Raw genomic sequence first — 144179 nt, forward strand, 5'->3', positions numbered from 1 at the left:
ATCCTCGATCACAACGTCTTCACCTTTGACAACCAGTTCTTCATCCAGACACATGGGGACCAAATTTGCACCCCAATATGCCAAAAACTTCATACACAGGTTCGAACAAGACTTCTTCTCTACGCAGGACCTCGAACCAACATTATACACCAGGTATATTGACGACATTTTCTTCCTCTGGACCCATGGTGAGGAGTCACTGATAAAACTACACAGTGGTATCAACAAGTTTCATCCCACCATCAAAACTCACCATGGACTATTCTCTACTATCTGTCTCATTCTTGGACACATGCACCTCCATCAAGAAAGGACAACTCAGCACCACACTCTACCACAAACCCACAGACAACCTCACAATTCTACACTTCTCCAGCTTCCACCCAAAACATTTTAAAACAGCCATCCCCTATGGACAAGCCTTACGCGTACACCGGATCTGTTCAGATGAGGAGGAACATGACAGGCGCCTGGAAGTACTCAGCAATGCCCTCATAAGAACGGGGTACAATGCTCAACTCATCGACCGCCAGTTCCGACGTGCCACAGCAAGGAACTGTAATGACCTCCTCAGGAGACGGACACGTGCTGCAACCGACAGGGTACCCTTTGTTGTGCAGTATTTTCCAGGTGCCGAAAAACTACACCATGTTCTTGGCGACCTGCAACACATGATCAATGAGGATGAGCACCTCGCCAAGACCTTGCCCAAACCTCCACTGCTCGCCTTTAAACAACCGCCAAACCTCAAACACATCATTGTTCGTAGCAAACTGCCCAGCTCTCAGGACAACTCCATACAACCCTGTCACTGTAGGTGCTGCAAGACAGGTCAGAGTGTGGACATGGACATCACCATTACACGTGGGGACACCTCCCACCATGTACATGGCAGGTACTCATGCGACTCAGACAACGTTGTCTATCTCATACATTGCAGGCAAGGATGCCCTGAGGCATGGTACATTGGGGAAACTGAGCAAAGCCTACGGCAACGATGAATGGGCACTGCACAACAATCAACAGACAGGATGTTCCCTCCCAGTTGGGGAACACTTCAGCGGTCCAGGACATTCAACCTCGGACTTTTGGGTGACCATCCTCCAAGGTGGACTTTGGGACAGGCAGCAGTGAAAAGTGGCCGAGCAGAGGCTGATAGCTAGGTTTTGTACCCATAGGGAGGGCCTCAACCAGGACCTTCGGTTCATGTCACACCAGAGGTGATGACCATTGCACTATACACACACACACACACACACACACACACACACACACACACACACACACACACACACACACTGAAACACGTATACACAGACATTCATACACACTCCTACAGACACACACACTCCCACACTCGCTTGCATCCTCTCACAGACTTAGACCTCTTTACACTCACACACACATACACCTTTGTGGGGTGAATTTGTAATTACAGAGTTTCATTGTACTTTGCTCAAAAACTGCATGAATCCATGTAAGATTCTGTTAACTTACTTTTTAGATCAGAATCAGTTTAAACATTTTGGCACAGACAGGGAACACAGGGGGCTAACACCTTCAACATCTTAACAGGTTGACACCAATTGCTACAGTTAACCTGAGAATGTAACGTTTTAAAAAAGTTTTGTGATTTACATATGAAAGAAGTGAAGCTATCATGGTCATTCTAATGGATGAGAGACTTAACAAACAATCAAGGTATTTTTCAATGTATAATTTCAGTTACATCACACAGTAAACTTTTGTTATAAATTCCATGTCTTACAATTGTGTACTCCACAACGACCTGATGAAGGAGTGGCGTTCCGAAAGCTAGTGCTTCCAATTAAACCTGTTGGACTATAACCTGGTGTTGTGTGATTTTTATCTTTGCACACCCCAGTCCAATACCAGCATATGAAGGCTAATAGCATGCTGGCCTTCATAACAAGAGGAATTGAGTATAGAAGCAAAGAGGTGCTTCTGCAGCTGTACAGGGCCCTGGTGAGACCACACCTGGAGTACTGTGTACAGTTCTGGTCTCCAAATTTGAGGAAAGACATTCTGGCTATTGAGGGAGTGCAGCGTAGGTTCACGAGGTCAATTCCTGGAATGGCAGGATTGCCTTACACGGAAAGACTGAAGCGACTGGGCTTGTATACCCTTGAGTTTAGAAGACTGAGAGGGGATCTGATTGAAACGTATACGATTATGAAAGGATTGGACACTCTGGCAGGAGGAAACATATTTCCGCTGATGGGGGAGTGCCGAACCACAGGACACAACTTAAAAATACGGGGTAGACCATTTAGGACAGAGATGAGGAGAAACTACTTCACCCAGAGAGTGGTGGCTGTGTGGAATGCTCTGCCCCAGAGGGCAGTGGAGGCCCAGGCTCTGGATTCATTTAAGAAAGAATTGGATAGAGCTCTTAAAGATAGTGGAGTCAAGGGTTATGGAGATAAGGCTGGAACAGGATACTGATTGGGAATGATCAGCCATGATCATATTGAATGGCGGTGCAGGCTCGAAGGGCTGAATGGCCTACTCCTGCATCTATTGTCTATTGTCTATTGTCTATTATCTCCAAATCATGAATACCTTTCAAGTTAACCTTGTTGCAACCAACCAGCAGGATTGACTGAATAATCAAGCAAAGCCAGTTCATCCCTCAGCAGCTGGGGAGGTAATGAGTTGGGGCATCCTGCCTGGAACAATAACGATTTGGCAACCTCACCTGAGGTCTGGTCATAACAGCAGGCAATGTCCACTTTCGACAAGAGGCTGTCTAAGCAACTGCTTGCATTTAACAGCATTACTCTTACTGAACTTCCTGGTGTCAACATCCTGCGATCACCACCGAGCAGCAACGTAACAAGACCAGCCATTTAATACTGTGGCTACAACTGCCCATAATAGGTCGCGTGTTCTGCTAGAAATAGATATCCATAAAACATTAATAATTGGAAGAAATGCAGAGCATTGGGAATGGGACAAGAAGTGCCAAAACCAGTGCAGATAGGATAATGCTAATTATCAAGTTTGCCCTGTTCTTAGAGGAAAATAATCCAGATGAATCAATTAGCAACAATGCACATAAAAAGCTACTGAAGTCCAGATAGTGAACAGGCCAGGATTGCAGGTGCAGTCTCTTTAGACAATTGAAGCTGCAATCAATAGCAAGGATTTCACTTACTCAGTTTTAAAGCCACACGATTCCTGCTAAGAAGCTTATGATAATTCCTGATCCACAAAGAGAGACACTGGAGCAGGACTTCACTTTAAAAAAAAACACTCAAAACACTAAAGTGTAAATGTGGAGACACAAGTACAGACCAAAAGAAAAGATTAAAGAAATTTTAATATACTCTCAACATTTGCCTTTGATTACACATTTTTTTGCCTTGTTAGTGTGGGTTTTTGCAATTGGCTTTATGTATTGAATATGCACATTTATGAAGATAAATTGCTCCACAGATAGTGGCAAAGAAAAATAGATCAATTATCATTATCGCCAACTGCAAGAGCCCTAGATTTTAATTAGAATGCAAGATTTAACCAAGACAGTGCATTAAAGTCAAGCCAGTCAAAAAGATTTAAATCCATAGGAACGTTAGGAAATAATACATTAATATATTAATGTAGAGTTGGTTACCTCAGTTGGGTTTGATAGTTAACATGTGGTTCCAAATAGTGCCAACAACTTGGAGCTCTAATCCTGTACTGGCTAAGACTTCTCCTCACCCTGCCCTCTAGTTAAATGGTTCACCAATCTGAATAATTGAAACTGCTACATGGAGAAGAATACATTAATACAAATAATGTAATGTGCTCTTCTCACACGTTTATCTAATTTTATCTTTTGCCACAGACAAAATGGTATAACACCTTCTGATGTCTTGGCCTTTCAAACATATTCAAATTCTTAGCATGACATTTGGGACATATGCACTCAATTCATGCGTGTCCTCGTGAAAGACCTGCTAATAGATGTAATGTTGAAGTGTAACATTGACAGGAAAGATGTGAGATATATCCAGAGCTTTTCTTTATTCATTCACACGATGTGTGTAGAGCTGACTAGGCCAGCACTTATTGCCCACTCCATGTTGCCTAGAGTCAACCTCAATGCTGTGGGTCTGGAGTCACAGACAGACCAGACCAAGTAAGGATGGCAGATTTCTTTCTGTGAAAGACATTTGAGAACTTTGTGGGATTTTCCTGACAATCACCAACAGTTTCATTATTATCATTACACACTTAATTCCAGTTTTTTAATGAATTCAAATTTTGTCTGCCATAGCAGGATTCAAACTCAGATCTCTAGACCATTATCTGCTTTTTTTGATGATGAGGCTATAGTTAAAAAGTGTGGCACTGGAAAAGCACAGCAGGTCAGGCAGCATCTGAGGAGCAGGAGAATCAACATTTTGGGCATAAGTCCTTCATCAGGACCTGCAGTGCTTTTCCAGTGCTACACGCTTTGACTCTGATCTCCACCACCTGCAGTCTTCACTTTCTCCTACCAGGAGGCTATAGCTTCCCCAAACATTGAGATTGAATAGTGAACATGAGGCTAGAAGATTGACAATCAGAGATGCTTCAAGCGAAGAGAGGGGTATGAGAGGCTGTGAATTGTTGCCAAAACTGTTCAACCTGTACACAGAACAAATATTCCTAGAATCAGAGTTACTTCTAGAGATAGAAATTAGAGGCAAGAACATAACAAAATTTGCAGCAAGCTGACAACACATTGCTACTCAAAGAATCAGAAGAAACCTTACAAAATATCATAGACCAAGTAAAATTTTAAAAAGTAGATTATAAAGATAAAGTCACCATAGTCCTACTTAACTACAGGGCTATAGCGGTTTAATCCCAGAGTAACCACACCTCAGTCGAGGTGATAGATTGAGAAGTAGCATTCTTCATGGTAACCTCAACCAGTATAGAAATTGAATCCACACTGCAGGTATCACTCTGTACATACACTAGCCTTCCAACCAACTGAGTTAACCAAGAATATAGATTCAACATATTGACCAAAAAGACAAACACAGTGGTAATCAGAAGGAATAAATTAGAAACTAGAGTGAAGATTGAAATTGATAATGTCATCTTGGAATAAGTGGAAAGCTTTATCTAAATAAGAGAAATGATAACAGATGATGATGGATGCAAAACCAAAGTCAGAAGAAGGACAGAGAAAGCCAGCACTAATTTTGTGAAAATGAAGGTTGTAATAACAACAGAAAAGCTTTGAACAAGGGAAAATAAACTCAAAAGATTCCACATTCTAACCACTTCATTGTGTGTCTCAGATATGTGGACAATAAGTAAGGATCTGTAGAAGGCCTTTGAAATGTGGATGCTGCATTGTATGCTTAAAACCAAAGGGAATTCTAGAGAGTGACATTCACAAAAGGGAATGTCAATACTTTAACCATTTGATTAGAACAAAAAAGGACAGTGAACTCTTCTAGAGGATAACAGTAAGTGGGATTGAGCTAAACTTCATTTTGATGGCAAGATATTAGAGTTCGGTTGCATACGAACTCACACCATGGAAGCGTGAGGGGATTGTGTGAGACAGACAAATGTGATATCATGCATCAGCAGGTCTGATTGGAGTAGCTTCAAGCAGGATCAGACAGGGCAGATAAAAGATCCTTGTAGAAACTATGATGCTTGAACAAGGGGGTACTAGATAAATTATGTCCTGATTCAGACTAATTCAAACATTCCTTTTCTAAACATGATTCCAACAAACGTGTTGTTTAAACAAAACACTTGCACATAGCTAATCACTATTCTTTTGTGTTTACAATTCATTTATACAGAAAGTGTTTTAGGGACTTTCATTTCATTTAATATTTTAAAAGCTGTCTTCTGTGGTTTTCACACTAACTGTTTGACCCTTTCTTATTCATGATAATACCATTCTATCATTAAGCACAAATTACAGCAAGTTGGTCTGTCAGTGAGTTGACTATTACATTAATTTCTCTATCAAGATTCTACAGAGCATCAAATTTTATTGTATTGGTTAACATATTAAATAAGTAACAGCATTACTAAAATTTGAACTTCCAATTAACTTTGAATTAAAGACTCCTAATTCATGGCAGTGTATTACATGATGAATTTTAGAAATAAATAACAGTTTCTAAAGTACTTAAAAGTATATCTCATTCTCCTATATCGGGATGTTTTAACATCAAAATTGATACATCATTGATTTTCTTTTCAAATTGCTCAGTTCTAGTGTATTTCAAAATAAGAATAAACCCTGCATTATATTGCCTTCTAACAGCTGCTTGGCAGAAGGATGGGCTGTAAAGTTGGGTGCAATGCCATGACTGCTGTTCCTAACATTAATATGCCTCCTACTGCCCTAATCGTATTGCAGCACGGTGGATCAGTGGTCAGCAGTACTGCCTAACAACGCCAAGGACCCGGCTTCAATTCCATCTTCAGGTGACTATATGGTGTTTGAACATCCTTCCCATGTCTGCATGGGTTTCTGCTACATTCTCAGGTTTAGTGGATTGGCCATACTAAATTGTCCAGGGACGTGCAGACGAAGTGAACGAGCCATGGGAGGGCTGCTCTTTGGGGGGTAGTGTGGACTGAATGGCCTGCTTCCTGTAGTGATTCTATGAATTATACCTGAGACTGGGGAGGTATTGGGAGATCTGGTTGTAAGAAAATTGTGGTCTACAAGTGTTCCTTTAATGGCCATTTAAAGGTCTTCTTTCAGCACTGGTATGACTTCCCCATGTCAAGGCAGTATCCAACCCATCAAGTATCCAACCCAACAAGTTTCATTGGACAAGTTGGTGGGTGGTGAAGAGGGAGGGAATGGCTCACACTTTTATAGGTGTTCTGTACTGATTGGATGTGCCACTGCAAGCTCTTCACCCCTGTCCATGCATTGTGTTTTCTGTTTCAGTGAAAGCTCATCTTGTAAAAGCCAACTGAAAAAAGTACAATCTACCAATCCAGATTTAAGTCTGGGATCTGACTTGTTATACAGTGTCATGAAGCAGAGATCAAACCCCTCTGTTAATTAAAACCAATCACCCGAAAAAGCTTGCCTTGCCTTGTAATCTGTTAAAATGCGAGTGAGTGACATAGAACTCCTAATTTTCAGTATTTAAAAAAAAATTTTCCTAACAGAACACTAAACAAAACTATTAACAAATGAACACTCTTTGCCCTAATTGAACACAATCCTATTAACATGCAGTTTCAATACCACAATTATTAAACATTACATTAACTTGAGATTAAGTCCACATAGTCTCTGTTTTCAATCTTCCGTCTGAGATCTCCTTGGGTCTTCTTCTTTCTTTTTACTGCGAGTATGTTTTACAGGAAAATGTACCTTTTGATATAGAGTGTCTTCTAATTTCATTGAGAGCAAGATTTTAGATGGGCAGTTAGCTCTCAGACAGTTGCTCTGATCAATTTTCAAAATCCCTTTATTTTATACTCCCCAAGATTGTACTCTCTCATTGGTCCAATGTTGTCAAAAAAATAAATTCAAGCTCAATGGGGCTTTAGTATCCTGGTCATAATTTAAATTAATTGGTTAAATTTGAATTGTTGTCAAAACAGCAACCAAAACTCCATTTAACAGCCAAATTGTCACATGTAACTATTTTTGAACTGCCCTTCTCCTAACCATTCCATTCGGGCAGCTGAGCCTGCACTTCAAATTCACTCCATGATTCAGAAAACACTTTCTATTTTAAAGTGAACATACACTCATTCAACTTTGTAGCAATAATCATACAGTAATTGTACAGCACAGAAACAGATCCTTCGGTCCAATTCATCCATGCTGACAGGAGGATATCTTAAATTAATCTAGTTCCATTTACCAGCATTTGCCCCATATCCCTCTAAACCCTTCCAATGGTGGTTCAGTGGCTAGCACTGCTGCCTCACAGCACCAGGTCCCACGGTCGATTCCAGCCTCGGGCAACTGTCTGTGTGCAGTTTGCACATTCTCCCCGTGTCTGCGTGGGTTTCCTCCCACTGTCCAAAAGATGTGCAGGTCAGGTGAATTGGCCATGCTAAATTGCCATGTCAGGGGTAAATATAAGGTAGGGGAATGGGTCTGGGTGGGTTACTCTTTGGAGGGTCGATGTGGACTTGTTGGGCCAAAGGGCCTGTTTCCATGCTGTAGGGAATCTAATCTAATTCTGGTCTCCCTGCCACTGGAAGGATGTCATGAACCTTGAAAGGGTTCAGAATAGATTTACAAGGATGTTGCCAAGATTAACTGGTTTGTGCTGTAGGGAGAGGCTGAATAGGCTGGGGCTATTTTCCCTGGAATGTCAGAGACTGAGGGGTGACCTTATAGGGGTTTATAAAATCATGAGGGGCATGGATAGGGTGAATAGCCAAGATGTTTTTCCTGGGCTGGAGGAGTTCAAAACTAGAGGACATAGGTTTAAAGTGAGAGGAGAGAGATTTAAAAGGGAGCTAAGCAGTAACATTTTCACACACAGTGTGGTGCGTGTATGGGACAAGCTGCCAGCAGAAGTAATAGAGGCTGGGAGGCGGAAGTAGTAGACACTGGGAGAATGTGCAAACTCCACACAGACAAGCACCCAAGGTAGGAATTGAACCCAGGTCCCTTGCGCTATGAAACTGCAGTGCTAACCACTGGACCACCATGTCGCATGCAGTATTCCAAAAGTAGTCTAAACAATATCATGTACAACCGCAACATGACCTCCCAACTCCTATACTGAATGCACTGACCAATAAAGGCAAGCATAACAAACATCTTCTTCACTATCCTAACTACCTGCAACTCCACTTTCAAGGAACTATGAGCCTGTACTCCAAGGTCTTTGTTCAGCAATACTCCCCAGGATCTTTCAATTAAGTGTACAGGCTCTGCCCTGATTTATCTTTCCAAAATATGGCACCTCACATTTATCTAAATTAAACTGTACAGTAATAATACCAGCTAGGATCATAACAACAGTTTTGTGTATAACCAGAATGTGTACGTATTGATTATTTGAAGCTGATATCTCATACATACATGTGACCATCATGCATCTTATAAGTAATGTAACTAGATAATACATACAATGTAATAAACCTTTTTATCAAGACTGAGCCCAAAGTTGAGGCTTTCTGTGAAAGACTTCATGTTACTGACTCCCCCGTCTCTGTAACATTGCCCAGTACCAACAATAAGGATTGGTGGCAGTAAACCAATGCCACGTTTTCGCAGTCACACCCTTATGATACTTTGAAATATTATAATATTATCAGATTGGTCAACACTCCCTATGTCACAGCTGTGATCAGAGAGCTTTAAACCATTGATTGGAGGTGGGATTTTCTCCCCTAACTTGGTCCTCAAGCCAATTAACTGACTGCAGAATAATCTGGCAGAGGAGGGAACCTTTTCCTTCATTCTGTGACATCCATCCCAAAAATTCTAGATTTGACTATTTAAGTTACATGTACCTTTGATAATTAAATACAGTAAATTGTGCTTTTTAAGTGTCCAACTATAAAAACTAACCTCTTGGTTAAACTGTGGTGTATGCGTAGCAGGTGGTTAATCTGATACCACCAGTTTTCTACTATCAAATGTTAAATGCTGTGTGCATTGTAGCATTGAATTGTACTTACTGCAATACCCTCTACTGGCTGACTTTGCACTCATGGAAAAGGCATCAATATAACTTTCATATGCTCCAATCACGACAAATATGACAATCGTTACAACTGTACTCATACAAAATTATTAAGAATGCAGGCTCTATTATTGTGCACAATACTAACGAGCAACAGAGCATCCAAATATGTAGTTTTGAAAATGGCATACTGAAAAATGTGTTATAATTTTATATTTTAGGTCATGATTATGTTGCATTGCTGGTCTAGGGCTAATGCTGAGTTGCACTGTAGAGAGTAAAGGCATTTGAGATCCAAAAGGACATCTGCATGAAGCACATACACAACAGCAACCCCACGGCGTGCACATTTTTATGTGCAAAATGCGTCACTGTGCTGGGAATTATGGAATGTGGTACTGATTTGTCATCCTGGAGCCACCCTGGCAGTCGAAAGAATCTACCTTACTCTCCTCGAGCTGGATCGCCATTAGGTGGGCATAAAGACACAGACAAGCACAAGTTTAATCTCCAGTTGGGCAAGTATCAGATATTATTAGTTTCCTGTTAGAGTCATCATGAACAGTCCAACTGCTATAAAATGTTTTGATGCATTGCCATCATCATCCTGACAACAGTATGGACTCACACAATGGCCCCTTACAACTGGAGTTTTTCACTATTTGCATACTGCACTGAGTTTTAACAAGATACAGAGGGCTTCGTGCGATACATCTGCAACTTTCTGTTATTCAGGAATTTGTACTTATAGAACATTGTTACGGAAGCTTTGTCACACACAATTTAATAACAAGCTAGAAGAAGGCAGGTGGTGGAAGAGGTATTAAGATGCTTCATAGGAGAGAAAGGAGAAACAAAGAGATGGAATTCTAGAGCTTAAGCTCTTGATAAGAGTCTGACTGCTTCTATATATTTAGCGGCCTTTCAGTGTCTGCCTGACCTCTTCCCCCTGCTCTTAATTCCCGTTTTTTATGCCCCATTATCACCTCTCAGCTTTCTCTTAAATCTTGCATGCCTAAAGGCTTTGAATGATGAAAGAAAACTGTTTAGCAACACATTTACATCTATGTGTTCAACTTGAAGTCACACTATGCTGCCAATGAAGAAAGGTGAGAAACATCTAAATGTCTATATCCCTAACGGAGTATGGTCTTATGTGAATTACGTTCAAAATGCCAAAGAGATTTACAGCACAAATTAAATCCACACATCCCCTTGAGGCATGTTGCATCCAAGTTTAAAAAGAATTTAAAGCAAAACATTACCTTACAAATCAATGGTTAGATGACAGTTGGATTAGTGTGGTCAATTCTGGACACAACACTTTGGAATGATGTGAAGGCATTGAGAGGGCTGCAGAGGATATTTGCAAGAATGGTACCAGAAATAAAGAACTTCGGTTACGTGGAGAAAGTGAGGACTGCAGATGCTGGACAGTTGAAAAGGGTGACATTGGAAAAGAACAGCAGGTCATGCAGCATCTGAGGCACAGGAAAATCTATGTTTCGGGCATAAACCCTTCATCAGGAATGTGGAAGGAGAAGGGGGATGAGAGGTAAATAGGGTAGTGGGGGTGGGGGAAGGTAGATGCGAAGGCAATAGGTGGATGTAGATGGGGGGTAATTGTGATAGGTTAGTGGGGAAAGTGGAGCAGATAGGTGGGAAAAAAGATGGACAGATAGGACAAATCAAAGGGGGGTATGTGAAGAGGCTAGAGAGGCTGAAAACCACAGAAGGTTAAATGAAAATTTAGAGCTGAAAAAGTGTTGCTGGAAAAGCGCAGCAGGTCAAGCAGCATCCAAGGAGCAGGAGAATCGACATTTCAGGCATGAGCCCTTCTTCAAATGAGGAAAGTGTGCCAAGCAGGCTAAGATAAAAGGTAGGAAGGAGGGACTTGGGGGAGGGGTGTTGGAAATGCGATAGGTGGAAGGAGGTTAAGGTGAGGGTGAGAAGGGGAGGGTGATAGGCTGGAGTGGGGGGCGGGGGGGGGGGGAGGTCAGGAAGAAGATTGCAAGTTAGGAAGGTGGTGCTGAGTTTGAGGGTTGGGACTGAGACAAGGTGGGGGGAGGGGAAATGAGGAAACTGGAGAAATCGGAGTTCATCCCTTGTGGTTGGAGGGTTCCTAGCGGAAGATGAGGCACTCTTCCTCCAGCCGTCGTGTTGCTATGGTCTGGCGATGGAGTAGTCCAAGGACCTGTATGGTGGGGGTGTTGAAGTGTTGAGCCACGGGGTGGTTGGGTTGGTTGGTCCGGGTGTCCCAGAGGTGTTCTCTAAAACGTTCCGCAAGTAGGCGGCCTGTCTCCCCAACATAGAGGATGCCACATCGGGTGCAGCGGATGCAGTAAATGATGTGTGTGGAGGTGCAGGTGAATTTGTGGGGGGTGTGGACCTGACGAGGGAGTCACGGAGGGAGTGGTCTTTTCGGAACGCTGGTAGGGGAGGGGAGGGATATATTTCCACCAACCCAACCTCCACTCCCGGCACCTTCCCCTGCAACCGCAAGAAATGCAAAACTTGCGCCCACACCTCCCCCCTTACATCCCTCCAAGGCCACAAGGGATCCTTCCATATCCGCCACAAATTCACCTGCACCTCCACACACATCATTTACTGCATCCGCTGCACCCGATGTGGCATCCTCTATGTTGGGGAGACAGGCCGCCTACTTGCAGAACGTTTTAGAGAACACCTCTGGGACACCCGGACCAACCAACCCAACCACCCCGTGGCTCAACACTTCAACTCCCCCGCCCACTCCACCAAGGACATACAGGTCCTTGGACTACTCCATCGCCAGTCCATAGGAACATGACGGCTGGAGGAAGAGCGCCTCATCTTCCGCCTAGGAACCCTCCAACCACAAGGGATGAACTCAGATTTCTCCAGTTTCCTCATTTCCCCTCCCCCCAGCTTGTCTCAGTTCCAACCCTCGAACTCAGCACCACCTTCCTAACCTGCAATCTTCTTCTTGACCTCTCTGACCTCCCCCCCCCACCCCCCACCCCAACCCAACCTCCGGCCTATCACCCTCACCTTAACCTCATTCCACCTATCGCATTTCCAACGCCCCTTCCCCAAGTCCCTCCTCCCTACCTTTTACCTTAGCCTACTTGGCACACTTTCCTCATTCCTGAAGAAGGGCTTATGCCCGAAACATCGCTTCTCCTGCTCCTTGGATGCTGCCTGACCTGCTGCGCTTTTCCAGCAACACTTTTTCAGCTCTGATCTCCAGCATCTGCAGTCCTCACTTTCTCCTAAATGAAAATTTAATCAAGGTGTTCAAAATCTTATAGGGCTTGGACTAAGTAAAGAGAAACTGTTTCTAGTCATAGAAGGGTTAGTCATCAGAGTGCACATTTAAGTTAATTGGCAAAAGAAACCGAGGAGACAGGAGAATATGTAATTATACAGTGAATTGTTTAGATCTTGAATACACTATCCAAAAGAATGGTTGAAGTAAATTTAATTGAAAATTACATGATCTGCAACACTGTGGAGAGAAAACAAGAGAGTGGCACTATTGAATAATTTTTTTCAAATAAATGCTAAAGATATTATGGGCCAAAAAGCCTCCTTATGAGCTATATTGTTCTATGATTCTACTATCGTTCCTGAGTATATTGGGTTTTGTTTTGGATTGCTGGAGCAAATAGTTGGCATTGACATGATGAGCCTAATGGCTTCCTTCTGTGCTGTTAAAAGCTCTTCAAAACCAATTACTTATTTCTGATGTGTTGTCACTGTCAGCATGTAGACAAATACGGTATTGAATTTCCACACAGTATGATCCCACGAACATCAGTGAGGTATGCAAATATGACACACAGAAAAACATGATGAATTCTAATGCAGAGTAAGGAAAAAGAAATTAATGATAATAAATAAGTACTCTGTACCAATCAAGAACCAAGGATCTTGTGAAATTGAGGATTTTAAATGAACAAATAAATAAAGAAATAGTACTTGAGAAATTAATGGGACCAAATGTGGAGAAATTACCTAGATCTGAGACATTTTTTTGGAAAAGGAAACATTTTCTGACTTTGTTTTAAAAAGGAATGCCACCACTTAATCTGGTTGTCAGCCCTCCAGCATTGCGCTGGCGTCTCCAAGAATTAAAAATTAAACTTTCAGACACTGCTGTGAGCAACAAATAGAAAAACCATAGGAACATTAACATTGTTAATTTTAATTTTATTTGAATTTTTTAGTAGTTATAAAAATATTGAAAATGGAGAAAAGATTGTTTCATTTGGCAGAGTTGTTGGAAGCAGAGGCCATGTGCTGAAACCCGCAGGTACACTTGAAAAGGAGTTGGCAGTTCCACCACTAAACCTGGAGGGAATACACATATCTGTCAATTTACAAACTATGGAAAACACATGGTTTGAATATGCTATAAAGTTCTCATTGAGGACAATTAATACTCACTTCCTGTCAAATTGCATGTTATGGTCCAGATGTTCCAATAAATGTCAGAAACCAGATTTCCAGTCATGATTGGATTAAAAATTACTCACTCACCTTTTGACACTTTGGATGTTCTTAGAAAGTTGCCTCCTATCAATCTGTCCAGGAATCCTCAAATCCAAGACTTCAGAAGATCATTGTAGAAACCACACCCCCTTTTGCATCAGTCAGTATTCCGTGTCCATGATTGAGTGTTTAAGGTGCCAATGAAATTGTGGGGTAGCAGGTGGAATGCTGTGAGTGAATGAGTGCTTCAGAGAGGTTGGGCTTCAGAGCTGTTGGCATGCCAGCAAGGGAGAGGCTTATTGTCTGGTCAATGGGATTTGGTGGGGAATGGGTGGTGTGGTCAGTGTTGAGTTGGGAGTTAATTTAATTGTTACCCAGGGGTTAGAGACGGTTTAACACATGGCGAACTATTAAACTGATTTGAGTAGGAACACTTTGAAGTTTCTGACTGTAATAGTCTTTTATTGAGGAACCTGGTTGCAAGGAAATTGCCCATCAGCATATCTGGACCAATGTGTGTGATATATGTAATAGTAAAAATCACCTTAAATATTGGTATATTTGACAGAAGCACCTCGTGACATAGAAACATGCACTATCAAATACAATAGTATTGAAGCATTTTGGCTCTGATGGATTAGAATGTGAGGAAATTTACTTTGTAGCGTGGGAAACAAAGCAAAATGTACTATTTCAAATACTTCACACATCAAAATGTTGATTTTCAGAAAAAACTGGGTGCACTTACACATGAAACATGGAAAGTTAGCATGCAGGCATCACATCACATGGGGCAGCACTGTGGGTCAGTAGTTAGCACTGCTGCTTCATAGTGCCAGGGTCCCAGGTTTGACTTTTGGTGACTGTCTGTGTGGTCTTCCATTGGGTGAGCTGATTTCCTCTCATAGTCCAAAAATGTACAGGTTAGGTGAATTGGCCATTGTAAATGTGGGGTTAAAGGAATGGGGTAGTGGAACTGGATCTGGATAGGATGCTTTTTGGAGGGTTGGTGCAGACTCTTTCTACACTGTAGGGATTCTATAATTCTCCAAGCAATGAAGAATTTAAATTGAAAAGTTAAACTTAATTGTAAGTGGACACAATATAAGAACAAGGGACTCCTGATAGACTTTTGATCATATCACAACTAGAGGACTGTGCATAGCTCATGCCTCAATTTCTCAGAAAAGATATATTTGCATTGGCTGGCAATACCATGAAGAATTAGCACATCTCCTTTAATGAGAGACTGGGTAAATTGTGCCCATACTATCCAAAGCTTAGAAGAACGAGGACACCTCACTGAAATGTACAAGAATCTGCAGGGGATGGACAGGAAAGACACTGAGCAGTTGTTATCCCTGGCTGAGGAATTGAGAACTTAGAGGTACAGTATCAAGTTAAAGACTTGATAATTTAAAAGCAAGATGAGAAGAAATGATTTCACTCAAAGCAGAGAATTTTTGTACAGCTCAGAGATGTCAATGCTATATTGTTGAATATAACTAATGTTGACAGATAATAATTGGATATGGGGAGTGCAAAGGAAAATAGTTAAGAGCAGAGATTATAGGTTTTATAGGGGTATATAGAGGCATCATGTCTGTTCCTGTTCTTATTTCTTATGATGAATGACCATTTAAACAAAGTATCATTGTTGATGGAACCAGGTAAACATTAACATATTCAGAAAAGATAAAGAAAATCATCAAGCAAAAAGTCTACCTGTGTAATCAATTAAAAATACTTAATAGCAGTAGTAAAAGTTTGTTTTCATTCCTTGAAATGAAAAGATAAAGCAGAAAATTAGGGAGTGATTTTCCATCTGAATGATAATACATTTTCCAAAATATTATGTTTAGCTGTTAACCAGCAACCTTCTGATGCACTGTCTCACAACCATTTCAAAAAGGCTGAATGCATACTAATGGATATGAATGAATGTCACATACTTCTGACAGAAGAGAGCATGTTTCTCCAAGTGAAGGCTTTAATTCTGCAAAGAAGTAACAAATTCAAAGAGACATTCATTTGAACAACACTCATATTTCTTCGCATTTTAATTTTAATGTGTTTTCCATTTTTAACTAAAAATTAAAACAACTACTTAAGTGCAATAGTTCATAGTACTCCTCCAAGTTACACAGTAAACAATGGAGTGAACACATTAGGATGATGTAATCATAGGCAACACACCACTCTTTATCACTGGAATGAGCTGGGACGATTTATTTTATACCTTTGACATTAGCTGTCTTTCGCTTCTAGCAGAAAATATAATAGTTATTCCCATTTACAGAAGCCTTAATACCGGTGTTCTAATCTCACTGCAGTATCACTGAACACTTTGGTCAGCATACTTTCTTTGTAACAGCATAGTATCTTGCTCCACAAATATACCAGGCACATAAACAAATGATAGTATAATAATAGAAGGCACAGATGAGTCTGGTCCCAGCCATTTAAGGGAATACTCTCAGGAGCAACACTAGCACACGGTAGATTGCACACAGTAATTACCTGCAGCTCACACACTTACCCATATCATTTCTACCACATTGTTTCCATGTATTCAGCTCAAAACCTTGTATTAATTTGTGATGAGACAACCTAAAAATAAAGTGGCAGTAATGCAAATATTAGTTGGAATATTACCTGTAAACTGTAAGGAATAAGATCAATATCTGCTATTTTAAGATAGCCGTCTTACTTTAGTTTCAGTTAATGCTAGAAAATTAGTGGAATACTTCACACTTGCTGATGTGAAGGGAGCAGGTGAATATGTGTAGACATATTTTATGAAAATCAAGTTGCCAATATGACGACTTTATCGCTAACAGTAAACAAAAGAAAAGTTGCAGGTGGTTAAATTTGAGGTTTTGTATTCCTGCCTCAATGCAATCTGGCTCTTTTCTGAGGAAGCAAGTATCAAGGTCAAAGATATGAAAGGTAAGTGACTCTGCAGCTGACTTTATAAACTGCATCAGAGATCATAACAGGGATTGGCTCCCACAGAAATACAATGCCAGAGAATATTTTTATTAGAAAAGCATGCACAGCTAGTGAGGGCATATCAAACACTAGCTGCCCTTCTCCTTCAAAGGGAATTAAAGCTCAGCTTTAACTGGGCTGAACTCAAAAGGTCACAAGATATTGTGGTTTGCCCTGCCTCTTGTATAAAATCTTGCATATCAGACAGCTTTTTGGCTCACCTTGACAAATTGGTTGATAAGGAGTGTTTTTAGAAAACACTCTTGTTATGAGAATAGCGAAATTAAAGGGATGAAATTATTGAACCTTTGAATACATAACGAGCATCATTTATTGGAAAATGAAACAGCTAGGAAGTCAGGGCAGAACATTGGAGGAAGGGTCAACCCTTATACCTTTTCTGCGTATCCTAGAAGTCAGTCATAGAACATGATGGGGACACTTTAAAGAAAGTGTGAAAAGGTAAAAAAAAAGTTGAACTTCAAAACATAATACAATACAGGAATAGGCCTTTTGGTCTACCCAGACTGCGCTGATTCTAATCTCTATTTTGCTTCATATTTCAGTAGAGATTCAACATTAAGTATGAATGCACATTAGTGACTTGCGGACAGCCCTCTGACAACTTTCAGATAAATTAATGCCCTCATCCCTTTCTATACCTATAACTTCCTCAAGACTCTGAAATCTCTGTGCTCCGCAATGGCAGTTTTGTCTTCAAACACCTTGAACGTGAACTCTGGGATTACCTTCTTAATCTTTACCTACTCTGCCTCATTTTAAGTGATATTCCTTGAAATTTATGGAATAATATTTTTAGTATCCCTCTATGTGGATCAATGTTAAATAAAACTCTTGCAAAGCAACTTGGGAGATCGTGTGTAAAAGATTTTATACATTGTTGCTAGGGCCCAGGGAATAGTTAGGGGTCTCCTAGTAATTGACTGACTGAACAGAAACTTTTAAAAAGCTGCAAACCCAAAGTTCAAAGTGTCCTGTGATAAAAAGGCTTCCTGTCCGATCCATCAACTTATCAAACCTGAGCGGTGTCCAGGAGCAAGATCCAATGTTAAGTTCTCATGTGAGCTATGTGCAGCCACTGGTAGAAAATGAACTAAGATTTGAATTAAGATGAGTAGTTCTGAAGAATTATACCAGACTTAAAACGTTAACACTATTTCTCTCTCCACAGATACTGCCTGATCTTCAGAGTTTTTTACAGCATTTTAAGCATTTGTTTCAGATTTTCATCATCCACAATATTTTGCTTTTATAGGATTGGAATGCGCTGTCTCTCTCAATTTTAAGGAGACTGCATGAGCACAGAGCCATTTTACACCACGCAGGAAGACTAAACAAAACCCAAAGTACCACTGCCGCCTCACAGCACCAGGGACCCAGGTTCGATTCCGGCCTTTGGTGACTATCTGTGTGGAGTTTGCACATTCTCCCCGTGTCTGTGTGGGTTTCCTCCGGGTGCTCTGGTTTCCTCCCACAGTCCAAAGATGTGCAGGTTAGGTGAATTGGCTAAGCTAAATTGACCATAGTATTCAGGGATGTGTAGATTAGGCGCATTAGTCAGGGGTAAAATATAGAGTAATAGGGTAGGATGCTATTTGGAGAATTGGTGTGGACTTGTTGGGCTAAATGGCCTGTTTTCACACTGTAGGGATTCTATTCTATTCTTCTATTCTACTACAGCCTTGCTTTTCCTGACCATTTCATCTAGGTTGGTGACCAGTGGATAATATGTCCCCAAAGAATTCCTGTTTCAGACATTCATAGATGATGGGATATTGAAGAAAAATTGAACCTCACTCACAATCTAATGAAAGAGCTTTGAAAAACCTTATGATTTATTAGCTAGGATGGAAATACATCTTTTATTGTGCTGCATGCTTCCTCCGGAGGAGTTGTGGGTAGGTTGCGCTTTGGCAGATCGGTGTGGACTTGTTGGGCTGAAGGGCCTGTTTCCACACTAAGTAATCTAATTCAGGTGGCACGGTGGTTAGCACTGCTGCCTCACAGCGCCAGAGACCCGGGTTCAAATCCCGCTTCGGGCAACTGTCTGTGTGAAGTTGGCACATTTCCTCCGGTTTCCTCTCACAGTCTAAAGATGCGCAGATTAGGTGAATTGGCCATGCTAAATTGCCTGTAGTGTTAGGTGAAGGGGTAAATGTAGGGGAATGGGTCTGGGTGGGTTGCTCTTCGGAGGGTCGGTGTGGACTTGTTGGGCCAAAGGGCCTATTTCCACACTGTAAGTAATCTAATCTAATCAATGCCAGGGGTTGAATTGCAAGTCCTTCAGTTTCTCCATTACCTAACATTTACCCCTTACCTAACACTACGGGCAATTTAGCATGGCCAATTCACCTGACCTGCACTTCTTTGGACTGTGGGAGGAAACCGGAGCACCCGGAGGAAACCCACGCAGACACGGGGAGAACGTGCAAACTCCACACAGTCAGTCGCCTGAGGTGGGAATTGAACCCGGGTATGTGGCACTGTGAGGCAGCAGTGCTAACCACTGTGCCACCGTGCCGCCGCTACTAGGGATGCTTGAAGAATGGTTATTCTGTCATGCATATGTGTATTCTTCAGGCCTCCTTGAACTGAAGACATTATTCTCTGAAATTAGGCCTAGATATCCCCAAACAAGAGAGTAATACAGCTTTTTAATGAGCACCAACATTTTAAGGATTAAGTAAGGATCTAGACACCAGCCCTCTACTTTGTATTGCTTTATGTTATGAAAAGAAACAATTTTTATATCAAATCATTTGATATTTAAGAGTTTGTCTCTGAATTATGACATTACTGCTGGGACAAATTCGCCCCTTTTTCAGATGAAAGTTTCTGATGTTTCTATTGCTTCAGAATAACGAATAGAGATGAAAAAGAAATCTCAGGAGTTTATATGTACTGGAGCTCAATTAAGACCACTACAGGTCGTTCTGCTATAACACACGTTTCATGAACGCAAATTTGTTATAACACAATTGACGAATTGGGGACACGGTTTCTTAAGCATGAACTTCTAAAACATGTGTTGGCTGTAATGCGATTGCATCAGTTTACGTACTTAGAGTCATAGAGATGTACAGCATGGAAACAGACTCTTTGGTCCAGCCCATCTATGCCGGCCAGATATCCCAACCCAATTTAGTCCCACCTGCCAGCACCTGGCCCATATCCCTCCAAACCCTTCCTATTCATATACCCATCCAAATACCTCTTAAATGTTGCAATTGTACCAGCCTTCACCACTTCCTCTGGCAGCTCATTCCATACACGTACCACCCTCTGCGTGAAAAAGTTGCCCCTTAGGTCTCTTTTATATCTTTCCCCTCTCACCCTAAACCTACGCCCTCGTGTTCTGGACTCCCCGACCCCAGGGAAAAGACTTTGCCTATTTATCCTATCCATGCCTCTCATAATTTTGTAACTCTCTATAAGGTCACCCTTCAGCCTCCGATGTTCCAGGGAAAACAGCCCAGCCTGTTCAGCCTCTCCCTATAGCTCAAATCCTCCAACCCTGGCAACATCCTTGTAAATCTTTTCTGAACCCTTTCAAGTTTCACAACATCTTTCTGATAGGAAGGAGACCAGAATTGCACGCAATATTCCAACAGTGGCCTAACCAATGTCCTATATAGCCGCAACATGACCTCCCAACTCCTGTACTCAATATTCTGACCAATAAAGGAAAGCATACCAAACGCCTTCTTCACTATCCTATCCACCTGCGACTTCACTTTCAAGGAGCTATGAACCTGCACTTCAAGGTCTCTTTGTTCAGCAACACTCCCTAGGACCTTACCATTAAGTGTATAAGTCCTGCTAAGATTTGCTTTCCCAAAATGCAGCACCTCACATTTATCTGAATTAAACTCCATCTGCCACTTCTCAGCCCATTGGCCCATCTGGTCCAGATCCTGTTGTAATCGGAGGTAACCCTCTTCGCTGTCCACTACACCTCCAACTTTGGTGTCATCTGCAAACTTACTAACTGTACCTCTTATGCTCGCATCCAAATCATTTATGTAAATGACTAAAAGTAGCGTTGAGTTATGTGCTGTTTCTAAAGCACGATTTTTCCATAATACGGGGTAGTGCAAGAATGCAACTATCATGTTATAGAAGAACTAACTGTTTGTGTAAAATAAATGAATAAAGAAACTTGCAATCTAATCTCTACCTAATCACATTTTTCAGAATACTATTTCAAATACAACAAATTACCTTCTAGCATGGGATTATTGGTACTGTACAATAATCAACTATTTTGCACCAGATCTGTCTCAAAGTCAAAATGGATAATTTATTCAATAACTTCAAGATTTTGACCTAGAGACAGTGAAGAAGTGGCAAATATTGTTTAGGTCACCAGCTCACCAGTGGGCAATGAAAGCTGTGTATCTTGACTGAAGTGTCTTTGTCAAGTCATTATGGGAGAGTAAGCTACCAGTGCTGTAAAAAGTTGGGTGACTGACCTAGTGAGCTTAGTCAGAGAGAAAGTATGGATTTGTCCAAAAGAGTCCACCATGACTGTGTTGGAGTAGAAGTTTTCATGGAATTGAATATCTATCAGTGATGAATTGAGATCCCATTTATTTCTTTACCAGATTTTATCAGCTGTGATCTACTTTTCATGAACTACCTGCACTTACAAGTACCAAATCAGTTTAACACAAAAAAGATTCAACAATAATCAGTGGGTAAAATTTTAAATGTCTTTAGCACAGAATTTAGGGCTTGTAACTTTCTAAAACTTCCAAGTACAAAGGAATATTATCCCATTGAAAATATTTACTTTGCAGCAAACTTCCAATACTAAATACTGGCCATAATCATTCCACATTGTACCTAAGGATTGAAAGATTGCTCATGAACACTACTGCAAGAGAAGGTCACTGAGTACAGTGAGTACTGACAGAGACATAAGTAAACATTACTGTTGGCAGAAATACTGCTGACTTCAATTGCTTTAACCTTTTGTACTTCAGACATTGTTCCAAAGTTCTCTCCTCCACTCTCACTGTATAATCTTTAACACATGGTCTGATATCATCTCCACAAAAACACGTTCACTTTGTTGACCAATCACACAACCAAATAGGTCTTTCTTTTGGTTGAGTTGGCTACTTTTATTTATGGATAGTGAAGTCTTCTGCAAACTTGGCTCATCCAATGAGGCAGAAACACTTGGGGTAGAACTTTCCGAGCCCTTGAACAACATGGGCAATGGTGAGACAATTGGAAAAATAATGAGAGAATGAGAAAATGAGATTCTCAGCATCAAGAAAAATGTTCAATTTTGATCACAAAGTTTCAACAGCTAAATGAGAATTGACTAGCGAAGGGCCTATTTACATGTCCTAACAACATGATATTACCTAATCTCATTTCTTTTCTCTGCAGTTTGTTACTTTGAGACTACAAAGAGAATTGAGATGGTGACAATTCCTGACTTTAAAGTCAGAGTGGTAACTGACAGTTGCAAATTGTCAGCATCTACTCAGGTATCAATCTTGGCCAACATTTCTCAACATCGTGGGGCATGTTCATGCAGTGGTTGCTTGCATCATCCAAGCACAGAAGCTGGCATTGGCAAACATCAATCTCACCCTATCATGGCACATCTCTGATTAATTTACAATAGCTCACTAACTCATACTATTCTCTGGTATTCAATGCCACTTTTCGCTGCACTGTTGTTGACAGACTACTTTGTGTGCACAATCAGGCATCATAGCATGCATTGGAACAGGGTGCATCTCAGGTCTCTGAGCACTTGTTCTTCATGCTCATTCATTTTATGCCTACTTGAATGCATACAAAATCTTTGCCTTCCACTGCCTTTTTACATATTTGTTCATTCAGACCTTGCAGACTCACTGTACTTTTTTTGTTGCCTTGCCTTTAAGCACATTCACAAAACTATGCAGCTTTCCATGTTCTCCAGCAATGATCAGTCAAAGAGAGACATGTTGCTGCACCATGATGTGTTAGGTCAATCTCATACATGTCCCATATGCCAGCAGCACAATGTACTTCAACCAAATGGTCATGTATCAAACTTCAAGTCTTTAGTAAAGTCCAAGGCAACTGTCATCAGTCAGAGGCTGATGTCAGTCAGTCGTGGCAACATCTGATATCAGTTCAGGGGTTTGGACATACTTGGGGCATTCAGAGTCAGGGTTCTGCTTTGTTATAGTCTGGTTAGTTTGTCTATGGTCAGGTCCACTGTAAACAATCCAGGCCTTTGCACTAAGTCAGTCAAGGAGCTCACCAATAAGTCAGGGGTCTAGTTAGTTATCAATCAAGGTTTCCATTCCAAGTTGGCCAATGGGACACGACAAAGTCAGCCTTGGGTGAGTTCACTGGAAGCCAAGGGAGGGTGCAGTTATCAGTGCTACTGCTGTGTTGGAGAACTTAAGTGTGTGAACTGGAGGTTGCATGGCAGGATGCAGAAAGGACAATAACTGTGAAAGGGGCAACAACATTCAAGTGTGGCAATGCTCGAGCGATGGGGTCATCGACTGTCACTGCCTTCAGTGGAGGGTCAGTACCATAATAATGTTTGGCAAATGATGTTAGGCTTGGGGCTCAGGTGTATAGTGGAGAGATGAAGAATCAAATATAAGGTGTGGGTGGGGAGGTGAGGAGGCTCAAAGCTGATAGGGTTGACAGGGAGTGTAAGGCAAAAAGGAACATAAATATTTGAAGGGTCAGCAAGATTTTAAACATGTGTTGCTGGAAAAGAGCAGCAGTTCAGGCAGCATTCAATGAGAAGGAGAATCGACGTCTCGGGCATAAGCCCTTCTTCAGGAATGAGGATAGTGTGCCAAGCAGGCTAAGATAAAAGATAGGGAGGAGGGACTTGGGGGAGGGGTGTTGGGAATGCGATAGGTGGAAGGAGGTTAAGGTGAGGGCGATAGGCCGGAGAGGGGGTGGGGGCGGAGAGGTTGGGAAGAAGATTGCAGGTCAAGAAGACAGTGCTGAGTCTGAGGGTTGGGACTGAGACAAGGTGGGGGGAGGGGAAATGAGGAAGCTGGAGAAATCCGCATTCATCGCCTGTGGCTGGAGGGTTCTTAGGTGGGAGATGAGTCGCTCTTCCTCCAGCCGTCGTGTTGCCATGGTCTGATGATGGAGGAGGCCAAGGACCTGCATGTCCTTGGCGGAGTGGGAGTGGGAGTTAAAGTGTTCAGCCACGGGGCCGTTGGGTTAGTTGGTGCGGGTGTCCCAGAGGTGTTCTCTGAAACGTTCCGCAAGAAGGCGGCCTGTCTCCCCAATGTATAGGAGGCCACATCGGGTGCAGTGGATGCAGTAAATCATGTGTGTGGAGGTGCAGGTGAATTTCGGATGGATATTGAAGGATCCCTTGGGGCCTTGGAGGGAAGTGAGGGGGGAGGTGTGAGCGCAAGTTTTGCATTTTTTGCGGTTGCAGGGGAAGGTGCCGGGAGTGGAGGTTGGGTTGGTGGGGGTGTGTGGATCTAAAAAGGGAGTTGCGGAGGGAGTGGTCTTTTTGGAACGCTGATAGGGGTGGGGAGGGAAATATATCCTTGGTGGTGGGGTCCGTTTGGAGGTGGCGGAAATGATGAAGGATGATCCAATGTATCTGGAGGTTGGTGGGGTGGTAGGTGAGGTTATGTCCTGGTGGCGATTAGAGGGGCGGGGTTCAAGGGCGGAGGAGTGGGAAGTGGAGGAGATGCGGTGGAGAGCATCGTCAACAACGTCTGAGGGGAAATTGCGGTCTTTGAAGAAGGAGGCCATCTGAGTTGTTCGGGATTGGAATTGATCCTCCTGGGAGCAGATGCGGCAAAGGCAAAGGAATTGGGAATATGGGATGGCATGTTTACAGGGGGCAAGGTGGGAAGAGGTGTAATCTAGGTATCTGTGGGAGTCAGTCGGTTTATAGTATACTGGATTCGTGGTGCTGGAAGAGCACAGCAATTCAGGCAGCATCCAACGAGCAGCGAAATCGACGTTTCGGGCAAAAGCCCTTCATCAGGAATAAAGGCAGTGAGCCTGAAGCGTGGAGAGATAAGCTAGAGGAGGGTGGGGGTGGGGAGAGAGTAGCATAGAGTACAATGGGTGAGTGGGGGAGGAGATGAAGGTGATAGGTCAAGGAGGAGAGGGTGGAGTGGATAGGTGGAAAAGAAGATAGGCAGGTCGGACAAGTCCGGACAAGTCAAGGAGACAGTGCTGAGCTGGAAGTTTGAAACTAGGATGAGGTGGGGGAAGGGGAAATGAGGAAGCTGTTGAAGTCCACATTGATGCCCTGGGGTTGAAGTGTTCCAAGGCGGAAGATGAGGCGTTCTTCCTCCAGGCGTCTGATGGTGAGGGAGCGGCGGTGAAGGAGGCCCAGGACCTCCATGTCCTCGGCGGAGTGGGAGTATTCCTGATGAAGGGCTTTTGCCCGAAACGTCGATTTCGCTGCTCGTTGGATACTGCCTGAACTGCTGTGCTCTTCCAGCACCACTAATCCAGTATTTGGTTTTCAGCATCTGCAGTCATTGTTTTTACCTTGTTGATTTTAACCCTACTGCGAATCCTCTTGCAAGGATGCCTGCCTTGAAGAAGTTTTCCTCCTCTCTCTACAAGAATCTCAGGGAGTCCCTCTCCCACTGCAACTCCCAGGTCATTTCCTCTGCTCTGAAGCTCTTCAACCATGTTGTGAAACAAACTCGGTACCACAGCCACATTTGCTTCCTCAGTGCATGCCTCCGTAACCAACTCATCCCACATGGACTCCAGACCACCTTTAAACCAGCAGAGTTTGGACCCAAACAGGACAAACAGTACAGACTACAGATTCAAAAACTCCACCAACAGTTCTCCTTCAAGATCCTCCGCTCCACGCTTGCAGCAATGCGTCGGCACCTAACCTCTCTACAGTCAGCCCTGCCTCAGCTGAGGGCCACACTCTCTCAGAATTGCAAAGGACCCACTCTGTACTACATCCTCAGGAGAATTCATACTCTCAACAAACAGTATTTCAACTCCATCTCAAACATCAAAAACTGTAAGTACAACAAACTTTTATCCACCCACCTCCATAACCAGCGCTCCTCAAACATTCCAGAAGATTCCCCTGGCCTCGGAAACGCCACTAGCCATGCGGCTGACGCAGCTACCACCCCCACGCTGAGTGATGATGTCACTTCCGCCCCCATCATGGCCACTCCCACAGCCACTTCCCACCCTCACATCATCGCTGATGCCACACGCTGAGTGACTTCCACCACCCCTACTGCCATGATCGCCACCACTTCCGCCCCCACCAGCGCCACTCACCTGCATTCTGCTGACATGCCCCCCACAGACCATACTGTCACTATCCTCACCCCCCAGAACCCCGAGGGCAACATTACCCCAGCTCATGCCTCCACCCCCATTCCCCCCACCATCACACCCACTCCAGGTACTGGCTCCGACCCCACTCCCAGCTCCACACCCACACCAGATCCCAGCTCCCGGCCCTGCCGAGTTTTCACCATCCCTCCAGACCTCCCACTCACTGAGGACGAACGATCAGTCCTCAGCAAAGGACTCACCTTCATCCCCCTCCATCCACACATCAATGAATTTAATACACGACCTGACATCGAACAATTCTTCTGTCGCCTCCGCCTCCAAGCTTACTTTCACAATCAGGACTCCCGCCCATCTTCCGAGGACCCCTTCGCCCACTTCCAACACACTGCATCCACCTGGACACCCCGCGCTGGCCTATTACCTGCCCTCGACCTCTTCATTTCCAAATGCCGCCGGGACATTAACCGCCTCAACCTGTCGACCCCCCCTCCCCCACTCCAACCTCTCACCCTCACAACGCGCAGCCCTCCAATCCCTCTGCTCCAATCCCAACCTCACCATTAAGCCAGCGGATAAAGGGGGCGCAGTGGTAGTCTGGCGCACTGACCTCTACATCGCTGAAGCCAAACACCAACTCGAGGACACCTCTTCCTACTGCTCCCTCCACCATGACCCCACCCCCCCATCACCAAACCATCATCTCCCAGAGATCTCCCACCCACGTCTTCCAACCTCATAGTCCGGGAACCCCGCACTGCCTGTTTCTACCTCCTTCCCAAGATCCACAAGCCTGACCACCCTGGCCAACCCATTGTCTCAGCATGCTCCTGCCCCACTGAACTCATCTCTACCTACCTTGACACTGTCCTATCCCCCCTAGTCCAGGAACTCCCCACATATGTTCGAGACACCACCCACGCCCTCCAACTCCTCCAAGACTTCAGTTTCCCCGGCCCCCAACGCCTCATCTTCACCATGGATATCCAATCCCTCTACACCTCCATCCGCCAAGACCAGGGCCTCCAAGCCCTCCGTTTTTTCCTCTCCAGACGTCCCCAACAGTACCCTTCCACTGACACTCTCATTCGTTTGGCCGAACTGGTCCTCACCCTTAACAATTTCTCCTTTGAATCCTCCCACTTCCTCCAGACCAAAGGCGTAGCCATGGGCACACGTATGGGCCCCAGCTATGCCTGTCTCTTTGTTGGCTATGTAGAACAGTTGATCTTCCGTAATTACACCGGCACCACTCCCCACCTCTTCCTCCGCTACATTGATGACTGCATTGGCGCCACCTCGTGCTCCCGCGAGGAGGTTGAGCAATTCATCAACTTCACCAACACATTCCACCCTGACCTTAAATTTACCTGGACCATCTCTGACACCTCGCTCCCCTTCCTGGACCTCTCCATCTCCATTAGTGATGACCGACTTGACACTGACATTTTTTACAAACCCACTGACTCCCATAGCTACCTGGATTACACCTCTTCCCACCCTATCTCTTGCAAAAATGCCACCCCGTATTCCCAATTTCTCCACCTCCGCCGTATCTGCTCCCAGGAGGACCAGTTCCACCACAGAACACACCAGATGGCCTCCTTCTTTAGAGACCGCAATTTCCCTTCCCACGTGGTTAAAGATGCCCTCCAACGCATCTCGTCCACATCCCGCACCTCCGCCCTCAGACCCCACCCCTCCAACCGTAACAAGGACAGAACGCCCCTGGTGCTTACCTTCCACCCTACAAACCTTCGCATAAACCAAATCATCCGCCGACATTTCCGCCACCTCCAAAAAGACCCCACCACCAGGGATATATTTCCCTCCCCACCCCTTTCCGCCTTCCGCAAAGACCATTCCCTCCGTGACTACCTGGTCAGGTCCACACCCCCCTACGACCCACCCTCCCATTCTGGCACTTTCCCCTGCCACCGCAGGAACTGTAAAACCTGTGCCCACACCTCCTCCCTCACCTCTATCCAAGGCCCTAAAGGAGCCTTCCACATCCATCAAAGTTTTACCTGCACATCCACTAATATCATTTATTGTATCCGTTGCTCCCGATGTGGTCTCCCCTACATTGGGGAGACTGGGCGCCTCCTAGCAGAGCGCTTTAGGGAACATCTCCGAGACACCCGCACGAATCAACCAAACTGGCCCGTGGCCCAACATTTCAACCCCCCCTTCGGCGTGGTCGGTGTGTAGGCGAGTGACGTCACTGGGTGCGGAAGTAGATGCTGCGACGGCAACTCCGGGGGCGGAAGTGGCTGCGGCAAATGCAGAAACGTAGTTCCCGGTGGTTGCGGACCCCGCAGAGGCCGCGAATCTGTCGGCGATGGTCTTCCTGGCGATTGTGGAGGCGTTTGATGGGCGGCGATCGTGGAGGCTGCATGGTCGGTGGGGGCGGAAGTGACATCATGGTTCGCGGCGGCGGTTGCTGCAGCGGCTGAGTACTTCTGGAGGCCGATGAAAGATTTTGGAACGGTTGAGGAACCCAGAGTGTGGGGGTAAGTAGATGAAAGTTTTTAGTACTTACTGTCTTTAATTTCCGATATGGCTAGGAAGAACTGTTTGTTTAGTGTATGGATTCTTCTGTGGATGAAGAACAGTAGAGGACCTTTACAGGTCTGAGAGAGTGTTGTCCCTCCTCAGCACCTGTCTACAGAACCGACTGACCCCTCATGGACTCCGGACTATGTTCAGACCAACAAAATCTGGACCCAACCAGGACAACCAGTACCTACAACAAATCCGAAGCCTCCAGCAACAGACCTCCCTCCGGATCCTCCGCTCCACGCTTGCAGCCATGTGCCGCTACCGACATTCCCTACAGTCAGCGCTGCCCCAGCTCAGGACAACACTCTCACAGACTTGTAAAGGTCCTCTACTCTTCTTCATCCACAGAAGAATCCATACAGTTCTTCCGAGCCATATTGGAAATTAAAGACAGTAAGTACCAAAAACTTTCATGTACTTACCCCCACACTCTGGGTTCCTCAACCATTCCAGAATCTTCCATCGGCCTCCGGAAGCGCTCGGGCGCCATTAACCACGCTGCCTCTGCAGCAACCACCGCCGCGAACCGTGATGTCACTTCCGCCCCCACCGACCATGCAGCCTCCGCGATCGCCGCCCAGACAACCGCCTCCACAATCGCCAGGAAGACCATCGCCGACAGATTCGCGGCCTCCGCGGGATCCACAGCCACCGGAAACATTGTTTCCGCATTCGCTGCAGCCACTTCCGCCCCCGGAGTTGCAGTCGCAGCATCTACTTCCGCACCCAGTGACGTCACTCGCCTACACACCGACCACGCCGAATGTGTCTCTGCCCCCTCGCCGATCTCTGCTCCCGCGCCTAACCCCACCTCCGTGCCTAACCCCGCCCCCACTCCCAGCTCCAGCCCCACACCAGGTCCTAGCTCCCAGCCCTGCTGTATTTTCACCATCCCCCCAGACCTACCCCTCTCTGAGGATGAAAGATCAGTCCTCACCTTCATGCCTCTACGCTCCCGGATTAACGAATTCCACACACGGCGAAACATCGAACAATTCTTCCGCCGCCTTCGCCTCCGCACCTACTTCTCCAACCAGGACTCCCGCCCACCCTCTGTTGACCCCTTCTCCCGCCTCCAACACACCCCATCAACCTGGACACCCCGTTCTGGCCTCTTACCCGCCTTCGATCTCTTCATAGCCAACTGCCGCCGTGACATTGACCGCCTCAACCTCTCCACCCCTCTCACCCACTCCAACCTCTCACCCTCGGAACGTGCGGCCCTCCACTCCCTCCGTTCCAACCCAACCTCACCATCAAACCAGCAGACAAGGGAGGCGCGGTGGTAATTTGGCACACCAATCTCTATATTGCTGAGGCTAAACACCAGCTCGCGTACACCTCCTCCTACTGCCCCCTTGAGCATGACCCCACCTCCCACCACCATACATCATCTCCCAGACCATCCATAACCTCATCACCTCAGGGGTCTCCCATCCACTGCCTCCAACCTCATCGTCCCACAACCCCGCACCACCTGTTTCTACCTCCTGCCAAAAATCCACAAACCTGACTGCCCCGGCCGACCCATTGTCTCAGCCTGCTCCTGCCCCACCGAACTCATTTCTGCATACCTTGACATGGTCCTGTCCCCCTTAGTCCAAGAATTCTCCACCTACGTTCGGGACACCACCCACGCCCTCTCCACCTCCTCCATGATATTTGCTTCCCCGGCCCCCAACGCCTTATCTTCACCATGGACATCCAGTCCCTGTACACCTCCACCCCCCATCACGAAGGCCTCAAAGCCCTCCGCTTCTTCCTTTTCCACCGAATCAACCAGCACCCTTCCACTGACACTCTCCTTCGACTGACTGAACTGGTCTCCACTCTTAACAACTTCTCCTTCCAATCCTCCCACTTCCTCCAAACCAAAGGAGTAGCCATGGGTACCCGCATGGGCCCTAGATATGCCTGCCTCTTCGTTGGATACGTGGAACAGTCCATCTTCTGCAGCTACACTGGCACCACCCCCCACCTTTTCCTCCGCTACATTGATGACTGTATCGGCGCTACCTCGTGCTCCCACGAGGAGGTTGAACAGTTCATCCACTTTACTAACACCTTCCACCCCGACCTCAAATTTATCTGGACCGTCTCAGACTCCTCCCTCCCCTTCCTAGACCTCTGCATCTCTATCTCGGACGACCGACTCAACACGGACGTATACTATAAACTGACTGACTCCCACAGCTACCTAGATTACACCTCTTCCCACCTTGCCCCCCTGTAAAAACGCCATCCCATATTCCCAATTCCTTTGCCTTTGCTGCATCTGCTCCCAGGAGGACCAATTCAAATACCGAACAACCCAGATGGCCTCCTTCTTCAAAGACCGCAGTTTCCCCTCAGAAGTAGTTGACAATGCTCTCCACCGCATCTCCTCCACTTCCCATTCCTCCGCCCTTGAACTCCACCCTTCTAATCGCCACCAGGACAAAACCCCACTAGTCCTCACCTACCACCCCACCAACCTCCAGATACATTGGATCATCCTTCATCATTTCCGCCACCTCCAAACGGACCCCACCACCAAGGATATATTCCCCTCCCTACCCCGATCAGCGTTCCAGAAAGACCACTCCCTCCGCAACTCCCTTGTCAGATCCACACTCCCCACCAACCCAACCACCACTTCCTGCACCTTCCCCTGCAACCGCAAAAAATGCAAAACTTGCGCCCACACCTCCCCCCTCACTTCCCTCCAAGGCCCCAAGGGATCCTTCAATATCGATCAGAAATTCACCTGCACCTCCACACACATCATTTACTGCAGCCGATGTGGCCTCCTATACATTGGGGAGGCAAGCCGCCTTCTTGCGGAACGTTTCAGAGAACACCTCTGGGACACCCGCACCAACCAACCCAACTGCCCCATGGCTGAACACTAACTCCCCCTCCTACTCCGCCAAGGACATGCAGGTCCTTGGCCTCCTCCATCACCAGACCATGGCAACCCGACGCCTGGAGGAAGAGCGACTCATCTTCCGCCTAAGAACCCTCCAGCCACAGGGGATGAATGCGGATTTCTCCAGCTTCATTTCCCCTCCCCCCCACCTTTTCTCAGTCCCAGCACCGCCTTCTTGACCTGCAATCTTCTTCCCGACCTCTCCGCCCCCACCCCCTCTCCGGCCTATCGCCCTCACCTTAAGCTCCTTCCACCTATCGCATTCCCAACGCCCCTCCCCCAAATCCCTCCTCCCTACCTTTTATCTTAGCCTGCTTGGCACACCCTCCTCATTCCTGAAAAAGGGCTTATGCCCGAAACATCAATTCTCCTTCCTTGGATGCTGCCTGACCTGCTGCGCTTTTCCAGCGACACATTTTTAAGCTCTGATCTCCAGCATCTGCAGTCGTCACTTTCTCCGAATCAGCAAGATTGATAGGTTGAGCTTGAATATCATTCTTTGAAGTGCTACCTTCTATCCTCAATCAAATCACAAATGAACAATGGAAATAAAAAAATGGCTGCCACTGTATTGGGATAGATAGAATGTTTTTTTTGTCCGAAGAGGAGCTCTATTTGTGAATGATGTGAGGCCCTTCAAAGGTTAAAAGCATCTGTAATCACAAAGCTTTACTTATGTACTTTATAAGACCATATGACATATGACCAAAGGGCCATTTGCCCCATCAGGTCTGTTCTGCTATTCAATGAGATCATGGCTGACCTAATAATCCTCAACTCCATGTACCTGGCTTTACCCCCATCACCCTTGATTGCCTTACTGATGAAAAAAAAGGTCCACCTCAGCTTTGCATATACTCAACAACTCGGTCTTGACAGCTCTCTGTGGTAAAGAATTTCACATATTCATTACCTTCTGCCACTCCACCACCATTCTCTTGGCCATCCACTGTGTAATTCTTCACACACTTGAACTGCGTAAGTCAATACCTGGCTTGCAGCATTTCAATTAATGCATGACTGGGATTTAAATATAGTACTAGTGTCAGGAAACCCAGAAATGCAAGATGATATTAGAGTGGCATTGTGGAGGCAAGAAACTTACTTAAGTGGGTAAGCACCACAAAATTGCATGAGTCAATTGTGTTTGAATTTGCAGAGAAACCCTCCATGACCCTCACTTCAATTTCAGCTTCTTCATTTAAAGAGCAATTTTCATGTGTTCACAAACATTACAAAATGCTTTATAGCTAATGAACTACTTTGAACACTGTTGCACTGTAGGAAAATCAGAAGTTCGTTTGCACTCAATAAGATCCCATAATGACCAAATAATCCATTTTAATGATGATGTTTGATGGATAAATAATCAACTGGGGTACACTACTGCTCTAATTTGAAGTAGTGTTGTGCAATCTTTCCATGTCCACTTGAAGGAATTAATGAGACTTCAACCTTTTCTCATCCAAATGATGGCACCTCTGGCAGTGCAATGTACTGCACTGGGATAGCAGCCTAGTGAATAGTTTTTTCAAAGGATTTTTTGCTCCTGCAATAGAAATATTAGTGTGATATTATATCAAACACTTGTACATCTAATCCTGGATAATGCAACTGTGGAATCCTTATATGGCAAGAGACACAAGATTGAAGTGATGCCAAAATGTGCAACATGTTTATGCACAGCCAGCAAGAGACAACAACATTGCAGCCTAGGTCAATGATATGGAATGGGAATCATGTGTTCTACAAAGTATGAGATGCAGTCTTGGGATTTGATAGAATCAAGTGTCTCATACCCTTTGGCAATAAAAAAACAAAATGAGATTGCTATCCACACAAGCTATAAATACCATTTTTTTCCAAAACAGTGTATTAACAATCATTCTTCCCAATGACAATTCTGCAATGAAACAAACTGCCAAATATTCACAGCTCCATCACTTTCAATATTTAAGACCCAGATTCAGATCATTTCCATTTAAAAGTTCTAATTATGATCTCAGCAGATAATACCTGGTTAACTCACGCTACATATGTAAATGTTGGCAGAGTACAGATTTTAGTCCATTATGTCAATGCAAATAATGCAGAAGGAGAAAATGGGTGAAGTGCGTATACTATTATTGGTATTGAGTTACTGTGTTAAATTCATATAACTGGTCAAGGTGAAAGTCAGGAAGAGCTCCATCTCTTGCTCAAGGAGTTTAGTGAATCAGTGTCTATTGCACAAGATGACATCATGTTAAAGATCTAATTTCTGACAATTAACCTGTATCTGGATATATAGCACTTAATGATGTTATTCTCATTTTAGTAAATTGTAAGTATGAAATAAAACTGATTACCACATCTAAAGTGTAAGTAAATAATCAAATTAGTTCAAGGTCAGCGGCAGGAAACAAGGCATGACAAACATATTTTATTTATCAATGGTTTCTATTCATTTTATTCAGTTTTAAATTGTACTCTTAGAACCACGTCACCATTTTCATATGTATGCTTGTTTGTTCAGAGACATGACGTCTGTTGTATGGCTACAGTAACACATTTTGACTGCAAAAAATATCTTTACATGAATTAAGTTTTTGTAAGCTTTTGTACAAAGATTTCATTTTACATTCCTTGAGGGGAAAGATCATATATTCCACCCTGTTATCCTTCATCAAATGTTGTGAAATATGAATTGAGGACACCATCTGTCTGGTTCACTGTTCAAAAACTGTCCCCAGACCTTGAAGTTTTCATTGTTCAAAATCTTGCCTTTATCACTGACTACCATGAATAATTCCATTGAAGAATGCTTGATAAAGACAGATATAAGTAAGCGAACAAAACTGTGGCAAACAGAATTGAACATTGGCAAATATGAGATCATGTACTTTGGATCTAAAAGAAAAATCAGAGTACTGTGTCTTCTAAACTTTTTTTTAAACTAGGAATTGTGGAAGGGCAATGTAATTCACAAGAACAAAAATCAATGCTAAGGACAAATTGAATGTTGCAATCTCTTAGACTCAGATTCAAAGACATTTTAAGCATAGAAAGAGACCACTTGGCTTATCATGATCACGCTGATCGACACAATTCTCACTACTTTAATCCCATTTTCTAGCTCTTAGCCTATAGTCCTGGTGACAATAGCAACTCAAGTCAATATGTAAATATTGCTTAAATTATGAAAATTACTGACTCAAACACGTTTTGAGGCAGTGAGTCCCAGACTACCACCACCCTCTGGATGAAAACAATTTCTCCTCAATTTTCCACTTAACCATTTATCTTAAATGGGGTGGTACAGTGGCTAGCACTGTTGCCTCACAGCACCAGGGACCCAGGTTTGATTCCAGGCTCAGGTGACTATCTGTGTGGAGTTTGCACATTCTCTCCCATGTCTACGTGGGTTTCCTCTCTCAATCCAAAGATATGCAGGTTAGGTGAATTGGCTATGCTAAATTGTCCATAGTATTCAGGGATGTGTAGGTTATGTGCATTAGCCAGGGGTAAATGTAGAGTAATAGGGGAACGATTCTGGGTAGATTACTCTTCAGAGGGTTAGTGTGGACTTGTTGGGCCAAATGGCCTGTTTCCACATGTAGGGATTCTATGATCTTAAATCTGTGCCCCCTGGTCATTAACCCCTTTACTAATGGAGAAAGTGCCTTCCTATCTACATTCCTCACAATCTTACACATCTTTGTCATGTCCCTCTCAACTTTCACTCCTCCAAGGAAAGCAAACTCAACCTATCCAATCTCTCCTCATACTTCAGAATACCGCCAGCCTGGCTAGCATCCTGATAAATCTCTCTGTACCCCCTTTACAGTGATCACATTCCTTCTTATAATGTAGTGACCACAATTGCACACAACACTCCAGTTGCAGGCTAATCAGTGTTTTCTCTCATTATCTCTGTTCTATTATTCTATGCTGTGGCTAATAAAGGCAAGAGTCACATAGGTCTTCCTAACCACCTTATCAACCTGTCCTGCCATCTTCAGGGATCTGTGGACATGCATGCCCAGTCTCTATGATCTTCATTACTCTTCAAGATCCTACTATTTTATAGTGCAATCCTTTGACTTCTTATTTCTTCCCAAGTGTACTCCGTCACACTTTACTGAGTGAATTATATTTGCCACTGCTCTGCCCAGCTGATCTTTCTGTTGACATCCTCCTTCAGTTTATGGCTACCCCCCTCACTACTTACTACCCTAACAATTTTCATACCACTGTGGACACCTTGATCATACGCTCTACATTTAAGTCCAATCATTAATGTGCATCATAACCAACAGGTGGCCTGAAATACAAAAGGGGAATAAACTAAATTTCAATTGTACAGTGCCCTGGTTAGATTCCATCTGGAATACTGCATACAATTAAGGGCACCACATCACACGAGTAACCTTTAAGGTATGCAATGCTATTCATCAAAACGATACTGGGGTTTAAATGGTTAAATTGTAAGAATGGGTTGCATCATTGTGTCTTGCATCCTATCAGTATAAAGGTTCAGGGGTAATCTTATCAAAGACCTGAAAATATTAAAACAATTTACTAAAGTATATGTGTAGAAATGGTTTCTTTGGTCGGGCAGTCAAGATTAAGGGTACAAGCAATAAGCCTCCATTTTAAGTTGCCTCATTTAGCAACATTCCACTTTAGCATTGCTTATATAACAGGACCCATGTTGAATATTTTATCATCATTTGGCATCATGTCATGCCAGAGCTGACAAAACCTGTGAGACTTAACTTTAGATTGGGCTGTACTACTCCCTGAGAAACCTGTCCACTCGCCAACTCTCCTAACCTTGCTGCCACTTGCCCAACTCACTCACTTGCAGTCTTTTCTTTTTGATTTGGTTTGATTTATTATTGTCACATGCAACTAAATCCAGCAAAATGTTTTGTTTTCTGTGCAATACAGACAGATCATACTGTACAAGTGTATAAGGGCAATAGAACAGAGCAAGGAATACAATGTTGTGGTTGTAGAGAAGGTACACAAAGAGCAAGCTCAGTATTAGATTTGAAATTGAGAGGTCCATTCAGAAGTCTAATAACAGCCAGCAATAAGCTGTTTCTGAATCTGTTTGTCAATGTGTTTAAGCTTTTGTACCTTCTGCCAGACACAAGAGATTATAACTGGGGTGGGAGGGGTCTTTGATTATGTTGGCTGCCTTTCCGAGGTAGTGAGAAGTATTGATTGAGTCAATGGATGGAAAGTTGACTTGCATGATGGATTGGGATGTGTTCACAACTCACTGTAGTTTCTTACAGTCTTGGGCATAGCAGTTGCTATACGAAGCGGTGATGGATCTGGATGGAATGCTTTCTATGGTGCATCTGTAAAAATTGGTAAGAGTCTTTATGGACATGTTGAATTTCCTCATCCTTCTGAGGCAATAGAGGCATTCCTGTGCTTTCTTAACCGACGTATCAACGTGAGTGGACCAGGACAGATTGCTGGTGATCATCACTCTTAGGAACTTGATGTTCTCAGCCATCTCAACCTCAGCTCCATTGATGTAGATAGGAATGTGCCCTCCACCTTACTTCCAAAAGTTAATGACCAGCTTTTTTGTTTTGTTGACATATATATTTTTAAATAAAGTAAGAAATTGACAGCCATGAGAATTAACTTGCCATGTTTTATTTAAATTTGGATATTTTTGCATTCCTGCTTTTTGCACCTAACATTGGCAATCATGCATTTACTACTGAAATCCCTCTAATTTGCCCTCCCTAAAGTTTTCACTCTTCTTTTGAGGGACTCTTGAAAACTAACCTACTGGATCAAGCTTAGGTCTCCTGTCCTTAAATATTATTGTGGCATTCAGTTTACGTCCAGAAAAACACATCCAGAAACCCTAGCCACTTTCCCCTACACTGAAGACATCTCGGAAATGACTGGCAGACTACTCAGACCTCTTGGCATCATGGTAGCCCACAAACCCACCAACACACTAAAACTGCAGCTCATGAGCAAAACTGATGTCATTTACAAAATACCTTGCAAGAACTGTAACAAACACTACATTGCACAAACAGGCAGAAAGTTAGCCACCAGGATACATGAATTTCAACTAGCCACAAAAAGACATGACCCACTCTCACTAGTATCTTTACATACAGATGCGGAAAGACACCAAAACAACTGTAGGGATTATATGATCTTAAATCTATGCTCCCTGATCATTAACCCCTCTACTAACGGAAAAAGTGCCTTCCTATCTACATGCCTCACTATCTTACACATCTTTGTCACGTCCCTCTCAACTTTCACTCCTCCAAGAAAAGCAAACTCAGCCTATCCAATCTCTCCTCACACCTCAGAATACCCTCAAGCCTGGCCAGCATCCTGATAAGTCTCCTTTGTACCCCCTCTACAGTGATCACATTCCTTCTTATAATTTGGTGATCACAATTGCACACAATACTCCAGTTGCAGCCTAATCAGTACAACACATCCATCCTAGGACAAGCCAAACAGAGACACGCGTGAGAGTTCCTAGAAGCATAGCACTCCAACCTGAACTCTATCAACAAACACATCAACTTGGACCCCATTTACCACCTCCTGAGAAAAAGAACAAGAAATAACATCACCAACCCAAGGAAACGTAAACACATAAATAAAAAGCAGGCCACACCACCAGTGCTTCACCGGAGGCTCACTGATGTTACCTAGTATGGTGACGAAACGTCTGAAAATGAACCTTCCAACTAAGCGAGCAAATTTACACCCAGAATTCAGTTTAATTATCCAAATTTTGTTTAATTAAGACTTCTTCAAAATGATTTAATACTGTACAAATATATACAAATACAATCTATTGCTTAAAAGAACACTTGAATTTCTAAGTCAACAGCTGCAAGAAGGAAACTAGAAAGTACCAGATAAAAGAATGAAGGAACAAATAGAAGAAAAGTCAATAAATATTGCACCAAGACCATAGTGAGGGTTTGGATTAATCTATTAAAATAAGAGCATGTGCTTCTAATGGAGAAGGTGAAAAGGGCAATTACAGCAAGTAAGTACTTTGCCTCATTTATCATGTTGCAGAACCACTTGTTATAAGTAACAAAATACAAAAATGCTTTAACAACTTTCCAGAGTAGACATGTAATTGGCTAACGAATATCATTATCATAAAGTGTAGGCTGGGAGGAATAAGAAAAACAATATGCTGTTTAGGTAATAAGCCTGAGAGGGATACAGTAGAAAAAAGATTGAGCCCATACAGATTTAAAAATCACTAAAAGCAGTGAAGACAGCCAATAAGGCCATTAAAACAGCCACTATGGTTCATTTCCAGTGGGAGAAAATTGAAAGTAGAGATGTTAAACTTATATTGAATCTTGATTAGACCACACTTGGGATAGTTGCACAATGAAAAGCAAAGATGCACAAGTGGAGAAGACACTTAGAAACACAGAAAGCAATAAAACAACAAGTATTGATTGGGTGGAATGATGTAGGAGTAGAACTAGGCTGATGTGGAGCATAAATGTTAACCTGAATTAAAGGTGGATTGAATGACCTGTTTTTGCATCGTACAAACAATTTTCGCTGACTCACCAGGTGGTAAATGCATTTGTTGATGCAGAATATTGACATTAGACTCTGCTAAATGTTTTGCATTTATTAACCTTTCCCCTAATTGTTTAACTGATAGGATAGAGTGTGGTTTTACACACAAGCAAAGTTTACTGCTATGGGCGCAGCGGTGCAGTGGTTAGCACTGCTGCCTCACAGCACCAGGGTTCAAGGTTTGATTGGGTTTCCTCCCACAATCCAAAGATGTGCAAGATAGGTAGACTGACTATGCTAAATTAACCATATGTGACCATAAAGGCCATTCAGACGATCACATCTGCACAGTCCTCTGGCCTGGATCCACCCTATCTCTGTTACCCCAAATTTACGATGGCTAACCCACCAAGCCTTGACACTAGGGGACAATTTGACATGGAGGAGAAAGTGAGGACTGCAGATGCTGGAGATCAGAGCTGAAAATGTTTTGCTGGAAAAGCGCAGGTCAGGCAGCATCCAAGGAACAGGAGAATCGACGTTTCAGGCATAAGCCGAAACGTCAATTCTCCTGTTCCTTTGATGCTGCCTGACCTGCTGCGCTTTTCCAGCAACACATTTTCAGCGACAATTTGATATGGCCAATCTACTTAAACTGGTCATCTTTGGACTAAGGAAGGAAACCTCAGCACCCGGAAGAAACACATACAGACATGGCGGGAACATGCAAATGCCACACAGTCACCCAAAGCTGGTGTTGAGAGGCAGCAGTGCTTGCCACTGTTCAACTGTGCTATAGGTTCAAGCCCCTGCACATATTTAAGGAAAGAATTCTGAAATAGAGAGTGCTGTACTGTCAAATATGCCATACTTCAGGCGCTATGTTAAGTCCTGCCTGGATCCTTAGGTAAACCTATAAGGTTGCACTATCTGGAAGAGTAATGTCACCTTGGTGTCCTGGTCAATATTTATTCCTCCAAACACCATGGAAACAGATGACCTAGTCATTAGCACGTTGCTTTGGTCAAACTGAGTGACCTAGTCCCTGAATTTCTCCAGTAACTGCAACTGCAAAGAATTTAATAAGCTGCAAAATAGATTGGGACATTCTGAGGTTATGAAAGATGCCGATGCCATGGAAATCAGAAACAAAAATTGCTGGAAAGCTCAGCAGGTCTTACTTCCGAGGAAGGGTCACTGGACCCGAAACGTTAACTCTGTTTTCTCTGCACAGAAGAAGGTGTCAGACCTGCTGAGTTCTTCCACCAACTTCTCCTTTCGTCTCTACCGAAAGCTGAATGGACTTTCTTCTTCCACGATGTTTCGCCTGGGTACAGAAAGTGAATGGCTGGGAACAGTGCTGGTGCTGGTGCTGATGCTGAGCTGGCGGGGTGCCCCCCGCCCCCGCGCGCATGCGCAGTGCCAGCTCCACATTTCCCGTCTGCGAGGCTCGGTGCGCGCGCCACCACTCTGCTTGTTTTTTAAAAAAACCCGAGAGACAGAGACACAAAAGCAACAGTAACTCTTAACGTGGAGACCCGCTTCCCCGTCAACCTAACCCAAACCCTTTTATATCCCGACCGCCACAGCCCGGACTGTGTGTGTGTGTGAGAAAGAGACAGATATCCGATACCCACTTGTGTAAACTCGGGGATTATCGCCGGTAACACGATACGTCTGCGGCCTCTCTCTGTAGTTTCCTCACGGTTGTTTTTTTTTCCCCCCAAAAAAAGTGTGTGCGTGGGTGGGGGTTGTTAACAATTAAGAATGGATATTGTGTCGACGTTGGGGCTGACCAATTTCGTCATGCAATTTTCCCGGATTTCCATGTACCCCTTCTTCGACATGGCTCACTACACCCTGTCCATCATGAAGCTCAAGGAGCAGCCAGGTGAGGGAGGCGCGAGCCGGCGGCAACGGACAGCCACGCCAGCGCGCGCGCGGGGGATATTGGGAGGGCCACAGGTGAGGAGGGTGGCAGCGGGGAAGGAGGAGAGGGTGGGGCGTTAGCTCTGAGCAGGGGGAAAACCTGTGGACGGAGTGGCTCGGCGCAAGTGGTTTGCAGAGGGAAAAGGAACTCAAAAGGAGGAGGAGGGTGGGGGAAGAGAGCGTTGCCCCCTCCCCCCCCGCCAGTTTCCTGGAGTCGAGCGACGGGTTTTGCGACGCTCGGGGACAAGAGTCTATTGTCAGCAAGGGGCGTGGCTTTGAAGTGCTGCAGCCTCTGTGCCTTTCACCTGTCTCAGGTGGACAAAGTTAAAAATCACACAACACCAGGTTATAGTCCAACAGGTTTGTACCTATCAGGCAGGAAAGAAATGGTCGTGTGAGGGAGCCTTGGTTGACGAGGGAGGTTGAATGTCTAGTAAAGAGGAAGAAGGAGGCTTACATAAGGTTGAGGAAACAGGGTTCAGACAGAGCATTGGAGGGATACAGGATAGCCAGAAGGGACCTGAAGAAAGGGATTAGGAGAGCTAATAGAGGGCATGAAAAATCCTTGGCGGATAGGATCAAGGATAACCCCAAGGCATTTTATGCATATGTGAGAAACCTGAGAATGACGAGAACGAGGATAGGTCCGATCAAGGACAGTAGTGGGAGATTGTGTATTGAGTCGGAAGAGATAGGAGAGGTCTTGAACAAGTACTTCTCTTCAGTATATATGAACGAGAGGGACCGTATTGTTGAAGAGGAGAGTGTGAAACGGACTGGTAAGCTAGAAGAGATACTTGTTAGGAAGGAAGATGTGTTGGACATTTTGAACAACTTGAGGATAGACAAGTCCCCCGGGCCTGACGGGATATATCCTAGGATTATGTGGGAAGCAAAGAGAGGAAATTGCAGTACCGTTGGCAATGATCTTCTCGTCTTCACTGTCAACGGGGGTGGTACCAGGGGACTGGAGAGTAGCGAATATTGTGCCCCTGTTCAAAAAAGGGAATAGGGATAACCCCGGGAATTACAGGCCAGTTAGTCTTACTTCTGTGGTAGGCAAAGTAATGGAAAGGGTACTGAGGGATAGGATTTATGAGTATCTGGAAAGACACTGCTTGATTAGGGACAGTCAGCACGGATTTGTGAAGGGTAGGTCTTGCCTTACAAGTCTTATTGAATTCTTCGAGGAGGTGACCAAGCATGTGGATGAGGGTAGAGCAGTGGATGTAGTGTACATGGATTTTAGTAAGGCATTTGATAAGGTTCCCCATGGTAGGCTTATGCGGAAAGTCAGGAGGCATGGGATAGAGGGAAATTTGGCCAATTGGATAGAAAACTGGCTAACCGGTCGAAGTCAGAGAGTGGTGGTAGATGGTAAATATTCAGCCTGGAGCCCAGTTACAAGTGGAGTTCCGCAGGGATCAGTTCTGGGTCCTCTGCTGTTTGTAATTTTTATTAATGACTTGGATGAGGGATTCGAAGGGTGGGTCAATAAATTTGCAGATGATACGAAGATAGGTGGAGTTGTGGACAGTGAGGAGGGCATTTGTCGTTTGCAAAGGGACTTAGATATGATGCAGAGCAGTGCTGAGGAGTGGCAGATGGAGTACAACCCTGCCAAGTGTGAGGTTGTCCATTTTGGAAGAACAAATAAGAATGCGGAATACAGGGTTAATGGTAGGGTTCTTGGTCAGGTGGAGGAACAGAGGGATTTTGGGGTCTACGTACATAGATCTTTGAAAGTTGCCACTCAGGTGGATAGAGTTTGTAAGAAGGCCTATGGTGTGTTATCGTTCATTAGCAGAGGGATTGAATTCAAGAGTCGTGAAGTGATGTTGCAGCTGTACAGGACTTTGGTTAGGCCACATTTGGAGTACTGTGTGCAGTTCTGGTTGCCTCACTTTGGGAAAGATGTGGAAGCTTTGGAGAGGGTGCAGAGAATATTTACCAGGATGTTGCCTGGAATGGAGAATAGGTCGTACGAGGATAGGTTGAGAGTTCTCAGCCTTTTCTCGTTGGAACGGCGAAGGATGAGGGGTGACTTGATAGAGGTTTATAAGATGATCAGGGGAATAGATAGAGTAGACAGTCAGAAACATTTTCCCCGGGTACAACAGAGTGTTACAAGGGGACATAAATTTAAGGTGAAGGGTGGAAGGTATAGGGGAGATGTCAGGGGTAGGTTCTTTACCCAGAGAGTGGTGGGGGCATGGAATGCGCTGCCCGTGGGAGTGGTAGAGTCAGAATCATTGGCGACCTTTAAGCGGCATTTGGATAGGTACATGGATGGGTGCTTAATCTAGGATAGAAGTTCGGCACAACATCGTGGGCTGAAGGGCCTGTTCTGTGCTGTATTGTTCTATGTTCTATGTAGGTTTAATTGGATGCACACTAGCTTTCGGAGCGACGCTCCTTCATCAGGTGATATTGGAGGGCTCGATCGTAACACAGAATTTATAGCAAAAATTTAGTGTGATGTAACTGAAGTTATACATTGAAAAATTGATTGTCTGTTAAGCCTTTCATCTGTTAGAATACAGTGATAGTTTCACTTTCATGTGTAAATCGCAAAACCTTTTTTTTAAAGTTGCATTCCTGGGTTAGCTGTGAACAATGGTGATAGCTAGACTATATGTTGAAGGTAAAAACAATGACTGCAGATGCTGGAAAGCAAATACTGGATTCGTGGTGCTGGAAGAGCACAGCAGTTCAGGCAGCATCCAACGAGCAGCGAAATCGACGTTTCGGGCAATTCCTGATGAAGGGCTTTTGCCCGAAACGTCGATTTCGCTGCTCGTTGGATGCTGCCTGAACTGCTGTGCTCTTCCAGCACCACTAATCCAGTATATGTTGAAGGTGTTGGCCCCCAGTCCTGAAGAAGGGCTGATGCCCGAAACGTCGATTCTCCTGTTCCTTGGATGCTGCCTGACTTGCTGCGCTTTTCCATCAACTCATTTTCAGCTCTGATCTTCAGCATCTGCAGTCCTCACTTTCTCCCCTGTGTTCTCTGTCTATGTCATGATGTTTAGATTGATTCTCATCTAAAAAGTGAGATAATGGAGTTTTACATAAATTCATGCAGTTTTTGAGCAAAGTACAATGTAACTCTGCAAGTACAAATTCACCCCACAAAATATGTGTGGATGTGGGTCTTTGTCTGTCAGTGTGTGTCTGTCTGTCTGTCTGGGGTAGGGGTTGTGAGTGTGAGAATGTGTGTGTGTGTAGTGAGTGCAGAGTGTCTTAAGTCTGTGAGGGGGTGCATGTGGGAGTGTGTGTGTGTGTGTGTGTGTGTGTGTGTGTGTAGTGCAATGGTGGTCACCTGTAATGTGACATGAATCCAAGGTCCCGGTTGAGGCCCTCCCTATGGGTACCAAACTTAGCTATCAGCCTCTGCTCGGTAATGACCTCCTCAGGAGACAGACATGTGCTGCAACCGACAGGGTACCCTTTGTTGTTCAGTACTTCCCAGGAGCTGAAAAATTATGCCATGTTCTTCGTGACCTGCAATACATTATCAATGAGGATGAGCACCTCACCAAGACCTTCCCCACTGCTGCCTGTCCCGTAGTCTACCTTGGAGGATGGTCACCCGAAGGTCCGAGGCTGAATGTCCTGGACCACCAATGTGTTCCCCAACTGGGAGGGAACCCTCCTGTCTGTTGATTGTTGTGCCGTGCCCATTCATCCGTTGTCGTAGTCTTTGCTCAGTTTCCCCAATGTACCATGCCTCCGGGCATCCTTGCCTGCGACGTATAAGATAGACAACGTTGGCTGAGTCACATGAGTACCTGCCATGTACAAGGTGGTAGGTGTTCCCACGCGTAATAGTGGCATCTATGTCCACAATCTGACACGTCTTGCAGCGTCCACCGTGACAGGGTTGTATGGAGTTGTCCTGAGAGCCGGGCAGTTTGCTACGCACAATGATCTGTTTGAGGTTTGGCAGTTGTTTAAAGGCAAGTAGTGGAGGTGTGGGGAAGGTCTTGCTGAGGTGCTCATCCTCATTGATAATGTATTGCAGGTCACGAAGAACATGGCATAATTTTTCAGCTCCTGGGAAGTACTGAACAACAAGGTTACCCTGTCGGTTGCAGCACATGTCTGTCTCCTGAGGAGGTCATTACAGTTCCTTGCTGTGGCACATCGGAACTGGCGGTCGATGAGTTGAGCATCGTACCCTGTTCTTGTGAGGGTGTCCTTGAGTACTTCTGGGTGTCCGTCCGGGTGAGCAGATCTGGTGTATGTGTAGGGCTTGTCCATAGGGAATGGCTGTTTTCATATGTTTTGGGTGGAAGCTGGAGAAGTGTAGCATTGTGAGGTTGTCTGTGGGTTTGCGGTAGAGTGTGATGCTGAGATGTCCATCCTTGATGGAGACGCATGTGTCAAAGAATGAGACAAATAGTCGAGAGTAGTCCATGGTGAGTTTGGTGGGATGAAACTTGTTGATGTCACTGTGTAGTTTTATCAGTGACTCCTTGCCATGGGTCCAGAGGAAGACAATGTCATCAATGTACCTGGTGTACAATGTTGGTTGGAGATCCTGTGTAGAGAAGAAGTCTTGTTCAAACCTGTGCATAAAAATGTTGGCATATTGGGGTGCAAATTTGGTCCCCATGGCTGTTCCGTGTGTCTGGATGAAGAACTGGTTGTCAAAGGTGAAGACGTTGTGATCAAGGATAAAGCGGATGAGTTGTAGGATGGTGTTTGGAGACTGGCAGTTGTTGGTGTTGAGTACTGAGGCTGTTGCCGCGGTGCCATCATTGTGGGGGATGCTGGTGTAGAGTGCAGAAACGTCCATTGTGATGAGGAATGTTCCCGGTTCGACTGGTCCGTGGATGCTGAGTTTCTGTAAGAAATCCGTAGTGTATCAGGTGGAGGCAAGGAGCAGCGCTGTGATTATGAACAACATGTGTACTTAACCGAGCTAAGAAGGAAACTTTTTTAAATGTCAATTTTCGGCACCACAGTATTCTGGAAAAAAAAAGAGAGGCTGATACACAATGATAATTAGTAGGAGCTTGAGAACTAAGTCAAGGAGCAGAAACAAAAAAATGTGGAGAAACTCAGCAGATGTGATAGCATCTGCAGAGAGAATAAGAGTTGTCATTTTCGAGTCCAGTAACCCATAGTCAGAACTGAAAATAGTTAGGAAAGGGTGATATTTATGCTGATGAGAGGGTGGAGAGGGGAGTGGAGATGAAGTGAATAGAGTACATAAAGATGGTGCCCAGAGAGAGAAAGAAAAAAGGATGTGTAAACAAAAAGATTGCAGAGGATAAACCAAGGGAGAGAACTGCTGGGCAGGGTGCTAACAAGAAGTAGTAATGGTTGAAAGTGGGATGACTGTGCTGGAAGCAACCCATACAAAACAGGACCCTTGGAATTGGGGGAGGATTACAAAAACATCGATAATAGTCATGTTCTGAATTGGTAAACTGTGTTTGCTCCTGAAGGTTGTAAGACGCCTAGGCAGACGATAAGGTGTTATCCCTCAAGTCCAGGAACAACTGGTTCATCCAAGCAATAACTCGGGTGTTTAGTTTGGTCCCACCTGAAACAATTAATAGCACACATCCCCATTTCTCCCCTACTTCCAAAATCTGTCAGAATAAGAGTATACTTTTGTATGTTAAAAAGAATGTGTTCAGCTTCTGGGAAATAAAATTCAGAAAATGTTGCAATTGCTCAGGAGGTCAGGCAGCATCTATGGAAAAAGAAAGAGTTGATGTTTCAAGGCTGATAACCATTAATAAGTGGTGGGGAAAAGTGAGCAATGGTTTTGAGCAAGGGGTGGATGGGGCAGGCGCTAAAAGCAAGTCTGTAATAGGTTGGATGATAGGAGAACCTTTTAACATTATCTGTTCTGCTGACGGGTCATCATCTTGAAAATTTAGCACTGTTTCTGTTTCCACAAATGCTATCTGAGCTTCTAAGTACTTAGAGAATTTTTGTTTTTATTTCAATCTTTCTGTATCCTCAATATGTGCTTTCCGCAAAAGAAAGATTGGTAATTGATAGCAGCCTCAAGACAATTAGGTGCAGTACATCCAAATAGAACTTCAAGTGTTCAGTTTAGTCCCACCTGTAACACTTAGCACTTTAATCTCCCGTTTCTCCCTTGCCAGCAAATGGAACAAGGAAACAAGGGAGAAATGAGCAATTACCATGAAGGAAAAAGTGACTGATGTTTAGTACACAATTATTTCAGTTTATGAGAATTGTACTTGATCAATTTTGTGCCAAGACCAATTATGTGTAGAGTAGGTCTTCATGTGATGGCTGGTTAATGAATTACTTAGTCATTTTGAGATAAGTGCATTTTTCTATGTTAGTTCATTGTAATTTCTTTTAGTTCCTGAAAGATGGATTTTTTTTTGCAGACAGAGTTAGAGGATGCATGTACATGTGCTTGTCTTATTAACATTGATCCCGTACACTGAAAAATAACAGCATGGAAGGCAAATCACTGCATCACATAGTTTTAGATCCAAACACTGTCATATTTGCTGTCACATTATGCTTTTACATAACTTAATATACTGAACTTTACTTGCAATTGAGCTACCTGTCAAGTTCTATGAAATTTTAGGGAGGATTTAAAACAATAATTGCATTCTCATTAACCTTATTAATCCATTGGAGCTATGTTTTCATGATTTGATTTCAATATTGGATTGCAATTAATTACTGTTGCACATGATCCAGTAACTATATTAATAAGTACACATTTAATTTTCAACTATTGACCATACCAGTATGGTTTGTATGATGGAGTCCTGTTTTCATTAAATCTGTTGTGAAATATCAAATTGCATATTTTAGGCTAAGAAAGTTAATTATGTCATGTCGTTGTCCTCCGGTATATTTTGATAAATCCAGTGCCACAATAAGTATGTATGGCACTGTTGTCTCAGATCTATGCCCTGCTTTTAGAATTGTACCCTTTTGATATTATTGTCTCTCTGCATTCTTCATATAAAACTTATATAGTACCACATTTGGCATTGTCGTTTGTACTGTAATTCTTGTATTCCAATAGTGACTGTACTCAAGTTATTCACTTGTTGCATAGTGGTGTGAAATCTGCTGAAGTGAAAGATGCTTTATAAATACATTGCGGTTTCCTTTTTAATCACTTATTAAAAACTAAATTGTACACTTGTACAAATTAGGTTATACACATTGATATTGATGCAATATGATGTGACCAAAATACTGCATATACTTGTGTAAAAGTCAAATTTTTTAGACTATTTTTTAAAGTTAAATTTATAGGGTCGACTATTACATGGATACTACTTTTGAGGGCTGTAATTCATGCTATGGTCCAAAGTATCATATCTTTAACAGAACACCAATTAATCTCCTAATGAATAAAGGAAAGAAAACCACTGAATAATGGTAATTATTGGGTAAAGACAATTAGTAAGTTTTTATTTATATATTCAAAAAGTGAAGTAGAAACATAATATGGTTTTAAACCACAATTACATAGTATATCTTAAATTAAGCATGTCAAAAACAAAAGTTCATTAAAATCCTGCAAAATCATACTGTTCAACATCTTCAGCACCAAATAAAGCTTCATAGTCATCAGGATGAATGATATCACCATATGGATGCTCTTCTTTACCGTCCGTGGTTAGAGAGAGTACATCATCTGCTTCTGCTTCTTCATCTATGCCATCTCGTAGACAATCGTCCTCTGTACTGTTCAATGCATAAGAAATTCTGCGCTTCTTGAGCGATTTGAACATAGTGTCAGTTTTTATTTCTTTCAATGAATCAATGAACCATTCACAGATCAGTGTCAGTGATGAAGCCCGCGTATGCCTTCTTTCGTATATGTTTTTTCTCCACCATATATCCAGTTTTTCCACTTCATTTTCATCATGTCCTTAAATGGCTTCTTGATACCAGAATCTATCAGTTGCAAAATACTTGTAAGACTGCCTGGAATTACAACTGCATCAGTGTTATGTGATCAGATGTTATCAACAATATTCTTTGCAAGATGTGATCTAACCTGGTCCCAACAAACTCTTTTTCTTGCAGAGTCGACCAGGTTGTAAATTCCAAACTTTCTTTATCCATTTTCTACATCCACCTTCCTTCATCCAGCCTTGTGGATGTATATGGATGACAGTTCCTTTTGGAAGTTTCTCCTTTGGCAAAGTTTGCCTCTTAAAAACAGCCATTGGTTTTAAACTTATGGCTGACGGCACTATGAGAAAGAACTAAAGTAAGTCTACATTTCTCATGGCCAGTGGTTTTCACCAATACTGTTTTTTCTTCTCGTTTTTGGCTTCCAGTTTGATTCTCCGGCATGTTGAGAGTAATAAGCATTTCAGCTGTGTTTCCAATGAATGATAATTTGAAGACTGACTTCTGCCTATTTCTGATTACAAACTGCTGAAATTAATATCTTATCTTCTAGTTCAGCAGGCAGCTTTTGTGCAATCTTAGTACTTCAGCGGAGAATTAAGTCATCCCTTCTCGTGAATCTTGTGCACCATCTGGTACTTGCCTTACAATCAAAAATTCCATCCTTCTTTGATTCGTTTTGTGCATAGATTTGGGTGGCTTCACAATGAACACATTTTCCATTTTGTCGATTTTTCAAGTACCCACTCAGCAACTTTTTTTCCCTCGATTGTGGCCACTTGCTAGGTTTACTTCTGTTGGCACACATTTGTTTAAGCATTGTCTGAAGTTAGAACTAATATCTTTCTCTATAGTCTCTTTCAAATTTCTCTGAATCACAAGATTATCTTGCTGCTACCTGGTTGTTTATCTTCTCTGCACCTTCAACAACTTTGTTTAAATACTGCTGTACTTTTTGTTCTTTTTTCTGCAAGGCATTTTTACACAAAATGAAGAAATTTGAAAACCTCAACTAGGTATATGACTGTGTTCCATGAGGTTGGTTGTCACCTGATTCTGACCTTTCACACCAAATTGGTGTGAATTGTACATCAAATCAGATAAAAGCACAAAAACAATTCATTTCCTCATTGTAACATTTATGGACAGGATAATACCTTGACCCAGAAATGTTGATCTGTTATCTGTGAAGAACTAGGGTCAACTTTTACACAAGATATAGGAGAAGTTCGAGAACCTTTGGCCAAAAATAGGAGGTGGACTTTTCCATGAGATTGACTTTTACTTGAGTATATATGAGATGAAAATAATAGCCTTTTCCAAGGCAGTGCCCATTTTATTAAAAATTGATGATTCAATTGATATTATTTACATCTTGAGTACTATTTATGTTTCTGCCTTAATAATGCACGAATCCATACTGCAGCATTTCCAATATTTTTCTCTCCCTTTAAAAGTTGTTACCTTTAGCACTACTATCTCCACCAATCCAACGCCTTCACGATGCAGTTTACATTTTTGAGCCTTTTTCTGCTTTATATGGGGGCTAAACTTTATGATCTTGCTGTGGCTTCAAACAACCTCAAGAGTGCATTCAAGATATTGACAAAATTTCTGCCTTTGTCAGTTCTCTGTAGGTACAGTTTAACTAGTGCCACACCCCTGCCTTTTCCCCTGTAGCCCTACACATTTTTTTTCCCACAGATAACAATCCAATTCACTCTTGAAAACCTTGACTGAGCCTGTCTCTGCTAAGACATTGTAAGACAACCCAGATCTTAAATACTAGTTGAATGAAAAAGTTTTTCTTTATTTTGCTAGTTGCTTTACCAGTTACCTTGTTCTCTAGAGTTCGAACAATGGATACAGTTCTTCACCATTATTATGCTTTGATCCTTCGTGTTTATGGGCATCTCTTTTGGACTTTCTCTCAACTTCTCTTATCCAAGGTAAACTGTTCCAAATTGTCAAATATAATTATGTACCTGAACTTTTCCATATTTTATGAAGAGTGGCACACACAGTTAAGGCAAAAAATATGTTCTCTTCAAATTTAACAGTGCTACTTTGTTATTTAATGGGCTATTTTTAAAGCCTATAATCCTATGTGCACTTTCAGCTCTTCTCTCAACCTGTCCTGTCACCTTCAATAATTGGTGCACATATACACTCTGGTCCTTCTGCTCCTGCACCACTTTTAGAATTATATCATTTGATATTATTGTCTCTCTGCATTTTTCATACTGAAGTGAAATAATTACATTTGACGTTGGTGGTCTGGGTTCCTTTTAAAAAAGGAGTGTTTAGGTTGAGGCTGGTAACGTAGGCAGTCCTCCCCAGTGTCGAGATATATACTTCTTACAAGATAAGCATAAAATGCCTTTGGATTATGTAAAGAAGGCGAGGGTAGCTAGGGAAAGGGTGGGCCTACTTGAGGACAAAGGAGGGAATTTATGCGTTCTATGATTTGGACACTAGCCATTTTGAAAAGCTCCACTACATAACAAATGTTTATTAATAACTGTGCACCTTCTTCAGGATGAGATGTCATTATTGACTGCCCATATTTTTTGGGTGGTTGGGAGCTTTTTGTGATGATGTCTAGAGTTTGTGCAGGATGTATACTGATGAGAAGTATGATATGAAAGTTCGTTGTGAGACAAGCAGAGCAGAACGGAAGGATTGTGGTCAGGCCTACATGTTGAAATATTTATCAAGTCTTACTACTGGTACTGACATAGTTCTGTTTGTAACACTTGAAGTCTGTTTTTAAACTGGTGTGGTTTGTCACTGATACTTCCCAACTGAAATGTTCTATTATATCAAAACGCAGCATACGCTGTCTTCTTTCCCTCCCTCCCCCACCAAAACTCTAACTTGCAGCTTATATAAATAATCATGCCAACCACTTTATATCCAGATTTGGGCTTATCTATTTAACTAAACTATGTCTTTGGTGCTCAGCGATCATGTAATAAATAGTTAGTTTTGTGGTTTGCAACAAGAGAGGTAGTTGCAGCAAAGATTGTTTAGTCTGTTTGATTTGATTTTGAGTAAGAAGACTGTTGCAACAATACAATGCTAGTTACTGTCTGAAATTGTTTCTTCTGTGCTGCAGCTAATTGCTCAGTCTCTGACTCAATATGTCCATCATTTTTAAGATTTTCTGGAACTCTTTTTCCTTTTACTCTGATTCTCCACATCATTTGGGTGCCTTTATTCATTCAACCGTGTCTACTATCTCATGATTCCATTGTATAATCGTTATGCTGCTTGGGTTGGGGACTTCATGCACACAAGCTTCATCTCACTCGGCACAGTGGTTCAACTGTTTTTATTTTTGTTGTCTCTATACTTCAGTGAAAAATTTTCATATTCTCTCTTTGTATATTTTATTCTGTTTATATTTTATTAGAATTATTTGAACGTTTACCTTTGTACCTCCCATCTTTGTGTTGAAATAATGAAACAATTTTGCAATTGCTCTGACTTGTGCCTTTCAGAATTATGGACAACATTACCTTCCTCACCCTTTCCTTCATGATCCAATCTAAATGTTTCTAAAATACAGACTGTGGACTTTTAAAATTCATGATTTACAGTGCTGAACTTAATTTACTTCATCTTTATTCATCTTCAATGATAATCTTAGCTTGTTTCTGCATATCAACATTTTTAAAGACACATCTGATAATTTTTGTCACACAAATGTCTGTTTAATCTGAATACCAATTTTGATACTCCACTCAAACCACCACCACCTTTCTTCTCAAAATTATGGTTTGGTTGTGCTCTGTATGAGGATCCTATGCTGGATGCTACCTGCCCTGACAGGGTGTGTTTTTGGTCGGTGGGCATGTAAAATAGGCCAGGTATCCAGCTCTCACCACCTTCCCATTCACCCAGCTTACCCACAAAATATGGAGAGAAGGTTGCCAATATTGGCAGACTGATCATCACATCTAATGTTTTTAAATCTGAAGAACATACAAAGTGCATACATGATGTCCGAGTCCTTCCTTGACACTTGCCTGCTCTGAAGATCCCCCTCTCTAAGCTTTCCAAACCCTCCCTTATCCAAAAGCTTGAAGCTACCTTGCCCCAGGATCCATGCTGTGTGTCCTTGCTGGAGCTGCCAAACAATCCAGTCTGCCTCCTGTAATTTTAAGCAAGCGCCTTAGACCAAAACAAGGATAATAGCACCTTTCTTAATTTAGGGGCACAACCCTAAGATGTTTTAGAGGAGGATAATGAAAAAGTGAACACTGCCAACAAAACTGTTAGAAGACTTGGATAAATAGCTGAATTTTGAGGAATCCATTTAAAGATGATGAAGTGAGGAAAGGTCTCGGGGGTTTAAGGAAGATGGCCCACACCATATGGTCTATTCATTGAAATGTGATCATCACTAATGATGTGAAGAGAAGGGGATACTGTACTGGCCAACAATACAGGAATGAAGAGTTTCAGAGTGTGTGACTATTGTAGGGCAAGAGAAGATTTTCGATTAAGAGAACTGATACTTAAACTGTAGAATGAGGAAGTGGGAATCAAGGTAATGATGATGAGTGAGTGGGCATTAGTATAGGATAGGTGAGAAGTTTTAGATGAGCTGAAGTCAAAGGGAGGAAAATGAGAATCTGGCCAGAAGATTATTGAAATAGCTGAGTCTGGAGGTCGCAAAGGAATGGATGAAAATTTCAGTAGCAGATGTTCAGGGGACTGTGGTGTAGAGGAGTGAACAAGTGGATTATGTGATGAGCAGAATTTGGGGAAAGACATCTAGGCTCAACTTAGCTGAGCCAGCATGTGTCGAGTGGAAATTGGAATTGGAGGCAAAAAAATATAGGCTGTAGTATCAAAATGTAAGAGGGGCTGATAATGGCAGTTTTGGGAAACTACCTGTACAGAAGCAAACATTTTCAATGCTAATCTGCGGATCATGATTTGAATGGGAATGAGACTAATGAACAAGTGTTTCAAGTAAAATGAACTTGGCGAAGTAATGAAGAAAGAGCAAGATTAGAGAAATGAGAGTTCAGGGTAAGGATGGTTTGGATTTGATTGATAGGAAACAGAATCAGTAGAGGCAGCTGAATGGATGGTGATCTTAAATATAGATGCCTACAAGGTCCTTGTAATTTTTCTTAGGAATGAGGATGAAATGGGTGGGTAGGGTTTTTTTTTTATTCATTGGACTGGATTTTTAGTGTGAACTGTCCCATTTGCTAGTCCTGAAATTGCCCAGAGACTTCTATAGGGCTTTGTATGGCAAGTTGCTATTAACGGAACATCCAAATGGCATGATGCCATCTGGAGAGCATCTACAACATGTCTGAACAGGGCAAATCACTGCATCTTCTTAGCCAGTCAATTTTAGAATGGCTAATTAGCTAACGAATTTGAATCAGGAAGTGTTAGACTATTTTGTGTTAAATCAAGTATTGAAAATGAGATGTGAGATGGAATTAGGAGAGACAAAAGAATTGGTATTGAATCATTTTATGCTAAAGGGTTTTTGAAAAACTAAAATTAGTGGAGTAATTGAAAATGATCAAAGAAATGGTTTACTTACTGGCTATTTTCTAGCTCCTTATTTATTACTGAAATTGTTTTAATTTTAAAAAAATTTTTCAATTGTATATCATTTTATTTGGTAGCTGTATAATATAATGGGAAATGTCTCTGCCAATAGGTGGCGCTCAGTGTTGCTTAACAAATGATTATTATGCTCACCATTGCCTGATAATACAGCTGTCTAAGCTCCATGAAAATCTTCTCACCAAGCTACATAAATTGCATAGCAGTCAAGTTTCAGTAGCTGATGAACACTACTAAAGTAGTAACAAGTTTAAGATTAATCTCATTGTAATTGCAGAAAGACTTTGTATACCCTGCCAGTATAAGCATGAGTTTTCTTTTGCAAAAAACACTTTGAAACTTTGAATTTCAATACAACTTTCCTGTACAATAGCAAACTTTTATGGATGTATATGAATTATTAAAATTTACCATCTTCTCTAGAGAGGGAATGCAAATAAGGTGCTGTCACATGATTCTTTGTTACTGAAACATTATTTTGTTTATTCTGTCATGGGATGTGGGAATCACTGTCTAGATCAACATCAGGTTACCTCGTGAGATGACGGTAGGTTGCCTTCTTCAACTGCTGTGCCTCTGGTATAGGAGCAAATTTTTTAATAGAACATTACAGCGCAGTACAGGCCCTGCAACCCTTGATGTTGGTTCCACTGGTTGGTGCAATTTGAAGCCTATCTATCCTACACTATTCCATTTTCATCCATATATTTATTCAATGACCATTTAGACTGTCCTTAAATTTGGCGAGTCTACTACTGTTGCAGGCAGGGCGTTCCACAAATTACTGCATTTGTTTTCAGTACCTTTCTGTTCACTCACAGTTAGGGATGGAGTTCCAGAATTTTGACACAGTAACCGTTCCAAATCAGGTTGGTTTCTGGCTTGGAGGGATACTTGCAAGCAGTATTATTCCTTTGCATCTGTTGCCCCAACTGTCTTAGGTGATAGAGATCGTGGATTTGAAAAGGGCTGTTGAAGAAGATGTGGTCAGTTGTTACAGTGTGTCTTGTAGATGGTGCACACTGCTGCTACTGTGTGACAATGATGGAAAGAAAGAATGTTGAAGATAGTGGATGAGGTGGGGTGTCATCAAGCAGGATGGTGTTGACAGTCTTCTGTGTTATTGGAGCTCTACTAATCTAGGTAATTAGAGAGCACATTGTCATATTCCTGACTACGACCTGAAATGTGGCATGTAGGCTTTGGGGAGTCAAGAGATTAGGTATTCTATGCAGAATTCACAGTCTCTGACCTGGTCTTATAGTCAAAGTGCCTATTATGGCTGGTTCAATTCAGTTTTTGGTCAATGCTAGCTCTTAATTGTTGATATTGAGGGATTCAGCAATGGTAAATACCATCATGAGGAGATGGTTAGATTGTGTTTCGAGGTGATCATTGCCTGGCAGTTGAGGAGGAAAGTGTCACTTGCCACTTAAGTCAAACCTGAAGCTTGTCCAGGTTGTAGTACAAATGGACACTGACTCTTTGGCTGAGAATCATCAGCGAATGTCCTCACTTCTGATCTTATGAAGTAGCTTTAAATGTTATGGTTATAGTTAGGCCTAAGACGTTCTTGCAGGAATTTCTCAGGGTAATGTCTGGATAGTAGTGAATGACCTCCTACAACTACAACCATCTTCCTTCACTCTGGTTATGAATCAGTGCGTGGAGAGATTTTTTCTGTTTTGTTTTGATTTATGATTACTGTATGTTTTGGTTTTTCTGGTACCTGGTGAGATTCTAATTGCTTAACCAGAAAATACTAACTTGGATATTGGTGTGACTTGAAAGATCAAGTAGCTAAAGGATATGCATATTAGTTTAACAGATTTTGTATATTTGGCTACTACAGAAATTCATTTAAGATGTTCAAAACTGTGCAGAATATTCTGGCAGTGGTTTGAGCAATGTCTAATAGAATTACAACCTCAATTTTTTCTTCTTTGTAATATACTATATACGCAATCGGGAGATGCTTTCTGAAACATGGGAAAAGGGCAGAATACTGGGCTGACAATGCCTTTAAAGACGTTTCCGTATTGCTGCTGCCCCTGATTGGCCACTATTTACTCTTGGTCAATCTAAAGGATAAAGATTTCCAACAAAAAACACAATTCTGGAGATAATGCAGAATTTGGTTAATATATCAAAGAAAAGTGTAAAATGTATGTAACTGTCTCTGGGCTGAATCTAAAGTTTTTTTTGGGCTAAGTGTTACTTTTGCTGAGTTTCTTTGGATGATTTCTCACAGGAAGGCCTAGTATGATTTCTGTCCATAGCTTATCCAGACTTGCCTCATTAACTATCTACCCAACCCCTAACATGCTTTTGCCTGATTTATGCCCCATCTTACAAATCTCCATTTCCTGAATAAGTCACCACTTTCCAGATATCTGCAGAAAGACCAGGATCCATGGCACCCAACATCATGCCTCTCAACCACTATGAAGAGGGAATCCTGTCCCTTGCTGGAGACAGTTGGAATTGCTCCTGTGAGAATGCTAAGAAATCTATATTTCACCAACTGAGTAAGTACTATTCTTCATTTCACTGCAACTCACGCATTAAACCTGCTGTAAGTATCATTCACTTCATATCACTCTAACCATTACATCTACTTTCTAGTGTCTTGCAGGTACCAAGGGATGTGCATGAACTCTGGAGAAATGGCTGTTCTGCCAGAAGATATCTCTGAGGATGAGAGTTCTAAGGCTTCAGAGGAAGAGTGCCTCCTGCATTCCTCACCAGATATTGACAACCTGATTGGTAAAATATATTTTGAAAGTTTTGAAGCACAAACTGGTGAGCACCTCACTGCTACATCTCTGAAGTTGGTTGAGGAACAAATAGCCCATGCACCTGGCAATTGGAGGATGACTGGAGACCAACCACCTGCTCAGCTTCTGCCGGGAAAGAATCTGTGATGTTGAGAATTGGGGACTCCTTCCACATGCATGGGGAAGAGCAGGAATGGCATGCAAGTGTATGGGAGACAACAGCTTTTTTGGCCGCAGAGGCTGCAGGAGTACAGCTACACTATAGGGATCCAGCTGCCTCAAATATTGACTGACTGGCTACCTCCATTGATTGATAGGGTGGCTTCCGTCATGGGAAGCCAGGCCCAGCAGCCTCTGGCTGTGCTGGAGACACTCACCTACCAGCACTCCATTGCCTCAGCCGCTGGTCCTCAGTTCAAGCTATCCTCTGAAGAAGACCTACACCATGTCTGAGCCAACTATATGCGTGCCCTGGGACTGCCCTTTTAAGGCCAACAGACTCACTCTACAAGTGGCATTAGATAGTACACTGAGATATAGGAGAAAAAGAAAAAATCCTTTTTGAGGGTACTTTCGTGCCACTGGTGACAGTTATTTTGGTATAAAATATCACGTTTTTCTGAATTTTACTCAGAGTCATTGAGGTATACAGAACGGAAACTGAACCTTTGGTCCAACTTGTCTATGCTGATCAGATATCCTAACCTAGTCTAGTTCCACCTGCTAGCACCTGGCCCATATCCCTCCAAACTCTTCTATTCATCTACCCTTCCAGATACCTTTTAAATGTTGCAATTCTACCTGCCTCCGCCATTTCCTTTGGCAGCTCATTCCATACACTTACCACCCTCTTTTATATCTTTCCCCTCTCACCCTAAATCTATACCGGGTCAAAACGATGACTGCAGATGCTGGAAACCAGATTCTGGATTAGAGGTGCTGGAAGAGCACAGCAGTTCAGGCAGCATCCAAGGAGCAGTAAAATCGACGTTTCAGGCAAAAGCCCTTCAGGAAGGGCTGATGAAGGGCTTTTGCCCGAAACGTCTATTTTACTGCTCCTCGGATGCTGCCTGAACTGCTGTGCTCTTCCAGCACTTCTAATCCTAAATCTATACCCTCTGGTTCTGGACTTCCCCCACCCCAGGGAAAAGACTTTGTCTATTTATCGTATCCATGCCGCTAATGATTTCATAAACTTCTATAAGGTTACCCCTCAGCTTCCGATACTCCAAGGAAAACAGCCCCAGCCTGTTCAGCGTCTCCCTTTGGTTCAAATTCTCCAACCCTGGCAACTTCCTTGTACATCTTTTCTGAACCCTTTCAAGTTTCACAACATCCTTCTGATAGGAAGGAGACAAGAGTTGCATGCAGTATTCCAACAGTGGTCTAACCAATGTCCTGTACAGCCGCAACATGACCTCCCAATTCCTGTACTCAGTACTCTGACCAATAAAAGAAATCATACCAAATGCCGTCCTCACTATCCTATCTACCTGCGATTCTGCTTTTATGGAATTATGAACCTGCACTCCAAAGTCTCTTTGTTCAGCAACACTCCTCAGGACCTTACCATTAAGTGTATAGATCCTGCTCTGATTTGCAGGACCTTTCATTTGCCACTTCTCGGTCCATTGGTCCATCTGATCAAGATCCCGTTGTAATCTGAGGTAAGCTTCCGTGTCCACTGCCCCTCCAATTTGGGTGTCATCTGCAAACTTACTAATCATACCTCTTATGCTCACATCCAAATCATTTATATAAATGACAAAACGTAATGGACCCAGCACCGATCCTTGTTTAACACCACTGGTCACAGTCTTCCAGTCGGAAAAACAACCCTCCACCACCACCCTCTGTCTTCTACCTTTTAGCCAGTCCTGTATCCAAATGGCTAGTTCTCCCTGTGTGCCATGAGATCTAACCTTGCTAACTAGTCTCCCATGGGGAGCTTTGTCGAATGCCTTACTGAAGTCCATTTAGATCATGCCTACTGCTCTGCCCTCATCAATCCTCTTTGTTACTTCAAAAAACTCAATCAGGTTTGTGGGACACGATTTCCCACGAATAAAGCAATGTTGACTATCCCTAATCAGTCCATGCCTTTCCAAATACATCTACATCCTGTCCCTCAAGATTCCCTCCAACAACTTGCCCGCCACTGATGTCAAATGATGCATATTCCATCACAGTTGACTTTTGGAGTAAAACATTCACGAGCCTGTAGCCCAATCCTCTCACGATGAAGGCCAACATACCATTTCCCTTCTTCACTGCCTACTGCACCTACATGCATACATTCAAAAACTGGTGCACAAGGACAGGTGGTCTTGCACTTTCCCCTTAGATGTCAGTGTGTCCATCAGACCATATGGAATAGGCACAGGAGTAGGCTATTCACCCCCTGAAGCCTGCTCCATTATTTAATAAGATAGCATAAAAGCCTTATGCAGCCACTCAGGAAGGCAGCTCAGCAGCACCTTGAAGGGTAGCTAGGCACAGGAAATAAACAGTGGCCAGTTGGTAACACCCACATCACATGAATGATTTAAAAAAACTTTTTTTTTAAAAAAAGGTACTGACTCCTAATACTATGAGTTAACATTCAACTCAACCTAAATAAATGCTAAAGAAAACTTCTTTCGGTGAGCCATCTACCACAAGGTCCCAAAGTTTTGCAGTACATCTGTTTGAATGAATCTTTGTGTAGCCCTGAGTGAAAATTTGCCCACATGATCCATAAATTCTTGTCCATTTAGGTTGTACCCTGAATCTGACTATTTTGAAAGGCCGCAGCAGCCTGTGGAAATGGGATGAACCAGGTGTATACAGAGAAACCTCTGTTATCTGGCAATCTATTATTCGAATATCGGATTATCTGGTAAGATCGCAATGCTGGTAAGATGCTCGGCTAAATTGTTATCCAGCATTCCATTATGTGGAATTCGATTAACCGACCGAAATACTGCCCGCTGGTGTCCTTCGGATAATTGAGGTTCTTTCGTATAGGGCTGTAGGTTCTCCTTTCACCATTGCTCCTCATAACCATATTCTTTCCCTGGTCTTTTTGTACAAAGGTATTGGTGTGAATGAAAACGGCCAGTGATATGTAGGGCAGTGTAGCATGCGTGAAGCCAATGTGTTATTATTGCCAGGGATTAGGGCCCCAGCAGATTTGTTTTCTGCATAGTGCATTTGTCTGTGTAATTTCCATGTCCTCTTGAGGGCTGCACATCAATGTGTCCTGCAGTTCTTTTCCCTCGTAAGTTGAGACACTTGCCCTTGCAATTGCAGATGTGGTCGCAGCCATTTTCTTTCCCATTCATAGTTTCAGTTTCCAGCATGATGGAAGGTACTGCAAATGCTCTTTGGGTAGTGATTTTTAGCCTCTGCCCCTGTGAATGTAAGGCCTAGAACATCCAGATTCCCTTCCTGAAAGCTGCTTCCATGACTGAGTCACATAGACTTTGCACCTCCTGAGTCTCCTTCCTTTGGCAGTGTACCTCCTTGTTTCTTCCTGTTTTTTCTTCCTAGTTTTGCTGAGCAAATTTGGAATAGGAATCCTAAGTCTTTGCCTGCAGGTTCATCTGTTGAGATCTCCACCCCTCTTGAGCACAATTCTTTCTCATCCTGTACCCTTATATTCTGTGACTTGTAACCTTTCCCCGTTTTGATCCCTGGTGAGCATCTCTGGATGAATGTGTGGGAGAGGGAAAATGAAGAAGTGGTTGAAACTGGAAACTGAAGCAGTGGGAGGTAACTAATCTTTTCCATCCTCTTTTACCTTTCCCTTTTCTATGATTGATCTGCAGGAAACGCAAGGTCCATATTAGAGAAATTTAAAGTATGCTGTGTGAAGGCTGCTATGCTGTCATTAATTTTGTTGTTTTGTGAAGGATGCATCCTACTGAAGGCATTCTGTCATAGTTTTGCCCAGTGCCATGGCTGATTCAATTCCTTCAACCACCATTATTAAAACAGAAGATCCGATCATTTATCACTTTTGTTTAGAAATATTTCCTTTGGACAGGATAAATATTTTAGTTCCAATATTATGTTAACCAATGAAATAATTTTCAAATGTATTGATTGTAAAGTGGTTTGGGATACCCTGAGTTTGTAAAAGGATCTGTAGAAATGCAAGTTCATTCTTTCAGTATTTGACCTGTGGTAGATGACAACAATGACATGCTACAAAAATTTTCACATTTTTGCAAAATAATTTGAATTGAACAAGCACTCTTCAGAAAATTGTGGCAGTGTTTTTATTCTCCATTCCTTGACTCCAGTTTGTGTTAAGATGCACAACTTTCTGGAACTTGTTAAGACCAGATGAAGAGTGGAATTCAGCTCCCCTCTTTTTTTCTTAAATCTCTCTCAGTTCATAGAGTCATAGAGATGTATAGCACGGAAACAGACCCTTCGGTCCAATTCGTCCATGCTGACCAAATATCCCAACTCAATCTAGTCCCACCTGCCAGCACTCTGCCCATATCCCTCCAAACCCTTCCTATTGGAAACCATCTAAATACTGGGGGCTTCCCCCTTTCTAACTCCATTTTGATTTAGTCCCCTCCCTCTCTCCCTCACCTTCAATGGTTTGCATGGCCTTTAACAGATTTTGCACATCAATTATTCAGTTTGGAAGCACAGTTAATTTACTGGCGGTGGTTAATGGATGAATAAGAAATCAATAGTTGATTTGGTGACTGGGGGAAAAACAAATGAGCTGGTTTCAGAGGGTTCTTGTGATGCAACAGTCATGTCCCTGCTTCTGTATCAGGAGGCCCAGGTTCAAGTCCCACCTACTCCAAAGATGGGCAGCAATATCTCTGAACAGGTTGATGAGAAAACAAAGAAATGAGTTGGTTTTCAATGAGGTCGTGTGACTCATTGGTAGTGTTCCTACCTCTGCACTGGATACTCTGGGTTCACACCCTACACTAGGACTTGTTGGCCACAGAAGGTGTGTTTGTAAGGGAGGTTCATGGTTGGCCTGAAAATCCTTCTAATATGCCTGATAGAAGGTAGTAAGAACGTGAGATTCTCCTGATTAGCCAATACTACAGGAGGCAACGGCATTATTAGTGTGGAACAATCCAATGGAAGTCTATGGCCCAAACCTCAGGAACAAGGAGGACTGGTGTTTTGTCCCTTCCAAAATTAGAAATATTGCACAGTTGGGTGAACTGGCAGAACTGCAATTATTAATTGTTGAAATCCAACATATATCGTAGAATCTCTGCAGTGTGAAAGCAGGCTATTCAGCCTGTCACATCCACATCGACCCTCTGAAGAGCACCCCACCCAGACCCACCCCCTATCCCTGTGACCCTGCATTTTCCATGATTAATCCATCTAGCCTACACATCCCTGGATTCTATGAGCAATTTGGCATAGCCAATCCACCTAACCTGCACATCTGGGAGGAAACCAGAGCACCCAGAGGAAACCCACACAGACATGGGGAGAACATGCAAACTCAACACAAGCAGTTGCCTGAAGCTGGAATTGAACCCAGGTCCCTGGTGCTGTGAGGCAGCAGTGTTAACCACTGAGCCACCGTACCACCCCAGTTGTTCAGGTTTTTACACAAATTAAGAAGGTGCCTGTATCTAACTGTTCCTGTAGCATTTCTGATGAAATCCTTTGATATTTTCTCTTTAAAAGCACGAACACCTGCACAGTAATCCATTTTAATAAACCTCTCACGATTACATCTCTGAATCTTCACAGACAGGACGATAAAAAAGAAATAAAAGCTTTCCAATTTGCCGGTGGGAGGTTTTGTCAGCTTTCAAAACCCTTTCTAGAAAACTGGCCAAAACCAAACCCTGACAGCAATAGGAACTGAAAGCTCCCTTTCCCCTCCTTTGTATACAAGAGCCACAGAAAGCCAAAGAGTTGAACACATTAAAATTTGTTAGAAATGTCACTTGCTGCCTCTTTAAGTCAGGCCAAAATAACTTATAACTGGTTTTGCCTATTGAGATCTGTGTGTTGCTGCATCCTTGCTATAAGAATATAGAGTCACTGCGTGAATACCATTGCAACCCACACAATAGAAGCAACATCCTTTACTCTACCTTGGTGAGGAAAAGCTTGCTGTTCAATAAATTAGAAAGCTGCACAAGGCCCTGTTCCACTGTCTGGTGTCAAAATTCAGGGACATTCAGATCCCATTCCCTTTGCCCTGGGGAAAAAAAATCCACTCGGCATAGGTCTTGTAATCCAGAAAAGGAACTCCAGTTCCAACCAGATCACTGGTCCATCATTTCAGTCATGAGATCTGTAAATTCCTTCTTTATTGTAATATTTCTTCTTGCTTGCATGCAGCTATAGACATTGTGTAATAAGAGAGTCTGGATAGAGTCATAGAGATGTACAGCATAGATCCCAACCCAAAGTTGTACCTGCCAGAACCCGGCCCATATCCCTCCAAGCCTTTCCTATGCAGGCTGGGACTTGTTTTACTGAACCATAGGAGTTTAAAGGATGACCTTTATAGAGGTTTATAAAATCACGAGGGCCATAGATAAGGCGAATAGCAAAGTTTTTTTTCCTAGGGTAGGGGAGTTCCAAACTAGAGGGTATATTTTTAAGGTATAGAGAGAAATTTAAAAGGGACCCAAGGGGCACCTTTTTCACACAGGGTAGTTTGTATGTGGAATGAACTGCCAGAGGAAGTGGTAGGTGCAGGTACAATTACAACATTTTAAAACTCATTTGGGCAAGTACATGGATAGGAAAGATTCAGCGGGATATGGGTCAAACACCAGCAAATGGGGCTAGTTTAGTTTGGGAAATTTGGTCAGCATGAACGAGTTGCATCAAAGGGTCTGTTTCTGTGCTGCAAGACTCTGTAACTCTAACTTCTCTGGAAGGACCCAATGGGTTGAACGTGGCTCATCTCTTGAGTTGACCTAACTGAGTGACTCTAAATCAGAAGTGCCCAGACTCCTGCATATATTCCTAACCATGATAGCTTTTACACATGCTCCCCCATCCACTAGCAGACTGGCTATTATGGAGCAACAAATTGACTGTCACCCACTCCCTTGAATTGCATAGGTAGGGACCCCTGACCATGTTGGCCTGACTGTGCCCATTCCTCTGGACTGGGATTGGAAGTAGCACCTGACTTTCTGTGTTGGGACTCTGACTGGTGCCTGTGTAGATTTTGGTGAGGGCAACTCCACTAAGACTTTGAAACATGTCTGCTTGCCTGCTGCACATGTAGTGTGTTTGCTGTGTCAGCTGCTGGCATGTGGTGCAGGAGTCGGATTGACATAGTGTGCTGCCATACAGCTAGGTATAAATATCCTTGATTGTGGCTTGCTCACCGCATTCAGCTGCCTCGTTTTGATGTCTTTGCTCTCTCCATTCATGCCTTGCCCTGATATGCCTATTAGCAATCAGGTAGGCACTAAGTGACAGAGTGCTAAAAGAGCAAGCAAGCAAGCAGCCTTGAGCTGCGTCCTGGTCCAATCTATGAACCAGGTGCATGTTCCTGTACACAATGTATCCTTGCCGAAGTGGTTCAGTATTAGATACTGGTGTACCTTGCAGTGCAGGGCTGTGCTTCCTGTGCAAATGAATTGGAAAGTTCTCGTGCAAATCCAGAAGGGTTCTCAAATATTGGATTCAAATTTGCATTGGGCAAGAGGTGTATGTAGCTGGTGCCCATGAATTGTGCCCTGTAATACTGTTGCATGGTGACCAGATTGAAAGCTCTTCATAGCCAGCAGTGAGCTGAAGTCACTACGTACCTGCTTGATTTCCATGTCGAGAATTCTCAGCTAGTTTACTCGCCGTGGATGATAGTATAGGAAGCTGCAGGTTAATGAAGTGAAATATGCTGTTAATAAGGTTGTTTATGAGCAATAATCCCCTTTTTAATAGGCATTGCCGAGGAAAACTCTCACCACAACTTCCGGAACTTAGTTAAAAGATACAGCAAGTTGTTCCTGAAATCAAGATAGGCCTTGTTGGCTTTCTCACACGATTCTGACGCGTTTCCCATTGTAGCCCATGGTATTCAGACTTGTATAAGATTTCACCCACAGTTGAATAAAAATATAGGCATTGATAGAAACTTTCATTCAAAGGAAAGTTTGAAGAGGTGCAGCACTATATGGTAGAGGACACTGGATATTTGTGTAATAATATGTAAAAGTGTGAATTGTGTACTTATTGAGACTGTGTATACTCTTCCTGAAACTGACACTGTAAATGAAGAAGGCAATTGAACATTAGAAAGTGATAAAGATAATTGAATCCTCATACTAAAGGTTTTCTTACCACATTACATAGAATAGAATGAATCATTAATATTTTTATAATTTCTTTTAAATGAAAATAATAAAAATTGCAAATTTTAACATTTTGAATAACTGATTTAGTTTTCTGAAGTATTAGGCAAACTCATCTCATTAAAATAGAATATTAAAAGGGCTATTACGATCTTTTAATTGATATACTTTTTAATCTAAGATTTGATTTGGATTATTTTCATAGTTGTGTAGAAACTACCTACGTTTTGATTGTCAGGATTCTAGGCAAGTTGTATCTTGGGGCATAATTGTCCAGAATGTTTGACTAATCTGTCTCAGACCTCAAAGGTAGTTTGTAGGAAGTATAAAACTTAAATGCTACTGTTTTTTTTAAACTATAATGAACTATAACAAGAATGCTGCTGAGGCAGAGCAAAGTATGATATATTCTGCAACTGTCTGTGGTTGACTTTACCTTTTTGAGCCAGGTGTCAAAAATGGACTTTTTCCATGCATTGACAGGACATCATTTCATGTTAACATCTCCTATTCCATTGAAGCTGCAACTTGAGGGCACCTGTATCCCTGGAGTTATTCTAACGTTTTTGCCACTACAAAAATCTGCAGTTCTGCACCAATATATTTCTTTGTGCAAACAGTAAAATGTCTGCTAATGTTGCTGAATCTTTGCTGAGAAAATGACAGCAAATGTTTAGCACCATAGGCATAGAAAATTATGCAAATTAATTGATAGATCAATCATTGAAACAAGCTACTTTGAATTAATTTTGTAATTTATTATTTAAGCTTATCCTAAAAAGAATTGTTTCAATATTCCATGTTTCAGGAGCAGTAGATGTAGCACATCGCAGTCCAATTGCATGTTGGTTCAGTGGTATGCTTTGCTGCTTTGGTGGAGCAATTCTGGCATCTGTGCTTCTAGGTGAACCTCCCATTGAACCTTTCACAAACAACAGAAATATAATACTGGCTTCCGTAATTTGGTAAGTGTGGAAAGTAAATATATAATGACTGTTAGTGGCTCGTTTTAAAAATAAGGAGACAATTTAGTCTATCTCATCTGTGCAGTCTCGCTGAAAGAATTACCCTTTGATCCCTAATACCATTTATGTTGTGTTTAGATATTAGTCCATTGCCTTATTTTTAACAAGATGAATTTTACATCCATTGCAGTTACTGAGAGACACTTCATATCCCGATATCCCTGCATTATTTAATTCTCCTAATCCCTTCCTTCATTCCTTTATTTATAAGTTTATGCCCTCTAGTTACAAAAACACCAATTGCTGTTAATATACTTTAATGTAGTAAATCTTCAATACATGCATAATTGCAAATAACAACAGTTTGGGATTTCCTCTTGGATTTCTCTATTTTCTGGTGGTGTCTTTGTGAACTCTGTTATCCTCATGGTCTTGACATTTTCAGTAACTTATTGTTTCTATATATTTGAAATCAAGCCTAAGTAATGATTTGTAGGATTGATATATCTTTGTTTTGCACTCTGCACACCCATTTATGAATCCTCAGAACCAATAAGCGTTTTTAAAAAAAATTACTAACTTGTCTTTAAAATATTTATATAATTAAAACTTAGAATTGAAGTTCTACAATATTTGGTGTATGCAAGGTGATTACTCTTCCTCCCCCCCCCCACCACCACCATGGCTTTGCACATGTTAAGATCTTGTGTGAGAAATTTGGATGTTTGCATGTTTTCTTAAGTATTATAAGTGCCCTTTGAGCAGCAAAATAGCGTTCGAAGCATTGTGCACACTTTCTGGAGCAAATAATTATGGGTTTCATATTTATGAGAGTATTAGTGCACAGGAACAGCTGTCCAAAATATGCAAGACAGACAGATCATGCTAACAGCAGTTCCATTTTGGAGCTCAAAGTTCCAGCTAATAGTGCCCTTAATCTCCAATTGCTGAACACATTTTTAGCAGAGGAACGGATCACCTAATCCTTCACTCACACTACTTTGAAGAATCAGAAACTACTTGCAGATTAGCTGCTGGTTGATTTTCTCCCAACTGTTACTTAGATTTTACAAGTGTTTGCTGCTCTCTGCAGTTATTTTAAGATGTGCAAGTTTACATAGAGTGAAGTGACAAATCCTGAAGAAGTTTTGTTGCTATCAAGATTTCTGCACAAATCAGCTCCTTCCATATATGGATGCATTAGGTAGTAATTCCCTTTGGAATGCAGCATAACCTGGGATCAGAGTTGTAGAGCTCTACAGCACAGAAAGAGGTCCTTTGGCCTCCTGTCCACACTGATCATAAAGCACTTTAATCTCATTTTCTAGTACTTGATTCGTAGCTTTGTATTCCGATATTTCAAGTGTTCATCTAAGTATATGAAAATATTGTGATGGCTCATGCTTATGCCACACGTTCAGGCTTTGTGTTCCAAATGCCCACTATCCACTCCCCTCTAAATGTGCTGCCCACTACCTTAAATCTATGCCCTTTTGGTTATTGACCCCTCTACTGAGGAGAAAAATTTCTTCCTATCAGTGCACTCAATTTTGTACAACTTAATCAGGTTGCTGCTCAGCTTCTGTCTTTTAAGTCAGCTTCTGTCTTTTCTAGTCCCTTTTTCATTGCTGAAACACCGCAGCCCAGGCAATACCTTGGTGAATTTCTTTTGCAGCCCCTCTAATGCAATCTACCTATGGTATGACAACTAGAACTGCACTTAATACTCTAACTATGATCTAACTAGCATCTTCTATAGCTCTTTGTAACCTCCCTGCTCTTGTGTTCAGTGCCTCAACTAATTAAGGCAAGCATCCCATATTCCTTGTAAATTACCTGATCGATCTGTCATGTTGCCTTTAAGTATCAATGGACATGCTTACCAAGGTCCCTCTGATCCTTTATACTTGCTAGGGTCTTAATCATTTGTTGTGTACTACCATGTTATCCTCCCAAAATGCATTGTTTCATACAATTTTCAGGATTAAGTACTATTTGCCACTGATCTGGTGATCTATATCATCCTGTAGTCTAAGGCTTTTTCTTCGTTATTTACCACACCAGCAATTTTTATCTCATCTGCAAACTTACTGAGGAAGCCTCCTATATTTGCACTTAGCCCATTATTGTTCACCCAAGCAGTATGGGACACAGCATTGAGCCCTGTATTGGCTTTCAGTCACAACAACAATAGCCTTTGACCATGACCCTCTGCCTCCTGCCACTAATGTGGAGGTACCGGTGTCAGTTGCATGCATGACACTGTGATCTTTTGCTATAAACTCTGTGTCTTATGATCCTGCTCCACAGCTACTTGATGAAAGAGCAGTGGTCTGAAAGCTAGTACTTCCAAATAAACCCTTTGGACTATAATTTGATGTTGTGTGATTTTTAATTCCTACCACTAAGCCAGTTTTGGATACAAATTGCCGTGTATCACATGACCTCTTATCATCTTGACCAGTCTGCCAACCGACACCTTGTTAAAAGCCTTCCCAAAGTCCCTGGTTAGCTATGCTACCCTCATCCACGAATCTAGTTAACTTCTTGGAAAAACTCAATCGCACCTGTCAGACATGAATTTCCCTAACAAAGCTATGCTGATTCTCCTTAATTAATCCTTGTCTCTCCAAGTGGAGATTAAATCTGCGCCTCAGAATTTTCCAAGCTTTTCATGACCACTGATGTTAGATACACTGGCTGAAAGTTCCCTTGTTTATTTCTACCGCCCTTCTTGAATATGGTACCACATTAATTGTCCTCCAGTCTTCTGGCACCTATCCTGTGCCCAGAGAGGTTTTGAAAATTAATATCTGGGCCCCTGCAATTTCATCTCTTGCCTTCCATATCAGTCTGTGATATTTCTCATCTGGGTCCAGGGAATTGTCCAATTTTGAACCTGCTGAAACTACCAGTACCTTCCCTCTTTCTTTCAATACTAATTTGCTCAGTGATAGATCTCCCTGATTTCTATTTCTTTGTTGTGAATTCTGATGCAAAGTATTAATTTATAGCCTCTCCTCCATGTTTGGGCTCTGCACACAGATTGCTACTTTGGTATTTAACAGACGCTAACCTTTCTCTGGTTCTCCTCTTGCCCCTAAAATACTTAAAAAGCATGTTGTGAGTTTTTCTTCATTTTACCTCCCAGTGTTTTTGTATGCCCCTCTTCACATTTTGTAATCTCTTTTTAAGTAACCCCTTGCAATTTTTATATTCTTCTTCAGTCCTATTAACTAAACTCTAAATTATAGATTAATAGAAAGTAGAAATTACTTGGCCTTACTGACAAGTCTGTTCACTCTCCTGTGCCCATAAATTCTGTGTTTCCCGTGATCATTTTAAAATTTCCATTTTTCAAGATTACTGGGGTTGAAAACATGGTCCCTCACTGCAGCTGGTCCATTGCCAAGCAACACTCAACTTTTCCTATAATGTTACACTCTCGTTTCTTTTCAAACACAGGGGTGGAGGGGGTGGGGGGGGAAATACTGATCAGGATTCCTGAAGAAGGGCTCATGCCCGAAACGTCGATTCTCCTGCTCCTTGGATGCTGCCTGACCTGCTGCGCTTTTCCAGCAACACATGTTCAGCTCTGATCTCCAGCATCTGCAGTCCTCACTTTCTCCTATATGAAGCTAGTACATGTAATACAGAATGAAGTCCTTAATAACAGTGAGCCATGGTCTTCATAGATTATGTACTTAAGTACAGAGGTTACAATAAGGGGTCAATATGTCACATCCAATGAGTTGAGCATGCCATCTGAAGAGTCTCTACATCACTTTCAAGACAACATGGCTTTATCCAGGCATTCAAAGTAGTAGATATGAGCTCACTATTCTATTGTTTCTTGGTTCCTTGATGTTTTCTCTGGTCTGCGGATTTTATTTACATTCCCAATTTACAATTATAAACTAAGATAAGACTCATTACAAATTCTAATCATTTGATACAATGAATAAGAAATTGGACAGTTTTACTAATGTTATTAACACACCAGATGAATTTATGCATGGTTGATAATTTGTATTCATGTTTGTCATGCCTTTCCACACATGATCACACGATTACTGGAAAATTCAAATGGATGAATCTTCTCTCAGCCCTCTGCTACCCATTATGCTACAGCCAGTGTAGATGTTTCCCATGCTACTGGTTTTGGCCTCATTAGTGAATTTTCAGGTGTACCTTCCCTGCTTTTATTTCATTTTTAACCTTGCTTTTGCTTCTTTGCCTCCCAGTGGTTGTCGATCACTTTGGACTAATCATCCTGCAGCTGGCTGAAGTGATTGTCGATGACCAAGCCGAAAGCCTTCTGCGTGGCAGCCCTACAGCTGACCAGGATTGCGGCTACGTGACTTTGAAATACTGATTCCCTCTCTTTCATACTTGCAGCTCCTCCAGTTATAGCTTCCCTCTTGGGAGGAGCAGGAGAGAGAGAACCTCTGAAGAATTTGAAGCCAGGAACTTGGTAGAGTCAGTCTGTGATTAGAGGGGTTTATCCTCGTTTTGTTTTCTCAATGATCCTCTGGTCACAGGTCTTCATTTTATCTCTCTTTTTATGCTTGTATTATCAATTGTTCAACACCATTTGGCCTTCAGAGGAGCAATATTGAAAGCTAATGTGAGCGGGATGACTTTTCTCAACATTTTGAATTTTTCTGGCCCATCTTTGATTTTTCGCAGGGTTTTTTTTTCCTTATTGGAGCTCTTGAGGGTAAATTTACCAACTGTCACCTGTGTATTTTGAGCCCTGGGTTTCAAATATCTGTCTAGTGTGTTCAGGGAATAATTTGAACAATAAAGAACAATAAAGGGGATGTGCTTCAGTAAGGATTCAGAGATTCGTATAGTGCAGAAAAGGCCCTTTGACTAATCAAGTCTGCATTGACATAATTACCACTAATCCCTATTTCCTTAACATTCAAGCATATGGAGCAAGTTATGATATTTGAAGTACTCATCCAATTTTTTAAAGAAATGTTGCAAGGTTTCCAGGCCCCACTATCTTCCCAGGCAGTGCATTCCAGATTCCCACAACCAACTGATGTTTTTCCCAAATTCCCTTTGAATTTTCTGCCCCCTAAACTATGCCGTCTCGTGCTTGACCCCTCAACCAAGGGAAACAGCTGCTCTCTATTCGCCCTGTCCATACCCCCCATACACCTGAATCGTGTCCCTCCTCCGTCTTCTCTGCTCTAAAGAAAACAGTCCACGCCTATCTAGTCTCTCATTATAGGTCAATTTCTCCATCACAGGCAACATCCTGGTGAAACTCCTCTGTAACCCTTCTAGTGCTATTACATCCTTATAGCAGTGAGGTGACCAGATCTGCATACAGTACTCAGTGCTGTACCTGACCAATGCTCTGTACAACTCCAATGTTACCTCCTTGTTCTTACACTGTATGCCACGGCAGATGAAAACAAGTGTCCCATATGCTGCCTTATCTGTCCTGTTCACGTGCTCTGCTGACTTCAGGGATCTGTGAATAATTACCCCAAAATCTCTCTGTTCCTCTAAGGTATCTAATGCCCTGCCATTCATTAAATACTTCCACATCTTGTTTCTTCAAAGTGTATTACCTCGCACTTCTCAGGATTAAAAACTATCTGCCTCTGTCTGCCCATTTGATCAACCTATCTATATCTTCCTGTAGGCTACAAGCACCTTCACTACTAACCACTCTGCCAATCTTGGTGACGTCTGCAAATTTGCTTAACATTCCCTCTGCATTGTCATCCATATCATTTATGTATATAACAAACAATAAGGGTTCCAGTACTGATCCTTGTGGTACACCAGTCATTCAAACAGCCTTCTACCACATTATTAAGCCAAGTTTCCCTCAATTTCATGTGCTTTAATCTTCTCAATCAGTCTTCCATGTAGAACCTTGTCAAAGGCTTTGCTAAAAAAAATAGAAACTACATCAAATGTACTTTATCCACACACTTAATCACATTTTCAAAGATTTCTAACAGATTTGCTGGCATGACCTCCCTCTGACAAAGTCATGCTGACCATCACTAATTAGCCCATGCCTTTTCACGTTGGTAATGATTCGCTCCTTCAGAATTTTCTTTAGTAGCTTCCCTAACACTGCTGTTAGACTCACCTGTGTTCAATTTCCTGGTTCAACCTTACCACCCCTCTTAAAAGGTGGAACCAAATTAGCCATCCTCTAGTCCTCTGGCACTTTACCCTGCGGCCAGAGAGGAGTTAAAAATTTGTGTCAGAGCCCTGGCAATTTTCTGCCTCCCCTCCCACAGCAGCCTGGGATGCAATTCATTTGGACCAGGGATTTGCCTGTTTTTAAGCCTGACAGAGCCTCCCCATTTCCTGCTGTGCAAGATTCTCATAGTCTCTTTTCCTGAATTGCATACCTATGTTCTCCTTTTCCACAGTGAAGACTGAAGAGAAGAATTCATTGAACCCCCTACAACATCCTGTAGCTTCAAGCATCCTTTGATTCCTAATGGGATATCCTTGCTGAAATCTGCCAACTGCTGTGTCTATGACTGCAGTTTCTGAGATGGGCAAGAGTCTGTTGCCAGTAATGGAAAGTGAACATGGCAATAAACTTTTATGAATCTGGTTTCTTCTAGGCTGAGGCCTTAGATATTTGTGATGTCTAACCATTTATCAAGACCAAAGAGAAGAATTTGTTCAACATCGTACCAATATCCTGTGGCTTCACGCACTCTTTGAATAGAGAGCTTATTTGGAAAGTTTTGTGTCAGACATGCTGAAAATCTGCAACTCTAAGGCTGCAGCATGGTTGGTGGTGAACTGATACTTTTAAGTGGAAGATCAAGAAGATCAAACTGCAGACTGTATCATCTCTGCATTAATGGTCAAGACTTAGGAGCTAAGAGGTATCAGCCAGGGCACTAATGGCATTAGGGATGTGAGATGAATGCTGTCTTGAGAGAGGATAGCAAGTTGATGCTTCATGGAGCCACTGACATGACCAAGTAATTCTAGTAATCTCTGAGGGAAGATTGCTATGACAACCTGCAAGATCTTTTATATGCTATAATCCACAACCTCTATGGCAACCAGCTGAGTATGCATTAAGCAAGTTGACTTTTTGTAAGAGCAATCTGAGCTTTACTGCATCGCTCAACTTTGATAATGTAGCAGATTCCATTGGAGCATAAGCAGCAAGCATCCAACTACTATTTATTGACCCAGCCATGATTCAATGTGCTAATAGCAATGGACACCACTTGCTGAAAAAGAAAGGGCCCTCTACAGACCCGTGTGCTCATTTGATATTGTACTCTCCGTTCTCTGTGACATTGACCATAGGCTTTCTGGCACGCTTCCCAGTGCATATTTTCTTATGCATTCTCATTAATGTTCTTCTGTAGGCTGCATGTTGAAATTCCCATTTGAACTGTCTCATTCCGAGCTGACACCTTCCTCATGTGATTCTGGCTTCTTCCCCCAGCACACCTTAAGCCTGGTGCTTCTTTATGTGAGGATCCTGTGTTCATGGTGCATGTGTGACACACAATATACATTATCAATATGTGAGGTGATTGCTGTAACTATGAAATTGAGGATCAGTATTCCTTCTTCACTGCCACCTTTGGTGTTTCTTCAATGCTTTGTCAAGAAGCAGTTGTTTGATATCTGAAAGGAAAGAGAGTAGGTTGTGCGAGGAGGGTTTAGAAGTGAGAGGCAAATGCTTAAATCATCTGTGGCTTGTAAAGAAGTAGTGAGTGCAGGATAAGGGAAAGAGGATTAAGTATGAGAATACTGTTATCTTCAATAGTTTCAACCTCGCAGCTGGCCATGACCCAAGCAACAGATACCCCAGTACAGGCCAGCACCTTTTTCACGGAGATTTGGACATTCAGCTACTCATTTCATTGAGTGTTGTCACCTTGCCTTGCAAGGGAAAAGCAAATGTGTTGGTGACGGTGATGTGGCTCTCATGGTTGAATAGTTGATAGTCCATGTGCAATCTTTGAGATGTGGGTTTGAAACGGAAAATACTTGTGTATGTACAGTCATTCCTCCATATCCGTAAACTCTTCAATCATAAATTCACTTATTCATGCCAAAAAGTAAGTAACTAATCCACGAGCAAAGCTCACCTATTTGCAACTGTTTCGCTTGCACGGCAATCTCGCTCTCCAATCTGTTACGGTAAGTAGCACTTCCCTATAAACCTCCGTGAACAAGGACATAGATGCTTGGGAGGATGAACAGATTGAAGACATCTGCCAGAGGGAGGTGAAGGATGAGGGTGTATCATTGGGGGAGAGTGGCTGGCAGTGAGCCACATTTGCCACACCCAGTAACTACCCATAACCTCCCCAACAATGTCTGGCCACATGGAGAACTTCTTGCCTTTATCAGTGAGTTATGATACACTGGAATTGTTTTTAATATTTTATTCTATTAATGTTAACTTTTATTTCAGATGTTTAAGTGTTTACTATCTTAACCCAAAGAAAACACCAAAAATAATAGATGGAAAGTAATAATCTTGACTTCTGGGGAGCTAACCCTATTTTTCCCATAAGTTATTAAGTTCCACACTCATGAATTCATCTTTCAAGGGGGTTTTCAGGAACAGAATCCTTGCAGATATGGAGGAATGACTGCATAAAATGTTTTGAGGTAGTATGTATTCTCTATCATGTATCATCTGTCAGTCCTTCTCAAAATGTAACAGCTGTTAGCGATCACGTTTTACAGAATTACCTGCTGCACCTACCAAGCTGTTCAAGTTCACTATATTTATCTTTACCATGCTCTATTTTTATGGCAATTGCAAGTTTTTTTATATTGTATAATGTACTTAAGTCCATAAAGTATCATCACACCATTATTATTTTCGGTCATCTGACCAACTTCCAAAGCAATTGCATTTTAATACTGCACACCTTGAAGGGCTTTTGCCCGAAATGTCAATTTTCCTGCTCCTTGGATGCAGCCTGACATGCTGTGCTTTTCCAGCACCACACTCTCAACTCTGCTCTCCAGCCTCTGCAGTCCTCACTTCCACCTTTAACATTCTCAACAGGCATCTCAGACAAAAAAATTTTTTCTCAAAACCTCCAGTGGAAGTTTACTACTGATATCTTCCTAGATCCAATTGTAAACAGGATTTTGTGATTTGAGACACTTCCAGAAGTGGTCTAAGCATCTGGAGCTGACTCTCACTAGGAATTATTCAGACCTCTGGTATAGCCTCTACATTTTAAGGATGACAAGAAAGTTATTGTCATAGCCACTTCTTCTTTCTTTTTGGGTACATAGACATAGAATTTGTGTTTTTTGTTTATTCTCAGTGTTTCTTGGTGGATATCTTCAACATTCTAAAAAGAAAGAAGGTGATTGTTCACCAAAGGTCATCATGCAAGAGTTCTTCAGAATAGAGTCTAAGGTCCAAATTTATTAGCGATCTTCCTTCCACTATTAGGTCCTAAGTGGGAATATTTTCAATTCTTCAGAGACTGAAACAGCCAGTGTTCTTATGGAGCAAGATCTGGAAAAAGTCCAGGCTTGGACTGGTAAGCAGTAAATGAAAATTATGCAGGCAATAACCATCTCCAACATGAGATAATCTAACCAGCATCTCTTGGTGGTCAGAGGCATTTGGATCACTGAATCCCCATTATTAACATTGAGGGCTTACCATTGACCAGAAACTGAACTGGACTGGCCATAAAATACTGTAATTACAAGAGCAGGGACCAGGCTAGGAAATTTGAAATGAGCAAGTCACCTCTGGTCTCCCCAGTGACATTCCACCACCTACAGCACAATTCAGGAGTTTGATTAAAATACTCTCCATTTGCTTGTAGTGGTGTTATTCAACAATACTTGAGCATGACACCATCCTGGGAAAGGTTGCTTGATTGGCATCACAGCCACAACCTTCAGTATTCATTCCTTTCAGCACAAGATCAAGACTCCTCCAACAGCATTTTACAAACCTGTGGCCTTTGCCACGAGAATGGCCCAATCAGCAGATGCATCACCTCCTCCAAAAACCCTCCAAGTCACACACCATCCTGGCTGAACTATATTGCTTTTCCTTCATTATGGCTGGGTCAAAATTAGCTGCGCACTGGTGTCTCTACCCTCTAAGATTGTAACAGTTGAAGTAGACAGCTCATAACCACCATTTCCAGGATAATTGGAATGAGCAATAACTACTGGCCCAGCCATTGATGTCCATGTCCAAAGACCAATAATTTTTAAAAAATCACTTTTGAGGAGTGGGAATTAGCTGAGATCACACAGGACACTAATTTTTTAAGAGATGATTTCCCATTTTCTTTAACTTTATGCTTGACGGCCATAATTTAAAGTATTTGTATAATTCCTGTTTGGATTGAGTTTTTTTAAACCAAATAACATTGAGTGCTCTGATAAAGAAGTTGGTTTATGATCATTTATAAATTCTAGTAGTCCTCCTTTCACCTGAAAAATCTAGATGTATTCCAGAATGCTTGATTTCAGTTTTGTTTTTGTGAAACTATAGTTAAGCAGAAAATGAAACAATTTTTCTACATTGCTCATGAACTTGTGATGGGGAAAATGACCAGTCATTGAGTCAGAGTTGGGTTCAATGACAGTTTATTGCACAAGGAAATACCAGAGCTTTGGGGAGAGAGAGTCACCAACAGCACAGTGGTCAGCTGCGATTTTTCTCTCAACCCGGCGCACATGACAAAATACTTTTATACATCTTGTGATACAATAGGTCAGGGATGAGATTATTGTCTTTGTAACATTGTTTTGTTTATGGTAATCATTGCAGAATTATTGATATTTTCGATACAGTCATTGTCAATTCCAGTGCAGCCTTTATTAAATTTGCGCGGTTGTTGTTAGCTTCAGTGCAGACGTTGTCAGTTTCAATGTCTGCATGGAAGTCCATTGCTGTAGTAATGGGCGCTAATTGCTCTGCCTGAGAAGGATGATTATTGCAGCCCTGGCTATTAGCACTTTGTATTGAGTCTGTATCAAGCTGTTAGCATTTCGGTGGGCAGACATTTCGGTGGGCAGTGTACTCATGTGTATTCTCTCTCCCTCCCCGCCCCCAACTTAAACTAATCAACCAGATTGTGAATGCATTGTGCTGGCATTCTGGTGGCTCCAGGCAGTGTCTGTATTTGCTCTGCTGTCTCTCTTCATATTGTAGTCTGGCGACCATCTTATGTGTCAAGTGGCCAACAGATGGCTCAGCGACCATCTTGTGTGTCCATGTGCCGACTGTTAACCTGTCTCATGCCATCTCCCACTTCAAACTGAATTGAGGAGCTCCATAACATTGACTATCTGATGAGATAACTGACCAGTACAGTCAGAAAAGACCCAAGTTGGGTGCTACTCAGTATGCTTGGAGGAAATGTATGTAGCTCTTTTGATGGAGGAGAACATTTCAGATAACCTAGACTAATTCTTGAATGTATATTTGGCCTGGGTCTTAAAAGATGACCCGTGCTTATGGGTCATTACTCCAGCAAGGGTGACGCTTTAAGGAGCGGAGGTGAGACAAAAATATTGAGTCAAATTACTCTTGTAAAGTTGTAATTTTACTTGAATTCGCAATTTAAAAAGAAAATTCATTGTGAATTTATACATTGCACTGTGGGGTGTTTGGGGGGAGGTGAGAAAAACTCCAGTCCTCCTCATCTTTACATTTTTAACATTTTTTAGGTATTTGATATTCTACTGTCCATATGACAAGTTCTACAAATGCTGCAATTTTTTACCATCTAAGTTATTTATTGCTGGTATGAAAGAAGTGACAAGAGCCCGCAAAATTGTTGCAGGTGTAATGGATGCACACAGCCGCTATAGAAATGGCTGGCTTGCAGTGATTGCTGTTGGATGGGCAAAAGGTACGTAGTGTTTTCATTCTTGGCAAGTTTGAACTTATTTGTTTGTTAGTAAGTTAACATTGTGGCGACCATTCAGTTGGCACCAGTGGTCTTCTGTCCTCTGATAAAAATCAGGAGGACTGCTGGATGACATTAGTTTTCTTTTAATTAATTGCCATGGTGAAATCGCCACTGTCACTTTGTGAAAATCAGTACAGTGTATTTCCAATAACTTTTTTTTTAATGGTATGTTTCCAGTTTAGTATATGTAAAATTTCTATTTCCACAGGTGCTGGTTCTGGGCTGATTGCTAACTTTGAACAACTAGTGCGGGGTGTCTGGATACCTGAGAGAAATGAGTTGCTGAGAATGTCCTAGTATGTAGTAGTTTAAAATTGTTAATTTGTTCTAAACAGTTCTATACTGAAGTAAAGATGAGAAAATCCCTTTCAAATCATTTCAGATTCTTTGCTTGCCTTTTGTCAAGAAATCATTTTGGACCTTCAGTTTTGTTTATTTTTCTCCAATGATAGACGGTACTTAGTAATTATAATTGCATTTTTAAAATGGGATTTGAAGCATTTAGTAAAGATTGTAAACTGCAGTACAATTTTATTAAAAATCCATTATTTATCAGGATTTAAAAAAGAAAATTACAGTAATCTAAAAGAAGTTACTGAAAAGGCTTGCCTGGCACCTGAAAATCTTAATTTCCAAGAAACCATCCATTAATATCAAGTCTGGAATAATAAAGATCTAGCACCTACTTTGTAAATTATTTATTTTCTGTCTGGTCAGTGCAGAAGATATCAATTCATTTCCACTTTTCAAAGTCCTATCATCTTGCAAAGAGACCACAGCATAAGATGCAAGACCTTTTTTTATTTAAAAAAAGTCCCAAATCTGATCTTTTATTTTTCTGCAAAAATACTTTATTTTAGGCAACAAGCTTTTTTGAAGTTACCTATTGACATATTGAAACTTTGATTAATATGGTTTATTCCAGCCACATTTTAACCTTCAGATTTTATTGCTCCTCCAATCCCTTCTCCAAGTGTGGTACTCAACGGCCTCTCAACTTTTGTAAACTATTGAAATTCTGCACAAGTAATAGTTGCTGTTAAATGACTCTGCTAGAATTTTAAAGTCAATTCCACTTCTAGATCTGATATTGAACAAAGTTTTAGAAGAGCATATTTTCTCATATTGTGTTTGTCTGTTGGATTACATCACTTGACTGTTGAATGCTTAATGTAGATTGGCATGTTGATAAATTCAATTGAGATTCTACTTCGGATAAGAATAGTACTAAAAGTAGGGTAGAAAACTTTACATAGGAGCATGTCTGTGAATCTTCTATGGGAAATTTGAGCTATTTTATATCTTAGACCACAGTATAGAGGATTCCTGGGGAAGCATGCTTGCTTCTGCTAAGCATGGTTTTCTCACTTAGGCAGCTGATTGAAAGCACTTTTAGTACTGTTATTTTCCAAGCTGCTCTAAAGATCTAATTTCTCAAAACCAAATAGCTGATTTTTCTTAAAGCTGATGTCCCCAGTTTGTGTCTCTTATCTCTCCACAAATCCTCGGGTGTCAGTAATTCCCAATTGGAAGTGTGTGCAGAGTTCAATTTAAGACTGAATAAGATTGCATCTACAGTAGGTAACTTTAAAGTGATAAATTGGGATTAATGCATGTGATATGCTTTGCACCAATCTCTAATTGCATGATGGTTTATTGATTATTACGTTCACCTTTGCGCGAGGGAAGGAAAAATTAGCCAGGGTTCCTGCTCTTATCAGAAAATGTGCACTTGGTAATACTAGTCCATGTTTGTGACCAGACACTAAATATTCAGCTTGATAACACTGATGTTGAATAGGCAGTCTAAATTGGGCAACAGAAGAGTTATGTTGTTCTCTTTGTGGAGTCACTCTGTGGAAGAATTTCTGTTCTGATGTGTATACTAATTATCCTGTTTCTCTTACAGTGGAACAAAGGTAACTCTGATAGGAGCTGTACTCTTTACTTTTCAACAGATGAATTATCTCCCGATTACCAGACACAACCTGATCTTCTTATACACTATGTTTGTTGTTTCAACAAAGGTATGTAAATAACGCTTTTATTTAACTTGTGTGAGACCATTTAACAGTTTTTTTTGTCTTCAGTACTTGCAATTTATGTATTAGTGGTGCTGGAAGAGCACAGCAGTTCAGGCAGCATCCAGGTAGCTTCGAAATTTATGTAATTTATTGCAATGTATGTCGTCTATTGTACTGTCAGACTTTCTTACATTTTTTCGGAGGATAGAAAACGAACAGATTAATTGTGATGTCAGACTAGTTTTGACTTTTTTTTAATTGCACCTTTTTCGTACAGAGGGTACTTGCTGAATTTGTATTTACTTAAATCTTCTGTAGACCAACTATTATTTGGATCTTTAATGCTTCCTAAGAATAATTTCTTTTCCCATGAAAATATCACTTTATTTTGTGTAAAATCTCAATATACCTGAATCTCTTCCGATGGCACCTGTGGTTTGTTTTTAGGTTAGCTGCTTTTTTTTTAATACATGTGCAACAGCCAGCTATTGCATATTAGCAGTGTTAAGTATTCATTTTGAAATTTTAATATTTATTTCTGTTTTACATATATACTTTTCTCATACTTCCCTTTCCATGTTTGTGTCCTATCGCTTTATGCACAGGATATCCTAAATAACCAAAGGTGCATTGAATTATTTGTAAAATTATGCTGTAGCCCTGTGTGGTTTATATTGGCAAATTTATCATTATAGAAAGTAGCCATTGTCCAAATGGTAGTGCATTTTAGCAGTAAGGACTCAATAGTGGCTTTTACTACTATTACTACTCAGGCTATTACTACTCAGGCAAAATGTCATGTAATTTATCTAATGGCAGACAAATGAATTTGGAGATATAGCATTTTGTGCCTATATAGCTTATTTGATCTTCAAAAAACAGACTGCACATATATACTTGATGTATATGATTCAGATGTAATAAATGCTGAGATGACCTGTTGTTCCGATTTTCTTGAAGACCTGTTCTCATGTTGGGTTGTTGATTCTTTCATATATTCTCTTCGTTGGTAGCCTCCCCTTTTAAATGTCCTTCTGAAATAAGTCTAAATGGGTGAAAAAGGATTATTCCAAGTATTAAGTGCTGTCCTGTATCTTTGCTATTGTAATGTGGTTTGTATCATCTTCAATGAAATTGCTATTGGGTTACTGAAGACCGTTTATGTTTGTTCCCCTATACTTGTGTTGGTACTTTGAAAAGACAAGAATAGATTGTAAGACGAAAATTCAAGATATGTTGTGTCAACCCCCATCCCCCCCAAAATTTGTGGTTTCAACTTAATTCTATTTAAAAATGCAGCCAGGTGATGAGCACTTCACCAGCATTAAATTTGTTCCTGCTAAGGATGGAGGGAGAGGTAAGTTTAAATTTGCTGCCCTTCAAACAACTTACATTTTTCTTAATATTAGTGTGTTGACTATAACAATAAAACAAACAATCCATCAATTGAAAAATGAGCGTAAATCCTGTTTCTTTTCATACCATCATGGTACAGTACTTTCAACTTGGAAAGTACCTTTGTTTGCACTTAGGCATCTGATTGACAATCTTGTGGGAGGAAAAGGAATATTTGATTTAAGTGAAGCTTTGCAGGAAGCTTGAAACAACTAAGGTGGAAACTTAGCTTGCTTGGATGTTTTTAAGATATGTTAGTTTGTACATGTTTGTTTATTTGCCTTTGTTCACCCCTCATGATATTTGTATCATGCTGATAATAAAAAATTAAGTATTTATAATCTGATCTAGTCTAAATAAATCTTTGCTACAGGATGTGTAGCAAATTGAAATTTAATTATATCTGTGCATTTGGTTATCCCAGTGTTTTCTGAATTCCATGATAAGGGATGGCTTTTGAAAACTCAAATTTACAGATGTTAACATAAATACTTTCTTATGTCATTGTCAAAGAGGAAGCATACAACTATTTCAAATCTACAAGATATTTCATTCAGACTTAGAACACTTGAAAGAATAAGGTATCAAAACTGGATCCTTCATGTGTTTTCCTGTTAGCTTCAACAAATTCATGAGAAAAAAAATGAGATGGTTCAGTGGGACATCAAGTACACCTTATTCAGTTTCCTGCCTATTCCTTCTGTAGTTTTTCATGATTTGACTTCCAACAAGATATTTTATAGACTTGAAACTTTGGATTGTGTTGCTTTAAGTGATTCTGGATGTTGTGTTCTTGCTTTGGCAGAGGTGCTCAATTTTGCCGTAAGGATAGGGAGGAGTGAACTGTTCAGAGACATTGAGCTAAGTGCTTTGGTTTCATTAAAGTCTAGTGTTTTATTTACCCAGTGCAGGCAGATAAATTTGTTTCTTTAACATACAAATTAGCTTTGTTTAACGCAACTAATGTAAGAACGATGAACATGCTTCAGCGTATTTTGGTTGAATGACTTATGAACTGCTAACTCGTTGGTGACTCTTGAAAATGTTTCATTAAAAGATTAAGTATTATTTAGCCAACCTAATGATGTATACATTCAATTTTTGTTTTCGTTCCATCATTTTTCTGTGTTTTTTTTAATGATCTGAATTATATGAAGTAAGTTTTTGAATGGTCTATGAAATCTAGTTGAGCAGCTATCAATAAAACTGAGTGTTGCTCATGTAGTGAGTTATAGGCAATATAAATAGTTGATCAGCAAATTTAGTAATTTTTCATATTAAGTGACATTTTTCCTCCCCATTTTAATACATCTGCAAAATTTTAGAGCTTTAAAAACTTGCTTACGTTCTTGCTTATATTAAGAGTTTGCCTCTTGTAAAGCCTTTTTATAAATTAAAAAAAATCCAGTAATGCTGTACTTAGATCTGCTCTGTGGCTTCAACACCAAAATATTTGTTTGGATTTATTCAGAGACTGCCTTCAGAGACCAAAGTAGGGTACTTATGTAAGCGACTGATTTTGAGTCACATGAACATATGTCCTTTTCATTTGGTTGTCGTGCTGTTTTTATTTGTATTCTTTTGGCATTTTTCAGGCAGCTCTGTACAATTTGGCAAATGTATCATTTTGTATTTTAGGTTGCAATGGTGCTGTTTAACATTCATCATTCCCCTTTTGCACCTATGGAAGTTGCTTTGTACCATATGGCATTTAGTTGGCAGTGCACTTCCACTGAATCACATTTTCAAACGGAAGCATCTAATACAGGGGAAACCTTGGGTACACAGTGCTCTGCCCCCTTGGATGCAAGTCCTGAAGAAAGTGAAAGTATCAAAAGGAGGAGGGCAAAGAAGGCGGAATAAGATGCTTATCAAGAATTACAAGATCCACAAGATTATCTTTTTGTTGCACTTCTGTTCCAGGAAAGCCCCTGAACGAGGCTTGAAAGTTAAAAACACAAATAGTTATCTGCAAAATAAAATGTACCAAGTTACTAATGAAAAGTTTTGCCAAACTCAATTAGAAACAAAACAGTCTAATGACTCTTGTTAGTGAATTTTTTTGTTCTGCAATGTTTTTGTGGGTTTAAGTGGGAAATACATTTGATCTTTGTGTGAGACATTTGAGGATCTTTTGGTGTGAAGAGAAGGTTGCTGTAATATATATAAAACAAGATTAAAATATTGTTTTAAAACTTATAATAAATGTTTGGAAACCTTATGTAACTATTCATATTTTTAAGACTTACAAGTGCCAGAAAATGTTAACGTTATACATTCCTCAAAATGCGACTTTTTAAATGCATGTCTAAATTATTGGGCAAAACAAACTTTTTAAGCTCTGGTAAGTAAAGGGACATCCTTGACCCAACTCTGAGGCCTGAAGTTGAAAACTAGATATTCTCAATTTCCTTTGGCAGTCTGAACTAGATTGCTCGTGAAAGAAGGTAATAATGCAGTTTGGATTGGCATTACTGCAACACTCAGGTCAGCCTCCCAATTTTCTAGATAACAAAATATCTGGGAGAGGAATTGTTAACTATCATTATCTGGTAAATTTGAAGATAGGGTGATGCAGAGTAAATTGGACAGGCTTCTTTCCTAATAATTTCCTATTCAAGTTATGTAGTATTGTTGAAACTATATATTTTATACACTCTTCCTGCTGCCAGTGGTTTGTTCATTAAAATCCAAAATAAACTGTCAACCATTGCAGTCCTGTTGATTCAGGACTTTAACCTTGCTCTATAAATAACTTGGATAGAAGCAAAACACCTTGGCGATAAAATTTATAGCATAGTCACACTGAATTTTTGGTTCGGATTTTCTGATCAAGGCTCTATTTTGTTTTTGTATTTTTAGTAAACTGAAATTTTGGAATTCACTGCAATCTTTAAAAAGAAAACTATTGAATGTGAAGTGGTTTACTTCAGTTCCGATACAAAGTGAATTTGACCTTTTTCAATTAACATTGGTTAAATACTGTACTTTTTGTGGCACAATTCTTTTTGTTCACTGTTTTAAAGTGTACTATTTTACAAATGTTTTTGTAAATCTGTGTTTGTACATTTACAAAAAAAAAGCAAAATGAGGTAGACAAAGATTTCTATATTGTGTATTTTCAGACGGAACTTTTCCAGAAACCTATGATGCAAGAGAATATCTGAATTTATTTTCTATGCTTAATTTATATATATTCCAATGTGAAATAAGATCTAATGGTTGCTTGCATGACATCAGGATCCATAACGGACTTTAATCCATGTCTTACCAGGAGTCAAGATTTGTCTAGATAAGCAAAATGTTCTACGGTAGTAATTCGGGCAATCTTTGTGTGGGAGAACTATTGGAACTTAACATCACCATTCTGTACACAACTGATTAATTACCAGATCACTTTTATAATCTCTGGGTTAATGGTGACTTGAATGTAACAGTTTACTTGATCCAATTTTCTTTAATTTTTTTTAAAATGTGCATGTTTGGCTGAAGGATATACAAATAAAGTTCAGCTTTCCTACTCTAGCAATTTGGTCAGTCATTACGAATATATCTGTGTCTATCTCTATTTTTGTAAAAGGTCATTTGACTGCTCATCAGTCTTGCATTCCAAAGAACATAAGAATAATGTAATGTTTATACTTTTTAGCTTTTTTTTATGTCACCAACTCACACTTCACATTATATTAATGACACAGAGCCTAAGGAAAATCTAATGCAGACCAAAGCTTGGAAAAGGTGTCTATCTTCATGAAACTGATACAGTTGCTTGCCAGAATCAGTTTGTCCTAGTAGAAGTAAACTTTAAAGGGAATGTTACTTGAAAATATTTGTCTTTTTTTTAAATGGAGTGATTTGAATTTTACCCTCACACTATCTTAATCAAGTATTCCCTGCAAACTACAATTTACCTACTTGCTCCACCTGTTGTAATGGAAGACCATTTGGTTGGAGCAATTGTGTGACCAATTATGTTGTGTGGAGTTGTGATCTTCCCGTTTGTTGTGATTTTGCCTGAAGTATCACCTAAGTGATAAGAAAGCATTTATGCTATCTCCATGTTTGTTGTTTTGACTACTATTCTAGCTCCTTCCTGGCTCTAGCCCGAGATTCTTGCATTATTAGTTATGCATTCAGTTCCGAAATCGACCAGATTAGTGATTAAAATGCCATTTTATGAAGCAATTAATTCATTTAGTAGTGTGAGAATTAGCTGGTTTTGCAGAAGTACAGGAACTGTGGGTTGAACATGAATTCCATCTGTTGATCTTGAGCTTCCTAACCAGAAGGGCTTCCAGTTCTCAAACAGCACATGGTACATTTAACTGTTTGTGTAATAATTGAGAGGAGGGCTGCCTTAAGGAGCCTATGGTACACTATGCTCTCCTTCAGGCTAGGGTTGATATAAATTAAAGCTCAATTTGAGATCTCCAAGACCATATTTAACTGAATACTATATAGTGTCTTGATCCTTTAGCAAGTCTGGATTTCATGGGAATCAAAGGGGAGAATGTTTGCACTTATTTGAATCGTAGCTAATACAAAAGAAGGTAGTTGGCTTGGTGCGGGTCAATGATCTCAGTACTGGGACGTCACTACAGCAGTTCCTTGGAGCAATGCGTAGGCACATCTATTTTTAGCTGCTTCATCAATAATCTTCTCTCTATCATAGAATCAAATATTTACTGATGATTGCACAATATTCCACATCATTCATATCTCCAAAACCACATGCAGCAAGGCTTCAATAATGTTCATGTTTGGACTGATAAGTGCCAAGTAACATTCACACCATATAAATGGCAGGAACTGGCCATCAGCAATAAATACCTAACTGCCTCCTGCTGATATTCAGTAAACTGCTTCAAAGTACAGTTTCACCCATATCTTTGCTTTCCTCCTCCTCATATGCATGACCAGGATTTAGAAAGGTTAACAGAACATGGGAGCAGGAAGAGAATTGTGTGCAACAAAGGCCGAGGCCATAGAGTCATAGAGATATACAGCACGGAAACAGACCCTTCGGTCCAACTTGTCCATGCCGACCAGGTATCTCAACCCAATCTAGTCCCACTTGCCAGCACCCGGACCTTATCCCTCCAAACCTTTCTATTCATATACCCACCCAGATGCCTTTTAAATGTTGCAATTTTACTAGCCTCCACCGCTTCCTCTGGCAGCTCATTCCTTACACGTACCACCCTCTGTGTGGAAAAGGTTGCCTTTGTATCTCTTTTATATCTTTCCCCTCTCACCCTAAACCTAAGCCTTCTAGTTTTGAACTCCCCTACCCCATGGAAAATATTTTGTCTATTTATTCTATCCATGCCCCTCGTGATTTTATAAACCTCTATAAGGTCACCCCTCAGTCTCTGATGCTCCAGGGAAAACAGCCCTAGCCTATTCAACCTCTCCCTATAGCTCAAATCCTCCAACCCTGGCAACATTCTTGTAAATCTTCTCTGAACCCTTCCAAGTTTCATAAAATCCTTCCGATAGGAAGGAGACCAGAATTGCACGCAATATTCCAAAAGTGGCCTAACCAATGTTCTGTACAACCGCAACATGACCTCCAACTCCTGTACTCAATACTTTGACCAATAAAGGAAAGCATACCAAACACCACCTTCAATATTCTATCTCCCTGCAACTCTACTTTCAAGGAGCTATGATCCTGCACTCCAAGGCCTCTTAGTTCAGCAACACTGCCTAGGACCTTACCATTAAGTGTGTAAGTCCTGTTCAGATTTGCTTTCCCAAAATGCAGCACCTTGCATTTATCTAAATTAAACTCCATCTTCCACTTCTCAGATTGGCCCGTCGGATCAAGATCCTGTTGTAATCTGAGGTAACCTTTTTCGCTGTCCACTGCACCCCCAATTTTGGTGTCATCTGCAAACTTACTTACTATACCTCTTATGCTAACATCCAAATCATTTATATAAATGATGAAAGATAGTGGACATAGCACTGATCCTTGTGGCACTCTACTGGTCACAGGTCTCCAGTCTGAAAAACAACCCTCCACCACCACCCTCTGTCTTCTACCTTTGGGCCAGTTCTGTATCTAAGTGGCTAGTTCTTCCTGTATTCCGTGAGATCTAACTTTGCTAACCAGTCTCCCATGGGGAACCTTGTCGAATGCCTTACTGAAGTCCATATAGATCACGTCTACCGCTCTGCCCTCATTAATCCTCTTTGTTACTTCTTCAAAGAACTCAATCAGGTTTGTGAGACACGATTTCCCAGCACCAAGCCATGTTGACTATCCCTAATCAGTTTGTGCCTTTCCAAATACATGTACATCCTATCCCTCAGGATTCCCTTCAACGACTTGTCCACCACCAACATCAGGCTCACTGGTCTATAGTTCCCTGACTTGTCCTTACCACCTTTCTTAAACTGTGACACCACGTTCGCCAAACTGCAGTCTTCTGGCACCTTACGTGTGACTATCGATGATACAAATATCTCAGCAAGAGGCCCAGCAATCACTTAACTAGCTTCCCACAGAGTTCTAGTATACACCTGATCAGGTCCTGGGGATTTCTCCACTTTTATGCATTTCAAGATGTCCAGCACTTTCTCCTCTCTAATATGGACATTTTTCAAGATGTCACCATCTATTTCCCTACATTCTATATCTTCCATGTCCTTTTCCACAGTAAATCCTGATGCGAAACACTCTCTCATCTCCTGCAGCTCCACACAAAGGCTGCCTTGCTGACCTTTGAGGGGCCCTATTCTCTCCCTAGTTACCCTTTTATCCTTGATGTATTTGCAAAAACCCTTTGGATTTTCCTTAACTCTATTTGACAAAGCTATCTCATGTCACCTTTTTGTCCTCCTGATTTCCCTCTTAAGTATACTCCTCCTGCCTTTAATCTCTAAGGATTCACTTGATCTATCCTGTCTATACCTGACATATGCTTCCTTCTGTTACTTAACCAAATCCTCAATTTCTTTTAGTCATCCAGCATCCCCTTTCTCTGCCAGCCTTTCCTTTCATTCTAACAGGAATATACTGTCTCTGGTCTCTCCTTATCTTATTTCTGAAGGCTTCCCATTTTCCAGCTGACCCTTTTCCTGCGAACATCTGTCCCCAATCAGGTCTTGCCTAATACCTGGCCTTTCTCCAGTTCAGAACTTCAATTCTTAGATCTGGTCTATCCTTTTCTATCACTATTTTAAAACTAATAAAATTATGTTCGCTGGCTCCAAAGTGCTCCCCCACTGACACATCAGTCACCTGCCCTGCCTTATTTAGTGGGCAGTACGGTGGCACAGTGGTTAGCACTGCTGCCTCAAAGTGCCAGAGACCTGGGTTCCCGCCTCAGGCGACTGTCTGTGTGGAGTTTGCACATTCCTCTCCTGTGTCTGCGTGGGTTTCCTCCAGGTGCTCTGGTTTCCTCCCACAGTTCAAAAATGTGCAGGTTAGATGAATTGGCCATGTTAAATTGCCCATAGTGTCAGGTGAAGGGGTAAACGTAGGGGAATGGGTCGGGGTGGGTTGCGCTTCGGCAGGTCGGTGTGGACTTGTTGGGCCGAAGGGCTTGTTTCCACACTGTAAGCAACCTAATCTAATCTAAGAGTAGGTTAAGTTTTATACCTTCTCCGGTAGGTGCATCCACATACTGAATCAGAAAATTGTCTTGTACACACTTAACAAGTTCCCCTCCATCTAAACCCTTAGTACTATGGCAGTCCCAGTCTATGTTTGGAAAGTTAAAATCCCCGGCTATAACCACCCTATTATTCTTACAGATAACTAAGATCTCCCTATAAATTTGTTTCTCAATTTCCATCTGACTATTAGGGTGTCTATAATACAATCCCAATAAGGTGATCATCCCTTTCTTATTTCTCAGTCCCATCCAAATAATTTCCCTGAATGTATTTCTGGGAATGTCCTCCCTCAGCACAGCTGTAATGCTAACCCTTATCAAGAATGCCATTCCCCCATCTGTCTCGCTTCCCTTTCTCTCCTTCCTGTAGTATTTGTATCCTGGAACATTAAACTACCAGTCTTGTCCATCCCTGAGCCATGTTTCTGTAATTGCTATGTTATCCCATGCCCTGAGTTCATCTGTCTTCCCTGTTAGGCCTCTTGCATTGAAATAAATGCAGTTTAATTTATCAGTCCTACCTTGTTCTCTGCTTTGCCCCTGCCTGCCCTGACTGTTTGACATGCTTATTTTCTCTACTGTACCAGTCTCAGATTTTTCTCTTTCCTCACTATCTCATTACCTCCCTGGGTCTCTCCCCCCCCCCTTACTAGTTTAAATCCTCCCAAGCAGGTCTACCAAATCTCCCTACCAGTATATTCGTCCCCTTCCAATTTAGATGCAATCTGTCCTTGTATAGATCACATCTACCCTAAAAGAGCTTCCAGTGATCCAAAAATGTGAATCCTTCTCCCATACACCAGCTCCTCAGCCATGCATTCATCTGCTCTATCTTCCTATTCCTGCCCTCACTAGCTCGTAGCACCGGGAGTAATCCAGATATTATTACTTTCGAGGACCTCCCTTTTAAATTCCTATCTAACTCTCTGTAATCTTCCTTCAGAATCTCAACCTTTTCCCTTCCTATGTCGTTGGTTCCAATGTGTACAATAACCTCTTGCTGGCTCCTCTCCCTCTTGAGAACATTCTGCACCCTCTCTGAGACATCCTTGATTCTGGCACTAGGGAAGCAACACAGTATTCTGATTTTTTTTGCTGCTGGCCACAGAAACATCTGTCTGTACCTCAGACTAGAGAATCCCGAACACAATCGATCTTTTGGAACCCAACGCACCCTTCATTGCATTAGAGCTAGTCTCAATACCAGAAATGTGGCTGTTCATGCTACTTTCCCCTGAGAATCCATCATCCCGTACATTTTCCAAAACAGCATATGATTTTCCTTTTGATCATAAGGTCATACAGCCATAAAGATTTATAGCACAGGAAAAGGTCCTTCAGTCCTTCACATCTGTGCTGGTCCTAAACAACCTCCTAACTCTTCCGATCCAGTTTTCTAGAACTTGGTCCATCAGCGTTGTACGCTTTGGCATTGCAAGTGTACATCTGTATATTTCTTAAATGTTATGAGGGTTTCTTCCTCTGCCACCCTCCCAGGCAGTCAGTTTCAGATTTCCACTTCCCTCTGGATGAGAGAGTTTTCCCTCACATCTCCTCTGAACCTTCTGCTCCTTCTCTTCCCCTTTGATCAGGGATCAATGAGTAAGGAGCAGAGATTTAAGGAGTCTTTTCATGCCAGCCCTGTCATGTCCCTCATAATTTTGTACATCTCAATCATGTCCTATCTCAGTCTCCACTTTAAGAAAAACAACCCATCTGTCCAATCCAGTTTCTTAACTGAAACTCCAGCCCAGGCAACATCCTGGTTAAACTTCTCTGCCCTCTCTGAAGTGCTGTCACATTCCTCCTATAATGTAGATACACATCCAATGCTCTTGCTGTGGCTTGACCAATGTTTCATACAGTTGCTGCATAGCTGTCTTTATTTTAAACTCTGCCTCAGCTAATAAAAACAAATATACCATATGACATATTTTAAGTTAAAAATCAGAGAACACCAGGTTATAGTCCAATAGGTTTATTTGGAAGCACTAGTTTTCAAAGTTCTGCTTCATCAGGACAACCACCTATGAAGAAGCAGTGCTTCGAAAGCTAGTGCTTTCAAATAAACCTGTTGGGCTATAACTTGGTGTTCTGTGATTTTTAACTTTATCAACCCCAGTCCAGTACCTGCACCTCCAAAATATATCATCTGAGCCACTTTATCCACCTGTCCTGACATAAGAAGAGACTAGTATACATGCACACCAAAGTCCCTCTGATCTTTGGTACTTCCCTGTTCATCATATATTCCATTGCCTTGTTTGCCCTATCCAAGCACATGACCTCCCATTTATCCGGATTGAATCCCATTGATTAATGATCAGCCCATTTGACCAGCGATCTATATCCTGTAATTTAAGACCATCATCACTATTTACCACATTTTGTATCATTTTCAAACTTACTGATCAACCCTCTCACATTCCAGTCTGAATCATTTATACTAACCACAAACAAAAAGGGCCCTAGCATTAACCACACTGGACACAGAATGCCAGTTGGAAAAATACCTTTAAGCATCACCCTCTGTTTCCTGCTACTCACCTCATTGTGAATCCAATTTGCCAAATTTCCTTTGAACCCATGGGCTCTTACCTTTATTATCAGTCTCCCATGGTAACGTTATAAAAGCATTCCAGGTCACTTCAAAAATTGAATAATCTTGGTCAGAAATGACCTACCTTCACTAAAACCGTGCTGACTGTTCTTAACCATTCCTGATGAAAGGCTTTTGCCCGAAACGTTGATTTTCCTGCTCCTTGGATGCTGCCTGACCTGCTGTGCTTTTCCAGCACCACTCTAATCCATGACTGTTCTTAACCCCTGTCTCTTACAATGCAGGTTAATAATATCCCAAAGAGTGGCTTCCAATAGTTTTTCCACCACCAAGGTTAGACTGAATGGCCTATAGTTTTTTTTTTGTTTTATCACTTGTTCCATTTTTGAATAATGGTCCCATATTGGCTGTCCTCCAGTCCTCTGGCACCTCTCCTGTGGCTAGAGAATAATTGAAAACTTTTGCAAGCGTCCCTGCTATTTCATCTCTAGCCTCACTCAGCAACCTGGGAATGATTTCATCTGGCCCAGGAGATTTATCTATTTTTAATCCTGGAAATCCATTCAAAACTCCTGTGTCTATGCTAATTTCTTTAAATTTACTGCAGACCTCTCTGATTTCTTTACCCATTTCATCCCTCTCACTAGTGAACACTGATACAGAGTATTCATTAAGAATGCCACCTACATCCTCTGGGTTCATGCACAAACTACCATTGTGGTGCCTTAGTGGACCTTACACTTGCCCTCATTATCACTTTATACTTAATATACCTGTAAAGCAATGCAGGATTTTCTTAATTTTACCTGCCAGTATCCTTTCAACTTCCTTTTTACTTCTCCTAATTTCCTTTGTAAGTTCCCTTTTGTATAACTGGCAATGTTGGTTGAAGATTGTACAATGCTCAGCAGCATTTACAATTCCTGAGATACTGAAGGAGTTTGCATTACCATGGTTGAATGGCCCACCATCAACATCTGAGTTTTTACATTTCGGAAACTGAAGTAGACTAGCCATAGAATGCTGTGGCTACAGGAGCAGCTCAGAAGCTGGGAATTCTGTGCCATGCAACTTGTTTCTATCCTTACTCCTCAAAGCCTATTCACCAGTTGTGGGACAGAAGTCAGCAGTGTAATGGAATACTCTCCACTTGCCAGATCAAATACATTAAGACCATTAAAACCATCCAAGACAACGCAGCCTATTTGACTGGCATCCTATCCACCTCTGAAAAGATTTGCTTTCCCGAAATGCACAGTGGTTGCAATGTGTACAAGACATACTATACCAACACACCAAAGCTGTTTTAACTTTGATTTTCAATCCAATAACGTCTAACACACAGGAGGACAAGATATTTGGGAGGACCACCACCTACAAAGTCCTCTCCAAGCTACGTACCATTCTGACTTAGAACTATATCGCACAGTTCCTGCGTGAATATCCCGGAACTTCCTTACCAACAGGTATTCCCGGAATTCTCTTAATAAAGCTGGAAATAACCTAACAACATGGATTTTAAAGAAGAAAGTTCACCAGCACCTTCTTAGGGGAATGTCCGGTATGGACTCTTCCATAAATATTTTTTTTTTGGCATGTTGCATGAGGCCAGACCATCCCTGGCAGTAGACTAAACTATGACTCCTGTCACCTTGCATATTCTAAGTGTTTATTTGCTGTAGTTGTGTCGCTGAGCAAGTTTGGAGTAGGAGTCCTAAGTCTCTGTATGCAGGTTCATCTGCTAAGATCTCCACCTCTCTTGAGCACAATTCTTCCTCATCCTGCTCCCTTATATCCTGTGACTGAGGTTTTTATTCCTGCTAACCTTTTCCCTACCTCTCTGATACCGGGTGAGCATCTCTGGATGAATGTGTGGGAGAGGGAAAATTATGAGGTTGCTGACACTGAAAACTGAAGCAGTGGGAGGTAATTAATCTTCTCACTGCTCCTTTCTTTTCCTATGATGGATCTGCAGGAAATGCAAGGTTCATATTAGAGGAATTTAAAGCATCCTGTTTGGACGCTACTGTACTGTCATTAATTTTGTTGTCTTGTGAAGGATGCATCCTTCTGGGGACATTCCCTCATAATTCTGTCTATTGTCCTGACTGATGCAGTCCCTTCAACCACCATTATTAAAACAGAAGATTCAATCATTTATCACATATTTTGAGCAAACTTTCCTGTGTACAAAATAAATATTTAAGTTCCTATATTATATTAACCATGAAATAATTTTCAAATGTATCGATTATAAAGTGGTTTAGGATATCCTGAGTTTGTAAAAGGATTTGTAGAAATGCAAGTTCATTCTTTCAGTAGTTGACCTGTGGTAAATGACAGCAATAACATGCTACAAAACCTTTCACATTTTTGCAAAATGATTTGAATTTAAAAAGCACTCTTGAGAAAGTTGTGGTAATTTTTTATTTTCCATTCCTTGACTCCAGTTTGTGCTAAGATGTATTGTCTAGACGAGGAAGGGAATTCAGCTCCCCTCATTTTTTTCTAAACTCTCCCTCAGTTGGTTGCAACATTTCTTTTACTTCTTTGCATCCAGCTATGGATATTTTGTAATTAGAAGAGGCTGGATAGGTTGGGACTTTTTTCACTGAAGCATAGGAGTTTGAGGAGTGACCTTTATAGAGGTTTATAAAATCATGAGCAGTATCGATAAGGTGAATAGCAATGGTCTTTTCCCTAGGGTAGGGGAGTTCAGAACTAGAGGGCGTATTTTTAAGGTAAGAGGAGGGATTTAAAAGGAACCTGAGGGGCAACTTTTTGACATGGGCGAGGGGTTCATATTTGGAATGAACTGCCAGAGGAAGTGGTAGATGCAGAAACATTTACAGCATCTAAAACTCATTTGGACAGATACATGAATATGAAAGGTTTAGGGGGATATGGGTCAAATGCAGGTAAATGGGACTAGTTTAGTTTCGGAAACTTGATCAGCGTGGATGAGTTGGACTGAAGGGTCTATTTCCATGCTGTAAGACTCTTACACACCTTTGGAGCAGGTGGGACTAACTAGAGCTAACTAGATCAAAATAAAGGAGTCAATTACAAGGTTTTTTCAAGTGAAATGAGAGAAAAGAAATCAAACATTCACACAAACACAGGTGATATGTTTAATAGGGGAGTGTTTGGTATGGACAAGAAAAATGCTATGCTACCCGTTGAGTCCTTGAGGTTTAGATTTTGTTTAAACCTGAGACCACAGTTGTTTAATTGTTGACCTACATCTTCACAGAAGTTTATAAAATCATTCATCCTGAGTGAACAGTTGTTTCCCCAACTTGCTTTTCCACTGAACACTGTCTTCTGAGATGCTGAGAAAGAATCAGAGAGAGAGTCTTAAAGTCCCTTCCGTTAAAAATCCATTCCGTTTTCTCTTCCTGTTCAAAAATATCTACAGAAACGTTTTTCACTGTAAATTTCTGAGTCTGGTTCCATTATTTTTGCAAGCTGGCTGATTTGGCAAGCAAGCCTTTCCTTGCCCAATATATTAAATTATCATTTAAGCATGATTTAAAATGGGAATGCAAATTTCTTGATGCTAACTCAATTGCCTGGTTTCAATGTCTTTAGATAAGTGATAATTTTTGTACAGACAACAGTTTGCTTATGCTGTGTGGGTCTCCTGGACTTGCCACAATCTGTAGTCAGATCATCATGGCAGCTGTTTTAGGTCAGTATTTAACCTTTTTAAAATATATATGTATATAGTCCATGATGGAAGTTAAAATTTGGCAGTATATATTTATCATAATAATCTGTTTAAAATCTATCTAACTCAGTGAAAATAACACATTTGATTTTGACTATATACATTTTACCAAGGTGCTCAACATTGTCTCTTGAAGATGACTGGTCAGAGATAAAAAGCCCATGGGATCCAAGGAAAATTGTCAAGTTGGATCAAAACTTAGCTCAGTGGTAGCACACAAAGGGTAATAATGAGTGATTTTCTGACTACAAAACTGTTTCCTGTGGAATTTGTACGGTTTGGCTCAATTGCTTTTTTATTTGTGATGATACTCAATTGTAGGGGGAGTGATTGAAAATATATGAATGGTAAATGAATTAGTTGTGTTGTTGCCAATGAAGAAAGCAGTAGACTGCAACCTGGTATCAACAGACTAGTTAGGTAGAAAAGTGGCACATAGAAGTCGTTCTGGAGATGTCTCCGGTAAGGCATTTCAGGAGGACAAATAAGACTGGGGAATACACAATAAATGGTAGAATGCTGACAAGTTCTGGGAAATAAGTGGACAGTGGTGTGCATACGTGCAACCCACTGATGGTAACAGATCTGGTGCTTAAAAAATTATACTGGGTACTTTATTGGTCAAGGCATAAAATTTAATTGCAGCAAAGGTATGCTAGAACTGTATAAAACTCTACTTAGGCCACAGTTACTGTTGTGCATTTCTGGTCGCCAAATTTCAGGAAGAATATGATTGCAGTAGAAAGGGTTCACCTGGATTTACATGGATATTGTCATGATAAAAGACTGAGTTAACTCGGTAGTTTTGCAATGGAGGAGGCTGGGGGCAGATTTCATTGAGGTGACGAAAAGGATAAAGATTTGGGATAGGAAGGATCTAATTACTTGTATTTAACTTAGAATGGTCAGTAGCCAGGGCATAGACATAACTCAATTGATGGGAAGTTTAGAGGAGTGCTGGGGATTTTTTTTCACCCAGACAGTTATCTGAAGGGAGATTACAGAGAGTTAGGCAGGAATTTAAAAAGGAGGTCCTCAAGGGTAGTAATATCTGGATTACTCCCAGTGCTACGAGCTATTGAGGGCAGGAATAGGAGGATAGAGCAGATGAATGCATGGCTGAGGAGCTGGTGTATGGGAGAAGGATTCACATTTTTGGATCATTGGAATCTCTTTTGGGGTAGAAGTGGGAAGAAGGACGGATTGCACCTAAATTGGAAGGGGACTAATACACTGGCAGGGAAACTTGCTAGAACTGCTTGGGAGGATTTAAACTAGTAAAGTGGCGGGGGGGGACCCAGGGAGATAGTGAGGAAAGAGATCGATCTGAGACGGGTACAGCTGAGAACAGAAGTGAGTCAAACAATCAGGGCAGGCAGGGACAAGGTAGGACTAATAAATTAAACTGCATTTATTTCGATGCAAGGGGACTAACAGGGAAGGCAGATGAACTCAGGGCATGGTTAGGAACATGGGACTAGGATACCATAGCAATTATGGAAACATGGCTCAGGGATGGACAGGACTGGCAGCTTAATATTCCAGGATACAAATGCTACAGGAAGGATAGAAAGAGAGGCAAGAGAAGAGGGGGAGTGGCATTTTTGATAAGGGATAGCATTACAGCTGTGCTGAGGGAAGACATTCCCGGAAATACATCCAGGGAAGTTATTTGGGTGGAACTGAGAAATAAGAAAGAGATGATCACCTTATTGGGATTGTATTATAGACCCCCTAATAGTCAGAGGGAAATTGAGAAACAAACTTGTAAGGAGATCTCAGTTATCTGTAAGAATAATAGGGTAGTTATGGTAGGGGATTTTAACTTTCCAAACATCAACTGGGACTGCCATAGTGTTAAAGGTTTAGATGTAGATGAATTTCTTAAGTGTGAACAAGACAATTTTCTGATTCAGTATATGGATGTACCTACTAGAGAAGGTGCAAAACTTGACCTACTCTTGGGAAATAAGGCAGGGCAGGTGACTGAGGTGTCAGTGGGGGAGCACTTTGGGGCCAGCAACCATAATTCTATTTGTTTTAAAATAGTGCTGGAAAAGGATAGACCAGATCTAAAAGTTGAAGTTCTAAATTGGAGAAAGGCCAATTTTGACGGTATTAGGCAAGAACTTTTGAAAGCTGATTGGAGGCAGATGTTTGCAGGTAAAGGGACGGTTGGAAAATGGGAAGCCTTTAGAAATGAGATAACAAGAATCCAGAGAAAGTATATTCCTGTCAGCGTGAAAGGGAAGGCTGGTGGGTGTAGGGAATGCTGGATGACTGAAGAAATTGAGGGTTTGGTTAAGAAAAAGAAGGAACATATGTCAGGTATAGACAGGATAGATCGAGTGAATCCCTAGGAGAGTATAAAGAAAGTAGAAGTCTACTTAAGAGGGAAATCAGGAGGGCAAAACAGGGACATGTGATAGCTTTGGCAAATAGAATTAAGGAGAATCCAAAGGGTTTTTACAAATATATTAAGGGAAAAAGGGTAACTAAGGAGAGAATAGGGCCCCCAAAGATCAGCAAGGCGGCCTTTGTGTGGAGCCACAGAAAATGGGGGAGATACTAAATGAATATTTTGCGTCAGTATTTGATATGGAAGATATAGACTGTAGGGAAATAGATGGTGACATCTTGCAAAATGTCCAGATTACAGAGGAGGAAGTGCTGGATGTCTTGAAATGGTTAAAAGTGGATAAATCCCCAGGACCTGATCAGGTGTACCCGAGAACTCTGTGGGAAGCTAGAGAAGTGATTTCTGGACCTCTTGCTGAGATATTTGTATCATCGATAGTCACAGGTGAGGAGCCGGAAGACTGGAGGTTGGCAAACGTGGTGCCACTGTTTAAGAAGGGTGGTAAGGACGAGCCAGAGAACTATAGACCAGTGAGCCTGACCTCAGTGGTGGGCAAGTTGTTGGAGGGAATCCTGAGGGACAGGATGTACATGTATTTGGAAAGGCAAGGACTGATTCGGGATAGTCAACATGGCTTTATGTGTGGGAAATCATGTCTCACAAACTTGATTGAGTTTTTTGAAGAAGTAACAAAGAAGATTGATGAGGGCAGAGCAGTAGATTTGATCTATATGGACTTCAGTAAGGCGTTCAACAAGGTTCCCCATGGGAGACTGATTGGCAAGGTTAGATCTCATGGAATACAGGGAGAACTAGCCATTTGGATACAGACACTGGACCAGCGGTGCCGGAAGAGCACAGCAGTTCAGGCAGCATCCAACGAGCAGCGAAATCAACGTTTCGGGCAAAAGCCCTTCATCAGAAGGGCTTTTGCCCGAAACGTTGATTTCGCTGCTCGTTGGATGCTGCCTGAACTGCTGTGCTCTTCCGGCACCGCTGGTCCAGTGTTTGATTTTCAGCATCTGCAGTCATTGTTTTTACCATTTGGATACAGAACTGGCTCAAAGGTAGAAGACAGAGGGTGGTGGTGGAGGGTTGTTTTTCAGACTGGAGACCTGTGACCAGTGGAGTGCCACAAGGATCAGTGCTGGGCCCTCTACTTTTTGTCATTTACATAAATGATTTGGATGCGAGCATAAGAGGTACAGTTAGTAAGTTTGCAGATGACACCAAAGTTGGAGGTGTAGTGGACAGCGAAGAGGGTTACCTCAGATTACAGCAGGATCTTGATCAGATGGGCCAGTGGGCTGAGAAGTGGCAGATGGAGTTTAATTCAGATGAATGTGAGGTGCTGCATTTTGGTAAAGCAAATCTTAGCAGGACTTATACACTTAATGGTAAGGTCCTAGGGAGTGTTGCTGAAGAAAGAGACCTTGAAATGCAGGTTCATAGCTCCTTGAAAGTGAAGTCGCAGGTAGATCGGATCGTGAAGAAGGCATTTGGTATGCTTTCCTTTATTGGTCAGATTATTCAGTACAGGAGTTGGGAGGTCATGTTGCGGCTGTACAGGACATTGGTTAGGCCACTGTTGGAATATTGCGTGCAATTCTGGTCTCCTTCCTATCAGAAAGATGTTGTGAAACTTGAAAGGGTTCAGAAAAGATTTACAAGGATGTTGCCAGGGTTGGAGGATCTGAGCTACAGGGAGAGGCTGAACAGGCTGGGGGTGTTTTCCCAGAAGCGTCAGAGGCTGAGGGGTGACCTTATAGAGGTTTACAAAATTATGAGAGGCATGGATAAGATAAATAGACAAAGTCTTTTCCCTGGGGTTGGGGAGTCCAGAACTAGAGGGCATTGGTTTAGGGTGAGAGGGGAAAGATATAAAAGAGACCTAAGGGGCAACTTTTTCATGCAGAGGGTGGTACGTGTATGGAATGAGCTGCCAGAGGATGTGGTGGAGGCTGGTATAATTGCAACATTTAAGAGGCATTTGGATGGGTATATGAATAGGAAGGGTTTGGAGGGATATGGGCCGGGTGCTGGCAGGTGGGACTAGATTGGGTTGGGATATGTGGTCGGCATGAACGTGTTGGACCGAAGGGTCTGTTTCCATGCTGTTCATCTCTATGACTCTATGACTCACTGCCTGGATGGGTGATACAAACAGAAACTCTCATATCATTGTATAAAATACTTGGATAACCAATTGAGGTATTGTAAGTTACAAGGCTAGAGATCAAGAATTGTAAAGTACGATTGTGTTTGATAGGTTTTTTTAACATCCATCAGAGATGTGATGGGCCATGATATAAAATTCTGTAGTTACAATTAAAGCAATTTTCAGAAATCTAATTGGGTTGGCTGAAAGATTGTACTATTGTGTGTTTGCGCACATTTTTTATTTTGTAAACTTTAACTTTTTATTAGCCAAACACCGAAACTTTAGGCTGTTAATGTTATCGAGCTGATGTAATACGTTGTGTCCAAGAAAAGAACGTCTTGTTACCACCGATTTTATGTGGTTATTCCTTGAACTCAGCAGCAAGAAGTGTTGCGTAATACCTCATATATTGTTAAATGCAGTATTTTTGGCCTTAAGTCGACATGGCAAGTGCACTACATTCTTTTATGAATCAAAATTGAACAAGTGGTTTGATTCGACCTTAAGGTAATATCTCACAGCACTTCTTTTTGCACCAGCTGTAATACATTTGTAAAGTGATGTGCTCCCATAGGGTACAAGAGTTTTTTTGAGCCTTCATTTTTAATCTTTGCAATATTAGCAGTGCAACTGCAGCAGTATTCTGTGCAGATGCCAGTACGCTCGTTTTCCCTAACTCGGGAGTGAAGTGTGAATCCAACAGCCTTCACACCGCTTTGGTAAACTCTGTATCTCTGCAAGCAGGTACTAATCATATGTTGGATAGATTAGATTAGATTAGATTACTTACAGTGTGGAAACAGGCCCTTCGGCCCAACAAGTCCACACCGCCCCGCCGAAGCGTAACCCACCCATACCCCTACATCTACATTTACCCCTTAACTAACACTATGGGCAATTTAGCATGGCCAATTCACCTGGGTACTTGCAACTTTAATTGGATGCTAAAGGATTTGAGTTTTATTTGATGTTCCTTCCATGGTACAGAATCAGCTGAACCAAGGCGAAAACTTGGGGAAATTTACTTGTGCACAACAGGAAAATGATTTGGTACTTTTTTTTAAATCACTCTCAAGGTTACACACAGGTGAACAGCCGGAGACTCGTTTGTTTCTTGGCGGTAAATCAGTTTTCAGCTGTATATTAAAAGCGCGGCGGCTGTCTTAAATAACAATAAACAACGCGTTTTGATGGGAAGCCCTACATTATCTGACGTTCACTTCACGTTACTGATTATGCAATTCAGTTTTAGCGGAACTTTGAACTGTAATCTAACCAGCTCCTTTCAAACTCGTTTTAGGCGCAACGGAAACCGTCCGCAGATGTTGCAGGAATTAACCGAAAAGTACAAAGCACCAAAATGGGAAACATGCCAACAATGTTATTTAGATTTCTATGTATGCCTGTAGGTGGCATGACATTCATATTTATTCCTCAGCGAAGTAAAATATGCCTAGATCATCTACAAGGTTAAAACCTTGTAGATATTTTCTGTATTAAATTGGAACCTCTCTTAAAACTGCCCATTGCAATACAGAATACCAATTAACTTAATCCGAGGGTCCAAGTGAAAATATTGATGTTAAAAAAGTAATGTATTCAAAATGCTACATTACCAAACGTGTACAGCAAATCAGGAACTAACAGAATGCTTCAGTTTATATCGTATTAGATTAGATTCCCAACAGTGTGGAAACAGGCCCTTCGGCCCAAAAGGTCCACACTGACCCTCCAAAAAGTAACCCATCCAGACCCATTTCCTTCTGACTAATGCACCTAACACTATGGGCAGTTTAGCATGGCCAATTCACCTGACCTGCACATCTTTGGACTGTGGGAGGAAACCGGGGCACCCGGACGAAACCTGCGCAGGCACGGGAAGAATGTACAAACTCCTTAGCTTGCTACTTTGTTTATGTCACTTTAGTTTCCATACTTTGCAGTGGCAGCATGTCTAGAATTTGAAGCAAAGCTTTTGAATTATTTATAAAATGATAAAAGCATGTCAATAGAATTTAATTATAAGACCATAAGATCATAAAACATTGAAGCAGAAGTCGGCCATTCAGCCCATCAAGTCCGCTCTGCTGTTCAAGTCGATCATGGCTAATCTAATAATCCTCAACTCTACTTTCCTGTGTTTTTCCCATAATTTTTGATTCCTTTACTGGTTAAAAATCTGTCTTTCTCAGCCTTCAACATACTTAACAACCCAACTTCTATAAATCTCTGTGGTAAAGAATTCCACCGACGCATCACTCCCTGAGAGAGGAAATTCCTCCTCATCCAGTATCTGGACAAACTCTTCCTCTGAGATTATGCTCTCTGCTCCTAGACTCTCTCAAAAGGGGAAGCAACATTTACCCTATCAAGTATCCCAAGAATCTTGAACATATCAATAAGGATCCTTCATATCATTTGTATTCCAGTGAGTACTCAGACTCTTCTCGTAAGGTCTTCCATACCTGATATCTACTGATGGAACCTTCTTTCTGAATCTTCGCTGAGTTTTTCTGGCAATTTCTGTTTTTGTTTCAAAAGGTATTCCTACTTTTATATTCCAAACTCTTGGAAACAAAGATCAACATTTCAGTTGCTTTCCCTATTACTTGCTGAACTAAAATGCTAGCCTTTTAAAAAATTATTCATGGATGAGGATTCTCAAATCCCTTTGTTTCATAGCTTCATAGCGTCTTTCTCTATTCAAATAATATTAAGCATACTTGTGCTTCCTGCTAAAGTGCATAACCTCACATTTCTCTACATAATGTTTCCATCTGCCAAGTGTTTGCCTATTTGCTTAACCTGACCATATCCCTCTGAAAATTCTTTATGTGAAGCTCACTACTTTCCTTCCCACCTATTTTTGCGTTATCCACAAACTTGGTGATAGTGCATTCACTTTCCTCATTCAAATCATTTATATATTGTAAATAATTGTGGCACATAACTCATTACAAGTTGCTATCCTGAAAATGCCTCCATTGCAACTTTGTACCTTCTCTTGGTTAGCCAATCCTGTATCTGTGCTAATATACTACCTCCAACATCATGGGTTTTTATTAAGTAGCCGAATGCATGGTACCTTATCAAGTGCCTTCTGAAAATTCAAGTATACTACATACGTCAGTGAAGGCTTGGAGGACCAAAAGACCTGGTCCTGTGCTGTACTGTTCTTTGTTTGTACTTATCCACTGCTCCCTCTTTGTCCCACTTAAGAGTCATAGAGATGTACAGCACAGAAACAGACCCTTCAGTTCAACTCATCCATGCCAACCAGATATGCTAAATAAATCTAGTGCCATTTGCCAGCATTTGGCCTAGATCCTTCTAAACCTTTCCTATTCATATACCCATCCAGATGTCTTTTAAATGTTGTAATTATACCAGCCTTCACCACTTCCTCTGGCAGTTAATTTCATACGTGCATCACACTCTGCATGAAAAAGTTACCCTCACGTCCCTTTTAAATCTTTCCTCCCTTATCTTAAGCCTAGTTTTGGATTCCCCTACCCCAGGGAACAGACCTTATCTATTTACTCTATCCATGCCCGTCATGATTTTATAAACCTCTATAAGGTCATCCCTCAGCCTCCAATGCTCCAGGGAAAGTAGACTCCACTCTATTCAGCCTCGCCCTGTAGTTTAAACCCTCCAACTCTGGCAACATCCTTCTAGATCTTTTCTGAACCCTTTCAAGTTTCACAACATCTTTCCTATAGCAGGGAGACCAGAATTGCATGTAGCATTCCAAAAGTGGCCTAACCAATATCCTGTAAAGATACCAACATGACATCCCAATTCCTACACTCAATGCATTGACCAATAAAAGCAAACATACAAATACCTTCTTCACTAACCTATCAACGTGTGAACCTGCAGTCCTGTTTGTTCAGCAACACTCCCTGGGACCTTACCATTAAGTGTATAAATCCTGCCCAGATTTGACTTTCCAAAATGCAGCTCCTCACATTTATTTAAATTAAACTTCATCAGCTCTTCTCTGCCTGTTGTCTCATTTGATCAAGATCCCTTTGCACTCTGAGATAATCTTCTTTGCTGTCAACTGCAGCTCCAATTTTGGTGTCATCTGCAAACTTACTCACTATATCTCCTATTTTCACATTCAAATCATTTATATAAATGACAAGAAGCAGTGGACTCAGCACCGATCCTTGTGGCACACTGCTGGTCACAAGCCTCCAGTCTGAAAAGCAACGCTCCACCACCACCCTCTGCCTTCTATTCCTAAGCCAGTTTTACATCCAAATGGCTAGCTCGTCCTGTATTCCATGTGATCTAACCTTGCTAACCAGTCTACCATGAAGAGCCTTGTCAAATACTGAAATCCATATAGACCACAAAGTTGCTTGAAAAGCTCAGCAGGTCTGGCAGCACCTGTGAAGAGAAATCAAAGTTAATGTTTCAGGTCTGGTGATCCTTCCTCAGAACTGTGGAATGTTCTGAGGAAGGGTCACTGGACCCGAAACGTTAACTCCAATTTCCCTTCACAGATGCTGCCAGACCTACTGAGCCTTTCCATCAACTTCTGGTTTTGTTTCTGATTTACATTATCCGCAGTTCTTTTGGTTTTTATTCTATATAGATCATGTCCACTGCTCTGTGCTTATCAATCCTCTTCCTTACTTATTCAAAAAAAATCAAGTAAGTGAGACATGATTTCCCATGCGCAAAGCCATGTTGACTATCCCTAAGCAGTCCTTGGCTTTCCAAATACTTGTAAATCCTGTTCCTTAGGATTACCTCCAACAACTTGCCCATCACAGATGTCAGGCTCACCAGTCTGTAGTTCCCTTTTCCTTACCACTTTTCTTAAATAGTGGCACCACATTAGATAACCTTCAGTCTTCCAATACCTCACTTGTGACTATCAATGCACACCCAATGCCACCCTCACCCTGATGGCTACCTTTGTGTGTGGCTGCATTAAGCTGTGCATGGATCCTTGGTACACAAACATCAACTGTCACTACGTACTGAGGTTCTACTTGTCCCTCATGTTGCAAAGGATAGGCCTGACTTCACTGCCGTGAAATGCTCCAAGTAGTTGGATAGTTCCATATCACCTGTCCTATGTGGAGAAATTTATGAAGAAAAACACCTTTGACCACAAGTCCATCAGGAAGTGGTCAGCACATAGTGTCCTTGAGACCCTTCGGGAAAAGGAGGGTGGATCCTGTAGAGCGGTTCCCTGGGCAGACTGTCAAAGTCATTTGGCAGAATGCCTCATCGGCAGAACTTTCCAACAAGCACCAAGACATGGCTTGGCTGGTGGTGAGAAGGGCTCTGCCTGTGAGATCCTTTATGCATGCCCGGACTTGCTGCAGCACCGCACGCTGCCCCCGAAGTGGCTGTGGAGGGGACGAGACTGTCACACGTCTCCTCTGGAATGTGCCTATGCAAAAGAAGTCTAGAGAGGAATGCAGTGGTGTTTGTCGAGGTTCGTCCCGAGCAGCTGCGTGACGCGGGACTCCGTGCTTTACGGTCTGTTCCCTGGGACGCACACCAAGAAGAACATCAACTGTGCCTGGAGGATCATCAAGTCGGTCAAAGACGCTCTTTGGTTTTTCCAAAACCTGTTGATCTTCCAGCTGAAGGAGTTGACCCCAACTGAGTGTTGCGGACTGGCACATTCCAAGGTCCAGGACTATGTGCTGAGGGATGCGCTGAAGCTTGGGGCAGCTTCCGCCAAGGCGCAGTGGGGAAAGACCACCGTGTAAGGTCTGCCTGCCTAAGAAGAACAGGGGGCCCACTCAGTAATCGAGCCCTGCTGACGCTTCAGCAAAATACCTGGATGGTCAACACACAGACTTGTACGTACAAATGATTAATTCTGATCTCTGTATGTAAAGAAATGGAATGTATACGTATGTATGGCATGACCAATTATATAGATATCAAAATAATTTTATGAATAAAGTATATTTTTGGAAAAAAAATTTCAGTGATGCAAATTTCTCAGCAAGGGGCCCAGCAATCACTTCCCTAGCTGCCCACAGAGTTCTAGGTTATACCTAATCAGGTTCCGGGGACTTATCCACCTTCTTGCATTTTAAACCATCCAGCACCTCTTCCTCTGTAATATGGGCATTTTTCAAGATATCGCTATTTATTTTTATATCTAACCTCCTCAAAGAATTCTAATAAATTTGTCAGCACAAAGTTTCTTTCATGAAGCCATGCTGACTCTGCTTAATTATATAATGCATTTCTGAAAGCACTACTGTTACATCCTTTGTAATAGACTCTAACATTTTCCCAAGAACAGATGTTAACTGGCCTATAGTTGCCTTTTGTATCTCCTTTTTTTTAATAAAAGATGATACATTGGTAACTTTCCAGTACTCTGGAACTTTTCCAGAACTTAAGGATTCCGGGGGAATTACTACCAGTGCATTCACTATCTCTGCAGCTGCTTTCTTTAACATTCACAGATGGATTCCATCAGGTCCAGGGAACTTATCGGTCTTTAGACCCATCAGATTCCCTAACACTTTTTTACTGGTGACACTTACTCCCTCTCCTTTTTTCCCTTGAATATATCGGAATTGTGGAATGTTCTTCATGTCTTCTAGTGTGAAGACTGGTGGAAAGTATTTATTCAACTCCTCTGCCATTTCCTGGTTCCTGATTATTATTATTCACGAAGGGTCCTATGCTCACTTCTGAAGCTCTTGCTATCCACCTTGATATTGCTTTCAAATTTGTTCTTAAATTTTATTTTTCCCTCTTTTTATCTGGATTAATTTTTGTTGGTTTTTAAAACTTCCCAATCTTCTGGATTTCCACTAATCTGTGGCATATTGAATGTTTTTCTTTCAATCTGATGCTATCCTTAACTTCCCTAGTTAACCATTGTTGGCTTAACTCCTTCCTAGAATCCCTCTTTTTCATTGGAATATATCTGTGCTCTGAACTATGAACTATTTTCTTAAATATCTGCATTGTCCTTCAATTGCCTTTGCTGCTAAGTTACCCTCCCAGTCCACTCCAGCATGCTCTAACCTCTTCCTTTGTAATTACCTTATTTTAGCCAGTATAGTTGTTTCTGACCTAAGTTGTTCTCTCTCAAACTGAATACTAATTGTATGGTCCTGTCTCCAGGGATCTTTTAGACTTACATAATTCATTAAACAGGCCTTGTTATGATCACTGGGTCCAAAGTAGCCTGATTCTATCTTGGGTACACCATGTATTGTTCTTGGAAACTGTCCTGAATACACTATGAATTCCTTCTCATGGCTTCCTCTGCCACTCTGACTATCCCAATATATATGAAGATTAAAGTCACACATGATTAAATGTCTGCCTTTGTTACGTGCACTCATTATGTCCTGATTTTTTTTCTCTGTCCCCCCTGTATAGCCATTGTTATGAGGCCTAGAGACTACTCCTACCAGCATATTCTTTCCCCTTTTATGTCTTCCCTACACAAACATGGATTGCAAGTCTTCCAATTCAAGATAATTTCTTGCTAGCATACTTACTGCATCCTGTACCAACAATGCTAGCTCACTACCCTTTCCTTCCTGCATTTTCTTCTGAAAAGTCATACACCCTGAATATTTAGTTCCCAGCCTTGATCTCCTTGTAACTATGTCTCTGTAATTGCAATAAGATCATACCTATTTACCTGTATTCATGCCATTAATTCATCTGTCTTGTTCTGAATACTGCATACATTCAAGTCGTGAGCTATTGATTTTGCCTTGCTGCCGTATTCCCCCTTTGACCCTATTTACTGCTGTTATTTTTATGTTTGCTTACTCTGTTGATCCCTGTCTATTCTGGTTCTTGTTATTTAAATAGCTTCCCTGTAATGCTGTCATTCCTATTGTTTTGAAAGTCTACCTTTCCCTTCTCCAAACCCTCTGCCCCTCTAATTAGTTTAAAGTTCTCACTACAACCCCAATTATTCAATTCACCAAAACACTAGTCCCAACATATTTCAAGTGAACCCAATCCCACCAAAATAATACCCTTCTACCCCAATACTGCTGCTAGTGCCTCATGATTTGAAATCCATCCTTCCCATACTAGTCTCTGGAGCAATGCATTTAACTCCTTGACTTTACTAACCTTATGTAGTTTGCCTGTGCCCCAGGTAGTAATCAGGTTTAGCTTTTCAATTTAGCACCTAACTGTTCAAAGTGATTCGACAAAACCTCTTTTCTAGTTCTATCATTGTCATTGGTGCCAACGTGAACAATGATTCCTCGATCCCTCCCCTCCCTTCCAAATTCTTCTCCAGACCCCAAGGAGATATCCTTAACCCTGACACCAGACACGCCACACAGCCTTTAGCAATCCCACTCATGACTGCAAGAAAAGTGTCAATCTTATAAATTATACAGTTCCTAACCACAGCTACATTTGTACTTCCTTCCTCCACTTGAACGGCTCCCTGTACTAAGATGCTGTGGTCAGCTTGCATATGCTGCCTGCAATCTCCACTTCTGTCTGCACAGCTTACAAGAATCTTTTAGCTGTTGGACAATTGTAGGGATGAAAGCTCCTCAATTTTTATCCCCTTAAATCAGCTTCACCTGTAGTCACACCCTCCTGATCCTGATCACAGATTTAATTTGAGGGGTGTGACCACACTGGAGCAAAGTGCCCAGATAATCTTCCCCTTCCCTGATATGGCATCATGTCTGTAATTCAGACTGAAGCTCCTCAACTGGGATCTGAAGTTCCTTGAACTGCAAGATATATCTGGTCTGGATCCCATTGTCCAGCAGCGGCCACTTGCTGCAGCAGGAACACATCACCTGACCTGCCATCACTATCATATTTCATTTATCTAAGAGATTCCCTGCTCTTTAAACATCACGTAATGATATTTTAATTATTTATATAAACTAAAAGAAAAACAATCACCAATATCAATCTAATACTTGAACAGCTACTTTTAACAAAAGAGAAAAGAAAACCGCTGGAGACCTAAACTCAAACTGAACACCTTACTGTTGCTGTAAAGAACTGGAAATATTCACCAATCCTGCTCACCAATTAGTTTCTTTCTAACATTGTGCTGTAGTTTGTGACATCATTCGACAAATGGTAGTCCTCTTGATCCACACCTTTTATCTTCCACCACTTATCACTCACTTTGGACAGCTTACTTCTTGCCGTAAACCCTAGTTAAAGCAACTCTGTTTCCTGTTGCAACAAATTTCCACTTTGAACCAAGTTTCTATTCATAGTCAATAACTCATACAGCCTTCGTCTCATTCTGCTGCAGTCCAGCACAGACTGTGCTAAAAAGATGAGATAAGGATTGCTGTGTACAAGATTAAATCATTCCACGTGGTGTCAGCTCTCTTGATGATCTCTCATACTCCCTCTTTCCCATCTGGGAACAAAGCCTCTTCGAGCAGATTCAGGATGGCTTAGGTCAGACCACATGACAAGAGCAGAATGATGATTACTCAGTGCCACTTAAATATAAAATAATTTTTGAGATGTGAGCATTTATTACTTATCCTTAGATGTCCTGGGGGTGGAGGTGAGCCACATTGAACCTGCTGCAATGCCTGTCATATTTGCCACCACTTCCAGAATGTGAGCCAGGGTTGGTGGACGTAGTTTGCTACCACTAATCTTGCTTTGTTGATATTTTGTCTAGGGCCTATCTAAAATCAATGGTAGAAGATACCCCACTGTATAGTCTTTAAAGAAGGGAGAGTTGACTTAGTTGACAACATGTTATATTGCCTGACAGCAAAAAGTCCAACGATATTACTTGTGAGGCATAATTACTAGGACTCTCAGGTGATGTATGCTCCCTACAAAGTCTAGTGTAGAACCTGACAGCCTCCATTCAAAAACTCTGTGGTATCAGTTGGATTGATGGAGCAACTGCAACTTCACCATTAAACACTTTCAAATCCATTAGCTTGTACAACACACCTACAGTCAGGAGAGCCGGAACTTTGACCAATGACAGTGAAGGAAGTCAGGATTATGTGTGACTTTGAGGATATCATGCAGCTTCTGGTATTTCCATGCACTGCTGCACTTGTCCTAGGTAGTAGATATTGTGAGTTTTGGAGGTACCATCGTTCAAGGCAATATAATTTCACATTGTTTTATATAATGGAATTCCTTCTCCAGATGCCACTGACAGTCATATAACTGCTATAACACTTTAAACATAATCAAATACTTTTGGGCAGTATTTTTTCTTTTTTATAAGTTTTGTCTTCTGATCCAATTACACCCATTACAACCTGCCCTGTTCCTTACAGGGCTGTTGTTGGTATATTACCCCTTTTGTCCTTGAAAAATTCTCATCAGAAAAAAGCAGAGGCTAGTTAGTCCTTCAACATTGTTCTATCATTCAATTAGATCATGGTTAACCTGTAACTTGACTCCATTTATTCATTATAACTCTGTAACATTTAGTACCTTTACCTATCAGAAATTTATCAATTTTGGAATTATTCAGTTGAATATCCTCCCAAGTTGTAACAGCTTTTTGGGAGGAGAGAGTTCCAGATTTCTATTGATCTTTATCTGAAGAAGAGCTTCTTGACATGACCCTTGAGGAGCTGAAAGTGTGTTGCTGGAAAAGCACAACAGGTCAGGCAGCATCCAAGGAGCAGGAGAATCGACATTTCGGGCATGAGCCCTTCTTCAGGAAACCCTACTCTTTCCTGAAGAAGAACTCATGCCCGAAACGTCGATCCTCCTGCTGCTTGGATGCTGCCTGACCTGCTACGCTTTTCCAGCAACACATTTTCAGCTCTGATCTCCAGCATCTGCAGTCCTCACTTTCTCCTAGAAGATGACCCTTGAGGAATCCATTTCTAATTTTAATGTTATACCTGATTATACCTGGACACCCCCATTAGAAGAAAAAAGGTCAGCTGAGAGAAACTATTAACATGTTAAAATGCCCCTTCATCTTCCATATTCAAGGGAATGCAAAGCAAGATGCAAAAAACTGACTTTATAATTTAATCCTATAAACCCTGGTATTAAACTAGTGAATCTGCACTGCACACTAACCAACGCCAATGTCTTCTTCCTGACGAGCAATGTCCAGTTCTGAGCACTGTGCTAAATGGAATTTGACCAGACTTCTATACAACTGGAGTGTAACTTTCAGACTTTTATACCCCAGTTTCAGAATACTGATGATAAGTGTCAGGGGATTGCTGAACCGTGGTGGGCAGCACAGCCATGCTGCAACCCATCTCTTCCCCATTAGTGCAAGCACATTTCCAGAAGGAATCACTATCCAGCAATAACATGTAGGAACCTTGTCATATTTTCCAATCCATAGCCCATAAGTATTTCACCTAATTATAGAATCGCTACAAATAGCAGCTGAGATTAGCTAACTCAGCAGACCGGAGATTGGAACCTAAGACCTACAATTACAGTTCCACTGTGCTACTTGCTGAGTCTTCTGTGGTCCTAATCTAGTTTAGCTTTAGAGCAGTTTTACTAAAATGATAATAGCTGTGAGGGACTTGCATTACGTAGTGAGAATAGAAAAGATTGGATTGGTCTCCTTAGAGCAGAGAATTCTATGGAAGTATTTAATGGAAGTGTTCAAAATCATAAATCATTTTACTAGAATAAATAGAGAGAATCCTTACACCAGCACGGTAACCAGAGAGCATATTTATTTCATGCAGGGCCTGTGGGCATTGCTGCAAAAGTAAGCATTTTTGTCCATCCATAATTGCCATTGAGAAGGTGATAGTGAGATGCCTTATTGAACTACTGTGGAGTTCCAGTATTTCAACATAGTAACAGTGATAGAGTTCTAAGTCAGGATGATGTAGGACTTGTAGGGGGACTTGCAGGTTCCCATGTAATTGTTATACTTTGTACTGTGAGGTAGTATAGATTGAAGATTTAGAAAGTACTGTCAAAAGGAGTCTTGTTGAGTTTTGCATATCTCACACATGGTGCACACTGCTGCGGTGGAGGAGTGAGTGTTGGAGGTGGTGGATAAGACACCCAAGTTCGTGGATGGTGTCAAGCTTCTTGCATGTTACTGGAGCTGCATTCATCAAAGAAAGTGGGAAGGATTCCATCATACTCCTGATTTCTGCCTTGCAGATGATAGAAAGATGTTGTGAAGTCAGGAGGAGGGTTACTAGCTGTTGGATTTCAAGTCTTTGACCTATTCTTGTAGCTACAGTATTAACATGGCTGGTCCAGTTAAGTTTCATGTCAATTGTGACTCCTGTTGATAGTGGCGGATTTAGTATTGGTAATGTCAAAGTGAGATCGTTAGATTCTTTCTCGTTGGAGATAGTCATTGTCTGGCACTTGTGAGATGTGAATGTTATTACAATACTCATCAATTTGTGCTGGAACCATTGTCTTTGATTCTCCCATTGGTTGGGGAAAGAAGAAAGATTCTTGTTTTCAAACCTTCCCTGGCTTTATCCACCTCCTTGATTTTTGTAAGATTCTCTTGCCCAAAAATCCTCCATTATATCTGCACCTTTCCAATCCTAGCTTTATGTACATCCTTAATTTTATTATCTCCAGCATTGGAGCTTGTGCAGCGAGCTATCAAGGCCCTTCAGACTTCCCTTGTTAAGTCTTTCCATTTTTCCACCTATTTTAAGATACTACTTAAATCTGACTTTTTGACCAGCTTTTTGGTCATCTGTCCTAATGTCTTCTTATGTAGCTGAGTATCAAATTTGGTCTGGTAATGTTCTCTTGAATTCTCTTGGGACTGTGCTAATGTTAACTATGTAAATGCAAGTTGCTAATAAGCTCCTCAAAAACTTACTGGCAACAGATTGTAAGCACTAGTTTGAGATTTTTAAAGTTACACACGTTTTGATATCAGCTATTCCTGATGTTACATAGATATGTCTAAATAAATAAGTCAAGGAAAATCAAAAAAAAAGAACCAACTGTGTTTCCAAAACAAAGCAGTTTCCAGATGATGTATTACAAATGTGAGAGAATTTGATGATATCATTTTCATATCACCATCTATAAGGCAGAAGTCAGAGTGCAATGGAATATTCCCCACTTGACTGGATGAGTGCAGCCAACAACACTCAAAAAGCTTGACACCTACTTGAAAAAGCAGCTTATTGGCACACCATCCAAAAATGTTCACCCCTCCTACCACTAAAGCTCAGGAGCAGAAGTATGTACTGTCTACAAGGTGTACTGCAGAAATTCACCAAGGCTTCTTAGACAGCACCTTCCAGACCCACGACCACTTCCATCTAGAAAGACAAGGGCACCAGTTTCATGTAATGTCATGATCTGCAAGTTCCTCTCCAAGCCACTCACCATTCTGACTTGAAAATAATTTGCCATTCCTTCTGTGTTGCGAGCCAAAAGCCTTTCTAACAGCATTGTGAGTTGGCTGATAGGATTGTGGCTTCAAGATTACTTTTTTGCCTGCAACTAAACTCCACCCATGATGACTTTTCACTCCCTGTAGATCAAATGTCTATCAAACTTAGCCTTAAATACATTCAATGACCCATCCTTTACTGCTGTCTGTTGTGGAGAGTTTTAAAGATTGATGTCTCTGTAGGAGGGGAAGTTCCTCCTAACCCCTGTTTTAAATGTAAGACCCCTTATTCTTAAATTCTGCCTGCTGGTTTCACATTCCTCCATGCCAGTGTGTACTTCTGCTAATTAGATGCTAAATACCTAGCCATTAAAGGTGACAGGGCAAACAGGCAATGTGAACTAATTAGTCAGTCATATTTAAATATTTGTAGAGAAGTGTCACTGGAAGGGAGGAGGGTTTTACGGTGCATTGGTGTTGGAATTAAAACTCTAACTAGAAAGTGTATGCTCGGACTTCGTTTAAAACCATTTAAGTTTTAGAGTACAGCATTCCATGTGGGGGCATGTATCTCTTTGCATCTAGCCTCCTTCAAATCTTATGGTTCAATCAGATCACATATCATTTTTTTAAACTAAAAAGAGTATAAACTCAATATGTTGAACCTTTCCGTATTAGATAACCCCTTCGTCCAAGGAATCAGTTGATTGCAATTTCTGTAAATCACTTCCAATACAGTTAAGTCTCTCTTTAAAAAGGAGACCACAACTGTGCACAGTACTCTAGTTGGAGTAAGACTTCCATGCTACATACCGCTTTTGCAGTCACAAAGCAAGGCTGTTCATAGCATATAACCCATATGGCTGATAATCCCTCACACATACAATCCCATTCCATCACTCCTGTGACTGCTTAACCACAAGACAACACAATTTAACTGTACTTAACTACATCCCAACTAAACAGCCTCTCTGAGTCAATGCTACTCTGACCCCAATGCCCACTGGATACCAGCATCTTGCATTGTCTAGTAGGAAAACATCACATACAGGAAAGCAATTGGACAATTTCAATGATGAGCTTTTATATTTACAGCGAACTAAAGTGAACACAAACAAAATGAATAAAAGCTGCAGTTACTGCCATGATGTAAACCATCATGACCAGCAACTATTTTAAACGCATGATGACCTACTGCACAAAGCTCAGATCTATTGGAATAAGACAAAGAACTACAGATGCTGGAGATCTGAAACAAGAACAGAAATTGCTAGACAAATTCAGGCGGTCTGACAGCATCTGTTGTGGGGAGAAAATGAGTTAGTGTTTTGACTCCAGTGACCCTTCATCAGAATGGAAAGCATCTATTGGAATCGGGTGTGAATCAAGTCCTATCTGGCTTGTGTTGCCCATCGCAACTAAGCTCTGTCATGGACAAAAGTAGCTTCCTCCTCCCCAAAGTCCTCATCCTCCTCCTCGGAAGACTGCTCCCACTCTCCGGCTCCTCAATGCCTGATTGCTTCAATTGTGCAAAACACAGCGTGGCAAGATGACACAGCACAGTCTGTCTGTACTATACTGGAGCCCTCTGCCACTCCTGCAAGACTGGTCTAAGCAGCAAACCATATCGTCAACAGCCCTATGCCCTGCCCCACCATGGCCATGATAAAAACATGGGCAGCATTGTATCTGAGCTCCACATCTGTCAGGGAGTTACTGAAATAATTCCACAGAGGCTGGAATCCTGTCGCCAGGTCACCCTTTAATTTACACATGGTGAGTCCTTGACACTGTTTCAGATCCCTCAGAGTGAGCAGAATCTCTGACACTCCTATTTTTTTCTTTTACTTATTTTCTTTTCTTAATTCTTTTTCCCATGTCATGTGTGTGCAGGAGTTGGACACAGTGAAAAATAACAAGTATGTAAATCTTTATTATGTGCCACCACCAGGAAGAAAGGAAACATCCGAGTGGCCAGTGACAAGCAGTGCCCCTCTCCGAGGGCAATGCTGCATGATCAAACAGTGAAAGGGAGGGCAGGGATTAAATCAAAATAGGGTTGGAGGGGGAACACTCCTGTTTATTAATTTATTTATTTTTCTTTTTTTCCTTTCTTTTTTCAGGTGTGAGACACAGTGAAAAAAACAAGGTGTACAAATCTTTATTCAATTTCCACCACCAGGAAGAAAGAAAACACCCAGGTGGTCAGTGACAAGCAGTGCCCTTCACATCAAAGGGCAATGCTGTGTGTTCAAACAGTGAAGGGGAGGGCAGGGATTAAATCATAATAGAATTGGACGGGGAAATAATACACTCCACTCCTTGCGGTGCCCACCTCTCCCTGAACAGCTCAAGGGTGTTGGTGGCCACTGCGTGCACCTTCTGCAGAGACACATGGGCTCTAACATGACCGCGAAAGAGAGGAAGGCAATTGGCCCGAATGACCCCCTCCACTGCTCGCAGCCTGGACCTGTTAATGGCCAGTTTGGCCAGGTCCAGGAACAGACCCACGAGGAGGTTCTCTGACCTAACCTCCCCCCTCCACACTGGATGCCCGAAGATCAGGAGTGTGGGACTGAAGTGCAACGAAAAACAGAGAAGGAGGTTTTTAATAAAATCAAAAAGGGAATGCAAGCACGCAAACCCAATATGTACATGGTCCACAGACTCTACAGCACCACAGAACAAACAGTTGGAATGGGAAACATTCTTGTTTATTTTTAAAAACTTTTTTTGTGTGACCAAGTCATCCTTTATTTACACACAGAGAGTCCTTGACACTGATCCAGCTCCCTCAGAGCCAGCTCTCAGAGTGAACAGAACCCCTGACACTCCTGTTTATTTTTTTTATAACTAGATGCCTGATGCTTGTGTATTTATTTTCTTTTTATTCTTATTTACCCCACACAACCGCCTAACTGTGGTGGTGCCTATTTTTTTCCCCAGCACCCATGTTGTGTGTGTGCAGGTGTGAGACACAGTGAAAGACACAAGGTCCATGATCTTTATTCAAATTTCCACCACCAGGAAGAAAGGAAACACCCGAGTGGCCAGTGACAAGCAGTGCCCTTCACAAAAGGGCAATGCTGTGTGATCAAACAGTGAAGGGGAGGTCATGGACTAAATCAAAATAGAATTGGAGGGGGGAATAATGCACTCCACTCCCTGCGGCACCCACCTCTCCCTGAACAACTCCAGGGTGTTGGTGGACACCATGTGCTCCTTCTCCAAGGACACTCGGGCTCTAACGTAGCCACGGAAGAGGGGCAGGCAGTCAGCCCTAACGACCCCCTCCACGGCCCGCTGCCTGGATCTGTTTATGTTCCAGTTTGGCCATGCCCAGGAGCAGACCCACGAGGAGCTCCTCTGACCTACCCTCCCTCCTCTGCACCAGGTGTCCGAAGCAGTTGGGCTGGGAAACACTCTTTGTTTTTTTTTCTTTTATTTTTCGCTTTTTTCTTTTTAAACTCCTGTCTATTCTCTTTTTTCTTCTTTTTACCCCCACACTCCTGCCTAACTGCGGTAGTGCTTATTTTTTCCCCAGCACCCATAGTGTGTGTGTGCAGGTATGAGACACAGTGAGAGACACAAGGTGTACAAATCTTTATTCAATTTCCACCACCAGGAAGAAAGGAAAACACCCGAGTGGCCAGTGACAAGCAGTGCCCTTCACAAAAGGGCAATGCTGTGTGATCAAACAGTGAAGGGAACACCCGAGTGGCCAGTGACAAGCAGTGCCCTTCACAAAAGGGCAATGCTGTGTGATCAAACAGTGAAGGGGAGGGCAGGGATTAAATCAAAATAGAGTTATCTCCTGTTTATTTATTTTTTTCTCTTACAACACTCTTGTTTATTTTTCTTTTTTTCTTTTTCTCCTGTTACTTTTTTTTCCTCTTTTTTTAACCTCCACACTCCCGCCTAACTGGGGTAGTGCTTATTTTTCCCCAGCACCCATGGTGTGTGTGTGCAGTTGTGAGACACAAGGTGCACGAATCTTTATTCAATTTCCACCACCAGGAAGATAGGAAAACACCCCAGTGTCTAATGACAAGCAGTGCCCTTCACAAAAAAAAGGGCAATGCTGTGTGATCAAACAGTGAAGGGGAGAGCAGGGATTAAATCAAAATAGCGTTATCTCCTGTTTATTTATTTTTTCTTACAACACTCTTGTTTATATCTGTGAGCCAGGGGTCCCTGATTGGACCAGATTAACAGCCCCAATTAGGAACTCATATTCTGTGATGTCCTCCTGGCTGACCATTACAATCACTACAATTACACAATGATGTCAGTGGTCAAAGTGGGTAAGTACTTGTCCACTAGTAACTAGTCTTGTAAGGCATGTACAATCTTAAATGCAATAGATACACCAGAGTGCTCCAGGATGTAGGATTCATAACCACTGCCAGGGCACCCATACCTCTGAGAAGAGGTAGTGGTGATCACAGATCACAAATGGAATGGAATCCCTTCCAGGAAATGAACTCTGCAGTGTTGTGATACACTCCTGTCTGTGTCACATGTGTATAGTCGATGGCACCCTGCATCTAACAAAGTCAGCCAAGTTTCCAAATCCTATTGGCTGGGCTGTAGTACTGACCCTGTCATTTAGGAATCAAAATGAACTGATGTGATCTTTTACAGATGTATTGGTCACTGTCCCAATACCTTTGTGAGTGCATAACTTATACATCCTTTAAAGGTCACCCATAGATTCCAGGAAGGCACTAGTAGCATAGAAGTTCAAAGCGACTGCCATCTTCAGAGCCACCACGAGAGGAAAGCATGCCACTTCAGCAGCCCTCAGGTTCAACTCCAGCATTCGGCATCGTTCCATCACAGAGTCCCAGGATATGCAGAGGCTGTGCTAGCACTGTGCCTTGTTCATTCCTAGGAATTGGAGTCAGGGCCAAAAATCTCTGGACTTCATACAGACTATGCACATCCCAAGGGCCCAGCTGCAGTGATCTCTTTCTGAACTCCTTACTCCTTTTCTTCTGGATGGTGTGTTACTACTCCTGGGAGAAAGTGAGGACTGCAGATGCTGGAGATCAGAGCTGAAAATGTGTTGCTGGAAAAGCGCAGCAGGTCAGGCAGCATCCCAGGAGCAGGAGAATCAACATTTCGGGCATGAGCCCTGAAGAAGGGCTCATGCCTGAAACGTTGATTCTCCTGCTCCTTGGATGCTGCCTGACCTGTTACTACTCCTGGGCTTGCCATTGGGTCTGGTCCGCCTACCTCTACCTTCACCTTCTTGGGAAGGCAGCCTCAAGAGGGCTATGTCTCCACCTGTCATTCAGCCTCAATAACTGTGCAGACTAAGGGACCAACACATTACATTTAAAGGGACTGCATGCTATGCTCTGAACCTTTTCCATCCCAGATCCACATCAATCATTCAATTTTTCATGGCATTCAGTATAGACCATCAATCAACTTACTGGACAGATGATGAACCAATGATCTCTGCCTCCCACAGCATCATTGGATGTTGTACAAGTTATTGATCATCTTCGGCCAGCATTAGCTGCTATTTTAACTGATTGTTGCCAACTTCACCATCACCATCATGAGATTCCAATTTCAATTTGAAAAGACCAACAGCATGATACAAATGGCTTTGACCAGCATTCAAATACTAAGCAGGCTTACTCTACATGCACAACAAATGGATGATGAAACAATTGTAAATTAAATCTAGCTGCAGTATGTGAACACCTGCTCCATGTAATTGCCATTTCATGTCCTAGAATCTAGCAGGCATGCTTTCGCCCATCAAAGTGGTGCCTGCTTCGCTTATCCTTGGTGTTGTCCCAGTCATTTACCAGTTGCATTAGAGAATGGCAAGTGGTGGCAGAAACACAGCTCATGTAGACACCTATAACATTCTGGATTAGTGGTGCTGGAAGAGCACAGCAGTTCAGGCAGCATCTAAGTAGCTTCGAAATCGACGTTTCGGGCAAAAGCCCTTCATCAGGAAGAAAGGCAGTGAGCCTGAAGCATGGAGAGATAAGCTAGAGGAGGGTGGGGGTGGGGAGAAAGTAGCATAGAGTACAATGGGTGAGTGGGGGAGGGGATGAAGGTGATAGGTCAAGGAGGAGAGGGTGGAGTGGATAGGTGGAAAAGAAGATAGGCAGGTAGGACAAGTCCAGACAAGTCAAGGGGACAGTTACTGAGCTAGAAGTTTAGAACTAGGGTGAGATGGGGGAAGGGGAAATGAGGAAGCTGTTGAAGTCCACATTGATGCCCTGGGGTTGAAGTGTTCCGAGGCAGAAGATGAGGCGTTCTTCCTCCAGGCCTCTGGTGGTGAGGGAGCGGCGGTGAAGGAGGCCCAGGACCTCCATGTCCTCGGCAGAGTGGGAGGGGGAGTTGAAATGTCGGGCCACGGGGCGGTGTGTTGATTGGTGCGGGTGTCCCGGAGATGTTCCCTAAAGCGCTCTGCTAGGAGGCGCCCAGTCTCCCCAATGTAGAGGAAACCGCATCGAGAGCAACGGATACAATAAATGATATTAGTGGATGTGCAAGTAAAGCTTTGATGGATGTGGAAGGCTCCTTTAGGGCCTTGGATAGAGGTGAGGGAGGAGGTGTGGGCGCAGGTTTTACAGTTCCTGCGGTGGCAGGGGAAAGTGCCAGGATTGGAGGGTGGGTTGTTTGGGGGCGTGGACCTGACCAGGTAGTCGCGGAGGGAACGGTCTTTGCAGAAGGCGGAAAGGGGTGGGGAGGGAAATATATCCCTGGTAGTGGGGTCTGTTTGGAGGTGGCGGAAATGTCGGCGGATGATTTGGTTTATGCGAAGGTTGGTAGGGTGGAAGGTGAGCACCAGGGGCATTCTGTCCTTGTTACAGTTGGAGGGATGGGCATTCTGCCCTTTGTATCCTTCTCACAATTTGCATATCTCCTACATTTATGCTATCAGCAAATGTTGTCACATTTCAGTTGGTCTCTTATCCAAGTCATTATTACAGATTGTGTATAATTGAGGATCCCACTAGTGGTGCCCCAATAGTTATTGATTGCCAATCCAAAATGGCAAATTTATATTTGTGAATCCTTAATCTGTGTTAAATCTTTTGCTCCCAATTTGATATGCTTTTACCTTGTACAGCAATACTTTATACCGTAATTCTATGAACTTCTTTTGAAAATCTAAATATAAAATACCTGCTGGTTCCCTTTTATAAATCTGCTTGTTACATCCTTAAACAATTGTAGTGAATTACTTCAAGACCATAAGACAGAGGAGCAGAAGTTAGGCCATTTAGCCCATCGAGCCTGCTTTGTTATTCAATCATGGCTGATAAGTTTCTCAACCCCATTCACCTGCTTTCTCTCCGTAACCCTTGATCCCCTTGACAATCAAGAACCTATCTATCTCTGCCTTAAATATACTCGATACTCCACAACATTCTGTAGCAGTGAATTTCATAGATTCTTCACTCTCTGACTGAAGAGGTTTCTCATTATCACTGTTTGAAAAGGTCTTCCCTTTACTCTAAGGCTGTGGCCTTGGGCCCTCCCCTCTCCTACCAATGGAAACATCTTCCCAACATCCACTCTGTCCAGTCCATTCAGTATTCTATAAGACCCAATGAGATCCCCCCTCATCCTTCTAAACTCCATCTACAATAGACCCAGAGTCCTCAAACGTTCCTCATATGTTAAGCTTTCCATTCCTGGGACCATTCTCATGAAACTCCTCTGAACCCACTCAACCTTCCTGAGATATGGGGCCCAAAACTGCACACAATACTCCAAATGTTGTCTGACTAGAGCATTACTGAGTCTCAGAAGTAAGTCCCTGCTTTTATATTCAAATCCTCTCAAAATAATTGCCAACATTGCATTTGCCCTTCTCACTATTGACGCAATCTGCAAGTTTATTGTGAGAATCCTGGACCAGAACTCCCAAGTCTCTTTACATTTCAGACTTATGAATTTTCTCCCCATTTAGAAAGTAGTCCATGCTTCTATTCTTATCAAAGTGCATGACCTCACTTGTACTCCATCTGCCACCTCTTTGTCTACTCTCCAAACCTGACCAATTCCTTCTGCAGCACCCCCATCTCCTCAATACTACCTGTCCCTCTACCTGTCTTTGTATTGTCTGCAAACTTAGCCAGAATGCCCTCAGTTCCTTAAAAAGGTTAAATTTAGTCAAGATCTCTTCTCTTGTGGATACCTTTCCACAAACTTAGTTCCACGAATTTAGTTTTAAAAGAAGTCAATTTAACCAGGTTTTCTTGAATTGTCAATTTGTTTATTAATAACAAATGTGAGAAGAAATGGATCTGTTTCTGAATTGTTAGTGAAGAGCAAACATACAGGGTTTTCATTTCTCCAAAATTGTCCACCGTCTACGTGAAAATGTCCCTTAGGTCCCTTTTATAACTTTACTCTCTCTCTTTAAGCCTTTACCCTCTAAATTTGGACTCCCCTACCCTGGAGAGCAGACGTTGACTATTTCTTGAGGCTGAGAGGTGAACCTTATAGAGCTTTATAAAATCACAAGGGGCATGGAAAGGGTAAATAGGCAAGATCTCTTCCCTGAGATAGGGGGAGCCAAAATAGATGGTATAGGGTTCATGTGAGAGGGGAAAGGTATAAAAGAGACCTATGGGGCAACATTTTCATGCAGAGGGAGGTACGTGTATGGAATGAGCTGCTAGAGAAAGTGGTGGGGGATTGTTTTGATTACAAGATTTAAAAGGTATCTGGATGGGTATATGAATAGCAAGGGATTAGAGGGATATGGGGCAAATGCAGATAAATGGAACTAGATTTATTTAGGATATCTGGTCGGCATGGACGAATTGGACTAAAGAGTCAGTTTCCATGCCGTATATCTCTATTGCTCAAGACTCCACGAATAAACAGTTAAATGGGAAGCTTAAAGTTGGTTGTTTGGAAGAATGCATTTAGCTGGTCCTTTCCATCTTGTCCGATTGTATGGTCTTCTTGACCATTTCTCCTGTAATGTATTTGTAGCTTGAACTTTGTTTCTGCTATGAAGTCGTTTAATATTGCTTGGAAGATTTAAGTTTTGGAGGATTGTGGAAAATATATTTTATTTTCAAATTTTGTGGAAATGTCTGGAGCAGTCTTTTTACAAGGTGTCACTGAAGGTTTGCCTTAGTCATTGAAGTTTTTTCAACTATTTTCTCTTCTGTTGTCATAACCAGCAACTAGAGGGAACTTGAGGTTCTTTAGTTTGTTACAATTCTTGACAAGGCACCCCAAATCATTAAGCTCCCATGTGAGAAGGCATGAACTGGTTTGCCTTGGTTATTCTACCTGTTGTTTGGTTACAACAAGGTTAAATTTAGTCAAGATCTCTTCTCTTGTGGATACCTTTCCACAAACTTAGATGAATTTAGTTTTAAAAGACGTCAATTTAACCAGGTTTTCTTGAATTGTCAAAAAGGGTGTGTTTACTAATAACAAACGTGAGAAGAAATAGCAATGCAACATACATGCACACTGAGTAGGAAGAAGGGTTAAGTCCAAAATGATAAAATTGAAATGAAGATATATGGATCTGTTTCTGAATTGTTAGTGAAGAGCAAATATGGAGACACAGTGACTCTTATTAGGATGGTACTAACCGTAGTAGTGCAGGCATTTTCAAGGTTCTTGGTTTTAAAAGTTTTTTGAAATTCTTTTGTCTGACGTTTGTCCTTTTGAACCGTCTGGCAGCACGAAGTGTGAAAGAGTCTTATCCTCGTTTTACCTGCAGTGCAGGGTTGTTTAAAATCACTGTTTCTCAAAGCTGTAACCCTCACAACATTCTAGTCCACACACTAGGACATCTGGCCAATAGCACACACAGACTAATTTGCAGCCAGTGTCAACCCCTTTTTTTGTGTATTTCTGGAGGGTAGAACAGACATATTTGCAAAAGATGACTTTCAGCTGAGAGGTTAGTAGATGTGGGGGAGGGCACCTAACCCTTTGTTACCTCTTTTTGTGAAGTCTCTCCCTGTTTGAAGTTTCCTGACATTTTACAAGTGTGACATTCCTTGGGACTCACACAGAACTTTGCCAGATAGTCAACAGATTTACATTGTAAGTTTGTTTTCTTGTAGGAATCCTTCTTTTAAAAAATGTATTTTGGAATGAAAGTAAAAATTAACTAGAAATATTTTGGGCTTCTTACCTATAATCATAACATGGGAATTGCTTTTTGGAGAGTTTTTGAACAGAAACTGGCTTGGAGAAGTTTCTTATTATTTTCTTGTTCAGCTGGGGGAAGGCTACAAATAACAAGCATCCCAGCTAAACTTCTCATTTCTGAAAAGTAAACACTCCCGCAGGGTTCCAGGTGAATCCTGTTTGTTATTTTGAAATAGTGATTGAAGGAACACCTCAACCTTTAATTTCCTGAGGAAACTGTGTCTGTAACATCTAAAAGAAAATTAATGTGTGATTAATAACTTAACCATCTGTTCCAGAACATCAGAGGAATAGACACCAGAACATTCTACATTTTATCCTTTTGCCTTTAAGAAGAACTAATTGGCCAAATAGTTTTTTTAGGGAGCCAATCTCCAAAGAGAAATCCAACTTGTTTTTCTCTTGTTCTGAAGAGTGTATGTATAGTTACATATGTTTTTGAAATATTAAGAAATATTACTATCAACTATCAATTTTAACTAATTATTGCATTTTCATTTAATAGTTTTTATTTGATAATAAGCCAATATTTGAGTTTAGATCTCAGTGTTAAAACCTGATATAGACAAGATAGTTAATTGGTCATCTTGGGAACTGACAATTCTTTTTTACTTTATGTTGTGACCATTGAAGAAGTAGCCTGAGAGTGACCGTGTACTCCTCCAGTCAGGATTATAACAATGTGAAGAAATAATTCTAGTCATCTGTCCTAAATTTGTTTTACATAGTGCTTATCCTATACACATGTGCTTAGCTACTTCTGATGGTATTTTTCTGTTTACTTTCATGGTCCTATTAATATACCTTCACAATGCCCCCCCTGAGATTTTCTTTCAGAGGACAAAAACTCCAGGATTATTAAATCCTTTCTTGAAGCTCATTCCTCTAATGCTTTCACTGAAATAGCAGACAGAAGAATTTCATACAAATATCTTAGCCATGTGTTAATAATACTGCACAGCATGACTTTAACCCTTTGATGTCAAATTGCCTCTATCCTCATTGTTTTTTTTGTCAAAGAAAAATTAAAAGAAAGACTTGAGTTTTTATAGCGTCTTTCATGATCTCTGTACATTTTGAAACAATTTACAGGCAACTATGTACTTTTGAAATATAGTCACAACTTACAATGCAGCAAACACAGCAGCTAGCATGTGCATAGCAAGATCCCAGAAATGGCGATGAAGTAATTGACCAGATAATCTATTTTATTGATGTTGGTTGAACATTAAACATTGGCCAAGACACCAGTGAGAACTTCCTGCCTCTTCTGAAACTGAGATGAGACCTCCATTTAGCATTTCATCTGTCAATGGATCAATTAGACAGATTATATTAAAATAAGAGTCAAACTCAGGAGATAAGTCACATGACACTGCTTCATGGAACTGTAGTAGAAGTGTTGAATACTCTTTCACAAAAATGACTAGATACCAGTTAAATAAATCATTTTCCGTCTGACGTCAATAAATCTTTGCTTGACAAGGGTTATTTTTAAAAAATGCTTTCACGAGATAAGGGCATCGCTAATCATATCAGCAATTATTGCCCATCTCTAATTGCCCAGAGGGTAGTTAAGAGTCAACCACATTGCTATGGGTCTGAAGTCACACATAGGCCAGACCAGTTAAGGATGGCAGTTTCCTCTCCTAAAGGACATTATTGAATCAGATGGTTTTTTCTAAGAATCAACAATGGATTCATGATCATTGTTAGATGCTTAACTCCAGATTAAAGGATATGGCACTAAGCCAGATGGATGAAGTTAAGATACGGATTGACCATTAGGTAGAAGGGGCTGAATGGCCTCCTCCTGTCCCTATGTCCCTATTATCTGCCAATCAACTGTTGTATTCATGTGTTTTGTTCTTAACACATCCTCATAGTGGATTGGTAAATTGTGTATATCCAATTTACTTGAAAATTTCAAACAGTTTTATTTAATAAATGAATTGATAACTTCCGTTATAGAGCAACTTATGCATACATCCTTTGTGTAACGTAATGCTACTGGAGTCCTCATGGCTGCAGGTCATGTAGTCATCCTGGTAGTTGTTTGACAGAATACTCAGCACTTAAAGCATCAACCATTCATTATGGGAGCTTTATCGTGGAATCCTAGCCATGTTCCCTTCGAAGTTTAGTGTAAGGAACTGATCAACATTTTGCTATTTAATAAGAAATCCAATTATCTACAAACTCTATCTAATAATCTTCAATATAATAAAACTGAGATCAAACTAGATTGTCCAGTATTTATATGAATCAGATGAATCCTCTAACTTGTTAATATTTTTAATTCAAGAAGTCTCATGGAAAGAACAGATTTCAAAACGAAAAATGACAGCAATGATGTTTGCAACTGTCTAGAGATGACTAAAGTCTAAAGCAATCCATGCAGCCTATTTTCACCTAGATCAGATGACAAGAAGCCTGAATAAAAATGTATCTCAAGGAAAATAGTTGAATGTTGAATTTGATATCATCAATCATGCTGTCAAGCAAAACCTTTGTTGTCCCTGCAGTTTTGGAAGGGATTATAAAATGAAATTAGCTGCTAGTATTGGCAGCATGTTTGGGAAATCAGTTCAGCAAGCTTTCAAGATTAAAAATGGAATTATGGTGTGTTGCATTCAAATATTAAAAATATTACTGCATTATTATAAATATTTGCCACATTTTTCCTCCTGTAGTGTTTCTTTGCCCCTGAGGGTTGTAGGTAATACTAGGGCTCATACTACTCACCTACTCTTAGATTGGTACCATCAGTGGGCAGCTGGTAACATACTTACAAGTTAGAAGGCTGTTGGTTCAAGTGCCCTTCCAGGGATCAGATAATCTAGGCTTCATACCCTACTGGACTACTGAGAGGGTGCTGCAGTGTCAGAGGTGCTATCTTTATGAAAACGTAATTAAGGTCCCTTCTGCTCATTCAGCTGGATTTCGTAGTCCAATTTCAAAGTGGAGACAGGGAATTCCCTTAACAACCACTAAATAAATAGTCTCTAGTCCTTTGTTGTTTGTTTGATCTACATCACAACAGACTTTTAAAGGTATTTCACTGGAAGTACTTTGGGCATCCTGAAGTTCTGCAAGCTGCTACACAAATGCAGGTATTTCATATGTGCTCACATTATCACGGTCTTGAGTGAATCTAAACCCAGAGTATTGGCTATTGTAATGAGACCTGAATCTGTCCTCACCACAGATTGTTTTTATTTTTAAAAAATCAAACTAATTACAGAGGAACCTCGATTATCCGAATATTGATTATCTGAATTTCGGATTATCCGAAGAAGATTTCAAGGTCACACAAAACCATTACATCAAAGAGGTAAGTGTATTCGATTTACCTGTACTGAAGATGATGTGAAAACGCTGCCAAAAACAGAGAAACACAAGCATCTCAAGCATCAGCAACTGGATATTTTTAAAATAAGGGTTGTTACACAGCCTTTTGCAAAAGTAAGTGTTTTACAGTATCCCCGTCACTTTACTGAGCCATTCATAAAAAAAAGGCCAAGAATATAACCATATATGCGAGGCAGTGCGTCTGTCTTTCTATCATGAGACTGAGTTCCCGGACAAATGTTCTTGCGATTGTAGAAGCTGTTCGGGACCTTGTTTAACACTGTCTTCACCACTCCTTGCCAAATGCTAACTACTGCTGCATTTCTCGTGTTATCGTTGCTTTATTTTGTTCATCATGTGAAATCTGTGTCTCCTTGCACTCAATACATTAAAATTATAGTTTTAAACAAATTCTCTGGTGCAGCACAGTGTTAGATCAGCATGGCTTTCCTTGTTTAAGGTAAAATCAATTATCTGAATAATCAATTATCTAAATGAAATAGTGCCTGCCCATCTCGTTCAGATAATTGAGGTTCCTCTGTACTGCTTTCAAGTAATGTTCTTTTGCTTGCTATTTGAATGAAGTTGTAATAAAGGTTTTCATGTGCCACTGGTTAATAATCAGAGGTGGGACTTTTAGCCACATCTAGCCCAAGCTGCCAATACACAATTTTTTTGTAAAATCCAGTACAGCAGAAATTGGCAAACATAGATCCCTATATAGTTAAGAATCTGCAACCTTGGCCTATTTGGCTGAATACCTACCATGTATTCACCCACTGGAGAATGTGGATAGTAAGATAAAGATCCTTTCTGTGGTGACACTGGTTCTATTATAAAGAATACCAGCCTCTGACTGCTTCCAGGTAACATCTTCCCTTTTATGATGGCGCATCAACTGTAACAAGATTCAGCAAGCAAATCTTACAAGGTCATGTTACAGGAGACTGTCATGAAAGAGATGTAATTAAGTTAGTGGTTCTTTGACTTACTAATATCCATATAATAGTGATTCCATCAGACATTTGTCCTCATTGAGATATGGGATCTTCTATTTCTTGGACCTTGTTCACATTGTAACATAAGACTTACACACAGATACACTACTGAAATTCCATATCCACGTTCCTTAATCCCAAATATTAAAGTATGTAGGACCGTTAGAAAGCATGTTACCTGGTCAAAACAGCCCACTCTTTCTGATAGATTACACAAGTTCTATCGAATCCTGGAACCTACTCCATCTACTTAATCACCCGAGGGAAGATTCCATATAAATATTCAACAATTCATAAAAGTAATTAAATAAAACTTCAAAATATTCACAGTTGCCAAGTTCTCCTTATTAAATATTTGTCAACTACTCTGAAATTCTTTGCAGCTTTCTGTCAGTCTCCAGTGTAAAATCAGGTCAAGTCAAATTTCCAGGTCACCAAATTGAGGGGTTAAACTTCAGCCCAAAACTGATTTCCTATTTCCTGCCTCTGTTGTTATCCACCTACTATCTGACAGCTCTGTAAATAAATTGTCTTAGCTATTGATTTGACATCTATTTTAAATTTTATTAAAACTGAATGACAATATTTATTCTGAAATGGATTCACAGTTATTATTAAAGTAAAAACAGAAAATTCTGGAAATACTCAGCTGGTTTGGTAGCATTTGTGGAGGGAAACCTCAGTTAACATTTTAGGTCGATGAGCTTTTATCATGAGAAATGAAGCAAACTGCAGGGGAGGTTTTATGGTGTATTTGTAGTGTCCCTGCCTTTGGGATGGACAGACTGCAGTTTCAAGTCCAACTTGTTAACTGTGGAAGGGGCCATTATCACATAGGAGCAGGAGCAGGCTGTAATGATTGGAACCAGGGCCAGGTGGATCTCATTGACTATGAGTTTTTTGAATCACAGAAGAATCATAGAATCCCTACAGTGTGGAAACAGGCCATTTAGCCCAACACATCCACACCAGCCCTGCAAAGAGTAATCCAGCCAGAACCGTTCCCCTACCCCAGTACTCTACATTTACTCCTTAATAATGCACCTAATCGAAACATTCCTGAACACTATGGGCAATTTAGCATTGCCAATTCACCTAACCTGTACATCTTTGGATTGTGGGAGGAAACAAGCACCTGGAGGAAACCCATGCAGATCCGGGGAGAATGTGTAAATTACACACAGACAGTCATCCGAGGCTGGAATCGAACCTGGGTCCCTGGCGCTGTAAGGCAACAGTTTAGATTAGATTCCCTACAATATGGAAACAGGCCCTTCAGTCCAACAAGTCCACACCGACCGTCCGAAGAGTAACCCACCCAGACCCGTTCCCCTACCCTATATTTACCCCTGACTAATGCATCTAACACTATGGGCAAGTTAGCATGGTCAATTCACCTAACCTATACATCTTTGGATTGTGGGAGGAAACCAGAGCACCGGGAGGAAACCCTCTCAGACACGGCGACAATGTGTGAACTCTATGCAGAGAGTTGCCCAAGGCAGGACATCAAACCCAATCATCCAATGAAAACTATTATAACAATGTATAACTATCATCCATTTCAGATGTAAAGATCTAATATAACACAGAATTACAGAGTGACACAGCTTAGAAGGAGGCCATTCAAACCCACAACCACCTGGTGAAGGAGCAGCACTCCAAAAGCTAGTGATTCCGAATAAACCTGTTGGAATATAACCTGATGTGTGATTTTTAATTTTGTACACCCCAGTCCAACACCGGCACCTCCACATCATTCAAACACTTGAACATATGCTAGCTCTTTGAAAGGGGTATTCATTTAATCCAACTGCTCCCTGCTTGTTCCCCACTGGGCCCTGAATTTCTTTCTCCCCTTTGAGTGTTTATTGAATTTGCTTTTGAAAATTATTATTCAATCTGTTTCCACCAATCAATCAAAGAGCATTTTCTACATTGTAGCAATTCCCTGCATAAGAATTCTTACCACCTCTGGTCCTTTTGCTAATTACTGTAAATCTCAATTTCAGCTATTGACCCTCCTGGTGCTGGAAATAGTTCCTACTTATTTACTCTGCCAAAACCCTTGATTATTTTACTCATCTCAATTAAATCACTCCTTATCATACTCTGTCCAAAAAGAAAAAATCCTAGCCTCTCCATATAACCAACATACTGCATGGGTATTCCTTTTAATTCTTTCTTAGAATCAGGGGCCTATTCCTCATTGCCTTGAAAAGGTTGGTGGTCAAACAATTCAGAAAGTGCAGATGTGGGAGAGTTTATGAATTATAGGTGGATACTGGTACAACTTCTCAGAACCACGGCTATTTGTGTTATGTCCAAGTGAATTGCAATAGTTGATTTTACCTACGCTTTGTAATGGGCTCACAGCTAGATTACCAGATTGTTAATACAGTATCTCCTTACCATAAATGAAATAGACTATTATTGTCTCAATATCGAGATGACAACTTTGAACTTTATGGGCTGACAATTTCTCTGGAAGCAAGCATATTTTTCTGTTATAATCTAAAACATATTTCACTTCTCATTTGGATTCAATGCAGAAGTTATTCTTCATAGTAGTGATATCAAAGTGACTTACTGTTCCAAGAACAGTTTCTGGCTCAAAATTAGACAGAAGCACATTTCTAAAACATGGCAGTGGTGCTATATATGAGAGACATTGCTCCGAAGGATCGACTTCTAACCTCTTGCTGGAAATTGTTGAGATGTTATCAGCTAGTAATTGCCACCTTCTGCTCCTGTGCTTCTGGTGTGGTACCAGTTCTGAGAAATAACATTTCTCTTGTGCCTGCATTCCCCTTGTGGGCCTCACATCCTCTTTTCAGTCATCACTTTGAGTATCTCCAGTCTGCGCATTTGTCCTTACCATGTGCAGCCTGAGATAGACAAAGACAAGTACAAAAGACACCACTTTATTACACATGTGTAAAGATTCCTTTCACAAAAAACTCATAACAATGAAAACAAAAGATTTAATACATTTGAAAGGATCTCTCCTATTTTCTACCAAGCACTGACATTTTCTACATAACAGGCACCATGAACACTAAAAATCCTATTCTCTTCCCTGACACTCTGCTTCTAGGATTGTTACCTTCAGCTCATTATTAACCTATTAACTTCCATATTGAAACAATAATGTATAGAAATAAGCAAGGCAATATATTACAAGAATTGTTTAATTTGGGGAATTCTAAATTTACTGGCTTAAGTATTTTTTAAAAAACCACAACCACTAAAATATCCTTTTTTTCTTCATGAGATTTAAGGACTATTGCACAGCTTTTCAACAGGATATCATATCTGCCAATAGTACACTTGTCATAAAGGATAAAGCATACTTCACTCCCGCTCTATTATAAATTTGTACAGAATGCCTCAGAGCTGCCTCAAGGCATCTCCTGGTGATTAAAAAAGCTCTCTTCTGCCTGCATCACGAATGGATTGATGACAATTCACTACTTGACAAAAAGCCTCTGCAGTGACTGCAATTCCATTGTAATAGTTTCACCTTCCATCTATCCTTCAACACATTCCTCCAGTATTTTCTTATTGAACGAGCCTCTTGTTAGCAGTCCTCTCATTTTCTTTGTGCTTCCACAAGAACTGCGAGATTTGGGTAATCACGGAAGAATTTCAGTTAATGTTTGGTTCTCTTACTTGAAATGAAATCTTAGTCCCAGTTTAGCAATTATTGTGAACAGACTGCTCTGTGAAAGCTTCAGGACTCCATTATAATCACAGCAGCCCCTGTCATGCAACACAATTTTCCAAGAATCGATTAAAAGCCATAGCTAGGCCTTTTTTCATGAATTTTTATTGATGTTACTATAAATTCCAAACACACTGCATCCAGAAAATCGACAAGTAATGCTAAAATAAACTTTTCCTCCTCATGGAATAAACTTAAAATGATGGTAGTTCAATACATTTCTTTTACAGTTTTAAAATGTTTATTTACTGGGAGGAGAATAATTTTAATATCATAAGTATACTTAATTTTCTTTTAATAATTTTATAGTCAACTTTCGATTTTTTAAGTCGATGGGACCAATTGGGAAAAATTTTCATCTTCTGCACCAATTAAATGCTCAATTCTACTCCATAGATTGAGCCATAAGGAAGAAAGGGTTTCTTCAAATCAAACATTTGATTGTTGCTTTTCATCCTTTTGATTTTTTTTATCAGCAGTGTTGGTCAACAGATTATCGGTTGTTTGGGAGCCTCAAATCCATTATATGGCACCAGAGGAGAAAAGGTAGTACCCTGCACAGCATTTGAATGTCAAAGTTATCTTCATTTATCAAATTCTCCACACTACGTTCCTTGAAATTATCAAAAGTAATTTAAACTAAATCCTGCAACTGATGTTTACAGACGGCACTGATAATCATTCCATTTCGAATTAACATCAATCCGATTCTTTTCCACTTATATGGATTTGTGAAATCATTTATAAGGAGCAAAGCCTTGATGTGACATTACTCATAACATTATTTTTTCGTATCTTATGATTCTTGGCATTTTGCTGATGCGGTACAAAAAAGACCATTTGTCATATACAAATATTGGCACATGTTTTGATTGCTACTGGCTTAGCAACAAGGCTGAATAAAATCTGAGAAAAACTCTGCGTTGGGAATAGGGTATTACATTTCCCTTGTAATTTATTTTCCCTTATCTCTCTTCTTCTGAAGACAGCAACTCAGACTAGGCTATAATTTACACTGGCAAATAGTTATGATTTTTTTAAAAATCCAAAAGAACTGCGGATGATGGAAATCAGAAACAAAACAGAAATTGCTGGAAAAACTCAGCAGGTCTGGCAGCATCCGTGGAGAAAAATCAAAGTTAGCATTTTGGGTTCATGACCCTTCATCAGAACAGTTCTGAAAAAAAAATTATCAGTGATTTCTCTCCACAGATGCTGCCAGACCTGCTGAGGTCTTCCAGCAATTTCTGTTTTAGTAACAATTTCAATTTGTGTTCACATTTTACCTTTAACACAAAAACTGTGAAGCATCTTTTAAACTTCCAGGCAAGTGAATTGCTTTGCAATTGTACACAATGGAAGAGATGCAGAACTGAGCGGGGAGAGATTAGTGATGATGTAAAATTGCATGAATGGATGGTTTTTGAGGAGGTATTAATCACAGAGAGGGAGGTGGAAAAGTTGAGTGGTTTAGGAGAAGACATTCTAGCTACTATGACTGAGGCAAGTGAGAGTCAATCATGGGTGAGTGTTGAGAGGATTTATTGAAAGTTAGCATCAAAATTAGGGAGCATTTGAAAGGACACATCAAATTGAAGGAGATTTGAGAGACAGGTTGAGGCAAAGTTATGCAAGGATCTACAGAGGAAGATGATTTTTGAACTGAATGCCTTGGGGAACCAGAGCAAATCTTTCAGACATATAAACCTGGGCAGTGATTTTGATCACATTGTGTTTGAGAGCACTTAACTCTGCTCATTGAAAATCTACACACAGAAATATTCTCACTAGGGGGTGCTGCATTGAATACAAGCTTGGAATCCCTGGACAGCTGTTCTGATCCTAACACAGAAAACTCTGAGGCTTATTGTATCAGATATATGGCTGCCAATGCTGACATTGTTTAAGTTCATCTGGATAATTGAATGCTCTGTTACATAGGGCTATTTTTTAATGTATGTAGGCTCACAGGTTGAAAATATCTCTAGTTAAGTTAGTACTTATTGCCAATCCCTAATTGCCCTTAAGAAGGGCACAGTGAGCTGCTTTCTTGAACTGCTGAAGTCTGTTTTTTATATGTACACATATAATGCTGTGAGGAAGGGCGTTGCTGAATTTCAAACAACTGACAGTGAAGGAATACTGATATGGATCTATGTCAGTATGGTGTATGGTTCATGCCAGCATGTTTGAAAGTAGGGGTGTCTCATAAATGCAGTGCATGGTCTACCTACTGCCATCAATCCCATGTTCTCTCTTGGGCCTGTTAAGGCCATTAAGTAGTCAGGTAGTGGGCCCTTAAGGGCCTCATCTCACCTCTTCTGCTATTTTCCTAGTGGGTCTCCCACTCTGGAAGGGAAGCCAAACAACTTTTACTGGTGATCTGGTGTTGGGTGAGGTGTGGCAAGATAATTTTGAAGAGGTTCTTTACATGCAAAAGCAGACACCCACCCCAAGTTCAGAGTCCCCTTTATTGCTCTCATTCTGCCTCTGAAACCCAGACCCCCAATCCTCTCAGTAAAACCCTTCTCCTCTTTGAGGTCTGCCACAAAGGTCTCACTCTTCTTTGGACATTCCTATAGTCTCAGGAGTGACCATTGCTTGAACACAATGCAGCCTCCCATATAGGAGCAGAAGTCTTGTCCTGAACCAGTTAATGTTCCTCCTGGCCTCAAATGGCTGCAGGACAGCTGGCCTTTTGATTAGTGTGTTTCTGATTGGGAGATCCATTGGCAAAATGTTTAGCACTGCTGCCTCACAGCATCGGGGACTTGGGTTCAGTTACATTCTCGGGTGACTGTGTGGAGTTTGCACATTCTCTTCGTGTCTGTGTGGATTTCCTCTGTGTGCTCCGGTTTTCTCCCACAGTCCCAAGATGTGCAGGTTAAGTAGATTGGTCATGCTAAATCGTCCGTAGTGATCAGCAATGTACAGGCGAGGTGGATTAGCTATGGTAAATGCACAGTCTCAGGGATCTCTTTAGAGGTCAGTATAGAGTAGATGGGCCAAAAGAAGCCCTATCTACAGTGTAGGGATTCTATGATTGACATTTTAAAATGGTGGGAAAAAGTAAGGACTGCAGATGCTGGAAACCAGAGTTTAGATCAGAGTGGTGCTTGAAAATCACAGCAGGTCAGGCAGCATTCGAGGAGCAGGAAAATCAACATTTCAGGCAAAAGCCCTTCATCAGGAATTTTAAAATGGTGAGCATGTGGAGGGGCTAGGGAATGCAACAATCTATAACATCCAGATCATAGAATTAAATACAATCTTCAGCATGGTCACAGGCCATTCAGCCTAATGGGGCTCACACCAACCAGAGGTTATGCTCTACATGGACATCCTCCCTCCCTTCATCTGATTCTATCAGCATATCCTTCTGTTCCATTCCCCATGGTGCACTTATCCAGTTTCATTGTAAATGCAGCTGAGAACCTAAGAAATAGTAAAAGGAGTATACAATACAGCCTACTGAACTTGTTGCACCATGCATACAGTCATGGCTGATCTTTGGTTTCAACTCCACTTGTTCCTGATATCCCTTGATTCAATTTTTGGAAGCCAAAAATCTGTCTACTGGTCTTAAAGATGGAGTATTCACAACATTTTGAAGTACATTATTCCAAATATTCATAAACCCTCTCAGTGAAGACAGTTCTCATCTCAGTTGGTCAGATAGAGAGCTCCTCAATGTTCCTTATTTTAGCTACTGAGAAACTGAGGTTGTTTTGGGTAACATAGGATTAAAGGGCATTTCTTACTCCCCACTGGCCCTTAAAATAACCGCTTGCAATTTTATTTCTTTTAATTGCAGTTTTTTTCTCAGTATACTTAGATATTTAATGACATCTTTTTGATGAGTGCGTTGGAAAATAGAAAGATAGTTCAGAAGGCTTTCTCCAGAAAGTAATTAAGCCATATGGAATAGGACTTTTGAAGGGAGGACTCTCACTGCATGCAGTCTTGGCACTGTATGTGCAGTTAAACTTAAGTGTGGCGTGATTCTGAATTGAAACAGTGCTCAGGCATTCCATTGAACCTTCCAGGCACAATTCAAACTTCCATCAGACTCTTTCTGAAATTACGAGGAAGCAGATGCTTCTGTCTGTTTACCCTCAACATCGCAAAATAGCTCTCAGGGGAATCTGTGTCATGATATTCATGCACAAAAGCCTCTCACCCATTGTGCAAAATATATCTGACTGCCAAACACAGACTGAAGTACAGCTGAATTACTGTTAAACACACTTCACAATCTCTGAGACTGATAGGTAGTCTAAGTCCTGAAAATGATACAGAATTTCACCATTTAAACAAAGTAATATCTGGTTGTATCTGGTTAGAGCTTGGTTAGCATGCTCCATTCAGACTTAGGTACTCTAGGAAGAGTACATTGACCTAGGAGGAGATGCAATGCAGATTCACCTGAATGATAACCAGAGGCTGAAAGGATTACATTATGTTGACAAGTTAAATATAGATTAGACTTGTGTTACCTTGCTTTAGATGTAATTGACATGCTGTAATGTTAGGAGAAAGTGAGAACTACAGATACTGGAGATCACAGTCGAGAGTGTGTTGCTGGAAAAGGATAGCAGACCAAGCAGCATCTGAGGAGCAGGAGAATTGACGTTTCGGGCATTAGCCCTTCATCAAGACCCACCAAAGTTACATAAGGTTGTAAGAATCTGAAAAGATTAATGATGAGAGGCTCAAGCATCCCCTATTATGGTGATGCCATACTGACTTGGTGGCTGAACATATTAAAATCTCAAAAGGGTAAGACCTACTATCTGAGTCCTCCTTATCTCTCTGTAACAATGGCTAGCAGTGTAATTTGGACATAGTTGCTAATTATATCTATAACTTTATATCACACTGTGCCAAGCCCCTGTGGAATGAGAAATCATCCTGCAAAAGCCCTATACCACATGCTTAACTGCTTTCCTGAGCTGGACTTTGAGCTGCCTTCTGAACTACCTTTTTTCTAAAGCAAGCAACAAAAAGATGTCATTAACTATCTACGTATACTGAGAAAAATGTTGGAATTAAAATCTTCTTTAAGAAAAGAGCATCTTTTTATTAGACTAGCAAGTGTTCATCCTCTAAGTAAGGTAGGTCAGTCTGATAGATCCTCATCCTAAAGGAGGATCATGACAGCAAGCCTGTGCTCTGGCAAGCAATACACGACATGAAGATGATCAATGGCGAGGATTGCTTACAAACAAACTGCATCCCTCATTGGAACTCTCATTCAAACCTTCGTTATTTCTAGACTAGGTTATTCCAATGCACCTCTGGACAGTTCCCTATGTTCTACATTCTATAAGTTTGAGGTCATCCTAAACTCTGCTGTCAATACCCCAACTTGCACAAATCCAAAGATATGCAGGCTAGGTGAATTGGCCATGCTTATTTGCCCATAGTATAGGTTATTAGTCAGGGGTAAATGTAGGGTAGGGGAATGGGTCTGGGTGGTTACCCTTCAGAGGGTCGGTGTGGAATTGTTGGGCTGAAGGGCCTGTTTCCACACTGTAGAGATTCTAATTCTAATTCTAATCTATCAGCCTTGTGCTTGCTGACCTAGATTAGATTCTTGCAAAGCATCAGTTTGATTCTAAATATTATTTTGAAATACGATTCCTTCACTCCTTCCATCTCTTTAACATCTTCCAGTGCCTCAAACTGGATCGCCATCCATCTAATTCTGGCCCCTTGAACATTTCCTGATTTGAATTGTCCCATAATTGGTGGCTGTGTCTTCAGCTTTAGGAATGCAATACCTTCCCTAATGCCTTCTGCTTCTCTAACTCATTTTTTTTCTTCTTTTAAATGTTCTTAATATTACTTTATTAATACACATAAGTTTCAAAAGGATCTTGATAGAGGGATGGACAAAATCCTCCCAGGTCCTGAATGATGTGGGCTATGGCAAAAAATCTAGGAGAATAGCATGAGATGTTCAGCAAGGACTTTCTTGATGTTAGGAATAACAAATTGTATTTTCCAATTAATTTCTGGACAGTAAGATGAGATTCTCATTTGTGAGTGGCAAGAGGCCCATTAACTGGATTATTGCTCATTAGCATCCTCATTACTATCTAATCTCACCTCATTATAATGCAGGCTCCCATTTTACCACCCATTGGATAAATGGCAAGAATTGAAATATGGAATTCAGAGTAGGACCCTGGCAATTCTAGCTGGTTGCTAGCTCCTCTGGACCTCCATCTTAGACACCCAGAACCAAATAAGGGCATGTTCTATGGTAGTGGCCTCATGCATCTCATGTGCATCCAACACCAGCCAGCTTCACCATGCCAGCATGTTATATCACCAATTCACTTATGTACAGTTCTGCACTTTAATGCCACACTTTAATTCACCTCTCATTACAATGCTGCTGCAAGGATACTTTAAACATGGAAACACGAACCAAGCTCTTGGATTGGATCAGGCTGCATCTCAGGGCTACTTGCTTGATATCTTAGTGTTCTCTCACTTACCATCCATGTCGATGCTCACATTTCTGCCTTTCCTTGGCTGCCCTTGTCTTCCAGGGAGTGGGCCACAGTCAATACTGCAGGTACAGTGCAAACACTCCAGTGATTTGCAGATTGTCAGTTGGAGAACTTCATGAAGAGTAGTCATGGGTCTGGTCAGTCATTACTCAGGGCTGTCCATCTCCGTCAGTCAGGGATGGAGTACCAGTCAGTCCTGGGTGCTAATAGAATGATGACAGTCTTGGGTGGGTACTAGGGGACACTGTTGCAGTGAGGAAGTGGGGTGACTCAACACAGGGGATTGTAGCCAACAGTTTGGGATACAGAGTACAATAATGATAAAGGAGTATTTTGATATTTAAGGGGATGAGCTAGTAGTTAATTGGAGGTCATGCTCGGGGAGTGAGGGATGATAGATGGCCACCACCTCCATTGCCTTGATGTGGGGGGTGGAGAAATGTGCAGCATGATGGTGGGCATGTTGCGATGTGCCTCAGGAGGTAAGGATAAGAGTTGGAGTCATAGTTTAAAGTGGTGGATGGGAACATGTGGGTGTTTAGTAGAAATGGGCTGTCCATTGTGATCTGTTGATTGCAAATTGTGACTTAAAAATGGAACTGGCTGCCCAGATGGAGTCACTGTTCGCATGATGGTCAAAAGCATGGGTTTCATTTCTGTGTGATGACAAGCTATTGAAGGAGCACTTGCATCAATCATGCACTTGGACAGTGCACATTGACACAATTTGCAATCATCCCATCGTGCATGTGAAATGCATGCAGTTGACCAGAGGATGATTAACCTGTGGAACTCATTGCCATGGAGGGCTGTGGAGGCCAAGTCATTCAGTGTACTTAAGAGAGATAGATAGGTTCTTGATTGGTAAGGAGATCCAGGGTTGCAGGAAGAAGGCAGGAGATTGGGTTTAAGAAACATATCAACCACGAGCAAACAGTTAAGCAGAATAGATGGGTGATTGGCTAAATCTGCTCCTATATCTTATGGTCTTCAGGTGTAGGAGACTACATTCTCAATAATGGAAGAGCCTTGCAAATCAGTGCAACAGATAAGGCTAAAGCATTTGCAGCAATCTTCAGGCAGAATTGCTGAATGGATGATCCATCTCAGCCTCCTCCAATAGTTCCCACCATCTCAAATATCAATCTTAAGCCTATTCGATTCTTTCCACGTGGTATCAAGAAATGGTTGGAGGCCCAGGATACCAGAGTTGAAAAATGTGGTGCTGGAAAAACACAGCAGGCCAGGCAGCATCCGAGGAGCAGGAGAATCTATGTTTCGGGCATAAGCCCTTCTTCAGGAATACCACAAAGGCTATGTGTCTTAACAACATTTTGGCAATAGCATTGAAGACTTGTGCAAGAGAATATGCTGCTCCCCTCGCCAAGAACTTTCAGTACAGTTACAATGTCGAAATTGTTCATGTATGTCCTGTACATAAGTAGCAGGACAAATCCAACTCAGCCAATTACCCCTCCCCCGAGTCTACTCCCGATCATCAGTAAAGTTGTGGAAGGTTTCTTCATCAGTGCGATCAAACAGCATCTGCTCAGAAATAACTGCTCAGTCAGGCCCAGTTTGGGTTCTGCGAAGGCTGCATAGCTCCTAAGCTCATTACAGCTTTTGTTCAAATAAGCATAAAAAAGCTGATTCCAGAGCTGAGGTAAGAGTGACAGCCCTTGACATCAAGGCTGCGTTGTAACAAGTGTGGCATCAAGGAGCTCTCGCAAAACTGGAATAAAAAGGGCAAATTCTCTGTTGTTTGGAGTCATATTTGGCATACAGCAAGATAATTATGGCTGTTGGAGGCCAGTCATTGCAGTTCCAGGACATCTTTGTAAGTGATCCTCACGGTAGTGTCCTCGGCCCAACCACCTTCAGCTGCTTCAGTAATACCCTTCCCACCATCATAAGGTCAGAACTGGGATGTCTACCAATGATTGAATAATGTTCAGGATGATTTGTGACTCCTGAGATATTGAAGCAGTCCATGTTCAAATGCAATAAGATCTGGACAATCCAGGCTTTGGCTAGCCTGTAACATTCACATACACAAGTGCCAGGCTATGGCCATCTCCAATAAGAGACAGTCTAACCACTGTCCCTTGACACTCAATGGTATTACCATCACTGAATCTCCCATTATCAACATGCTGGGAGTTACTATTGACCAGAAATTCAACTGGACTCACCACATAAATACAGTGGCTAGAAGAGCAGATCAGAGACTAGGCATACTGCAGCAAGTAACTCACATCCTGACTTCCCAAACCCTGTCCAACCTCTACAAGGCACAAGTCAAGTGTGAAGGAATACTGCCCACCTGCCTGGATGGTTGAGGCTCTAACAACACTCAAGAATCTTGACACCATCCAGGACAAATCAGCCTGCTTGATTGGCATTACATCCACAAGCATCCACTCACTCCACCACTGATGGGAGTAGCAGCAGTGCTTACTATCTACAAGATGTAGTTTTCTCTCCTTCTTAGTCTTTCGATAATTCTTTGTTTATTTTATATTCTGTTCAACTATTTGATGTGCCACCATTCTTTCCATAATTATAAATTTGTTTTTAATTTTATACGAATGTTAACGTTTCTATTTAACCGCGATGGATTGACCTGTCGTTTGGAATGTTTCTTACTCATTGGAATGCATCTGTTAGGTGTATTCTGAAATATCCCCTTAAATGCCTGCCACTACATCTCTATTGATATATCTTTTACCTAATTGATAGTTTTCTTTAGCCAATTCTGTTTCACATCCTCATGACTCCTCCTACTTAATTTTAAAAGTAAAATACAGCCTTGGGCCCATTCCTCTCTCCCTCAAAGTGGGGAATGCCTGATGAAGAGCTTATGCCCGAATTGGCAATTCTCCTGCTCCTCAGATGCTGCCTGACCTGCTGTGCTTTTCCAGCACCACACTCTCGACTCTGATCTCCAGCATCTGCAGTCCTCACTTTTTCCCTTTTGGAACCATGAGGTCATGCTGCAGCTGTACAAAACTCTGGTGCAGCCGCACTTGGAGTATTGCATACAGTTATGGACACCGCATTATAGGAAGGATGTGAAAGCTTTGGAAAAGTTTCAGAGGAGATCTATTAGAATGTTGCCTATGGAGAGAAGGGGTTATGAGGAAAGGCTGAGGGAGGCCAATTTTGGAATATGGCGTGCAAATCTGCTGTCCTTCCCATCGGAAGGGTATTGTGAAACTTTAAAGTGTTCAGGGTTGGAGGATTTGAGTGAAAGGGAGCGAATAGGCTAAGGCTGTTTTCCTGGAGCCTTGGAGGCTGAGGGGTGACATTATAGAGGTTTATAAAATCATGAAGGACATGGATAGGGTAAATAGACAAAGTCTTTTCCCTGGGGTGAGAGAGTCCAGAACTAGAGGGCATAGGTTTAGGGTGAGAGGGGAAAGATATAAGAGACTTAAGGGACAACCTTTTCATGCAGAGATGGTGCATGTGTGGAATGGGCTGCCAGAGGAAGTGGTGGAGGCTAGTACAATTGCAACAATTAAAAGGTATCTGGATGGGTATATGAATGGGAAGGGTTTGGAGGGATATGGCCTGGGTGCTGGCGGGTGGGACTAGATTGGATTGGGATATCTGACCGGTAAGGGTGAGTTGGACCGAAGAGTCTGTTTCCGTGCTGTACATCTCTATGACTCTATGAATCTATGACTTGAAGCTGTTTTTGTTGGAGAAAAGTTTGAGAGGTGACTTGATTGAGACATATAAGATAATCAGAGGGTTAGATAGGATGGACAGTGAGAGCCTTTCTCCTCGGATGATGATGGCTAGCACGAGGTGGCATAGCTTTGGACTGTGGGAGGAAACCAGAGCACCTGGAGGAAACCCACACAGACACATGGAGAATGTGCAAACTCCATACAGACAGTTGCCCAAAGCTGGAATCAAACCGGGTCCCTGGCACCATGAGACAGCAGTGCTAACCACTGGGCCCCTGTGCCTCCCATAAATTTTATTTCTTAATTTTTCTATTTTATACAAAGGATCTGTACTTAAGTATCTGAACCAAGGTATCTGTACCTAAGATGGTGCCATAAATGTCAACTTGTAAAACTTTTCACTGTACTTGTGTGAGTACATGTGACAATAAACTTAATTCTACAGCTAATTCCGATTTATTATATTCTTACATCATTATAGCAGGTGGGCCTGTGGCTCCATTCAGTATTAACCTTTTCAAACTCTTTCAGTTTGTGTAACCCAAATAATGGAAGAAATTACTAAATCAAACATTATCAAGCAGAAGAATATCATCATTTTATTATAGTCAATGGGAAATGTTTTATTCATTTGTGTGATTTTGGCATCACTGGCTGGGGCAGCACTTATTGCTTGTCCCTCCTAGCCTTTGACAGGGCAGAGGCAAGCTGCCTTCTGTTGCGGTTCATTTGCTGTTAGTTGACCCACAATGCTGTTAAGGAGGAAATTCCAGGATCTTGACCCAGCAACACTGAAGGAATGACGATATATTTCCGGAACCTCAACTTGAGCTACAAATCTTCTCAAAACTCACTGATGCATTTTCAAGTCAGGATGGTGCATGGCTTGGAGGGGAACTTGTGGGTGGTGTTCCATAACTATGCTGCCCTTGTCCTTCTAGATGAAAGTGATTGTGTGTTTGGAAGGTATTGTCTTAGAATCTTTGAATTTCTGCAGTGCATCTTGTAAAAATGTACATACTGCTGCTACTGAGCGTTGGTTGGGCAGGGAGTGGATGTTTGTGGATGTTATGCAAGTCAAGCAAATGACTTTGTCCTGAATGGTGTTGAGTTTCTTGAATGTTTTTGGAGCTGTACTTATCTAGGCAAGTGCAAAATATTCCATTAAGCTCTTAACCTGTGCTTTGTAGATTATGGACTGGCTTTGGGGAGTCAGGAAATGAGTTACTCACCACAGCATTCCTAGCCTCTGACTTGCTGTTGTAGGCATTGTATTTGTATGGCAATTCCAGTTCAGTTTCTTGTCAATGGTAACCCCCAAGATGTTGATAACAGGCAATTCAATGATGGCAATGCCATTGACTGTCAAGGGCAGTGATTAGATTGTCTTGTATTGGTTATTGCTTGGCATTTGTGTGGTATAAATGCCATTACTTTTTAGCTCAAAACACTTCTACATTTTTTTTGGGGGGGACATGGGTATCAATGACTGGCCAGCACTTTTTGCCTGTCCTTAGTTGCCTTTAAGAAGGTGATGGTGAGCTGCTTTTCGGATCCAACAATACTGATGAAATGGTAATATATTTTCATGTCAGGATGGTCAGTGATTAGGAGGGGAACTTGCATTTGGTGATGGTGATGGTATCCACATGTTTCTGCTGTCCTTGTCCATCTAGATGGAAGTGCTTGTGCATTTGGAA

General features: G+C 41.5%; 1 protein-coding gene across 6 annotated transcripts; it reads left to right on the top strand.

Annotated features, from left to right (window-relative positions):
• The first annotated feature begins 41185 nt into the window (after positions 1-41185).
• On the top strand, positions 41186-119109 carry LOC140489365 (trimeric intracellular cation channel type B-A-like). Of its 6 annotated transcripts, none has more exons than XM_072588866.1 (8): positions 41195-41338; positions 57254-57392; positions 57490-57630; positions 66759-66915; positions 78610-78794; positions 79063-79150; positions 80764-80881; positions 83912-85798. In XM_072588866.1, exons 2-8 carry the CDS (start codon positions 57278-57280, stop codon positions 84134-84136), a joined length of 1029 nt encoding a protein of 342 aa, XP_072444967.1. In that variant the 5' UTR covers positions 41195-41338; positions 57254-57277; the 3' UTR covers positions 84137-85798. The 6 variants fall into 6 exon arrangements, with proteins under 6 accessions (XP_072444985.1, XP_072444967.1, XP_072444975.1 ...); XM_072588874.1 differs by lacking the exon at positions 83912-85798 and adding an exon at positions 116144-119109 and having other exon boundaries at positions 41197-41338; positions 57240-57392; XM_072588848.1 differs by having other exon boundaries at positions 41197-41338; positions 57240-57392.
• Positions 119110-144179: the final 25070 nt, after the last annotated feature.

This window comes from Chiloscyllium punctatum, chromosome 2 (assembly GCF_047496795.1).
Source record: "Chiloscyllium punctatum isolate Juve2018m chromosome 2, sChiPun1.3, whole genome shotgun sequence".
Taxonomy (NCBI): domain Eukaryota; kingdom Metazoa; phylum Chordata; class Chondrichthyes; order Orectolobiformes; family Hemiscylliidae; genus Chiloscyllium; species Chiloscyllium punctatum.

Coding starts and splice junctions, on each gene's coding strand:
- LOC140489365 (XM_072588848.1), top strand. CDS start 41,215: ATGGATATTGTGTCGACGTTGGGGCTGACCAATTTCGTCATGCAATTT. Junction 41,339..57,239: donor GAAGCTCAAGGAGCAGCCAG/GTGAGGGAGGCG, acceptor TTCCTGAATAAG/TCACCACTTTCCAGATATCT. Junction 80,882..83,911: donor TGTTTGTTGTTTCAACAAAG/GTATGTAAATAA, acceptor TTTGTATTTTAG/GTTGCAATGGTGCTGTTTAA.